This window comes from Fistularia commersonii, chromosome 4 (assembly GCF_037954325.1).
Source record: "Fistularia commersonii isolate RoL2024-O1a breed Wild chromosome 4, RoL_Fcom_v1.0, whole genome shotgun sequence".
Taxonomy (NCBI): domain Eukaryota; kingdom Metazoa; phylum Chordata; class Actinopteri; order Syngnathiformes; family Fistulariidae; genus Fistularia; species Fistularia commersonii.
Window position 1 is genome coordinate 21923581 of NC_141287.1, and position 142263 is coordinate 22065843.

Genomic DNA, 142263 nt, shown 5'->3' on the forward strand with positions numbered 1-142263 from the left:
GAGTGGCCAAAGAGGAAGGTGTCACGTTGTTACTTTATCCCAATAAGCACGAGTAGAATACACGATACTCGCTCTCCGGCCGCCGAGGATTTGAATGCTAAGTCCCAGAAAGACGGGGCGAGCGGACGCTTCGCCGCCGCCGTCACATCCGTCTCTCATCCTTAATGGAAGTTCATCCCGGCGGCTCACTCCGGTATTCGAATGTGTTTGCATTGGGGATTAAATGGAAATAGAAACCTTCCAGGACGTTCGGTTCCGCGTTCATTCTGAGCAGAGGCGACGGGATCCGGGCGGCCCGGAGGTCCGGAGGTCCCAGGAGGATGGAGACGCTGACGGAACAGCGCCAGCGGGTTATAAAGTCACCCACCGACAAATAGATCTATTTCCCCCCTTGTGATCCGGCGCCGAGGACACCTGACCCCGGGGGCAGATCCCAGCAGGATCCGCTTTCCCTTCTGGGAAACCACTCCTTCTTTACCGGCAGCTCCTTTCCCAAAAGAAAATAAAAAAGTTTACGCCATAATTCCAGCATCTCCTGCCGACATATCGTGCCGTTTCACAGGATGAGAGCTGGAGAGGAGGATCAGACGGAGGGTTTCTTTGCATTTGTGTCACTTTAGCAGAAAACGCTGTGTTTACACACCTCCGGACGGCCGCGTGTCTGCAAGTTACCCTTCACACACTTTCCTATGTTTTCATTTTCAATAAGATACATGCAATAAATAAACTCTCCCTGGTGCGCTGCCCTGTATGCTGTGTTTAGACACACACACACACACACACGCTCACACACACACACACACACACACACACACACTCACACACACGCGCACACTCATACACACACCCCCCAGGCCGCGCGGCGTCCAATCCCGACGCGCCGGCGCCTCTGACGGGCTCCAGGAGGGAAAAATAGTCTGATATATAAACGCCCCGAGGGGGACGTCTTGCTCCGAGTCTCCTCCACTCTGCGCTTCACTCCCTGTGTCGTCACCGGCCCCTGGAAACCTCCGCGCTTCCACTTTTCAGCTGACATGGCACCCAAGAAGGACCCCAAGGCGCCCGCCAAGAAGGCCGAACCCGCTCCCGCCAAGAAGGCCGAGCCCGCCCCGGCGCCGGCGCCCGAGCCCGCCCCGGCACCCGCCGCTCCCAAGGTGGACCTGTCCGCCGTCAAGGTACCCGAACGCCACGGACGCATGAGTCGGCGTGTTGTGCGGGGCGGGGGGGCCGAGGCCTGCGGAGACCCGGGGCTGCACCCGGTCTGACCCGGGTTGGAGTTCGGTCTTTCGAGGCCCTCCGGGGTCCATGAACCTGAGCGGCGTGTGAACACATGCGGCCCGGGACCGACCGGAACCCGAGAAGGTCGACCCCGGGGCCGGCGGGGGAGGACGGGCTCTCGCTCGTCCGCCGGTTTAGACGAGCACGATCGGGGCTATTCGGGGAGCCGAGAGCGAGCGGAACCCCGGAGAGCTCGCCGACGCTCAAGCCACGCCCCCTTCCGTCGGGGGCCGCGCTCGCACGGCCACTCCAAATTGGGGCAACCTCAAGGCGGCTCAAGACGGACGTCCACAGATGGGCCGCCGCCGCCACGCCAGGCTAATTTTGGCACGGCGGCAAATACATTCCTAGTTGCGAGCGGATCGATGGGTATCGACGGGGAGGGTTGGATCCGACGCAATGAAATCTTCTCAATACCTTTGAATTTAAACGCTGATTTGATGGAATGCCATTTTCCTTCTTTCAGGTGGAATTCAATGCAGACCAGATTGAGGGTAAGCAAACCCAACCTGAGCAGGAACTACATCAACACCAAACTCCACTCAAACAGCACAGCGGGATCCCTTTAAGACGTCTCTTAGACATCTCATCCACATTTTGATTTCCGATCGCATGCAAATCCTCTCCATCGCTGTCTCTGGGTTTCTACATAGAAACCATAGAGCGTTATTGGCGAGAGACCGTGCACGTTGTCAGTGCACGATGCGCACCGATGGGCCCGTTTTGGTTGTTTTTTAACGGACCTCTGCAAGTATTTCCTGTGAAGCGGCAGGTGAGCGAGCGGCGGGCCGAGCAGAGCCGGGGTCAAACACCCAGAAGCAGACAAGAAGTTTGGAAACCACAGAAGGTTAACTTTGGCAGCCGGTCGGCTCCTCGCCGTTTCATCACGCCGAGGCCTCGGTCACGCCGGAATGCGCCGCGGGCGTCCGTCGGTCCGTCCGTCCATCTGGCCACTCGTGGTGCTGCGGTCAGCATTCCCCGCTTTGACTGCCTTTAAAAGGAGGGGGCTCATATTCTCAGCTATGTTTGTCAATTCCAAGGTGGTCTTCTAAAAGAGGCCGCCGCCCCGCAGGGAGCGCCGCCGCCGCCGCCGCCGGCGGGATGAAAATAGTCCGAGCCGCGTCCGTCCCGCCGCCGCGTCAGCCTGAGGAGACGCCGGCCTGCGCCGAAAACACACTCACTCACATGACTTCTACACACAATATCTAAATGATAAAAGTTCATTATAATTACATGAAATAATCATTTGTAGGAAACTGTATCTATTTGAAATGATCAGGGTTTGAGGAAACGTTCCTCCGGTTTCCCAGAATATCATTTCTCAGCCTCTTTCTTGATGAGTTCAAGGTGTTCGACCCAAAGGGAAGAATCTCAGAAATTATAAACGCCGACGTACCCAGTCCATTGATGAAATGGCGCCCTCTTTCTCCTCTTCTTCTTCTTCTTCTTCTTCTTCTTCTTCTTCTTCTTCTTCTTCATCTTCCTCCTCCTCTTCATCATCTTCCTCCTCCTCCTTCTCTTCTTCCTCATCAGACTACAGAGAGGCCTTCGGTCTGTTCGACAGGGTGGGTGACAACAAGGTTGCGTACAACCAGATTGCTGACATCATGCGCGCTCTGGGACAAAACCCCACCAACAAGGAGGTGAACAAGATCCTGGGGAACCCCTCCGCCGACGGTAGGAGACGCACCCGCGCCTCGAAATTCATGCCTTCATTCGTTCATTTATCCACGGGTGTAAGTGAGGAGCGAGCGCACACACACACACACACACACACACACACACACACACAGGGGGAGGAGACCCTGTGAAGTCCAAAAGCTTCATTTTGAACAAAGCAGTCAATTCGCGGGTGGTTCCGGGCGACTGGAGTCCGCCGGTAGATTTAATGGAATAAAAGCAAAGTAAAAGCTCAGCATTTTCCCAAATGATCTCTGCATTATCTCTCGAATAAAGCAAATGAAATAAAATGCAAGATTTTCCTTTCTATCGCTTAGCCAGCTGATTTCTATTGGCCGATACACGTTTCACCTTTGCCACGCCATAAAATAACTATATTTTAAACGGAAACCAATATGGATGTAAAAATCCAAAGAAAATAATGCGCGACGCTCCCCTTCCAGACATGGCCAACAAGAGGGTAGAGTTCGAGGGCTTCCTGCCGATGCTCCAGACCATCATCAACAGCCCCAACAAGGCCGGATACGAGGACTACGTCGAGGGTCTGCGCGTCTTCGACAAGGAGGGCAACGGCACGGTGATGGGCGCCGAGCTGCGCATCGTCCTGTCAACGCTGGGTGAGTGACGGCGGGGGGAGGATCCGCTTCGCGTTACCGTTCGGCGCTGAACGTCTGCCGCCTTCCTCCGCAGGAGAGAAGATGACCGAGGCCGAGATCGACGCTCTCATGGCCGGACAGGAGGACGAGAACGGCTGCGTCAACTACGAAAGTGAGGAGCCGCCACGCGCCGACGCACGCCGGCACCTTTTCAAATCAAACCTACGGACGGCGGCCGCATTATTATCCAGACACGCATCCGTCAAACTGCATCGATCGTCACATAGTTGAACCGAAAGAATCTGAAATTAGCGATAACGTTCGACAGGATGACATATTTCGGATGTGAAGTGAATTCATATTTCCCGGAACCGCTTTACCCTCGATAATTTCTTGCTGATTTTTTTACATTTTGCGCTGATTGCTGCCGGCTCAAGCTAATCTCCGAGGCACCGGTGCAGCACTTTGAGATGGAATAATGATCGGCGTGGTCCCTTTCCCACGGAAAGAGCAAATTTCAGAGACACATAAAGGGAAGTCAGAAATATACTGCTCCAAAAAATCAAGGGAACACTTGAACAACACAATGTAACTCCAAGTCAGTCACACTTGTGTGAAATCATAGTGTCCACTCAGGAAGCAACACACATTCATTTGGACTTGTTTTAAGGACATTACATCAAAGTTGGATCAGCCTGGAGTTTGTTTTTACACTTTAATTTGGAGTGTGATTCCTAATCCAGACCTCCATGGGTTGATACAATTGATTTCCATGGATCATTTTGGTGTGATTTTGTTGTCAGCACATTCAACTGTGTAAAGAGCAAAGTATTTCATAAGAATATTTCATTCATTTAGATCTAGGATGTGTTTTTTAAGTGTTCCCTTTATTTTTTGGAGCAGTGTAATTCATGTATCAGAGAATTGCCAGAACCTCAAGGTGACTCTGGACAAACGTAAGAAAAGAACGCAGGAAGTGCTAGCGAGGATGCAGTGCAGCGACAGCGCCTCACCGTGTCAGCCGGCGCTAAACATTTCAATTCCAGCACTGCATTTTGACTGAAATTCTCCCTCTTTCTCTTTCTTTCTGTCTCTTTCTCGCCGCCCGACCGTCACTTGCAGGCTTTGTCAAGCACATCATGTCCGTCTAAGGACCCGCGGCCTGAGCGTCGAGCCTCCGCCGCGCGCAGACCCCATGGTGTCGAGACATTCGCTCGCCGTTTCCTGCACCACCTGAGGAAGCAGGGGGAACAAAAGGACTATGTCATTTCTGAAAGCCTTTTTTCTTTTTTTTTTTTTTCTTTTGTTCAGTTCATTTTTTTTTCCTCTTTTCGTCAACCGGTGCTTTTTTTTTCTCCTCTTCCGGAAGCCGTGTGAAATTCTCACCAGATTTTTTTTTTTTCCTTGTCGTCTTCCTCTCCGTTTTCACCCGTCGAGTCCCCCCGTCTTCGAACGGAGGAGGAATAATCCCGAATCTCGCAGTGACTTGTTCGGCCCGGGACCGGCCGTCGCAACGAATCACTCTTTGCCCGATCCATCCCTAAGTCTTAACTTATTGTACCCTCCTCTGCCATTTCACAATAAACTTTTCACGAGCTCCCATTTTCCTAATTTCTGACTCCGTATTTTTCATGCAAGTCATTTTAGCCAGACGTCCACTCAAGCAAATAGCTTTTCCAGAGACGAGGATATTTACCGTCCTGGGCTGCTTTCATTCACTCAGAGTTTACATACAAAGCAGGGATGGCGGTCTGAAGAGTGTGTGTGAGTGTGTGTGTGTGTGTGTGTGTGTGTGTCAGCTGTTTATTCGTAAGGAAACGAGTTTCTCGCTGCCTGATTTGAGGCAAGACTGCAAATTCGCATGGTGGATTGTTCCGGCAGCGTACGGAGGAGAGACCAGGGAACAAGAGGAAGAGCTGATTCTGAGAATACAGATGAAATATCCAATCAGCTGATGAAAGAGTGAACGTTTGCACGTCTAGATGACGTGTGAACGTGTGAACGTGTGAACATGTGAAGGTGACGCAGCGATCCGGGGCCGAACCCGGCTCTCGACCCTCTGGATCCTGGCTGGAGCCTCCCGGAGCAGAAGAAACCAATGAATGAAAACGACATCATCTGAAGTCGGATTTCAACTCTATTCTCTGAATCATTTCCTTCTTTTCTTTTCTTTGACATCTTTTCCTTTAATCCCCGCTTTTCTCTCCTGCTCCGGCTTCTCGGCGCTGCTCGGAGCGCCTCGTTCTTGTCCTGGACAGGTTTGTGGAGTGGTGTGGACTGAACCACCTGCAGCTCAGTGTGTCCAAGACAAAGGAGCTGGTGGTGGATTTCAGGAAACAAAGGACCCACCTGAACCTGGTCACCATCAGAGGTACTGAAGTGGACATTGTGGACACCTACAAGTGCCTGGGTGTCCACTTGGACAATAAACTGGACCTTGAACACCAACGCCATCTTCAAGAAGGGTCAGAGCCGTCCGTTCTTCCTCAGGAGGCTCAGATCTTTCACCGTCTGCAGGACCACGCTGCAGATGTTCTACCACTCGCTGGTGTCCAGCGTCATCTTCTACGCTGTTGTGTGCTGGGCAGCAGGATCAAGACAGCTGAGGCTAACAGACTCAACAAGCTCATCAGGAGAGCTGGATCTGTCCTGGGAGTGGAGCTGGAGTCTGTGGTGCAGGTGTCAGAGAAGCTCCTCAGCATCATGGACAACGTCCATCACCTCCTGCACGGACACTGACGTCCTGTCAGAGCTCTTTCAGCCGCAGACTGATACCACCAAGGAGCTCCACTGAACGCCACAGGAGGTCTTTCCTACCTGAAGCTATCAGACTTTTTAATTCCTCTTCCTTCAGCTGCAGGGAATCTTCAAATCTTTGTACTTTTTAAGACCTTAAAACACTTGATAGCCTTAACTTGACACTTTATATTTTATTGTATTTCTTATTCTCCCTCCTTCCTACTATTATCTATTATTGTTATATTTTTGCTTGAAACTCTGGTACAACAATTCCCTTGGGGATAAATAAAGTCGTTCTCATCTCATCTCTCTTTTTTTTTCATCTAAAAAGAAGGAAGCACTCCGGGTGGGTTTTTGTCCTTTTTTTTTTATTGTCATTAATTATTGTAATCGGTCTCATATCAAGGAGAGAAAATTGTAGCGTACATCTACTTGACCTTTTAAATACATTTACATTTGCTGTGGGGGGGCGGGAGGCAGGGCACACGGAGATGGGGATGCAGAAAGAACACAGAAGCAAACAAACAGTCTCAGTTGAGGGCAGAAGGCGGCAAATACCACGAATGGCGTCTGAAAAAGAAACGAGATCCACCACGTTTTCCTAAAGGACGGAGCCGAGTCCGAGCCGGGCCTCCGTTAACTAACCTCCGTTAACGAATCGCCTTTTTTTTGTTTTGTTTTTTTGTGTTTTTTTGACCTCCTCCCCCCCGCGCACATATTGCAACGAAACATCCAGATATGATAGCGTTTGTCGTGGGATCGTCGCCCGAAGACGGTCGTCATAGTAACCGCATCGTCCGCTAACTCTCGCGCCGCTATCGTAGGTTTCTGCCGCTGCCGCTCGAAGCACACGGTGAGCACGCCGCCGCCGCCGCCCGCGTCCCGCGGCTGCAACATTCATCCTCGCCGTTTTCTTTTGTCGGAGAAAAGAGATCGGGCTTCCGCGTCTTTTTTATCTTATTGCGCAAAACTGTGCGTGCGAACCACCGTGCGGGCGCAGGACGTCCTGCCTAGCGACACACAAAACCGGCCGTCTGACATCGTCACCAAGCGTTACACTGGAAACAACTAATAACTACAAAACATGAACTCGTTTCATTTTTACCCAATAATTGAGGAAATAACTTACTAAAATCCCTTTTTTTCTTAATTACAAAATAGCCTTTTTCCCTTGGTATTAGAATCGGTACATGCTCGTCATCGCGCGACCCGGCCTTTGCGATCACGCCGTCTTACGCCGTCACTTCCTTGTGAGCTCTTCGGGACGTGGAGATGATGGCGGGGAAACTGCGTTTTTGTACATGTCTCTATAGATATCTGTTTCATATATTATATATGGGATGACAGCAGTTACTTGCAGTAAAGGATGGTCGGTTCGTTAAGGGTTCTGGCGTCCATGCACGTTAGCAAGTACAACACGTGCTGCACGGTCTGCTGGCCACTTTAATTACACATACAGTAAATGGCCACGTAGGTTTGAAAAAAAAAAAAAGAAAAAGAAAAGGAAAAAGCTCTAGCTTCTTGAACACACCGATTCGGGACCAATCCGGCCGATACCCCATCCCACGCGCAAATACACACTCCGTCCCGACGAGGACCGGCGCCGAGCTACTCTACGCAACGGAAATCAAAGAGAGAAAGAGATCGAGAGGCCGGGAAACGAAAAGAAACGGCACATATTTGGAGTTTCGGATGAGGAGGACCAAAGGCAAGAAGCTTCTTATTCGAGTCCCTTAGAGTCGGTGTCTGAGAGATGGAGCGGAGATGTTTGAGAGTACAGTTAGGCTAAGGAAGTGGTCGGAACGGGCCGGCCCGAGGGCGGGGAGCGTCGCGGCCGCGAGGTTTCACCAGATCCTCCGGGGGGGGGTTTCGGTGTTTACAAACCCTGCTTGGCCAGAGCGGCGGTGACGTCCTCGGCCAGGGTCGCCAGCTGCGGCGACTCCGTCATGTTGATGCTGCCGGAGGAGGAGAGCTGGCTGTCCCGGTGACGGTGGGGAGACATGGAGCCGGACCGGCCCGGCGACTGGGCGACCATCTCGGCGCCGTGGTCCACTCGCGCTTTGGCGTGGTCGCGGAACATCAGCCGGTGGCTCTCGATCTGGCGGAGGCAGGCGGAGTGAGACATCGGACCTTTGGACCACATTGACCTTCCAGGACGTAGAAGCGCTCTTAAACTTGCAGGACGCGTCGCTCCGTTTCCACCGTCTCGTACGGAGTCGAAGGACTGCGTTCGCAAGTGACCGACGGCCGCCGCTCCACCCACGACGCCGCCACATTTCTAAACCGAGCCTTTAAACGTTGAGTAAAATCCCTCATGCGAGTGTATCGACTTCACGTAACGGGACTTTTCTCATCCTTAAACACGGGACGGTTTAGCTGCTACGACATGATCGCGGGGATTCAGCGCGTCTCAATATCGTGACGCTACAGAGTTACGGCACTGAAAGCGGGGCGCAGAGCGGGGGGTTTCGGGGAGCTGACACTTACCAGGACGCGGCCTCCACGTGGAGTGTGGTGAGCGCTATCCAGGGAACCCACCTTGGCTTGAGCTTTATCTTTGAAGTCCAACTTCACGCTCTCAATGCGCACATTTCCACCCCCTGCAGGGAATCAAGCTTTTAATGCCCAGAAACGGCCCTTTTTTTTCAACAAAAGTTCAACTCGACCCACGGCTCGGACCGGCAGGAGGTGCATCTGCGCTGCCACGACCTCACGGCCTCATCTTTCACACGCCCGTTCATCCTCGGACCACCCGCTTCCTGCTTATTTAAGTTTATTTATTTTAATCTTATCACTGCTATTGTCACTCTGTTTGTGTTTGTTTAGTTTTGGCTCTTTCAACCTTATTGTCTTCCTTGATGTTGTTGTTGTTGTTGTTGTTGTTGTTGCTGTTCTCTCTGCTGCCTATTTATTTGTGGATATATTTTGGTTGATCTAATTGTCACCTAATTGTCTCTCTCTTTATGGTTATAGTCATATTTATTTGACGCTTATAGTCCGTTATAATCTGTGACAAAAGGATTTCCCTTATGGGGATCAATAAAGTTGATCTTATCTTAGATAGAAAGCAGATGATATCTTAAGTGTGCGTTACCTCATATTCATGAAAGCATGCAATCGCTGATGGCATCTAAATAAGTAAAACAAACATAATATGGCACAAAATAACAATAACAATAATAATAATAATAATAATAATATCTAGTATGGTCCTTCCCCTTGTTGCTCTTCATTTCAGCGAATTAACATTTTTTTCATGTCTGATATTTAATGTCTCCTTTAGTATAAATCTCTAACAGAATTCATTTCAATAGTGGTTTACATGCCGATGTATATTTGGGCTGTACGATAGAGAAAGCTGTGGATGTGAGTAACAGGGACGTCAGGGTGTCGGGTGGAGAGCCGGACCAGCAGATGGAGCTGCAGGACCTGGAGCGCCAGGAGGAAGGTTTTCCCTGCAGCGGACGGGAGAATCCGGAGCTCCGAAAGGCCGACCGGCCCCGAAGGACCTGGTCTTACAGAGTCACCTGCTCCTGAACCGCCGTACCTTCGCTCATGTCAAGATACGCTCAATTCAGAAATGTAGGTAAACAATAAGCGGTGTGATTTTTATCATTTACTATACCGTTATTATCTCGACAATATCATCTGAACTCGCGTGTCAATTTCCTCTCCTGACTGTGGTGAACTCTATTGATGGTTTTTTGTCTGTGATTCTATTCTTATTTTTAATAATTACATGAAGTCGCAGACAGGGAACACATTTGGCGGTCTGCTTCAGATTAATAAAGATAAATGATGGCCCTTTTGTACGTAAGACTCCTGGAAACCCGCTCGGAGGATCCTGTTGGCGAATGTAGGCCAGCCTGCTGCCGCTGCAGCTGCACCAGGGATCCACCCTGTTTGCTCGCCGCAGTAGCAGGAAGTTACCGTCAGGAGTAGCGGCTCATTGAACAACGTCCGCTTTGACCTCTGCAAAGCCGCTGAAGACTCACATCCAGGCTGAACACCATCAAATCCTACGAATTCTAGATTCCAAACGCTGTAAATTGAAATTCAGCGTGCCTCCTTTGGGCTGGAAAGCTAATATTGTTTTCCGTGGGACTCCAACGCCGGACAAAAATAACAACGCCTGATTGGACGGAAAAAATAAAATGTATATATATGTACATGTATGACTCTGACTGCTACATACTGTCATCAGTGTCCTGCAAATCCCAATTTGACTGTTAACCAGAGGCAGCCATGGATACACGACTTTGTGACCCCAATATGACCCCCTACTTCTCTCTGACGCCCATCTGGGACCATCTGGTTCTGTTTGTGTGTCTCAGCAGGGACTGGATGACCTGTTCTTAGGAATCGCTCTGTGTGTGTGTGTGTGTGTGTGTGTGTGTGTGGTCTCTATGAAATGTGTTTTACGGTTAAAAGCGACTGGGCTTAAGCACATTTCTGTGTCTTGGAATCTCCAGGTGTCATAGTGGACGACCGCGAATGCACAGTTTGTACTTGAGAGTCAAAATGTCCGTGCGGTGGCGTCGGACTCTCCGAGGGCGAGCGGCTCCCCGGTTACCTGGTCGATGATGGATGTTGTCGAGAGAACCGCACTTGGAGGTCACGTGGCTCAGATCAATCTTTTTGTTCTGTATCTGCACCTGGAAGTGAAAACATAAAAGAAAGGAAAAACAAAAAGGTCAGAAGCCCCGGCTGGTAGAATCTCTCGGCCTCCTCTTGACGTTCTCCCTGAGCGCGTCGAATACATCCGCGCCCCTCGTCAGACTCGTATCAAAAGCGCGCGGCGTTTCTGAGAACGAGTTCCTACCGCGCTCCGCGTTCCGGCGCGGGGACGACGGAATTATTAGCCAGGAAGCACAAATGCAGAACTAACACTCCTTGTATTTTGAAGTTGCGACCGACCAATGCAGAGCAGGTAGAAATAGCGCCGGCCCGTGTGCCCGCAAACTAAAAGCGCTCCGACACGTTAAACGCCTGTCGCCGAAGATCCGGTGCGAATAAAAAGCAAGGCGCGGTCGAAAGGGGCTCGAAGCGATGCCGGAAACCCTGGGATCCGAAGGCGGGAGAAGGTGAAATCCACGGAGAAACATGTTGGGGATTCAACCGATGCCACACAAACAAAGAGGAGCCGCGAAGCTTTCTAGCGCACAAAGACACAAGCGGAGAGCCGCTACGTCCTGGGACGCGCGTGAAGGCGCGGGTAGAATCCACGTTTATCCCAGAGCAGGTCTTTTTTTTTGCCTCCAAAGAAAAGAGACGGGAACAAAACGGGCCGGCGGTTCATCCTGAGATCATCCACAGCATCCACGGCGAGCCTCGGGTTTCAGAGCGCGTCCCGGCACGCCGTCCCCCGAGGCGGCGCTTCGGCTGCGGTTTGTGTCCGTGTGGGGAAACGTCCCGTCTCGCCGGAGCCTTTTACAGCTCGGGATGAAGGGGAGGGTCCGGGGCGGCCGGGGGGGGCTTTTACTTCTAATTTCATCGTGTCAAATTTCCAAACCGCACTGCTATTTTAACCAGCGAGTCTCGGCTCGAATGAGAAAAACAAAGAAAACAAAATTCAGCTTTTACATTTTTGTACCTGAAGGACCGACTGAGCAGTAGCTCATAAATCAGCTTTGATTGAAGCTGAAACGGCGCTGCGATGCTGACGCTCGCACGCACGCACGCACGCACGCACGCACGCACGCACGCACGCACGCACGCTTATCTTTTCTATCCAAATGATTTTGCCGGCTGGAGCCACAGGTATTCTCAAGTGACGCCCCCCTGGCAACGCACCATCTTCCTCAAACCGGCTGCAAAATGATGCACACAGCTGTTGCCTGGGTTACCTGCTGTTGCCATGTGCAACACAAAAAAAAAAATGTGTGTGTGTGTGTGTGTGTGCGTGCAAAAAGATACTGCTATCTTTTTGCTTTTGGAGAGCTGGAGGCCAGACGCTCCATCGTTAATCTTAAAATTCCACACGGGACACAAAGCACCGCTGAAGACGTGCGGATGAAGAGGACGCGGCCGGAAAGCATCGACACTGAGCTGCACGGACGGAAAGCGAGGCGGGGAAACGGACGAACACGGACAGAACACAAGACGGCACAGGAAGAACACGGAGACGATGGGGTCGCAGCACGAGACTCACGTTTCCACCTCCTGCCGAGTAGCCCCTCCTGTCCAAGGAGCCGCACCTAGACTGAACATGGCTATAGTCCAGCTTAACACTAGGGATGAGAACCTGCGGGTTGGAGGTGAGGAGTGAGCGGGGAAAGGCTGAGTGTGGCAGGAACACAAACTGTCATCCTTCAAAGTGAACAACCGGAGCGCCACAGATGTGTGCTTTTGGATTTACGTCGGCCTTACGAGTACGTACGCCGAAAAAAAAGGTCGGTGTTTCATAGGAAACGTTTCGGTGACGTCGTTCGCCGCAGGCCGGACGGGAAAAGTCGAGCCATCGTTTCAGTTTTGTCAAAACCTCCGTCCAAAACCCGCGGCCTTTCAAATGTTAACATTCGACGTGTTAACAGTTGCGGACCGATGTCGAGCCGGCTTTACGGCTATTGGAGGACGACGTCGGGCTTTTCCGACACGAAACGGACGTCCTGTGAGTCTACGCGTGAAGATAAATAAACACGATCCCGCCGTGATAAAGTGCAGTGAATAGAGTCTGTCTGAAGAATGAAGAAACACGTGAGGTGGATGAAGCACAGCAGCAGAAAATGAACGTGTCGTATTCTCCTTACAGCACCTCTAGGAATATTTTACTCTCCGTTACCGGTATCGCCGTCAAACATCTGTGGCCGAGTCCGATCAAAATAACCCTGAAGTTTATGCAAACGGCGAGCTTTAAATCCGATCGGGGTCCGAAACGGGTCTGAAGCCTGGACGCCGAAGCGGGAGGTCGTCCGCGTCGCTCATCGTGCAAAAACGGAGACAAGGTTCATTTCTTGTTTACGCTTTTTTCCTGCTTCTCCATCCGGAGCAGGGCTTTTTATCCGCATCCACAACAGAAGCGTCGCTTGAAGCCTCGGAGAAAACAGAACGTGCCGGAGGTTCGTCCTGAAAGTCCACGCGCAGACACAAAAAGGTCCTCCGGGGTTCCACGTCTCCTTGCACGGAGCATAAAGAAAGCCGTATGCAAATTAAAAGCGTCCAGAAGGCGAGAGACACTTCGATTGTGCCAGGAAGACACAAAGGGCTAAATGGGAATCTGCCGCAGAGCTAAGAAGCTGGCGTACCTGAGAGGAGAAGGAGCGCCCTGCACACCAAACACACACCGCCACAAGGACAGCAAACACCAACAACTAAGCAGGTGTCAGCACACATGGAGGCTACGGCGAACACACACACACACACACACACACACACACACTACATCTATACCTAACATGGAGGAGAGGCAGGGGAAGCAAGTAGTCAAGCATCTGTCAGGATGATACACACTGACATTGCGGTTGTGCGGAATATCACATAAAAACGTGACGAGTGAGTTTCCAGGTTGGTAATGGAAGCAAAGTATCTCTTTCTTTCAGCTAAACAGGGATGAAAGCTTTCATATAAAGGAGGCCTTTAAAAAGCCCTCACTTGTCCGTAAATAAAAACTCCTGGTGGCGCAAAAGGCTGAACGTCAGCAAACGTTGTGGAAATCAATGTGTGCCGGGACGTCTTGTCAAACAGTAATCCAGATTCACGCAGGATGACGGCGTTTGCGTCTTTTCAAATCCGATCACAGTTCGTGATCTTTGGAGATTCTCGGCGACGTAGTCGGAGAGTTTCGTCAAAACGAACCCTTAAACCTTAAACCAATGTGTCTCCTCTCGGAGGAGAAGGGAGACAGGAAGGAGTTAAAGATCCTGGACGAGCGTTGGGTTTGTCTGCGGGATCCCTCTTTCATCTGGGCGACATTAAGAATTAATATTGCATGAAATGACCTCGATGGCAGCGATGAAAATGACTCCAAATCAGCCGCGTTATCTCTAGAATGAAGGAGCCAGAAAATCCCAATTAGCAGCGGCGGACCACGATTAGCGCCACCATCGAAAACTTCAGAGGGACCCCGAAAATAAAAGGGGACAAAATCTAATGTCAACAGAAACCCCTGGAAGCAAAGACGGCGGGCGTCTGCTCCTCCATCCCCATCCTCCCTCTGCACTGGAGAGTCATTCTGCGGTCAGGATTTCGATGATTTATACATCACTTCACGTGCGCTTGAGTCGGAAGGTTCTATTCTGAAGCTTAATGCACGGGTGCGGCTGAAACACACGGCGGTGAGGATATAAACTACAAGATGGGAAGTAGAAAAACTGCGCCTGAGGCTACAGTAGGTAAAGGGACACTGAGCAGAACCACTGACATATACATATCTACATATCTACATATACACATATATACATATATACATATACACATATACACATATATACATATATACATATATACATATATACATATACACATATATACATATACACATATATACATATATACATATATACATATATACATATACACATATATACATATATACATATATACATATATACATATATACATATACACACACATACACATATATATATATTATACCATGTGAATGTGATTTTGTATTATGGATTTTTTGAATGACATTAAAAATCATGTCAACAATAAATAGTACACACAATACAATATCACGATATCAAAATGCCGTTCACCGGAAAAAGATGCCAAAGTATCCGGATAGAATTCAGTCTGAGGTCACCTACATGTCGTGTCTGTCACATCTGAATAAAGGAAAATGTTTTGGTAATATTCACTTTGTCTTCCATTTCCAAGCACCGGTAGTTTGTGAGATTCAAGACTGAGCTTTTGCACCGGCGAGGAAAAGGAAATACAGAGTCGGACCTTAAACTCCGGCCTCGGCAGAGAGCGGGAGGCGGGAAACGGGGAACGGCGTTTGCAGGAGGCGCCACAAACTATCTGGCTTGGCCCGCAGAGGGAGGAGGAAGGGGGTGAAGACGAAGGGTACGTACGCTGCCTCCGCGGGGAGACGGACGCAGGTTATCCTCAGAGCTGCATTTTGATTGTATGTGACTGAAGTCCAGCCTCTTGTTTAAAACGTGACTCTACAGAGACATAAAGAGAAAGTACGACTCGCACAAACGGCACCCAAATGATGACGGACGACCGGCGTGTTCGCTGGAAATGACTTTTCGTGTCGAAATAGACGCACAGCGCGCGGCCGCCGGCGTTACGGGAAATAAAACCACGCAATAACGGATTTGCGCCATGTTGACGAGTGCGGAATAAGTAAGTTCTTAACCTCTTTTTGATCGTTTGACTCGATTCTTAGCGGAAACAACCTCCCGTTTGTCCACTTTAAATACCGCACGTTTTCATGATCCGATGCGCTTAAAGACCGATCGAAATTCCATAGCCGACTAACAGACAGTTTTCAGATCATCCTCTACTTTGTTGCTTATTTCAAGAATAAGATGCAGAAGACGGGATCCGCTTTATGATTTTGAAAAAGTGAAGCATGCAAGCGTGTCGACGAGCCCTGAGATGTTGGGAAGCGACTTCGTGTCCCTGTAGATTATTGTGAGATTCCCAAGGCCTCTATATAAAGTAACAGCCACCAGGGGTTCTAGTGAGGCGCTAATCCTCCAAAGCCCTGCATGTGTGTGTGTGTGTGTGTGTGTGTGTGTGTGTGTGTGTTAAAGTTTATATCCGTGTTGCTTGATCCTGCTTTGTTAGAGGAGTCTGGAAGCGTCCGAGGCTATATTAGACACGCCTTATATATCCCTCTTGCTGTCGGAGGCTTTGGATGCGTTGTGTCTTTTCTTTCTTGGGCTTTTTCCAGGATGTGACTCAGCTGAGCGTGCAAACACCACGGCCTCTCCCGGAAGTCTCTGCGGGATTTATCCACCAACTCGCGGCTCTTGCTATCGTGACAAGTAAGTGGTTAATGCAAATACGGCGCCGTCATGAAACGGAGAAAAAATAGGCTCTTTCTTTAGAGAAACTCATCCGACGAAATGTGGACGTGCGATTTAGAAGCTTCGGTCGACACGCAAACGTCGATCTGATTTACGCTCGGAAAAGTTCATGTTTCTGCTTAGCTTGTCCCGCCGCCCTGCAGCGACCAGGAACGCCACTGCACGGCCAAACCTCGCTTCCTTTCATTCTGATTTCGCTCCATAAAGGCTGCATCGAGATGTAAACGACACCGCTTGGCGATTAAAATAACACGCTGAAAGATTTTGAATTGTTCTGGTGATTTGTTTCCTGAGGTGTACCAGCAGGTCGTGGGTCCAGGACACGCTGTGCGCCGACAGATACAGCGTGAAGGAGATGAGGCGGAGCACCGACTTCCAGATCCAAGAGGCCTTGTGTTTTTCCTCTGCCGGTAGAATCTGCTCCTTCTGCTTCTGCAGTGAGAGTCAGCGGACGGGTCAGCGGACGGGTCAGAGGACGGGTCAGGGACGGGTCAGGGACGGGTCAGAGGACGGGTCAGGGGACGGGTCAGAGGACGGGTCAGGGGACGGGTCAGGGACGGGTCAGGGGACGGGTCAGAGGACGGGTCGGAGGACGGGTCAGGGACGGGTCAGCGGACGGGTCAGAGGACGGGTCGGAGGACGGGTCAGGGACGGGTCAGCGGACGGGTCAGAGGACGGGTCAGAGGACGGGTCAGAGGACGGGTCAGGGGACGGGTCGGAGGATGGGTCAGAGGACGGGTCAGGGACGGGTCAGAGGACGGGTCGGAGGACGGGTCGGAGGACGGGTCAGGGACGGGTCAGGGACGGGTCAGGGACGGGTCGGAGGACGGGTCAGAGGACGGGTCAGGGGACGGGTCAGGGACGGGTCAGGGGACGGGTCAGAGGACGGGTCGGAGGACGGGTCAGGGACGGGTCAGCGGACGGGTCAGAGGACGGGTCGGAGGACGGGTCAGGGACGGGTCAGCGGACGGGTCAGAGGACGGGTCAGGGACGGGTCAGGGGACGGGTCAGGGACGGGTCAGAGGACGGGTCGGAGGACGGGTCGGAGGACGGGTCAGGGACGGGTCAGGGACGGGTCAGGGACGGGTCAGGGACGGGTCAGGGGAGGTTCTTGGGCCTTCACAGGCTCTCTACAGGAGGGTCAGGACAGGAGTGCGGTGCTCTAATGATATACGCCATTATTTTCAATGTGTTTTGGAAGTCGCAGGTCCAGGGCTGGTGTTGACGCACAGGGGACAGATTACAGGACAACCGTATCAAAACAAATGAGCGGAAATGACCTTTTTAGCTAAAGTGGACTATTTCTTTGCGTCCGATTTAGAACCGTAGAAAAGAATTAGGTCGCATCCAATGTTCTCTCTGAGCTGCACAACTGTGCACTGCTCGCACACTATACAAAATTATACAAAAGTTTTACTGTATCATTTTGCTGCATAGCTCAGTGAGTGACAGGTGTCCAGCCAATCAAACGATACGATGCATTACGCTACGCAGCCAATCACGGCACGGACAGCACGTGCGCACAGGCTCTGCCCGTACGTGCTATATAACAATACTAACCGTGTGGCAGAGTTAAGTGACGCTAATGCTAACATGCTAACCACTTATCATAGGGAAACGAGCAGTGAATGTGATCCGTCCGCTCACCGAACCAAAGGAAAAAAGAAATGCGGTTCTTTTAGGTTGGAATGGCTGTCGGACTTTGTGCAAATAGATATAAACATGCAGCCAAGCTAAAGTGGTAAACCAGTTTTCTGAGGGAAATATATGGACTAAATGAAACTATGATCCCAGGTGTGAAAAATTAGAGGGAATACTGGTCGCACCATCCTGATTAGCATCGCGTTCATTTGTGTGCATTTATTCACAACTTGTGTGTTCTTTTTATGATTGCTGAGTTAATGTTTTTAAATTAACTTTAAATGTTTCTTTTACGCGACGCCGTTACACGGGACACGTTCCCTCTAAAATTATTTTGATCCTGATTCTGATTGTCAGCAATTCTCAGGAGGATTTGATTTGTTTTGGTGAAATTTATTGCTGATTTTCAGGAAATGCCAAATGAGCCAAATGAAATGATTTGGATCATTGTGTGTCACTGATAAAAAATGCTACCATATTGACTCACAGCGAGTCTACATTGAGTGCGCGGGCTCAGCAACCAAAACACAACCTTCCACAGCGAAAGCAACACAGATTGACGACTTCACGTGTGAACCCCGGATGAAAACACCGGATAGTTTGTCGCTCGTTTCTTGCACGGCGGTAGCTCGTCCGGAATGCATCTGATGAAAACATTTCCCTGCAGGTCCCCGAAAACACTCAAGTAAATAACATCAACTGTTCATCGTCCCTTTTCTGCACAGCCTGCTCTTTCAGACAACAATTCCCTCTAAATCCTGCAAAGACGCACTTGTTCCCAATGAGCTGACCGCTCTGGTTTCATCTCCGTCGGTGGTTTTGACTGAGCCCGCGTGTCCGCACAAGAATACGAGCATTAGCACAAAGCTAACGTCTCCACCCGCCCCGATCTGCTGCAGATGCTTATTTATTGTCCGGCTGCGCTGGACAGCACCGACACAAAGCCGGTCATGCAGATGTCAAGCAAGCGAAGCGCTGACCCTCCCCTTCAGGCCAGCGGTGAGATCTGGAAGAAGCCACTGCGACGGACAGCTTGCTGTTTTATCGCAATCCGCACGATATCAGCTAGCTCCCGGCTAGCTCCCGGCTAGCTCACGGAGCTGCGCGGCAAGGCGGGACGTCACATTGTGGGAGTTCACCATCGCGCACCTCCTGCGGGTGCAGGTTTGGTGCAGAAACACCAACTATTAAATGAACAGTTGCTATTATTTCTAGCTAAACTGCTTGCAGAGCCGTGGCAATTCATGGTTTTGCTGACGTAATGTCAGAAGGCAGTAACATGAATCTGAAAAAGGCTCCACAGAGCTGTGATTAAAGGGTGTGTCATCCAAAAGCATACATATCATTGCGTTTTTCCTACTTTGGATTTTAAATGCAAAACCAGAAAAAAAAAACTGTTCCAAGTATTCCGGATAGATAAACTTTCACAATACGTATGTCACCTAATTAAGCATTTAGCAGGATGCAGTTTGAATGGTAGAAATGCGTTTTCATGTCTGGGCCTCTGAGACGGCACGCCGTCTCTGGAAACTCCATTAAAGTTAGTCAGGCGGTTAATTGTTTTTTTTTTTTTTTTCAATAGATATCACCTTTAAAAGTGCAAACCGCCATTTCTTTTCTTATTCTGTCGGTTCTGAGCTTTGAGAACGAACGTCGTGTTATTCCGCGAGTTATTTCCGAGCGGTCTTTGCGCGGAAGGAGTGACGGCCGGGAGACGTAACGGGGAAGGAGAGCGGAGGCGGGTGGAAGACCAGGAGACTAATGGACTAATGGCGTGGACTCGGGTTCGAGGACCGCCGGAGGAAATATCAAAGGGAGAAAAAGTAGATCGGAAACAATAAATACGATAAACACAAAGTAACCCGATGGCTGTGTATTCATATCTTTGACCGTGTGGATATTGTTGATTTACAGCCATGCCTGTATCTCCGTGTTCCTTTTGTCTCGCATCTCAAGGTAAAAACAATAAAAAAAGAGATGAAATGTGTCGGCGAGGAGAAGGAAATAACACGGAGCGTCACCTGGCCTCCTTTGGGCTGGTACTTGATGTTTTCCGTGGAGCCGATCTTGGACTTGACGTTCTTGAAGTCGGGCAGCGGCTGGTTGATGATCCGCAGCTGCTTGGGCGTGGTGGCGGGAGACTTGGGCGGCGTGCGGACCACGGCCACCTTCCTGTCGTGGGAGATCAAACTGAGGGAGCGGGGGGTTCCCGGGGTCCTGGACGAGGAGGAGTAGCTGGGCGGGCTTCCAGGGGTGATGGCGGAGGAGCCCGGAGTGCGCGGCGTGGAGTGGCCGCTGCGGGCCGAGCGGGAGCGCACGCTTTCCGTTACTAGAAAGAGCGAACTCGGCGTAAACAAGTGCTTTCCCGTAACATTTGACCGTCCTTACGACGGCGTCTCTCGACCGCTCCTCGCGCCGACACCGACCGAAATCCACCCATCTTCAGCTTCATTTGACGAGGCTGAGCCATTACAGAAATACGTAGATGTGCGCAAACCCGTGCGAAACTCAAGAGAATAAACGCACCGGCAGCTTTACCTGTCATGCTCGGGGCTCGGCCCGTCCTGTGCTCCGCCCTCATCTCGGGGCGAAACGCTACGGGGGGCAAAAGGAAGGTTTCAGATTGAGGGGTGCAATGGGAGGGAAAGCATTCATCTGAAGCCAGTTATGAGATTTAACATTTCAGGAGGATGAGAACGGGAGGCCTGGAGAAACACATTCACGGTAAGAAGGCAGAAAAAGGAAAACCCTCAGTCCGGTTAGGATCAGAGAATTAGAGCAAAGCAAAACACGGAGCCTTCCAACAACAAATCTCCCATTTCCATCACAACTAATGGGATAAATAACCTATTTTTGAATCAGGAGCGCGTCTGAATATTGTCCAGGTTGAAACAGGGAGACTTGAGTTCTTCTGGTTTTGAATGCAGGCATGAAAGCAAAGCATGAGGTTTTAGATCCAGAAGAAACAGCTGATAAATGATACAGCGTTTAAGATAGGATTGCTGTTTCTGCAAGATGATATTCATCCACCTATCTATCTATTGATCGATCGATAGCAGATCTATCTATCTATCATCTATCTATCGATCTACCTTTTATCATACTATTGTGCACTCCTTACCTCACTTGTTACTAAGACACTTTATAGTTTCACTGAAACACTTTGTAGTTTATAGTTTATTTTTATTTCTAATTCTGCCTTTTTCTTTTTATCATTTATTACTGTTATGTTTTCTGTAACTATGGCACAACAATTTCCTTCTGGATTAATAAAATTTTTCTTATCTTATCTTATCTTATCTTATTGATCGATCGATAGCAGATCTATCTATCTATCTATCTATCTATCTATCTATCTATCTTCCATCCATCCATCTATCTATCTATCTCTCTATCCTGCAGTTTTCCTTCTCCAGAGCAGTGACAGAGTGTGGTCCACCTGTGGGTCTGCGAGGAGCAGTAGAACCAGAGCTGGTGATGGAGGTTGAACTCTCCTCCTGGTCTTGATATCCACGTCGACCCAGAAGGGAGGCGTGGCGCGGCAGAGAGGACGCCTTGTCGGGGCTCCGCGACCCGCCGTCCTGCGGAGGCACATGCACACACACACACACACACACACACACACACACACGGAACAGCGACCCACAGCACAACCTCAGTCCCGTCGCCACTCGTATTCATTTCTTAAACACACACACACGTGGGACTCGTTTGACTTTTCAACAACGAATGTGTTTGCTACGTGTCCTGCGAGGAGCTCCTACAGCTCGAGCGCCGCGCTGGCGGCCACCTACCTTGGCTACGAGTCTCGGTAAAACCGAGGCGGTGGATGGACGAGGTCTATTTAATGAAGCGGCCGCTCTGGATGTGGAGGTGGGGATCTTTGTTAGTGGGAAACGATGCGCACGGCACTAAGATGGGACGGCGATGAGGCCATGCGGGTGAGTACCACGGCACCACGGCGTGGGACGAAATGTGACAGAGAGGTGGAAATAACAGCGTTTCAGCATGCGTGATCACGGCCCGGGAGCCGACGCACCACTCGCGAGATCACATCCGGCGCCGTCGTCGTGAAAATGTCGACAATTAATTAGAAATGAATGACACCCGAACACAAAACACTCATGCTCATGCTCAGATTCAGTGGCACAGCAGATAATATTGAGTGGCGTGATGGAAGACGGTAAATAGAAAATAAAAGCGGAATCCAAATTGGACTCCAAGTGAGGAGACGACCACGACAGCATACATGACATTTAAGATACGCAGAAAATGTCTCATTTCGCACACAATAACTGTCATTATTTTGGCGGAGGAGTAAAATGGAGTCGCGACCGCGGCCGGCGGTGAAATGTCACCGCTCGATTTTTCCGACCGCTCGATCTAAACGACCGTCTTCTGCGAGGCGACGACGCAACGAAACCGCGTCCCAAACGCAAACGCCATTGAGAATGATTGACAACAGACTGAGGCACAGAGGATCGGCGCTAAAATGCAGTTTCTCACGTCGGGATCGTAACGCCGATAAAGACGGAGGCGAGCGCCGGCTTGGAGGCCGCGAACGCTCTTTATCCAAGGAGTTTCTGTTCTTCCTCCAGGTCACGGGATCCCGAGCTGAGCGGACGATCGCCTCGCCCAGACCCCGATATTAGAATATCAGCGGGGTTCATTTACGTCGTAAGTCCAGAAGCCAAAGGTCCTAAACTCTCAAACTCATTCGACGGGATACTTTCACACGAAGGGATAAGATCCGTCCGTAAAACAGACGGCTTCTATCCTGGGTGTTTCGCGCCTCCGGCGGCTGTGCACGCGCTCTGGTGCGCACGTACTCACCCATGCTCTTTCGTGGGACCGTCTGGCAACACTGAAAGAGTGACGACTGTCTGGTAGCGACTCTAGGAGAGAAATGACAATGTCAGTGATTCTCGGCAGTGCAAAGCCTCATCAAGGAGGGGGAACGGAGAGGCTGAAGGTGCTCACGCTGGAAAATACACTCTTAAGATGCATTTAAATGAAGGATATGAATTCCAAAATGCTTTAGGACAGAGACCAATCAGGTGTATGACAATAAAATAGGAAAAATGGGCCCTTAAACATCCGTGCACGCAAACGCTAGAGCGGATACTGATTCACTCCAGACCCGTCAGCCGTTTTACACCCGTTCCAGACTATCTTGACTCCAGAAACACAAATAAGACACAATAACACAATCAGCTCACAGATGCACGTGGAAATATGGCACAGATACACAAAAGAGGAATTCACAGTGCTCGGGTGACCCTTTTTTTTTTTTTGTTTTGTTTTTTTTCAACACAAATGAAGAATGGACTAAATGAACAAAAAACGTGACATCAAATCAAATCAGTAAAGCAGTTGGATTTTATTGAAAATAATGCAAAAGACACAGACGTTAAATCATAAGATGGAATAAGTAAATGCAGTGAATAACGAGAGGGGCTGAGTCGAGAGCAATTTGGCCCTGGTGACTTTTGGACAGGTCGAACTCCTCGTAAAACAATAATTCAAGTCAATAAATAAAATAAAAAGATTAAGGGGACATGAATTAGTCTGACGCTATCAGATGCGAAGGCGGCTCGGACAAAAAAAATCAAAATTTGCAACCCGAGCGTCTCCGCCGGACAAACCACGCTGGCGAATCCTTTCCACTCGACCCCTCGGGACGGAACAGAAATGAAATGATGGAAAATGTCGACGGGCGCGTGGACACGATGAAACGAGGTTTGTCCGCCGGAGGTGACGGCGGCGACACGTCACCTGTGGGTCTCCTCCTGGGGCAGGAGTGGTGCTGCACCGGGCGGGTCTGACGGACGGCCGGTTTCCCCGAGCTCCTCTTGGACGGGGACGGAGTCTGAGCCTCCATTCTTTTGGCTAGCTCCGTCTTCTTTATCACAGCTACACAGCAGGAGGGACAAGGAAGTCCACGTCAGCGGAGGCACGATGCTGCAGGATGACCGCGGACCTCAACCGCCCGTTTCTAACTGCCGGACGTGTTTATGGCTGAATTCCTAGATTATAGTTTAATGGATTTGGGGGGTTAAATCGCCTCGACAATCACAATATGCAGGAATAATTCAGCCGTTGGCCGCGGAAACCCCTTCCATTTGTCTCTGACTAACAACCAAACCTCCTCTCGCCGGTTTAAAATCCCACCGGCAGCGCGACAAGAACGCCACTTTTCCTGCGACGGGCGCATCGGCGCGTCCAATTTTACCCCGACTCCAGACCGCCACTAGAAAACCTTGTATTTCTGCATCTGCTGAGACGCTGCGCTGCCTCAAGGACTCCCTGCCAAGGAAAGCCTCTGACGGGAGCTCCGGCCGGCCCGGTGCGCTCTTTCCCCCCGAGAGGAGCCGGTTCGTGGCTCGCGAGCTCGTATTTGCTCAGCGACCTGACCGTGAAAACGGAGCCGTTAAATTCAGCGTGTGATAAGAAGATGCACGTGACGGTTGCCGGGATAAGAAATAAGCCATTTTCCGCGTTCTTTCACTGCTTTATGCGGCCCCTACGAGACAGCGAGGGCAACTCCTCAACTAGCAGTTGATGGAAGTCTTTGAGACGCGAGAAGGAAGGTAAAGCGTCGGGAACCTTTTTTCTTCTTGACCTCGTCCCTGGGAACGTAGACGGGCTCTTTGCGTGCGGTTTTCCTCTCGGGGGTGGAGATCCGGCCTTTGGTTCGCCCGCCTTTGGTCTTGGCTTTGACCGGCTTCTCCGCTTTGTCCGTCTTCTTCTGATGCGTCTGCTGAGTCTGCGCCAGCGTTTTGAGCGGGCTGAGCGCTCTGGGCAAAGGCTCGATCTGCTCCGTGAGAACGCTCTTATCGTCATCTGCAAAATGTCCAGACAGGATACGGAAGACATTATCCGGGTCAAACATCCGTAAAGGCCTTCCGGAGCGGCGGGTCTCCGGGGCCGAGGCTCACCTTGCGCGTCCATCCAGGAGCTGTCCAGCACCGAGTCGTCCATCGTGGTTTCGTCCCGGTCGTAGCTTTCCGTCGGCCCCTCCGTCTCCTCGTGAGGAGCCTCCCTCTCCGGAGAGCCCGGGGTCTCGCCGACGTCCTCCGGACCGGCCGCCTCCTGGGCCAGCTCCACCGAATCCTCGTCCTCTTCCTCCGACTTGCGGACGGAGACCCCGAGGGCTCGGTCCTGGGGCGGCGCCGAGAAGCGAACGCTGTGGCCCGGCTCCTCCGCCTCCTCGATGGTCTGGACCACCGTGATGAAGTCGTCCTCCACCGTCACCACCGATTCGATGGCGGCTCGAGCCTCGGGGGCTTCCTTTCCGGGCCGGGCCGCGACCCCGACACCGGCGCCGGTACCGGCCTCGGCTCCGGCTCCGGCTCCGGCGTCCGGCACATGGCCTTCACCTTCCGCTGCCTCCTTCTCTACGCTGGGCTGTTTTTCAGGTTCTTTCCCAGCGGGCGGCGTCCTGGTTGCTGCCTCAGCTCCTCCCACCGCCTCACACAGCTTCTCCGTCACCTCAACACCTTTCTGCTGCTTCTCCTTCTCCTTCTCCTTCTCCTTCTCCTTCTCCTTCTCCACCTTCTCTCTGAGCTCTCGTTCTTCCCTCTCTTTTCTTTCTCTCTCTCGCTTCTCTTTTTCCTCTTTCTCTGCCTTTTCCTTCATCTCCCGCTCTTCTTTCTCCTTCTCAGCCTTTTCTTTCGCCTCTCTCTCTTCCTTCTCTTTCCTTTCCTTCTCTTCCTTCTCCTTTCTTTCTTTCTCCACCTTCTCTTTCCTCTCTATTTCTTCCCTTTCTTTCATCTCCTTCTCTTTCTCTGCCTTTTCTTTCATCTCCCTCTCTTCCTTCTCTTTCCTTTCTTTCTCTTCCTTCTCTTTCTTTTCTTTCTCTTCCTTCTCTTTCATCTCCTTCTCCTCTCTCTCTTTCTTGACTTTCTCTTCCTTTTCCTTCCTCTCCCTTTCTTCTCGTTCACGCTTCTCCTTCTCTGCTTTCTCTTGTAATTCCCGCTCTCTTTCTTTCCTCTCTTCGTCCTCCCTCATCCTGGCTTCTGCCTCCTCTTTCTCCTTCCTCTCCCTCTCCTGTCGTTCTTTCGTCTCTTCCCGCATCTTTTCCTTCTCCTCCCTCTCTTTCCTCTCCGCCTCCTCCTTCTCCTCTCTGACTCTCTTCTCGGCGGCTTCCTGTTCCTGTCGTTCCTTCTCTTTCCTCTCCTGCTCCAGCTTGTCTTTATCTTCTCTGCCGGCGGCCGGCGCAGGTGAAGGCGTTCTTTTCGGGGATCCGTAAAGTTCCCTCTGTTTGTTCTTGGCCGGCGAGAGCACCGGGGAGAGGAGCTTGTCGTCGTCGATGTTGCTTTCCACCGAGGAGGCCGGGGAGGTTTTGACGGGCCTGGCGATCCGGTCCTTGGCGACTCCCGTCAGCTGGTAGACGTCCTCGGCGTCCACCTCCTCGTAGGCCTCCTGGTGGACCAGCTTCACCTTCTCGCGGAGCTCCCGCAGCTCGCGCTCCTCCTCCAGACTCAGAGGCCTGTCCTCCATCTCCAGTTTGCGGATCTGCCTCTCGTAATCGGCGATCTCCGTCTCGGACGCCGATCCTTCGCCGCTGGCTTGTCGCTCCGACTCGCTCCCCGACCTGCCGCCTTCCTCTAAGGTCACGGTGACGGTCGGCGTCACAAACGCTTCCCCCGCGTGCGGCGGAGCCGACGGCTTCCCCCGCGGGGTCGCCGCCTCGGCCTCGCTCGCCGGCTCCACGGCGACCTCTTTGCCTTTTTCTTCAGGCGGCTCCTGGCTTTCCGCCCGCTTCTCCTCCTTTTCTTCGCCGGCGTCGGCAGCTTCCGACGCCCGGGCCTTTTCCTCCACGGACGTGTCTCTGACCGCTAATTTCCGGGCTTGCTCGGCCACTTTCTCCTCTAAAACCGACGGGGTGAACGCCTGCGCCGATATTTTGGTGGGGCTGAATACATCGGCGGGGGACGGCATCGGCCCGGAATATTCACTGAACACGCAGTAGCCCATCTCTTCCAGCTGGCTATCGCTCTTTCTGACCCCGGGACTTTGTTCCCCCGAAACGAAGCCGGCCAAAGGGTCGTCGGAGAAGGCGGCGTCGGCTTGAGCGGACCTCCCTCGGACGATTTCCGGTTCCGTGTTCTCCGACGCCAATCGGGAGCGCGTTCCGGCGAGGTCCAGCATCTCCGGCAAGTCCTGCGCCATCACCGCGCCGTTTTTGTAAGCCGCCTTGTTCGGCTGAGGGGATTCCGGCGACTCGGGTCGAGAGCCGGCTTTCGAAATCGCCTCCGCCGCCCTCGGAGGGGACGAGGAGTCCGAGGTGACGGAAGCCGCCGTCTCCAGAATCAAAGGCGGGAAGGACATGGGTTTCTCCGCCGAGGGAGTGGCGGCCGGCAGGTAATCGGCGGACTCGTCCAGACTGCCGCTGGTATACGACATTATATCTGTGGCCAGCGGGGAAAAGTTCCTGGATTTGGCTTGGCCGCTCTGATCCAGCGTTCCGATAGTGATGTTGAGCGAGTAGCTCCGCTGCTCCAAGGCCAGTTTGCCCGGTGACAGCCGGCACTCGCCGCTCCTGTCGGGGACGGAGAACATTCTGGCGTCTTCGGCCGTCGTCTTTTTGGTTTCGGGCCTATCGTGGGCTTCTGCTCGTTCGCCGAAGCGGATCTCCCGAGTCTCGACGTCCGCCGCGCTCTTCTCTTCGCCGGCCCTGCTGAGTTCATAATAGCCCTCGGCCTTCCGGGGAGCCTCGTCCGCGCCGGCGGCCGAGGTTTCGAAGTACGCCGATACGGCGGAGCGATCGGTCGCCGGCGGCCCTTCTTCCGCTTTGACCCCCATCGAAGAGAAGTCGGAAGGCGCGCCGATGCTGCTGAACTCCACCACCTCCACCGACGGCTGCTTCTCCGACACGGTGATCGGCTCGCCGTAGGCGGGCTGCAGGGTGAGGGACCTGCCGCCGTCTTTGGCTTGGTTTTCAACCGGCGGGGTTTCGAAGGGCACGTCCATGGTGGGGCTCTCGGGTACGACCCGCTCTCCGGCGAAGAATCCCTGGATCCGGGGCTCGAAAAATTCTTCCGGTCGTTTCTCCGATCCGGCGGCGTCCGGGCTCACGGAAACTCTTTTCTTGCTCTCCTGCTTGTCTGAGTCCATCTTCGCAGCTGAAAGCACATCTAGAAGTTGGCTGTTTTGAACGTAAGGAGAAAAGCAATGCTTTGACATGCTGTGAGCGAGGTATTATTTTAGCCTGGGACTGGAAGAAGCAGAGGACGGGCGAAGCTTTCGTCAAAACAACTTACGGCACACGGTTTCGGCCATCGCTGGAGAACGGCGAGATTATGGGATCCACCAAGTCACAGATGGATGAGAAAATGGCATGGTACACTATGTGACAGTAGCGGCATGAGGGAACTCTTACGCTGATTCATGGGAAATAAACAATAGTCAATGTGATGATCCATCCATGCAAATACTGTAAACATCATGTCGGAAAGAATGGCATTCCTGTCATTCTTTATTTGTCCAATGGGATTCCATGACAATTTGAGATCTTGGGGCGTACAGAAGGTACCCGTGTTCACATCGTTCGTCCGGAACGAGTTCACGTCGGCCCGGATCGGGACTTTCTTACGCGGTCGAAATGATCCGAAAGGGATATTTGGCGAGGAAGCTGGCCGGCGAATGACAGAGAAATACCAAATTCGCCTGACGGTAACAAAAACTCCAAACGAAACTCATGAATTGGCATTTACCTGGGAAAACCATGTTTTGGATGAAACCCGGGGCCACTTACGAGTACGACACACCAAACACGAGAGAGCCGACATGAAATTCCCCGCCGATTCGTCGAACGAGCGACCCACGTGGACTAGGTATAATTTGAGGTTTACAAAAAAGCGCAGCACTGGCACTTCAGCGCCGAGCCATGTGTAAACGTACTGATATACCTGTAAGCTCAGAGCTGGTACAAAAAAAAAAAAAAAAGAAAAAAGAACAGCGACAACAAAAAGAAGCACCGTTACGATCGGCGACACGTCACTCGTCATACCAACGAAACAAAGAAAAAAAAACGGTCGGCCACCAAAAACCACAGCGAGGAGAAAGAAAGAAAGAAAGAAAGAAAAAAGAAAAGACAAGCACCGGGGTTACGCCAGATCAAGATAAAAAGAACGTGACCGACAAGCCTGTGTTGCCTCGCAGCCCATAGCAGATCGCAGGGGGAAGGATTTGCCATTCCGTCGGAATAATGCTCTTTAAAAGCTCACGGATTCTGTTCGACGCCGGCATTCTGAGACAGTGCAGCCACATGCAGGCAGGGAGAGGCAGAGGGCAGGACACACCTGTTACCCGGCTCTCCTCGCCCTCTGCTTCCTCCTCCTCTTTGTCCAAAGGGATCGCGGCGGCGGCGGCGGCGGCGGCGCTAACCGCCTCGGCCGACCCCGCGGCTAAACTCTGGGCTTTGTCTACGGCCTCTCCCTGCTCTAAGGGCTCAGCTGGCGGGCCGTCCAGCTCGGGCTCTTCCAAACTCCACCGCCGCTCGTCAAGAGCTGCCTCGGACTCTGCTGCCTCTGCACTCTCCTCCTCCTCCTCCTCCTCCTCCTCCTCCTCCTCCTCCTCCTCGTATTCAGCTGTAAGAGCCTCCATGGTCTCTTCTTCTCAAACACAGGGCGAGAGGGGGAAACATTAAGACTACAGGCAACACAGACTTGGGTAATGTGAAAACACAAGTTTGGGCTCCGGGGAGAGTCCGTCTGAAGCCTTCACACATACAAGAACATTACACATGGGCACGGCGTGTTGCGTGTGACCGTGTTTTCATCACGTCTCCTTTCCGCCGAGGCCACCGGATGTTTTGGTCGAGCATTTGAATCGACGTCGTTGTCGGGGAAAATATCGCGCTCTCCATCTACCGCCCGCGACCTAAATCTAGCAATCGCCGGCGATGACCGAAGGGGTTTTGGAAACAGCGGCCAAAAGTGGGACGCTTTGTGGGCCAACGTTTCTCCGCTTTACCGGCACTTCGGATCCCGGCGTCTTCTAAAAGGCGGCTGGGAGAAGAGGCGGGTCGAGTCCGGGCGGGCGGAAACAAAAAGGACGATTAAAAAGGACGCAGCTCTTTCGCAAGACGGGCTTCTTTGTGGCCGCAGTTTAGAACCAAGCTTTGATCGGGTCGGGGGAAAAAGGTCAAAAAGCAACGGAAGCCTTCGGATCTGGAGGTTCGACGACGAGGGAATCAGAATGTTGGACTGACGTCCCGCGGCGCGTCGGGTCGAACGGCTCGGCGGCCGCAGGCAGCAATGACCAGAGGTGACACAAATGAAGAGTGAAATGCTAATATCAAAACAATCTGAAATGACTCCGATTTTTAGCAAAACAAACGCCACAAAGACATGTCGACACACACACGCACGCACGCACGCACGCACACACACGCCGAGACAGACGGACAGACGGATTGACGGACGGACAGACGGTAGGACGGGGGGGAGAGGAATCACAGAAGCAGGAAAGGATGTTAAAAAGGGAAGGCAGAGAAAGAAAGAGGAGGCGATGCGGGGGTTAAACGGCAAAGAGGAACCATGCGTGGTTCACCTTCAATCTGTCTAAAGGCCACGGCCGGCCCTGTGGGCCGCGAGCCCGAGTGCGTCCACTCTGGGCTGAACAACGGGTGCTCATAGTACTCCTCGTCGGAGTGGTAGGGATCGTCCTCGGGCACGGACACCGAGATGGAGGGGGCGAGGAACTTGCACCTCTCCCGAGAATTTTGGAAGCGGCGGAGAGGGCCTGCCGCCTCCTCATCCCCTACATCTACAAACAAGACAGACACAAGGAGAAGAACTGCAGGGATATCTGGACACACAGACTGGAAAGAAAAAGAGAAGGGAAGGAAAAGTAACACGAGAAAAACAAAAGAGAGATCGCACACAGATGTCCATCTTAAAGTCCCTTTTAGCCCGACGGCGCTTGAAATGGGATTTTCCAGTGAAAATCCATCGAGACGACCGAAACGGGAAAAGTGTTTTTTCTCATTGGGATCTTGTTTTCTAGATTTAAAGCCGATTCACGTCGCCGTTAGAATCGACCGGAATCCGGAAAAGAGGTCTGGTTCCAGAATCCTTTTTCTCACAACTTATTAAAATGGACATTGTCGTGAAGAAAGACAGAAACGAGGGAGAAAAGTCAAAATATATTTGTTTTTTGTGTCATTTTTTTTTTTTTGAGTAGCCAACACAAAACACACTGATTGGAAAGGGGAGCTCATAAAAGGGACAGAGTTTGATCGGAGAGAAACGTGACACACACACACACGCACGCACGCACGCACGCACACACACACACACGCACACACACACACACACACACACACACACACACACACACACACATGTGGGACGCTGACGAGTTGACGGTGACAGACAAATCAAAGGTGACCAGAACCAGGAAGCCTTATTCTTGGACAGATAAAATAAAATGCGTCGCAAACGTTGACTAACATTTTAAAACATATCTCATCGCATGTGATGGATTTAAGCTCAGAACAAAAATTGCAAAAAATGGAGGAAACAACGAGACGATGCAGAAGCGCCTGACATTGACCGATAAAAGTTCCTGACAATTTCTTCACTCCGTCCCTGAGATGTGGACCGGGGAAAGAAAACGCAGAGTCGTCGTTTCAAAACACGGGGAAAATGAGTCGAGAGGCGAAGGAGCTTTCCAGATTTAATGCAGATAATCATGCAAAAGTGTCTCTGACAGCTAAATCTAGGGAGCAGAGCTTTTTAAACAGAGATAAACCGCCGTCTATCACGTTTGACCTTCGTCCACATCCAAGACACTCAAACACAAACGGGAATATTTTACAATCACTTCTACGGGGAACATTTATACCATTTATCAATCTTGAGTCATTACAAAAGAACAAGTCTTAGAAGGGCAGAGGACTGACAACACACACACACACACACACACACACACACACACACACGGAGGCTACTTGATACTGTGGGTTAATCCAGAATCATCTACTTCATTGAAACGTCATGTTTGCTGGGCTTGCGGTGCGACAAACACATAAAACACTGAGAGTGGGAAAAATAAAAAGCAAAAAACTAGAATCGGACAAATAAGAGCGGCGAAGCTTTGTGTCGTCCGTCACATTTAAGACAGCGAAGACGTGGACGCGAATGAGAGGGATGATGTTTGTTACATGCTTGTCGTGATGGTCTGAGGAGAAAAATGGTGCGGATTAAGACTCAAACTGTCAACGTGCACACATAAGATGAGGAGGTGGCAACTCAAGATGACGCTCGTGTCTGATTAAAATGCTTTAGCGACCAGTTTGCGCTTCCATGTCCCGGAGCAGTGAAACACAGCGGGCGGGACCGGAAGACACCGGAAGACACCGGGAGACACCGGGAGACACCGGGAGACACCGGGAGACACCGGATTCGAACGCCGTCCGCGATCCCGAGGTTACAACGCAGGGGAAGCTGGAAAACAGCTCTCAAATACAGCTGGTATTATTCCTACCTTGCTCCAGGGGGCCAAAGTGCTCGGCAGCAGGTGAGGGTGGAGGCGAGGGAGGCAAGTTGGCGGTGTCTTCAACTGCAGAGGAAGAACCCTTGGATTGTAAATCACAGGACGGACGGCGCTTTCACTTAACCCTCATATATTATGTTAAGGGTCAAATTGACCCTTAACATAATATATGAGGGTTAAATATAAATGTGGACGTGAGAATGAGCGCCGGCCTACGAGCGCCCGGCTCCGCGTACAATCAGAAAAACCTAAATAATGGAAAGCCGATTGAGAAATTAGACACTTTATGATTTATTTGTATTTCTTATTCCCCCCCCCCCTTTTTTTTTTCTTTTTTTTTACTGTTTATACAATTTTCTACTATTATTTATTATTGTTATATTTTTTCTTGTCACTCTGGCACAATAATTTCCTTCGCGACAAATAAAGTTGTTCTTATTCTTATTTTTTCAGGCCGTACTGGAGCCGCGTGTCAGCCGATGTGTGCTTTTCTTACAAAAAGATATATCATCCGTTCGCTACAAGATGTCGCATTAATGCTAATGTGAATTTAGACGCATTTAAATTTGTGGAAATATAAAAAAAAAAAAAAAAAGTGCAAGTATTTTGTGTGCAGCAAACCTGATGGCAGCCGTTGAGTCTCCTGTTCGCCCTTGAGAACCGCCACCGCCTCCGCCGTCACTTCCTGCACAATCCGTGCCGATACTTGTTCTGGACACAGAGAGTCACAGTTGCGGCCGCCGTTAGCTGAAACCCACGGGCGAGCGACAACACGGAAAGCGTAGAACCCAACCGTCAGAAATCACGCTGTCGGAGCCGGGATGAAGTCGAATGCGGTGTCGATTCCAATAGAAAAGGTGAAACCGGGCTGAATTATTGTTGACCAGATCTGCCATGTGTCGCCTTTTCAACCGGCGTCCTGAACGTTCACTTCACGAACCCTTATAACGCATCCAGCCTCACCTCTCACCTCTCGTTTTAGGTCTCATTTCTTTATTTTGCGATGGGTGTTTACTCTGGACGTCTCTTTGCAAAGGGACGTTTGACTTCAATGCCTTCCAGATCAGGAAAAGCAAGAAATGTAAACCGTGAGGCGGGAAGAGGAAAACTCCTTTTTGTGTCCGACGGTGAGCAGAGGGCAACAAATATCCCCTGTGGGAGGTTGTATCATTCTGACATGAGATACCCAGGTGTTTCCATCCCCCCTCGGACGATAATATACATATATTAAAAAGAGGTGGACCTCGTCTCCTGACGGTTCGTGTGTCAGATGAAGCGCCGGATCCGGAGGCTTCTTTCCATGCTTGCCAAGGTTTCTCCCCGTCAGGCAGACGACATTCTACAGCCGGCCACCTTCCCCTTACGTTATTTATTTATACAAATAGAAGGATGAAACATCACTCTTTATATGCTATTTCAAGGTATCATTTATGCCATTCAATACCAAGAACTTCTTTACAGAACGGGGAACCTAATATGTCTTGACATAAAATGGCATTTAGAGAGATTATCGGGTGTTGGAGGAACTGCAAAGTAAGGGGTTTTTAAGTCTCCTACGGAGAACAGCTCATTTACTCATCCATTCAGAAATAGAAATGGTTGAAAAAAAAAGTGGTTCAGTTATCACTAAATCAAATTTAAATTCAAGAAAAAGGCATTTTCAATTATCACCCGCATCGAACCACCGGCTTTCCTTCTCATGTTTGTGTGCCGTGCACAGTCCACGTGACAAATGCAGCTTTTTTAGGACATCTCTCTTATTCAGCATCACCCACATACCCATCCAATTAGACACACACACACACACACACACACACACACACACACACACACACACACACACACACACACACACACACACACGTTCTCTCTCCCGGAAATACTAAACACAGCCCACTCACCAACTGAACGCGGCCATTTCCCAATTTTAGCGAAGAAGCTTGAATTTATCGTTGTTTCCTGGTAAGCCTCTATTTCTACCAGTGACAAGAAATGTGCACTTTTGCCGACGGCTATGGTTTGGATTAAGATGTTCATTTCTTCTTCTTCTTCTTCTTCTCCTCTCAGCTCCCCTGTTCTCTGGATCTTCCTCTCTCACACCAACCACCTTCAGATCCTCTCTTACGACGTCCATAAATCTTCTCCTTGGTCTTCTTAGAGACCTCCTGGCTGGCAGCTCCAATTCTAGCATCCGTCCACCAATATACAGGAGTGACTCCGAAAATTAGAATATTGTGATAAAGTTCTTTATCTTCTGTAATGCCATTACAAAAACCAAAAATGTCATACATTCTGGATTCATTATAAATCAACTGAAATATTGCAAGCCTTTTATTCTTTTAATATTGCTGATTATAGCTTACATCTTAAGAAAAATCAAAAATCCTAACTCAAAATATCATTTTTGTTTTTTTAATTGCATTACAGAACCTAAAGAACTTTAACACAAAATTCTAATTTTCTGAGACAGTCCTGTATCCACTCTCCCTCCTCTGTCCATGACCCAACCATCTCAGTCTGGCTTCTCTGACCTTCTCTCCAAAACATCTAACATGTGCTGTTCCTCTGATGGACACATTCCTGATCCTCTCCATCCTGGTCACTCCCAAAGAGAACCTCAACATCTTCATCTCTGCAACCTCTAGTTCTGCCTCCTTTCTCTTCGTCATTGCAACGGTTTCTAGTCCACACAGCATGGCTGGTCTCACCAGTGTCTCCTCCAACTTTCCTTTCCTTCTGATGTTCTTCTATCTCTTTGTACCCCTGGCACTTTTCTCCACCCATTCCAACCTGCTTGGACGCATCTCTTCACCTCTTCTCCACACTCTCCTACGCTCTAGACTGTTGACCCCAAGTACCTGAAATCCTCCAGCTTCTTGATCTCCGCTCCCTGGAGCCTCACCGTTCCACCCGAGTTCCTCTCGTTCACACACATATATTCTGTCTTGCTGCGACTCACTTTCATTCCTCTCCTTTCCAGAGCATACCTCCACCTCTCTAGATGTTCCTCTACCTGTTCTCTGCTCTCACTACAGATCACAATGTCATCCGCAAACATCATGGTCCATGGAGGTTCCTGTCTAACCTCATCTGTCAGCCTGTCCATCACCACCATTGCAAACAAGAAGGGTCTCAGAGCTGATCCCTGATGGAGTCCCACCTCCACCTTGAACTCCTCTGTCACACCTACAGCACACCGTACCAGTGTCTCACAGCGAGCATACATGTCCTGCACCAGTCTAACATACTTCTCTGCCACTCCAGACTTCCTCATACAATACCAGAGCTCCTCTCTTGGCACCCTGCCATATGTTTATTTCTAGGTCGGCAAAGACACAATGCAGCTCCCTCTTCTCTGTATTTCTCTATGAAGGATTAAGATGTTCATTTGATGTTTTATTTTCTACTTTGATTCTATTGAGGGCATGTAAATATTCTCCGTCCATCTATACTTTTGTCTGTGACAGTTACCTTTATCTCAGGCTTCGGAGCTTCTTGTAAGCTTACATTCATATGAGAGTCGAATCCTGATTCTCGCGTTGCCGAAATGCTGTCATCGAGTTCGGTCGCGACGATAAGGCCGGTCCGGCCAGACCGGATCGCTAATATGAACCGGCCTGAACACATTTACTGCAAGACTCGGTGAAGAGTTAATTAGGTAAACCCACTTTTGCATCCCACCATAACCCTGGCTGTTCAACGACCTCCACCGGTCCTCTCGCCAGACCCGCCCCTCGTGAGGAAAGCGGCCAGATGGTTTCAGAAAGCAAAATGGAAATTGAGCTCTCCGGACCAGATGACGCCGATCCATTTCATCAAGAGTCCATTGTCCGATATTTCTGTCATCATTTCGAGCCGTGTTGAAGGGAGGCGTTTTTAAAGAACAACTCGGGATCTGCATTTGTGTCTCTGTTGACCAAGAGCAGCGATTTGGTTGGCATCATTTAAATACTTTGAATCGGAGGGCGTCTTTGAGTGCACTTGTAGCATCATTTAAGCAGCTTTCGGCGGAGCAGAAGGTCCCGTTTAGTGGAAATGAAAGTACGGTCACCTTGTTTAGAAGACCGGCTCCACATTGAAAGGAAAAGCCGTGGGTGATGTGAGTAACCTGGCTCCGTGCGGAGTCACGCCAGCTAATCTCCCGTCACTTGGCAACAATATGAACTACGTCTGTTAGTTTTGGAAGCGCTCGTCGGCTCGGAGAGCGTGTTCACGGAGAGAGGCCGCGTGGAAACGGCGAGGCGGCGGTCGGACCGGCGAGTCCTGGACAGCCAGCGTGACGTCTTGGACGTTGTTGCCGGCGCATCGTGTCGTCTTGACCGCCAGGGGGAGAAAACTAGTCACCATCGCTTTTCTCCTTTTCACCTCCGTGACGCAGCGCAGCCTCCAGAGGCAACAACGGACATTACAAGACCACTTTTTAAGGCTTTTCTTTCCTTAATGAATGCATTTTTTTTTGTTTTTGCAGCTGACGGACGATTGACAGAATCCTGCGTCAGATTCTAAAAGCAATATTGTTTACTCGGTTGAAAAATAAACTGTGCTTCAGGGTGAGTTGGAATAACGCTGGAGAATCTTATCACTCGCTGTCAGCTACAAAATGGCATTTAAATGTTTTGCATTTAGGGTTAATTGGAAAATACGAGCACGCTAATCAGCTTGATTCAGTTCCAGAACACGCTTACCTTACACGTGCTAAACGACACGCGGGTTAACATGCAGTCAGCGCGGTATGAGCGACGGTTCAAACCGGTGTAAAAAGGCTGGACGCCGTTTATAAAATCTGATCGATCCTGATAAAATCACCACGCTTTTTTATAGAGACGAGCTTCACCTCCAACACTGGAGAGCTAATGACGGAACCACCATGCGTTTTCTTCCAGACATACGCGGCAGACACAATAGACGTCACGGGATCCTCGTCTTAGAAACAGAACCACATGCACATTCACAAAGCACACTCACAGATCTATTTCCAGTGCTAAAATTGAGCCAAAACACGTCGAACGATGTCAAATATTACATTCGACAGTCTAAATAGAAGTATAATACGCAGCAGGAAACACAGATAACATGATATCTCTGGATTTACAGTTAGAAGACAAACCTGGGAGAACAAATATAGGTTTGTATCAAAACAAAAGCAGTGATTACCTGTTTGTCACGCAGACTGTGGCTGCGAATGCTCCGTCTCTGAGCCCAGACTGCGAGTGGAGGCGCACAGTCAATGCAACATGCAGCCCGACACACACACACACACACACACACACACACACACACACACACACACACACACACACACACACACACACACACACACACACACACACACACACACACACACACACACACACACACACGCGCGCAGCAGGACAGGGAGGGCACAGAAAGAGCAGGGGTGGCGTTTGGTTTTGATACCAGCCGGCACCAAAAATGTGTAAAGAAACCGGTTTCCATGGTAACAGACTAGCGGGCCATAGCCCTTCAGTCCAATGTAATTGACAAGCCAACATCAAGCTGTGGCTGCCGCCCGAAGCTCAGCGTGTCAGACATTTTCTCTACCGCCGGTAAAATAAACATATGGGGGCCAATATCTACAAAACAAATACGGTGTTTACCAGGAGTCAATGGACCCGGATGTGTGGAAAGTAAAATTCTTTATTCTCAGCAGCCGAGCGACGGCCGAGTCGGAGCGAGCCGCACACACTCCGGCGGTTTGGATCAATGATACAGCAAAAACATACGGGCTGAGAGTATTTCATCCCGGCATCAATGTAGCCGCTCGTTTTCTCCTCTGCTTCTGGATGCCAGAAGCTCCAGCGAGGGAAGCGAGTATTTTCAGTTAACCTTGGCGATGAGCGTCTCAGTGCACATCCATAAAAGTGTAGAGGTTGGAGGAGGCGGGGAAAAGATTCCTCTGCGACTTGCAGCATATTTGAATCCATATTTCTCCGACACACACACACACACACACACACACACACGCAGGTCTAGGAGCTAAAATACACACATTTGGCAACAGAAGGATGAGATTAATTGAGGTGAAGCCGTAAAAAAGGAGGCGTTTCAACCGACAGACACCGAAGCCACAAGCAGATATATTATTTCTCGGGATTCGGCACAGGCTGCTCTGTCGCGGAGTAAAATATGAAAGGATGGGAATCTATCTTTGAGCTGAGTCGGTGTGAGAGAGGAGGATGCAGAGGACGGGGTCAGATGGAGGCAGATGAATCAACATGGCGACCCCCGAGGGGAAGAGCCGACACAAGAGAGGAGCCGCCGCGTTATCTTGGAGTAAAACCACGACCCGGGCTCGGAGCTCCGCCTCCGATCCACCAAAGCCGAGCGCCCGTCGTCGAAATGCAACGTCGAACCAGATCCGGATACCCGATCTATTGATAAATGACTCGACGTCGTGGACCGTGGCTTTAGTTTGTTTCACGTGTTTGGCTTTGGCATCTGGACGCTCTGTCGGCGTACTCGCCAAAACACGCGTTTGTGCAGGTCGCTCTTGGAAAGAGGATGGGATTGGATGACACGAAGAAACACCAAGGCGGACGCTCCAACCGGAACGAAGATCCGCTTGTTTGTTTCGATGTGTCGACGTGTACATAGTGTCACCGTGACGACTATTTTTCAACCACCTGACGAACTGAAACCCGTGCTCGCTTAGGTTGAAGAGACGGCGGATTCTCGACATCGCGCGCAGACGCTTGTACTGCTCAGTTACAGAGACATGGGTCGACACCGGATCCAAACATCTGCCCGGAACCGGCCGAACTCTCTAGGACTCTTTTGGTATCTATTATCCCGCTCGGTTCTTCCCCCGTCTTCGTCTCCTGCCTCGGATCCCCGTGGGCTCGGCCGACTGGCCTTTTCAACCTCGTTGCACAAGAAAGTCAAGGGGGCAATTTTGTGCTTCAGTAGTTCTTGTTGTGTCTGGAAAGCTTTTTGCTGTGAGAAAAGGCTCTCTGAGTGCCGGCGTCGGCTTTTTGGGGACATTTTTCGGGGGGGTAAGGAGTACCTACTCCATTTGCGCTCATGAAAAAAAAAAGGGTTTCAGGATACGGGCTACTCCAAGCAAAAATGAGACTTGATAAAATTGCAAACGAAAAATGCAATAGATAAATATCGATGCTAGATAATATCATTTTTGTTCTTCTTTTGTGCTTCTTCTAAGTGGTACAAACCCCAGCATAAAAAAAATAGCAATGAAATAAAAAAGAACCCAAACTATGGTGCGTGGCGGCAGCACAGCGCATGTGAAAGCTGCAGTGTTGCTGCACGGCGTTCTGCACGGCGTTCTACACGGCGTGCTGCACGGCGTGCTGCGCTGGCAAGCGATCGCACCTGTAAGACGATCCTACACACCGGCTGTGAAGACGACGCGGGTATTTTCAAATCTGCATCGAAGGAGCAGGGACGCTGGAGCGAGGGAAGTCCACCTACTTGCGCTCGGCCGTGGCGGCCCTCATGGCGGCCCTCATGGCGGCCCTCATGGCGGCCCTCGTGGTTAACGGCGGGTCCAACGCCGCTGCGGGAGGGCGCTACGGCACGATGCCCGATCCTTCTTGAACGCCGTCCCGTTATTGTTTTGGCAGCCTCGTCTCCTGTAGCCATTAAATCTGCCGCTCGGTTGCTTGGCGCTAACAAAATGTTCTCCCAGCTCGGATCAAACAGCTTTTGCGCGGACGACGGAGGAATCTTTACCGATCGGCAGAAACCTTACCTTTGTCTTGTGTCGCCGCTGGAGCTTTTCATTCACTTCCCACGCTTGCGGCCGGCTTAACTCTTACAGATACGGCGCAAAGTTCCGTTTGAGAAAATATGCTAATCAAGTTCCGATCTTCGACACGGTCACTGTCGGGTTGTTAGAACCTCGTATCCGTTGGGCTCAAGACGTTACTTGAAGATGGAGGAGGCTGTTTATGGCTGTCTTCTCTTGGAGATGTGTTAATAATGAGCCGCAGGAAGTTAATTATATAGACCCAGTGGCTGTAAAGGGCCTTCTCTGTTATTCCGGAGAACGGCGTGTCATCTGAGTTGCCCTCCTCGCATTGGCGTCGTTTTAAAAAGGGCGGCCAAACAGAAAAATAATGCTAAATGGAATCACTTGCTTTTTTAAAATCTGCTTCATTTCATTGAGAGAAATAGACCTCATTCCATGTGTGCGGAGAACGCCTTCAACGACTGAATCAACTGTGGGAACGGTGGTTGAGAACCCGGCCGCGAGGTGAAAAACGGTATCGGACGAGCCGATTCCACATTAAATTTGGGTCGACCTTGTTGTATTTCAGTTTTTTCTTTTTTTTTTTTTGCTTGCTATTGAGAAAATAAGTAAATTGCTAAATTAATGGTAGAAATAATTATACCTATAAAGAATATTGTATAATGTGTATCTTGTCATGAGGTTTTGTAAGAATGTGTGTGACTGTCAAGGAACTCGTTCTAATAAATGTTCAAAAATAAAAAATTTGGGTCGACCAACAAGCGGTACCGGTCTGATATAATTCTCCACAATCTTAAAACGTTTAAATGCACGCATGCGTGGCAAAAAACAAACTCTGGAGCTGACTCATTTCCTCAAACCGAGAACAAACGCGACAATAATCAACAGATGATATTTATGGGATTCATCTGGACGTTATCGGAGCGTATCGGCAGATATGGTTCTGCGCCCTTCCCTTTCTCATCTCCAGATCCATCAGTGTCAGACAGGAAAGCTGAGATAGGTGGAAGGACTTTTTAAGTTTAGAGATAACGGATACGGCTAGACGGCGCAGGAATACTCCGGATCGCATCCGATCCAGATAATGCATTTAGTTCGGCAGCCGTTTAAATAAAAAAAGGAGTGGAGGCTGCGGGCGTCCACGTTCTGCGCTCTCTAACTGGAGCCGTCATCGTGTCGAAGCCGCTCAGATCACGAGCAGAATCCACAAGGCCGCGGTCGGCGTGTCTTGTTTCTGTGTGCCTTCCGCCTCATTACGTACAGAAAGAAAGGGGACACGTGCACGCGCCTGAGTTTGTCACTGTGCAAAAACAAGAGATAACTCATTGTCAATGTCATGTCACACAAAAAAAGCTGCTTTGTTTGGTTCGGTTTGCATCTCCTCCTGGGCAGGACGCCCGACCCCACGTCGCCCCCGACGACCAGGTTAGCGTCCCGTGCGGCGTCCCGTGGCCTCGGGTCCATGTGAAGGGGGAACGCTATCCTGTGTAAAGTGCTTTGCAACCGCATGTGTGAATGCACGTTAGAAGTGGAGGCACAAACCGTTTGCAACAGTTGGTTTTTATAGAATAATAATGGGCCGGCAGATTTCTGCGTTTCTGAGAGAAGTCGCTAGAAGGGAACGCCTTCTTGTTGACCCTTGAACAGGACGAAGGGACGGAAAGGTAAAGGCTGTTCAGCAGCTTTTATGTTTCACTCGCTAAGTGAAGGAAACATGACCGGAATGGAGCAAGATGGACATACATGTGTGCAAATGCACTTTTATTCTCTCCTCTTTTAAAGCTAAAAATAAGCAGGTCGTAATATTTTAAAGAACACGTGTTATACACACACACACACACACACACACACACGTGTATATGTATGTATATTATTTTTTTCCATGGCGCAAGTGACCTCTGCTATATGTGCATAGGAGATGAGTAGCTCTTGTCGCCGTATGCAAAATGGCAGTCGCTGTCCACGACGGGGTACAAAAGAAAAGAACAAAAGCTCTGGCAAAATAAATAGTAGGGGAGCGGTTGTCATGGTTACACCACTGGTACATTACTGTGCTGATCTCCAGGGTGTAAGTGAGGGCGGGATAAGGATTGAGGGGTACAGAAACAGATTTTATGTTTTAATTACAGCATGCTTAATAACAGTATGTAATTCTGCTGAGGACTCAGAGCAGTGGAAAACCATGTAAAAGAACAGACAGGACACACACACACACACACACACACACACAAACTTAAAGATCAGGAACCCGCACAGGAAAAAATAAATCAAAATTAAAAAAATAGGTTTTCAGTAGATCTCGATTTCTTACCAAACGATCCAATGGCAACATCAAAAAAACTGGGATTTCAAAAACCACCTCTCCTTACCTGCGGTGATTGCTGGAGCTCCACCGAGGTCTCCGTTGAAGCCGTTCTCCCTGGCGGCGAAGGAGTCCGCGGGCACGTGCGCTGCGCCCGCCTGGCACGTCCTGAACGCAGAGGCGGAGTAGCCGTTGGCTCCGCGGGCGGCGGCGGCCTCCGGCCCCCTCGACGGATCCCACTGAGCGGCGCCGTCCTCCGGTTGTCGATCGTCCGCCATGCTGATGCGAGCGAGCTGTAGGGGAGGGCAGGCGAGGGATGGAGTGACTCCTGAGGGCAGGTGAGGGCGCGAAGGCCGCCCACGCCATCGGCGGTAAGTGCAGAGTAGCAACGCTACCGGTAGCTCAGCACCCCGATCGCTACGGGACCCGCTTCCGGCCACGCTCACGATTCTCGTTTTTTTTTTTACGTAAAAATGTCGCTCTGACACACCGTAACTTTATGTGTGTGTGTTCGTTTGTTCGTGTCCGTCAACTGCTGAGCGACGGACTTTCCCTGTCGGCGTGAGCGTCGATCTGTGCACGTGAGAGACGACTCCAACGACGAGTGGCGTCGGCGTAAGTCTCAAAGTCCCTCCGGACTGGGAATAACTCGTGCAGACGTTGGATTTCTGTGAGTTACGCTGAGATGGAGGGATCGGGTCGGGTGGTTTTCATCAATCAAACACCAAATGCGAGTGTGAGCGTAACCATGGAGACCATTCACAGTTTGCCTGGACTGACATGAGACTCGACGCCAGGACGTGAAGACATCCAGTAAAAGAAAGAAAGCGGAGTCTACATTCATCGTGAATCGTCTCTTTACAAAGTAGCACGAAGATGCTTGATTCCAATAGTTGGACAACTCATTAAACCAACAGAATGAGAGCGCTGTTTCACTTCTCCGGGGGAAATACTTCATTTATGTGTTCGGGTTTCTGAAATACTGCTTTGCATTGATAATCAGATATCGTGCTGCAGTATTTCTGTCCCGTTATCGCCGACGGGTGAATGTTGAGATCACAAGCGAGATCTCGTTCATTTTGCCGTGGCTCTGAGCTCCTTTCAAACTGATGTGAAACCGTTTGTTTTCCAGGAATAATTCTGGGACATTCGGGCAAAATTTGGTGTCCACGAGTGTCTCCTCGGCCGCTGGTGGACAGCGAGCGTGGGAACGAGGCGGATCCATCCGATGAACCGCAAAACCAATAAGCTGAAATATGTGGTTCTGAATTCTGGCTCTGCTTCTCTTGGCGGACGCTACCCGGCAACCCAGAATATCAATTAGCCCATACCTATAGCGTAGCGCATTAGCTATCGAGCGGCTACCGGCGTGTGGATTTAGTCTGAAACCTCTGACGAACAGAAGGGTCGGGCGAGGGCGCCAAGGAACCAGACGACAATGTTTGGCGAGCGTCGCCCGATGTTTGCGGCCGGAGGTCCTTCACGCATTTGCCAACAGCCACTTGTTCATAACGGGATGTTTGAAGGAGCAATTTGTCATTGAGAGTCCGGAGAGATTCTAAGAGTGATGGGAAGCCTGGCAGAGCACACAGGAGTCAACAACAGCAGCAGCCCAGGACCAAGCAGCGGCGGCGGCGGCGACTGCACACACACATCTGAAATGAAAATGGCAGATTGTGTGCGCTGATAGAACGCGCCGCCATCGTGTGCACAACGGGCGGGTCTTAGAAGACAAACACGACGCAGTGAGTTATTTGTGGGAAAAGCAAGAAAAGCAAGAGAACCGACAAGCTTGAGCACGAAGGGCCAGAAAAGCGTGATCCAATCCGGCCGGACGTACGGCGGCCGTGACGAAAACGGGAAATCTGTCTCAGAATCCCGGCGTCCTGAGCTGAGCGCGGCTCGGCTGGGAAGGAATGCGAGCCGAGCCGCCGTCCCGACTCGTCCACACCGAGCCGACGCTCGCTCGCTCGCTCGCCCGTTTCCCATCACTCCTTCGGTGTCGCTGGTACATCTGCCGCCGTTCCGCCGCCGCCACCTTGCCGGCGAGGAGCCTCTCAGATATTAAAAGAGCCGTAAAACACCAAGATGAGTCCGCCGCTACGTCTGAGCGACGGCGGAGGTCACTTTGAGTTGTGCTTTATTTTCCGGGGCGGTCGGACCGGGAAAAGGGCGGTCCGGACCGCCGCCGCCGCGGCTCTGCTCGCCCGGCACGGACGAGGTTTAATGTGAATCGTTTCTGGCAAACCACAAGAACGGGTGTCCATTTCAAACAGACATTAAACCCAGAGGAAGCCCGCTGGAGGCGCTGACAATCAACCAGACAAAAAGCGCACCGGGTTCAGGAGAAGCAGCCGCTACGATCCGATAGACCGGGCCGGGTTTTTGGAAGCTCTGACCCCACAAGCACCGTCACCGTGACTCTTTTGCTATTTTTCCACACCGGAACACTATTCTTTGGAAGATGCTGATGACACAATGCAAGTGAGTTTTCCTAATATCTACTGCCATTTGATATTTGTATTTAATGAATCAGAGTAAAACTGAAAAACACCCAAATAATGTCAAAAGTAGGTAAATGTCAATGAAAGCGGACGAGAAGAAAGACAAAATAATTTACAAAGATTGCAAAAACAAATCTATTGAGACATTTGCCAAAAAACTACAGATAAAAACAACAAACAAATGAAATGACTTCACTTGATTTGCATCTTTAACTATCGTGCAGAAGAACGGGTTTGTCGGCTGCATCTCAATGATGATCTGGACAAATAAATCAAGCAATATGAACGTAAAGGCCATCAAAAGTATGTGATTAAAATGACTTCGGGTCCTGAGACGACTGATCCGGAGCCAGACGCTCTTCGGTCCTGCGGCGCCGCTCTTGACGGACCTTTTTCCCGAATGTAAACGGGAGCCAGAGAAACCGAAGGCTCCGAAGGCTCGCCGGTACGAAGCGGAGCGGGAGCCATGCTAATTGTCCAGCGGTGTCACGCCTTCTTCATGTTCCTCCACAACTTTATTCCGGGTTTTTCCTCCCATTAATTTGCGCGGCGCCCGCATACGTCCGGATAACAGGCTGCCCTCATTGTGTCCGACGTGAGGCGCGAGTGTAGGAGATGGCGATATAAGTAGACAGCGGCTCTGTTGCACTTGGCAAAAAGCCTGTGGCACTTAGCCAGCGGTGTTTGATGCTGATATACTCCCCTCTCTCTCTATTATTTCCACTGGGATGGACGGCGCTGAGAAGCGAGCAGAGCAGCTGAACCGCTCATTATTATTTCTTTATGCAAGAAACAACAATAAGGACCTTTTTAAACAGTCTTCTTCTTCTTCTTCTTCTTTGGCCTTTTCCCTTCAGGTGTCGCCACAGCGAGTCCACTTTCTCCATCTAACCCTATTCTCTGGATCCTCCTCTCTCACACCAACTGCCTTCATATCTTCTCTCACTACGTCCATAAATCTTCTCTTTGGTCTTCCTCCAGACCTCCAATTCCAGCACATCCGTCTACCAATATATTCTCTATCCCTCCTCTGTCCATGACCCAACCATCTCCGTCTGGCTTCTCTGACCTTCTCTCCAAAACATCTAACATGTGCTGTTCCTCTGATGGACTCGTTCCTGATCCTCTCCATCCTGGTCACTCCCAAAGAGAACCTCAACATCTTCATCTCTGCAACCTCTAGTTCTGCCTGCTGTCTTTTGGTCATTGGAACAGTTTCTAGTCCAAACATCATGGCTGGTCTCACCACCGTCTCCTCCACCTTTCCTTTCCTTCTGGCTGATGTTCTTCTATCTCTTGGTACCCCTGACACTTTTCTCCACCCATTCCAACCTGCTTGGACCGTCTCTTCACCTCTTTTCCACACTCTCCTACGCTCTGGACTGTTGACCCTAAGTACCTGAAATCCTCTAAACAGTAAGTAGTTTTATTAATAATGGCCGACTTTCCTTCCTCCCAGTAAGCGCGCTCTATGTCGGGCTTCGTTCCGGAGACGCCGACTTCAAAACGATCAGGTGAATTTTCAAACGTTCAGATTCGATGCGGAGACGAGCTCTGAGGGAATCTGGCCAGGAAAAGATGAGCGGCGGCCAAATAGCGTGGCTGAAAACAGCAGTCATCACCACCATACTGTAGGCTCGTGGTCAGGCGTCGCAATCACGCCGACGTGGAGGTCCGTAATGCCAGAACTTCAAAAAGACATGCTGACTTTACCTCTAGAAGAAAAGCAACCGATTTCTATCATCTAACAGAGCAAAAAGCCAATCTACAGCTGCCCAACACACCAAATAACGAGTTAATGGCTTATTGTTATTATCAGCTAACAAAACCTCATCACAAAATGGGTTGTAGAACACCTCAGTGAAACCAGGAGAGGTCTCTCAGAGTCGGTGCTGGTTCAGACCTCCAGACACTCTTCTGGTCGCCGACGTCTCAGCCGGCGACGCCTGCGTCCACCTTGATCTGTGGCCTTTATTCACCTCTGCAGCACACATGCAAGCAGGTGTGCCGGCTGTCCGGCTGCAGCGCACGTCTGTGCACGCCAACACCAGGGGTGAATAGGGCTTCAGTGCACGTCTGTGCACGCCAACACCAGGGGTAAATAGGGCTTCAGTGCACGTCTGTGCCCATAATAAGGCTTCAGGTGGGGCTGTATACCGTAAGACACACGGTCCAGGGACAATGACCACGCACTTGTAAAATAATGTGTAACTGATGAATTAGACGATCTCGCCGCCACATATTGCGGATCCGGACACGTCAGCCGGCGTCACACGTGCACAGATGGTCGGGCGCTACGCTTCGGGATTTCTTCTTCATTCACCTCCCGCGCAATCGTAAACGGATGACTTTGCAGGCGTGTCCCGACATCGTTATTTTCAGTCAGTTTGTTGAATAGTTGAACGAATTCAGGATCCAGGAGTTCGGGTGTTCGCTCTGACCACAGTGGCAGGGCTTGCGTTGTCTCGGGGGAAATAATGGAAAGGAAAACCTCACGGGGAAGAAAGAAAGAGAGGGGGAGTCGAGGAAGACGTGGAACGCAGTTGCTCTCCATTATTCCCAAGGCCTTAAAATAGCAGGGGTGCAGCCGAGCGCCGGAGCAAAGGTCCATTAAAAGGCAGACTGGGGAGTTTTCAAAGTCTTCCTGCGGCCAAGTCTTAACCTGCAGTGGAATTTTCCGGCTCAGGTTTGCGCAGAGACAATAAAAGGCTGTTCCTTTTGAATGTTTCCTAAAAAATAAGTGTAGAGATGTTTCTGATCGCTAAACTAAATGAGTTGGATCAGAGCAGTGGGACGTGCTAACTCACGGGCAGCTACTGGAAGCTGCTAACCTTGACCAGGCGGGATTGGCTCGTTTGGCTGTTTTACTTTAGCTTTTTCATAACAGATCAGATAAACTTCATTGATCCTCGTGAGGGAAATTCCTATAAGGAGTTATAATGTCAAAACAAAAACGAAGGAAAAAATATAAATAAATAAATAGAAAGGCAGAGGACAGAAGATGGCGAGGCAAAAAAAAAAAATCAATGAATAAGTAGAAAGCACACTATGGACCACGCATGAACTTCACATGAGTATTAAAAATGAGTTTCCAGGTGTTTATGCTTAGAGTTCTTCTATTAATTGCACATAAAATGATCCCAGTAAACTGGCTCGAACCCCACCCACCTACCCTGGACCAGCGGCATCAGAGGCTTCAGGATGGAAACTGCATGGAACGCATTACAGCAAACTTACGACTTCAGACAGACCTATATCTTGACAAACGGGCACCCATTAAAAAATATTTGGAGAGTTGAAGATATTATCACTATTTGACTGAGTTAGATGCTTTGTTTTTTCCTCTGTGTTTTTTTTTTTTTTTTTTAGTTTTATTTTATTTTTCACGTGCTATTGAGGAAATAAGTGACCTATAAAGATTATTGTATAATGTATATCTTGTTATGAGGTTTTGTAAGAATGTGTAAAACTCTGTTAAGGAACTTGTTCTAATAAATGTTCAAAAAAAAAAAAAAGAGTTTCAGTCCAGGCTGAAAGCAGCGCCTGCAGATACGAGCCATGCTTGTCGCTGCGAAGGGAAGCCCCTCAACGCTCATGGAAATTTAATAGCCAGAAAACTGTTTATTCACCTCTTGAGTACATTTGCAGCCCGTATGTCATCTGAGGTTTCTGAGGACAACGGCGGCGAAAAGAAATGAATCCGTAAATAAAAAGCGTGGGCCGGACGGAGCGCGAGGCAGAGCTGACCACAACGCCTTTGTCTGCCAACCTACGTTAGCGCTTGAATCTTCTCACGTGGACAATATTAAACATTTTGGAGAAACATTTGGGATAGTGAGGCATTTTCCACCAGTTCTCCGTCCCATTTTAAAAACACGGATTGTGACTCGACCATTTGATCCGTCTTCAAGTCTGTTGCACCGTCACAATGAGATGGGATGCATGATTTTTAGCGCAAGTCACACTTATGAGGTAAAGAAATAGAGTGCTAAAGTACCAGACGGGTATTTTACCCTTCTGGGTCACATCTGATGGCCCCCAGATGACCAAAGTAATAACATCACAACAATAGCACTTTCAACTTGCAAAATACATATTTTATTGCCTGTTTCTATATTGTATAGTTATTTTATTGCCTATCTCTATATTTTATATATACTGCTCCAAAAAATAAAGGGAACACTTGAACAACACAATGTAACTCCAAGTCAATCCCACTTGTGTGAAATCATAGTGTCCACTCAGGAAGCAACACAGATTCATTTGGACTTGTTTTAAGGACATTACATCCAAGTTGGATCAGCCTGGAGTTTGTTTTTACACTTTAATTTGGAGTGTGATTCCTAATCCAGACCTCCATGGGTTGATACAATTGATTTCCATGGATCATTTTTGTGTGATTTTGTTGTCAGCACATTCAACTGTGTAAAGAGCAAAGTATTTCATAAGAATATGTCATTCATTTAGATCTAGGATGTGTTTTTTAAGTGTTCCCTTTATTTTTTGGAGCAGTGTATATTGTCTATTTTGTGCAGTTTTATATTTGTATTGTCCAGGACTACAGATGGAAATGAGCTATGAGCTATAATCTGGTACAAACATCTCTGTCTCTGCGCTTAATGTATTTGTACACTGTCCTGATAAACTTCTAAACAAACAAACAAACAAGTTACGTCCGAGACCGACGGACAGACGACACGCCTGGTTTTAGGAAACACATCGGCAACGACGGTTCAATCCATGCGTGACAATTAAGAGCTCCACTTTGGCCTTCTAACGCGCTTCGCTGCTTCTTTTTACCTGAATTCCTCGCGTCCCTTCACCTGATTCTGCCTCCCGAGCCATTTCTTCCCACCTCTTTACCTTCCTCCCATCAGTGTTCCTACACCTACTCCTTTCTCCTCCTCCGCTCGCCATCATCTCCATCCCCCTCTCTCCTCATCTCCCTCCCACATTCTGAACACTTTCACATGCCACCATCTCACTCTGTGTGTGTGTGTGTGTGTGTGTGTGAGTCACACAGATGCTGCATTGCAGGGCTCTTAGGGCCATCTCACTGCAGGAGCCAGAGAGCAAAGCAAAGACGCTTAAGGAGGCACAGAATAGTTCAACTGTTCAACAGAAGTTCAAGTGAAGGTCTGCTCAGGCAGGCCTACATATCAGGATCTGACGGCTGTGCGGCTCGTCTTCGAGTGTGTGTGTGTGTGTGTGTGTGTGTGTGTGTGTGTGTACTGCTGTGGCTCCGTGTCAGAACAAAACCAGTCGCTGAATTCCTTCATTTTCATCCAGCGTGCTGTGATTTGACCTCCTGCATCACCAGCGCACATGCTAACATTTCCCCAACTCACACAAGAAAATGTTTTCACATATTCAACTTTGTTAGATTCCTAAACATTTAAAATAGACTCAACGCGTTGATTCGACAGCAGCGTTTCAGTTGTGTGGATCCTACTGATGTGAACACGTGGTTTCTGATCTGTGGAGGTCCTCAGACATCCAGCTCATGGTGAATTCTTGCCAAAATCTTCTCGTCGCAGCAACTGGACTTGAATTCTTGAATTGAAGAAGCCTTTCGTCCGACGGGGGAAAGGTTTTGCTTTTTTGTTTTTAACCTCGAGTGTCTGCCGGGATGAAAATTGGACCGAGCGGTCATTCGGATCACGGGCTTGTCTCGCGACTGTCTACCGCTGCCAAAACGATTGAGCGACGGAGTTCCGATTTGATGCGATTTTCAAATGAAATGACATAACGGTGTAGAGCTTCGTCGTAAAAACGCACAGGTCGGTCGTCGTTCTCCGTTCCGTCGATGTGTCGTGTTTCCGTCATGCCAATCGGAAGGCGATTTGTTCGAAATCCATCAGGAGGAAGCCTCGCGCAATCGCACGGCCTCGTACGAAAACAAACACGAATAAAAACGGCGTCCGTCGACGAGCTCGCGACCCGAACGCTCGTCTTCAGACCCGAGAGGAAAACAAAGAGAAGCTGCGGAAGCGTGACGGTCTGTCGGTCTGTCGGTCTTTTAGTCTTTCAGTCTTTTAGTTTTTCAATCTTTCAGTCTTTTAGTCTTTTAGTATTTCAGTCTTTCAGTCTTTTTTTTTCTTTCAGTCTTTCGGTCTTTTCTTTCTTCCAGTCTTTTAGTCTTTTAGTCTTTTAGTATTTCAATCTTACAGTCTTTCAGTCTTTTTTTTCTTTCAGTCTTTCAGTCTTTTTTTTCTTTCAGTCTTTTCTTCCTTTCAGTCTTTTAGTATTTTAGTATTTCAATCTTTCAGTCTTTCAGTCTTTTTTTTCTTTCAGTATTTTGTCTTTCAGTCTTTCAGTCTTTTAGTCTTTCAGTCTTTTTTTCTTTCAGTCTTTTAGCCTTTCAGTCTTTCAGTCTTCCAGTCTTTCTTCTTTCAGTCTTTTAGTATTTCAATCTTTCAGTCTTTCAGTCTTTTTTTTCTTTCAGTCTTTCAGTCTTTTTTTCTTTCAGTCTTTTCTTTCTTTCAGTCTTTTAGTCTTTCAGTCTTTCAGTCTTTTAGTCTTTTAGTATTTCAATCTTTCAGTCTTTCAGTCTTTTTTTCTTTCAGTATTTTAGCCTTTCAGTCTTTTAGTCTTTTAGTCTTTTAGTCTTTCAGTCTTTTAGTCTTTTTTTTTCTTTCAGTCTTTCAGTCTTTTTTTTCTTTCAGTATTTTGTCTTTCTTTCTTTCAGTCTTTTAGTCTTTCAGTCTTTTTTTCTTTCAGTCTTTTAGCCTTTCAGTCTTTCAGTCTTCCAGTCTTTTTTCTTTCAGTCTTTTAGTCTTTTAGTCTTTTAGTATTTCAATCTTTCAGTCTTTTTTTTCTTTTAGTCTTTCAGTCTTTTTTTCTTTCAGTCTTTTCTTTCTTTCAGTCTTTTAGTCTTTCAGTCTTTCAGTCTTTTTTTTCTTTCAGTATTTTAGCCTTTCAGTCTTCCAGTCTTTTAGTCTTTTAGTCTTTCAGTCTTTTAGTCTTTTAGTATTTCAGTCTTTTTTTTCTTTCAGTCTTTTCTTTCTTCCAGTCTTTTAGTCTTTTAGTCTTTTAGTATTTCAATCTTTCAGTCTTTTTTTTCTTTCAGTCTTTCAGTCTTTTTTTTCTTTCAGTCTTTTCTTCCTTTCAGTCTTTTAGTCTTTTAGTATTTCAATCTTTCAGTCTTTCAGTCTTTTAGTCTTTCAGTCTTTTTTTCTTTCAGTCTTTTAGCCTTTCAGTCTTTCAGTCTCCCAGTCTTTTAGTCTTTTAGTATTTCAATCTTTCAGTCTTTCAGTCTTTCAGTCTTTTTTTTCTTTCAGTCTTTTCGTCTTTCAGTCTTTCAGTCTTCTAGTCTTCTAGTCTTCTAGTCTCTCAGTCTTCTAGTCTTCCAGTCTTCCAGTCTTCCAGTCTCTCAGTCTTCTAGTCTTCTAGTCTCTCAGTCTCTCAGTCTCTCAGTCTTCCAGTCTTGCCGCTGATGGTCCTGCCAAAGCGTCTCCTGGTCCCTCTCTCTCCGCCCACCTCCCACTCAGGCTCTGCACAGCCTCTCACATGTTCATCCGCCCACGCGACATTTTATCTGCGGAGGTAACAGACATTGTTTCTGTCCATCTCTCCCGCCGAACTCTTTCTCTTTCTCTTCCACTCTCCACATCTGCCATTCCATCCACGCTCAGGAGGGGCTTTAAAAGAAAACGCTCTCCATTTTAGCTGATTTTCCTTTCTCGAATCGGACGCGTTGAGCTTCTTTGGTAATATCTGCACAAAATCACGTTTTATTTGTGCGATTATCCTTTTGTCCCCCGCCCGCCCGCCCGCCCGCCCGCTCATGTCCGTCCCGTGTTTTTTGTTTTTGCGTGTTCGTGGCTGGATGGCAATAATGAAAGAAAGATGGTGACGTTTTAGAATCATGACAATAAAACTAATATCCATCTGTAATATAACCCCGGGATCGAAAACGTGCGAGTCAGAGCACATTCACACTTGGATGTTGGATCAGGAAAAGCAAAATCCGAGGCTTAATTTTATGAACCAAGGTGTATTATTATATTCCAACTGTCCTATGGTTTCTTAATAAGGAAACATGGCGTTTTATTTGAAAAGAAAGGAGTGGCTCTGACGTGCACGGCGTGATGGAGGTGCTCACCTGCTTTGTGGCGCTGGTCCTTCGATGGGCTCGCTTGTGGCTTCGCAGGGTCGCAGGGTCTCAGAGATTCGGCCAAAGCCAAGAGCGCGATTCACCGTTCGAACCTGTGAACCGCAAGAAAAGCCAAATATAACTGATATCGCCACAAATTGACGAGTAAAGGTAGGACTTTGTGGACTGAGAGCCGTTCAAAGATCAAATATCTCTCATTCCCGATTTATGTAGCAGCGCTTGAAGGTTGGTGAACCCTTGGGAATTTTCCATATTTGTGCAAAACTGAAGATTAAAAGTAGCTCCAAAAAATCCTGGTAAACAAATGCGTCATTTTCTTTTAGGGGTCTTTTTTTTCTCTTTATACACAACAAAATCCATTATTTCTTAGTGTTATTATGTCATATTTATGCAAATATTCGAAGGGGTTCGCAACCTTTCCAGCGCCACTGTAGGAGCGGGAAATTCCCATTCACTCATCTCACGTTGTCTGAAACACCTTTAAGTTGTCGATGGTCTTTTTAAGAAGCCGAGCTGACAAAACAAACTCCAGACAGACTTCTTCTTCTTCTTCTTCTTCTTCTTCTTCTTCTTCTTCTTCTTCTTCTTCTTCTTCTTCTTCTTCTTCTTCTTCTTCTTCTTCTGGCTTTTCCCTTCAGGTGTCACCACAGCGAGTCCACTTTCTCCATCTAACCCTATTCTCTGGATCCTCCTCTCTCACACCAACTACCTTCATATCTTCTCTCACTACGTCCATAAATCTTCTCTTTGGTCTTCCTCCAGACCTCTTGCCTGGCAGCTCCAATTCCAGCATCCGTCTACCAATATATTCTCTCTCCCTCCTCTGTCCATGACCCAACCATCTCCGTCTGGCTTCTCTGACCTTCTCTCCAAAACATCTAACATGTGCTGTTCCTCTGATAGACTCCTTCCTGATCCTCTCCATCCTGGTCACTCCCAAAGAGAACCTCAACATCTTCATCTCTGCAACCTCTAGTTCTGCCTGCTGTCTTTTGGTCATTGGAACAGTTTCTAGTCCAAACATCATGGCTGGTCTCACCACTGTCTTGTACACCTTTCCTTTCCTTCTGGCTGATGTTCTTCTATCACATAGTACTTGTCTGACGTTCTATAATCCCAATGAACACAAAAGAGTAAGCGTGAGTTCTTGTGAGAGAAAAGGAAAAGATCTTTTGCGAGCCTTCCATTTGCATTCTATTAGAGTTGTGTTAAAAACACTGGCAGCAGCCTATTAGTCAGACTGAACTGCCATTTCATTTCACTCCAGCCATTCAAATGAAACAACAGCAGCGCCGGGAGAAAGAGCTGAGGTTTCAGTGAAGGTGGTGATTAATTACACACTGCGGCTCTATCGGTAAAATATGTGGTTTGTTCTGATGCTGTGGGCGAAATTCATAGTCATCCAACGCTTTGCAAAAGCACCGGGAAGACGGTTTTATACGTTTTAGAACCAAAAGGTTACAAGGGAGTTTTGGAGAAGAGTCACCTTGAACACCTTCTGTTACTATGCGGGTAAACGTGGGCTCCACCAGGGCCGGCGGAAGAACATCACAACTTATTAAGAACATTTATGATGATCTGAGGTGATCAAACAGCATCTCTGCAGCGAACACACACACCGACCTGAGCCGCTGTGGCCAGCAGCCTCAATATCATTAAAATGTAAAAGTGAACTCGGGGGCCATCTACAGTTTCCAAAGGGAACCATGACATCCACGGACGCAGAAAATAGAAATGGCTACTCCGAAGCTCGTGCAAGGATGGTTTTTACTGTAGGCGCTCTCGTTCTACGTGATTTTAACTTCTTCACTTGATGACATGAGAAAAAAACAGCTTGATGAATGAGCGTTCTGTATGAACACAATACTGACGCAGTAAATGGAGGCTGAAAGCCGAACCTCAGCCAAGATTACAACACGACTGAATGTTCACTATGTTCACAGCACCTCTGCAGTGCAAACATTTGTTTCCCGAAAAGCAGCAGTGGAACCTTCCGCCATCAATGTGCCACATGTCTCAGCTCAAGAAGAAGAAACTGATATAAGGCAGAAGGACCAACAGAAGCTATTAAGGATTGTAATGCAAAGCTACCCATCTCAGCATTAAACAGCAGAGTCCCCACCATCTACCCTGGAGGCCTCATTTCCACGCAACATAAACAACTTTAGATTTGGCCACAGCAGAAACTAAGTGCACTCCTCTGCCAAACTCCACTGCCAACTCCCAGTTTGCTCTTAATTGAATGACAATCCCTGTTTGATAATGAGTGGGTTCTTTCCAGGCCACTTCTCCACATCTTCAACAAGTTTAATTAGAAACGGCTGGTTGACGGACAACAACAGTGGCGAACAACAATTCCACTCCTGACCACTCCTGAAAAAAACATAACTTTGAAAATGCCAGACAATTAACAATGCGCAGATTAAGTCACGCAAAAGAAACTTGTATTGCCATTAGTGTCGTTCCTTTGGGCCGATCCCTTCAGGCGTCGACACGGCAATACAGCCTCCTCCATCTAGTCCAGGTCCTCTTCTCTCGGCCCAACTTCATGTCCTGTTTCGCCACATACATCTTCTTTTTACTTTGCTTTTAGTGTAACATAGCTCAAAGAAGTGTTACTCTGGTGCAGGACATGTATGCTAGATGTGAGACAGTGGTGAGACAGAGGTGGTGCCTCCATCGGGGATCAGCTCTGAGCCCCTTCTTGTTTGCGGTGGTGATGGACAGGCTGACAGATGAGGTTAGACAGAAATCTCCATGGACCATGATGTTTGTAGATGACATTGTGATCTGGAGTGAGAGCAGAGAACGGGTGGAGGAAAAGAGGTGAGGGTGAGAGAGGTGGAGGTATGCTCTGGAAAGGAGAGGGAATGAAGGTTAGTTGCAGCAAGACAGAATATATGTGTGTGAATGAGAGGAACCCAGGTGGAACGCTGAGGATACATGGAGTGGAGATCGAGAAGGTGGAGGATTTCAGGTACTTGGGGTCAACAGTCCAGAGCAATGGAGCGTGTGGAAAAGAGGTGAGGAGACGGGTCCAAGCAGGTTGGAATGGGTGGAGAAAAGTGTCAGGGGTACCAAGAGGTAGAAGAACATCTGCCAGAAGGAGAGAGAAGGTGGAGGAGACACTGGTGAGATGATCCCAGAACACTGACAATGACCAATGACGGGAGGCAGAGCTGGAGGTTGCAGAGATGAAGATGTTGAGGTTCTCTTTGGGAGCGACCAGGATGGAGAGGATCAGGAAGGAGTCCATCGGAGGGACGGCACATGGTAGATGTTTTGGAGAGAAGGTCTGAGAAGCCAGACTGAGATGGACAGAGGAGGGAGAGTGAAGATATTGGTACATGGATGATGGAATGGGAGGTCTAGAGGAAAACCAAAGAGAAAGTTGATGGACGTAGTGAGAGAGGATATGAAGGTAGTTGGTCTGAGAGAAGAGGATCCAGAGAACAGGGTGAGATGGAGAAGGTGGCTCTGCTGTGGAGACCTTGAAGGGAAAAGCCCAAAGGTAATTACAGCTGATGGCTAAAAAACTTAGAGGATGAAATGACGACTGTGAACTTTGATTTAAAACACAACATTATCTGACTCGTGTAAATCAAGCCGACTTTATTTTTTGAATACCATAATCATGGCAGTCCTCTGTATGTCTATGTGTGATGTAATGCTATTCAAAGCCACTAGAAGGTGTGCATTTACCCCACAAACCCAATTCACCGCCTTCCCAATGGCTCTGCTGTACATATAACGTCACACACACACACACACAGAGTCTTAATAAAAGTGAAAAGATGGCTCCACGCTATCACCTGTGTGCTTAATGGAAGCACCGCCACACTTTGTCCTCTCCTGGGACCGCAAATCCAGCAGCCACATGTCAGCACATATTTCATGCAGTCTGCAGGAGCACGTTGGAGCGTGCACATCTCAAACCAGTGACCCGGCTTATTTCCGGTTTTAAAAATGCTACGAGCTCACGTGTCCGCATTGCGACCGGACCTCTAGGAGACTCTCACACACCGAAGCCTCACTTCGGATTTAGATCATTCGGACATTCTAAAATTGGTTTCTCGACGGATTAAAATTGAGGTTACATTTACAGAGGTTGTTCGTTGCCGAGATCCGAGGAGGCCGCGAAGCGTGTCTGGACGACACGGCCTGAGGAAAATATGAACGGGGGTCTAATGTATCGGACGGACGCATGACATTGTCCAGCATCTGACGAGTGGCCAAAGAGATTAGTCTCAAGAATGACAAAATCGTGCATCGACACACCCTAAGGCAGGGGGGTCAAAGTCATTTCTCGTGGCGGCCACATACGGCCATGGTAGATGTCAAGTGGGCCGGACCGTTAAAATAATGGCATACTCAGCAATAAATAACCAAAATATCATGTCTTTCCTCTGTTTTGGTGTAAAGAAGTACAAGAACATGAGGAAAATCTTGGAATTTCATGAACAATCCCTTTACAAAACATTTCATGAAACTCCTCATATTTCCTTCGACAAAAGTGAAATTTACTTTTATCATCCACATGTTTGCATTGCAATCATGTGATCATGTGATCCCTCTGATCATACAAAGGCACAAAACTTTAACAAGTAATTGGTATTGAAAAATATAGTAATGCACTTTAAGATTAAATGACACTTATAAAGAAAGGGACTTTTAAACCATTTCCACATGTGCATATAAAATCTAAATTGAATCCCTGCCTACACCTTACAAACTAAAAAGGGTGCTATTAAATGTGTAAGGAAGAAAGTATTTACCTGTAAATGTGTAAACTTCATACATGAAACATGCAAACACATACAACACATACTGAAAATGCATGGAGTTGCATGAACAGTAGAATTCCAACACACTCGTTTGTAGTGAAGCTGCTGACTAACATTAAATTGCACATATTTGCTAGCAATTAGCTAGCTGGCTTTTACCGCTGCTGCACTGATTTCTCTGCTCTGGGTGAAAGTGGACGCTGTTTCCTCAGACCTGCCAGTGATTGGTTGATCTTTTCTCTGCTCAGTTTCTTTGCAAGCTGTCATATTTTTCGCTCTGATGAGTCTCGTAGCGGCGCCGTATATTATATTCCTTAAATACCGAAAATTGTTGCAAACACGGCGAGCACGAAGGTTTCCCGTGCGTCTCCGTAAATAAATAGGACGTAGTCCATTTTTCTTTGAAAATTTTACACTCCTTAACTACTTTTCTCTGTTTTGATAACGACATTTTGTCTAATGAGGGCGTAGCAGGAGGTGGAGAACAGGGTGGAAACAACGTCATAACAAGCAGCAGGTGGTGCATTGAAAATGTCTGCTGATTGGTCCGTCTCAGTCATGCAGATTGCCGTCTACTCTGACCAGAATAGTGCGCCCCTAACGGAGAATTCTTGAATTGCATTGAATTAAAAAAAATAAATCCTTGTCTTTTATGCATTTTTTCACTTTCAAAATTATCCCGCGGGCCTGGTCGAACCCCTTTGCGGGCCGTATGTTTGACACCCGGCCCTAAGGGGTTCGGTGGCAGCGAGTCGATGTCCGGTCGACGCAGAATTTCCTCTTTGTGTCGTCAGCTGTCGGCCGTACCCTTCCATCACAAAGCGCCGCTCCGGTCGGCCGGCAGCCTTGACGGCCGCGGGTGGTAACGGGGCTGATGGAGGCGGAGGCCGTCACTTCAAACGGTCGTACGGAAAGAAGTCAAATGAAATACCCTTGAGTCAACAACAGCCCCTCTGACCTCGACTTGCCCCGCACTGAGCCAGGCGGAGTAACAGAGCGCACGTACTGAAGATGACTGAAAAATGAAGTCTATACGTTTTCCTTATTTTCCATGAATCATCCTGAACGCTCATCTGTCCAGGGCCGGTTGAGTTATTCTACTACTCTGCCTCTCCATGTAAAGCAAAAATGATAACGCAATCCGTTGTTGTAAAAGAAAACATCCTTCACGACTGCAAATACACGTAAAAAAAAATAATAATAATGGCAGACCGTTATCACGACGGTCATGTTTTATATTTTATATTTTATAGCGCAGATCTTTGTGGCTTTTTAAAAACCCGTGCTTTGGCCCGGACACCGGCAACGACATTTGAGGCACAAGTCATCGGCTCCCGTTCGCCGATGTTTGAACGAATTCAAAATTTCAGCTCCCGGTCAAAGAAGACGAAAAATAGCGTTGCGTTTTACGGGGTTGTCGGGGTATTATGTCCGTTTTACCGCCAGGTTCCCGATCCTGGTCAGGAGCAGGTCTGTCTACGCGAGCATACAAGTCTGGAACCTGAAGCTGGAAGCTGGCCTTTTCACAGACAAGTAGAGCCTTGTTAGCGTGCGCCAGTGTGCTGATGGAGAGGACAAATGGAAGTTTATTATGAGAGACGAAAAGGAAAGCCGGGAAAGGAGGAACAGGAAGACAAAATAAGCAACAAGAAAGGAGGGTGGGTTGGAGAGGGCTATTACCTCAGTGCTGCAGCGGCCGACGGGATGAACATTACCAACCCTGGCTCCATCCCTGCTGCTCCCTCTGTCAACAGGAGCCGCAATCCCGCTTATCATTGACCGCCAGCCTGTTACTTTACATTTACGGCTGATGTTTTCCAAACGTAGGTCGGACCTTGAAATCTAACAAAACGTATGAGTATTAACGTAAAGACAAGACACCGGCTGAACTCGAATCGGAAACCACGGGACCAAATAAACCGGCAAAGCGACGCACCGGCAGAAGGCGTGAATGTCAGCGAGTGATAAAGAGCGATGAAGCGTCTCCGGAAGAAAGCGGCAGCGGTCCACAGCGTCGTGCTGAACCAGCCGCTTCTGACGTGGGTGTTTAATGAATAGTCTGCCTACGCGCTTGTGAGGGATGACTTGCCCGCGAACCTTTGGCCCGTTACCTGGTAAACCTCCACAATGGACCGACAAGTCCATTACAAGGGAACCGTAGATTTATTTTTGTATGTTTATTGAATAAAGGACTCTACAGATGCTATCACTGTATGTCCAAGCAGAAGCGACAATGCACTCAAACTCAACACTGGATGCCACATTTGTGTGACGGCAACTCAACGAGACCTTTGCTTAAAGTAACCCAGACAAATAGCAGTTTGCTTTAATGCTACACTGAAAAGAACAAATGATAGATGGCGTTTCATTTCAACGTGTCCTCCTCTTATTCCTTCATGTTTGCAGTCAGCACTGTGACAATGAATGACAAAAAAACGCCGACTAGATTTCCAATAAATCGATAGAACTCTCTTTCCGGCTACTTCTGTGTTCTGCTACGACCTGCTCGTCTTTGAATAATCCACCGTGCAGTAGGTTTGCAAAAATACACAGGTCAACTACTTGTATACCATTGCCATTGTCCCTCTTTTAAAGCGTGCAACTTGAGACGAGCGATGAATCCTACGACAAAAAAGAAAAGATAAGAATAAGAAATAAGAAAAGCGAGCAGCACGGACGAGTTGTAGACGAAAGCTCTGTCCACACGGAAGCGCCTTGGCCAGTTCCTTCTGCCGTAACCGTGGTTTTACTGCAGGATGACCGCGCTGGACGGAGTTTGAAATAACATAACGTGGAACGAGCCGTTCCCGTCTCATCTGTAATGCGTTCACACCATCCAGAAGGAAAAACAAAACCAAGTCAGATATAATTCTTGATATGGCCTTCCTCCACATGGACCTCCTTCCTGTGTACCCTGGAGAACCCAGGAGTTCCCAGGAGTTCCCAGGAGTTCACTTCACGTGAACCGGGTTGAATGTATAAACACTGCATTCGAGACGCCGAAGGGGCGGCTTCTAGTTGCTGGAGAAGGTCAATAAGCTCTGCGTGGTTATTATCCGCCTCCTTCGCCAGCTTGTGCTCTGAATTTCGAATGGATCTGTTCATTCAAAAGAAACGGGATTAACTGGAAGAATTATTCTACAACAGGTGTGCCAACGCGTCGATCGCGATCTACCGCTCCATCGCACAGGTGGTGCGTGTGGATCGTACGGCGTTAAAACGTAGACGTCGGCCTCTCTCTCGTCCTCTCTACGAAGATTTGTCACTCGACTTACAGTCGGTCCGTCCAATCTGACCTTTTCTGACGCAGGCGTCACTGCGCACGTGCACATAACAGCGTGCTCTAGCAAGCTAGCAAGTTAGCCTCCAAGTTATGTCTTCCAAACTTATGGGTATAAAAGAGTTGGGGAACCGGACCGAGTACAAAGACTAAAACATATCACTTCCACTTTCTTTTTTCCTGTCATTTTCAAAGTGCGTTGCCTCATCCGCCGGTCCGCCATCGCTGTACTGAAAAAGGGAAATGCGGAGCGGCGTTTTCAGACCGTTCATAAAAACTACGACACCGACGTCCCTCCGAAAAGTGAGTTGAGAAGGAGAAAGGTGAGGGAACTGAAATCAGGACGGCAGCCATTTTTCGTCAGCTGTGCCGCTGACGCCATTCGAGTCAACAGAAGAAGGTATTTACCAAAAAGTACTCCGTTGTCGTGTGCCATAAGGGTCCACGCAGTCATGCAACATCCACAAACATTTATTGTGTTAAGTAAACTCAGTAGATACATCGATAAATATATATTCAGCATTTCTAGTGGAAGTAGATGGTTTTCACACGCTCATTTGAAAGGTAGCTCAGAAGGCAGAAAAGTGTGGGCGCCCCTGATCTACAATATCTGAATACGTGGACATGTGTCCTTCCAGCAGATGAGAGCCAGGTTTCCATCAGACCAAAAGCCTTGGAGTGTCTAGACATTCACACGTGCACGCGCGCGCACAGACCACCGAGCACGGCGGCATGTTCGCCGTCTCGTTCGCTGGCCGGAGACGAGACTAAACCGCGATACCATCCAAACGCATGGCTCTGCGCGCTCTCGGGGGGTCAGATTCTTGAAGGAAAACCCTGAATAAATGATTTGAAAACACACACACGAATTCCCCGACGTGAATGAAAAGGCGATGCGGGCGAAGACGTGACACACACACCGAATGCAAACCCTCCCCCGGTTAATGCCGGTCCTGCCGTTCAATTACACTCGTGTCTATTGCAAATCAGCAGAGTGACGCAGCATTTTGCAGCAGCAGACATGCAGAAAAGAGAGAGGGAAAGATGGAATGACAATATTAGCGGAGCAGGAGACTCACCTGGAGAGCTGAGATGTTGTCCTGGACGCAGGAGGAAGGAGATCATCCAAGATCTGGAACAGATAAACAGAATTAAGGGGGAAAGTAAGAAGGAGAAAGAGGAATGAGATTGGCTTGCAGTACTTTGGGAGTGCAGTGGCAGGTGGCACCTCACTTAACACACTCTCTCACACACACACACACACACACACACACACACACACGCCTGCCTCCAGTGCATCTCCAGGACAGATGGAAAAGGATGGGGTCGAGGTCAGAGATAGTATTAAAAAAAAAAAAAAAGAAGAGAAAAGAGAGTATGAGGGAACTCCAATCTCCGATCGACGTTGGGAATGAAGGACGCCCTCTGATATGACCTTACCGGGACGGAAGACACATGCATTTGTGTACGTCGTGCACGGAATACATTCGGAGACTCCCACGGAGATTGAAATGAAAATCACGCTTGCCGTCTCCTCGGCGAGCACCGGACCAATCGCGCTCCCGAGATGACGTAACTCGGCCGTGACTGACAAGCGGCTCTCGTTCTTTCTGTGACTGTTGTTTTCACATCACACATAAAGACACAAAAACCCAAGTTGCAAAGGTAAAGAAAGACTCGCGAGCCGTCCGGGATCCCCGAGCTTCCTCTCCGTCGGCAGCATCCGTTAGAAGGCATCGCATGAAAGCCGGCATCGCTCACATTTTCACCGGATTTAAACCGGAATCCCCTTGGAAAAGCCAAACCTCCAGCAACCGACCAGCTCATAACCTTGACTAGCTATGATTCCATTCCTGTTGACGTTACATAGAAGAGGCAGGTGACAAACTGCACGCCCGTACTGTTGTGTTACTGTTGTGTTACCGTTGTGTTACCGTTGTGTTACCGTTGTGCTATTCTGCACCACGTTGCACGACCATCCAGCAACGTTTGCGTTCTGCATGAGCCCATCTTTAGTTTGCGAGCGATCCTCATTAACGACCGCCCGGGCTGGAGACGGATAAATAACTTTTCCTTTTAAGGGGAAAAAAAAACAAGGCCTGAAAGGAGAGAAGAAAAAAACATATTTGGGTCCAAATCCATCGAGCGCCCCGGAACAAACGCGGCGTTCCGACGGCACAAAGGCTGAATAGCTTTCAGTATCTAGACTGGAACCCTTCATTACCAAAACATGGGATTTTCATAAAACACATCGAAGTAGAATGAAAAGCTCTTACGTAACGACGAGCGACGAGTCCAAAGCAGAGGAGACAGAGAGATTCGCGTACGCGTGCACCGTCAGGCCGTCACCATCGGCGACCAGAAGGCGCCACCCGCCAGGGTCAGCCGTGATTGTCGGACGTCCGGCGTGATCGGAGCCGGCCTTCGTCGCGCCGCGGTTGTTCACGTCAACAAATCTCACGCCGCAAGATCATTTCTGGACTCCGTCCACAGAAACACCAGCCCTCGACTCACACAGGCGTTGCTGCGGGCGACCTGAGCGGGAAAACATCGTGTTCAACCGAGGTCGTCGTCAATCTTCCGCTACATGGAGGTTACGATACCGAAGTCATCCAGGTCGTGGCCAATTCTTGTCGAAATCTTCTCGCCGCGGCGACCGGGCTCGGGTTTCTTGAGCCCTGCTTCTTCACAAAACATCTCGTTTTGGGTCACTTTACGAACATGGAGAACTGTAGCGAGTGTAGAAAATGAGGACGTTCCACACACTAGAACGGTGGGGGAGCTGGAGTCTGGTGTGCAGGACCTGTAGCACCAAGCCAGCGTCCTGGTCTGCAACGTGACAAGCATCACCAGCGCTGAACAACACACAACATGGGATGTGCCTCACCGCACTCCCCTCTAAGAGAGCTGACACAAGTCTTTCACTTATTTCTTTCTACAAAATTTGTTGATTTATTCTTCGAGACGTTATTTAGATGTTTTCTGTCTTGTATCTCTAACCCAGAGATGCTGCTATTGTTGTGTTTTTGTGTTGTGTTGTTGTGTTGTGTCCTGCCTTAGAAGGTTGGTTTGCGTCTGTTTTTGATTCCACTGAACCTGAGAGCCGCTATCTTGTTACAATGACGAGAAAAGTCTGGGATCTTGACTTAACACCTGCAGAATCCGGCCGACGCAGCCCCACCGTACGCTTCTATTATCACGTCATGTCTATTTGCTACTACAATAATATCATCCCTGCAAAGAGTTTGTTCGGGAAAACGCCAAGCAGCGAGTGATGTTCTAAACTCCTCACACAAGCAGAATGGAGGATATAAAGAACTATACAAGCTCAGCAGGGATGCTAGAACATCAAATTAAAAATGCTAGCTCTGTTTGTTGAAGTTTTGCAAATATTTCACATGATGGCTCGGGATCAACGAGGTTTGCTGGAATTCTGCAAGTAGCATGAAGTACGTTAGCGCTCAGCGCTGAGCAGCTTCCTCTCCAAGCGATGACGTCCGGGGACGTTTAGTCTCCAGGAAAATGAACTTGTCACCTTATTGAAGGGAGACATGAGTTGCAACCCCCCCGACATGTATGCCCTCCGTACGAGCAGCTCCGGCCCTGCAGTCAGCAAGTCTGTTGCTCGGCGTCTGCGCTCGATTCACAGATTCTCCCGTCTAACGCCACGCCGGATCTGATCTGAGAGAGATTCCCCGCTGACAGCGATTCAAGAACACGACGGGCTTTGCACATCGCTGCACAATGTCTGTCCGGCTCACCGTCGTCATTTATAATGTCTTGACATGAGACACTTGCATCACATCCCTTTCTGGCGTTTGTCTGAAACGGGCACGTGATGGTTTTCTGAGGAAAACGCGCAATTTTACGTGTTCCTTCGGTTCGAAAAATATCTGATACGATTGACACTCGGCGTTGGTATGCCGGCGTCTTCCTCCTCGCAGTCTGTCGCTCCTTCCCGACGGACGGAAACAAATACCTCATCAGTGGGAAGTCCCGCTCTGGATCCTGCACCTTGTCTTATCAACAAGGTTGTTTCTAATCTAATCCAAAGGCAGGCTCCGGCTCTCCGGGGGCCGAGCGGGACGCGGCACCCCGACCCATGAACGGCGTAACTGGAACAGGTCAGCGCTTCCTGCAGCACCGCTGCATCAAAACCTCAAGATCCACCTCTTCTAAACCACTTAACAACACCTACAGCCTTTCCCAATAATTGTGTGTCTGTCCTGTGTCTTCTGTCGTTCACTTGTAAAGCGTCTTTGAGTACCATGAAAAGCGCCATACAAATCTTTTGTATTATTATTATTATCTTCACGTTGCATCGGTGACGCCTCACTGCAGCTGCCCTGCTCCAGCTGTTCCTACAAAGAGGCTGCATTTTACATTAAATGCGATTTATTTTACAATAAGAGCCGGCAAATATTTCCCAAGACCCCGCAGGACTTCTTCCAAGAGTCGTCCGCCTTTAATTCTGACGAGAAAATCACAACATCTCGGAAGAAACGGTCCGTTTGGCGGGTATGAAGTCAATACAATTGCCGTTTGGTAATTTTAAGATTTGATAGGCTTTCATCACCCATTCATTCGCCGCCTCATCCAGTCACTGCATTCATTACATTCATTATATTCACTGCCTCCATTCATTCCTGTGTCGCCCAAACACTGTTGTCATTTTTATCTTTGCCGGTTTCACTCACCCTCTCACATCCTGCCTCTTTTTGTTCATTCATTGTATTCTTGTCATTGTTGTCGCCGTTTAGTTTTGGTTGTCTAATTTCCCCCTTACTGTCTTTTTTTTTCCCCCTGTTCTGTTGTTCATTCTTATCCTCCATGTTGTTGCTGTTGTCGTTCTTTCGGCTGTTGATTTATTTGCGGATGTCTTTTGCTATTTTCTAATTCTCTTTCTAATGATATTTATATTCAAATTTACTGACAATTATAACTGTCATGAGAGTTTGTTACAAGAGTTCCCCCGATCGGGATCATCATTCAGAGCGAGCGCTACCAAACGACGCATAACGTTAGCCAACGAACCCTATGAAACCCCGACCAATGAGAGAGCCCGACCCCGACCCCCCTCTTAACTCTCGGAGAAGAGGTGGAACCTCACGAAGAAACTGAGCAAAGTCCAGTTGCCACAATAACATGAACACAGAGCAGCAGGCGCCGGCTTCTGCGGTCCGGAGCGGGAAGCTAACGGACCTGGAGAGTCCAGCCACGTTCTGCGTCGTCGCCGCATGAGCCTTTCGATGAAATCGTACATTTCCTGCAGACCTCCAAGGAAAGGGTTAGCCTCATAGCTAGCCGTCCCGCAGGAGATGGACTGACCTTTAAGACACAACGGCGACTCACACGAGACACGTCTGAAAACCCCGGTCGTCGTTTGACAAAGAATGAGGCTACGTACATCGTGCTCGGCCGATGTGTCAGGACAATAACCCGTGCGGTATGAAACGTGTTCTCCAGCAGGGAGTGGCAGATGCTTTCATCCAGGTGGCCAAAGACCTGCCGTCTCACCATGACGTTCTCTTTCTCCATGCTTAACCTGCTACCGCTTGCGTGGACGCAACAGGAGAAAAAGTACCATTTCAGAACCATCGGAATTTCTTCGGTATTTAACTCGTCACGAAAACAGGTCAGCGATTTACTGTCAAATAATGTGAGCCGTCGTGTTTCTTAGCAGACACGGATCTTTGTCCGCAAGGTATCCGGCACCACTGGGTAGAAACCACGTGCGCACACCTTTTGGCTTCATTTGCACCGACAATCGCCGCGGTGACAAAGACGACAGATTCCCCAAAACAGGTGAGCATCCGCCTGCAAAATTCGGAAACATCGTTTACACCGACGACGCTTGCGAGCCGTGTCGGACGTGGCCGGTTTGACAACCGCTTGAGCTGCTGGACAGTTCTGCCCCTTTTCTCGTTGGTTTCTTCCTCCTGCCGACCAGATCTGCAGACCGGGAGGCGGCAGAAGGACGCAGATCTTCATGGTGCGAGGACATCCGGGCCGACGCCCCGGACGCCTCCTCAGCCGCCATTCATGTTTCTCTCAATAAATAAAAAGCAATCTCCATTTTCTCATCCTGGTCAAACATGAGCAGGAGTCAAAGCGGACCGTCATCATCCGGGCAACAGCCAAGCGGAGTTTATCTGCACGACCCGAAATCCCCAGAAATGAGCCGGCCCGGCGGGCCCTTTAAGATCCGCGCTGCCTCTCCAGACCCTTGACTCCGGTAAAGTAAAAAAAACCTGAAGACGAGCCCCGGAGGAAGCGTGTTCCACATGTCCGTTCTGGGACAGACGCGTAAGATATGCGGCGTTAAGCAACAAGAACATTGTCTTCATTGTATCAGCGTTCCTAATTCATCAACAGCTTTCTTTCTCAAAGCTAATTTCCTCGAACAAATATAGTGTCGCTCATCCTGGAACGCAGCGGTCGACATCTTTATCCCGCAAGCCTCCCCAACAGTTTTTGGTCGCGACAAAATACAGGGAAAAGACTGAGCTCCATCAAAACCTCGGCGTCGCCTCACACTTCCGTCCCAAACTGTAGGATTTCTGTTATATTTCTCTTATCAACGGATGTTTTTCTTACATGGCTTGTTAAATGTTCTGCTAAGAGGCTGGCATCGCCAGTATGCTAGTTTTCTCCATAGTGTCCCGTCCTGAAAACAGTCTCGTGTTGCATGAGAAAAGGTTTGGGGTGAAAGGGAAGTCGGACAAGGTCAATATTCAGAGGATAAATGGCTGGAGAAAATGCATTCATGTCCATTCACACCTCAAAGAAGACCGCTAAGCTAAGCTAAGCTAAGCTAAGCTACAGCCACACACCTGAAGCAAAACACTGACACTGGAGGCCGTGACCATTAGGCATAAGATGGATGGATGGACGGATGGACGGATGGATGGATCGAAGTGTTTTCAAAAGTAAGTCAAAGCTGTAAATGACCTTATAAAAGTTTTTACCGCCACATCTCACATCTCTGACGTTCAACACCAAGTCATGTTTTATTAGTTTTTCGGGCTGCCGTGTTCGGCTGGACAGCTGATTTTCTGACACGAGTCGTGCAAAACCCACGCCAAAGAGCACGGCTGACATTTGTGCTGAGCACACAGGTGACACGCAGCAACATATAGGATTTCTGCTGTTATTTTGATTCACTAGAACCTTCTGTTATATCTGTCTCAAAGCTGGACATATTTGGCTGCACCTCTCCCACCCTGAGCCTTTTTACTGCCTTTCTATATATATATATATATATACATATATATGTGTGTGTATATTGTGTATACAGTGATCCCTCGCTATAACGCGGTTTACTTTTCACGGTTTCGCTACTTCCTGGATTTGCATGGTGCATTGTGTTCTGCATTCTGATTGGCTAAAAAGTCACTCCGCTTCTTCTCTACCTGTGCGTCAATAACGTTGCAGTTTAATATGTGCACGTACGTAAAACAGCTTGACAAATTTACATGACGTACGTGCAAATTCTCTCGCAATTTGGAGTTTTTCTAAAACCCATCATGTTGACAAAACACTCTGGAGCGACAAAAGCACCTGCAGCAGGAAGATGCTATCTATGGCAGATAAAGCTAAACTTCTGGACATGCTAAGGGAAGGTAAAAGCTATGCGGCTGCAGGTCAGCATTACAGAATGAATGAATCTTCCGCTCGTTCCATAAAGAAGGAAGAAAAAAACCTAAGGACGACAGCAGCGATAAGTTTTAATAAGGATGCAAAAAGGGTTGCAACTGTCCGCAACAAGACCGTGGTGAGGACGGAGTCTGCATTAGCTCTGCGGATTCATGACTGCATTAACTGTATAATAATTGTAAAAAAAATAAAGGTTTCTACTTCACGGATTTTGCCTATCAAGGGCTCTTTTTGGAACGTAACCCCCGCGAAAAAAACAAGGGTATATACATATGTATATGTGTGTGAGTATATACATCCACTTAATACAATAGGCTTCCCAAAGGTGAAATTAAAAAGCAAACGTGTTAATCGTATTCTCTCGACGGGCTTTTCATTAAGGGATCGATCTTTGGCACCGATCTGTGAAACTTCCGAGAGACAGAAGCAATGAATTCCGGCAGGGTCTGAGAGAGTCCTCTGTGCACAATCCAAGCCATCCAGAAATTTCCTCGGGGACAAATAATGAAGCAATGGTTGTTTGGGGTGCAGTTTGGCATGTGCAAACTGCCCGGCTCTTTAAGCAAGAGTATTCCCGTGTATTCATATTGAGTTCTGTTTTCCAAGGCAACCGCGTTTGTGTCTGAGGGATTCCGAGTTCCTCGGACGGGCGAGTCCGCCGGTCCTTCGTCCGGTGGACTTCGGCTTCTTCCGATGCCAAAACAATGGCTGTCTTCAGCAGGAGCGCCGCTACGTGTCATAGTGAGATGGGATACTGAAAATCGGATTTATTCGGATCGGTTTTGCCACTCAGATGATGGGTTTTAGTCCTGGGAGTTTAGCTTCACGCTAAATATGCCGCGGTGGAGCTCTTTGTGTACACGACGGCACGAGGATCCACCCTTTCAGATTTGACATCCATCTTGCAAACGTACCGGTCCATAATCGTAAAGGTTTTTGTGGCGAGTGCACTTCAGTGTAGGTTTCCCTGTCTCTGCAATGGGCCGACGGCGCTTGTTGATAAAGATACGCAAAACGATTCACGACGGCCGCAATCGGAGGCGACTTGACCTGCGAGTAAGATGTACGTTTTGTATGAACGGCCGCCGATCGGTGCGCCTCGTGTCACGCAGGAACTCTCGCTTCATGAAAGGAACTTAAAACACACCAGAAACGCAGGAAGGGCCGCTGTTGTGCTGACGAGTCGTTTGTTGCAAAGATATCTAAAAGGCACCTTAAGATGCCACCGATGATTTATTTGCATAAATGATCCGTGCAAAGTGTTCAGGTTTATATGTGGACGCAGTTTAAACAGAGCGGCCGGTGTTTCGCTGTCAGGAGCCCAAGTGAGCTGCAAAATAAACAGCGGTGCTCATTACTAGCCGGCTAATGAACACCGGCTTCTCTCACAAACACACCGAAACTGCTGATACACAAATGATACTCGCTCGTTACGCTGGAATAGCTCACAGCGTTCGCTGTCAGGACAACAAAGGGAAGCAAAGAGTGAACCCACGTTTCTCGTTATTCATTAAAAGTGACATATATATCTATATTTTAAGTCACGCGATTCTAAGACGTGATTTCAGTGTCTTCAGTGGATGAGAAGTAAATCAGTGTTTAGGATGAGCGAACAGTTTTTCTGCAATCAGACTGAGCATCATAGAAAATAACAGTTTCACCATCTGACATTGAAAGCCTTCTGCATATGCAAACACAATAAAATACAGCTTTTAGGTTTCATTGACAGGAGGCGCGCTGCAGAATCCTGTTGACCCCAGGCAGTGTGTGTGTGTGTGTGTGTGTGTGTGTGTGTGTGTGTGTGTGTGTGTGAGATAGAATCACTATCACAGCAGCATCTATCTAGGGAGCAGTGAAACAGTGAGCTACAGCAGCTACAGCACAACCGCTGTTGAATTAATAATCACCTTTGCCTGCTGTGTGATGCTGTGGTTTCCTTCTCCATCTCAATGTGGAAACGCTGCTAAAACACCAGCAAAGTTGAGCAAAGTCAAATTGTTTTAGCCTGCAAAGTAATTAGATAACGTTTTTGTGATCCGAATAATAAAGCCTATGAGTTCTGTCCAGGGTCTTCTTGAAGTTAATAAAGGATGTTTCAATTTTCATTTAGGTTTCTGGGTCTAATCTGGAGCCTTGCTTTCCGATTAAAACTTTGCAAAAAAAAGAGACGTTCGGATGATGTGCCGAGTTCTGAGATTCCCATTATGGGATAAAACCTGCGATTAGTCGGTAAACTAAACGTCGGCGGCACGATGAGCACGGCTGTGAATGCAAATGAGCTGCTACGGCGGCTTCGGGGTCCTTCCTCCTCCAGCGTGCTAACTCAGCGCCGCCGAGGTCTTCTGGGAAAACCTCAGGAGAAGCACTGAAACCCGCTCGCTCCACTGCTTTTCCTGCCATCCAATAACCACAGTGGTGAGACCAGCGATGATGTTTGGACTAGAAACTGTTCCAATGACCAAAAGACAGCAGGCAGAACTAGAGGTTGCAGAGATGAAGATGTTGAGGTTCTCTTTGGGAGTGACCAGGATGGAGAGGATCAGGAATGAGTCCATCAGAGGGACAGCACATGTTAGATGTTTTGGAGAGAAGGTCGGAGAAGCCAGACGGAGATGGTTGGGTCATGGACAGAGGAGGGAGAGAGAATATATTGGTTGGAGCTGCCAGGCAAGAGGTCTGGAGGAAGACCAAAGAGAAGATTTATGGACGTAGAGAGAGAAGATATGAAGGGGAGTTGGTGTGAGAGAGGAGGATCCAGAGAATAGGGTGAGATGGAGAAAGTGGACTCGCTGTGGCGACACCTGAAGGGAAAAACCGAAAGAAGAAGAAGAATCTGTCACAGGGGTGCAGGACATGTATGACCGAGACAAAGTGATGATTGAGATGTTTTGGACATGAACAAAGGAGTGTTCATGTCCAAACCATGATGAAGATCTGGGTAGAAGGTTGCTGAAGGTGAAGCTGCCAGGCATGAGGTCTGGAGGAAGACCAAAGAGAAGATTTATGGACGTAGAGAGAGAAGATATGAAGGTAGTTGGTGTGAGAGAGGAGGATCCAGAGAATAGGGTTAGATGGAGAAGGTTGACTCGCTGTGGCGACACCTGAAGGGGAAAGCCATAAGAAGAAGAAGAAGATCGTGTAATGGAGAATCGATGGAGAATTCTCCATTGATCCGTGATGGAGCTGCTCTCATGGCAGGTACATATTCTGGATGGATGAGACAGAAATCCTGTGGTGAGTCCGTTCACGGCTGCTGAGACCTTTGACACCAACGGCCAGGAAAGAAAACAAAACGGACCACCTCGACTACGAACACGAGAGAAGCTTCATTTATGAAATCCATCTGATCAGGCAGCATCAGCAGCTACTGAAACACAGTGATTTTAAACGGGGCTTCCAGTTCCAGCGGCGCTCTGCGTGTTTTCAACCTCGCGAAGGCTGTTTCTTTCATCTTATTCACGTGATTCGTGGCGGCGCCGGGATCGGATTAAACCGACGTTCAGCCGGCTGAGGAGGACGGTCGCACTAATGTGGAGGTTTTAGGCTGCTCACAGTGACGCTGGCCCCGCCTCTTGGTTGAAGAATGTAAAAATGAATCATTTCGACGAGCGCCGGGCTTGTGGTCCGTTAGAACTGTGGTAGAAAACCAGTCCGAACACAGCCGAGGTGGACTCCAGGGGCCGGGTCCGACTAATCCGGCGCCGTTGACCGATGAATCATCCTCCCCCGGGCTGTTACGTGAGCGTCGGGTATTTCTGTCCATCTGTGCAGTTTAAATAAAACTGTACAAAATAATAAAGCCTGAGACAATTCATAACTGACACCTGACAAAAAAAAAGCCGTCCTCCTGGTTTTTATTGGCGCGTTTGTGCGTTTCGGAGCGTTTGTGCGTTTCGGAGCGTGTCCGTGAGCCGCGGCGAGGCTCGGGGGACCGCTGGGGGTTTGCCGTAGGTGGTGATGAGCAGCCTGTTTCCACAGCAACACCCAACTCCGGTAGTCTCCATGGCAACTGATAACCACATTAGCTGATTCAGCCTAAGCAACGTTTCATAACAGAGGGAGACTTTTTTTTTTTTTTTTTTTTTAATCATTTTTCAACGGCTGCCGATAACAAGTGCGGAGCGGCGAGGATTCTCTGGGCGCCCGAGCGAAGACATGGGAACAATGAAGCAACGACGCCGCAGTTACTGGAAGAAACACGGATACGTCACGCGACCGCGACTCGTGACAGCAGGATATTTAAGAAGTGCAGAAAGCGTGGGGGCAATGAAAGGGAACGGAGGAAGGCCAGACGGACCGACTGGGCTGCAAATGTTGTATTGTTTTTTATTAAACACTCATAATGATCTTTCCACCCCCTTAATTTAAACGTTTACTCGTTTCTAAGGATGAGCGATGCGATGGAAATCAGGCAAAATGATAGGACTGGCAAAAACATAATGTAATACCAAACTGCTCGGAAGAAGCAAGAACCAACCGACTCATTTATGGCAAATATAATCATCGCGTTTATTCGAGCCGACAGACTTAGCGAGCTCACCCCGACAGAGTTCCTTTGCCTTCCAGCTAAAGGACATACAGTATTTGTGAATGTACAAGAAAGAGCCTCGTTTTTGGCTGAATGTTTTCTTCTAGAAACCCAGCATAACTCTTTTTAACTGAAGGCATTGTGTAAGTTTTATGCTGGATTTCAAGGAAATGAAATGGAGAGGCGAGTGTTGAGTTTAAAGGAAGGGCTTTGGATCTACGAGAGCGAGCGAAGCGATGAGAAAGACATCTGAACCTGAGCGGCCGCATCTTGAAGGTGAACCCGCTGCGCTGGCACGGCAATCACATCTTGATTGCCGTGCCGACCAAATCCAGTCCTGAGTAGGACTTAGATGAGGTCTTCGACAGGAAACCAGGTCCAACTGTAATCATCTGCGTTATATGTTCGTTCTGAACCGAGCCATTTCCTGTTTTCAACAAACAATCCCAGACGTTATTTTTAATGCCATTTGTGCCGCGAGACACCCAAAAAAATACACCCGAGACAAACGTTCACAAGATAAAGGGCGAAATGGAAGGACGTGACGTCACATCCATCTTGACATTTTGACAGCTTTACGGCTTTTCCTGAAACATTTCGAGGACGGGCGTGCCAAGCGGTCCCGGTGACCGTCGGAAGGGATTCGTGAGACGGCTTCCTTGAGAAGGCGGCGGCAGGATAAAGCGCATCCGTGGAACCCAGAGGTACAATAAACCATTAGCATCTGTCGGCGCGGCGTCCCCTCCCCCGGCTAGCGGCGCAGCGCCTTCACACGCCATCATGACGTACAACCCAATTAGCACAAACAGCATCTAACGGCTGAGGTCGCGGAACATCTTGACCCCGCTTGTAATTTTCCATCCCATTTATTTGCCCGAATCAACAGAGGGGAAAAAAGGTGGATTCAACAGAAGCAAGCGAGTGACTCCAGTAGTTTCTAGCCATGTAAACACACGACGCAGAAGGGAGGATCGGACGGACTCATTGCTTTCCCTTCGCTACCTAAATTAGCACGGACAAAAAATAGGTCATATAATATATCATAAAAACAGCCTTTGAAATGTTGGCCAACGTCAGGTTTTCCTCCTGGTCCGGCCAAAGGGATCTACCAGGCTACCGGCAGCAAAACCTCATGTCAGGCGAGACGTATGTTGTTCTCTTTGCTAATTCATATGTGTGACTTGGACAGATCAATTCTAATCAGTCAGGAAGAGGCGGGGGGGCAGGGGGGGGGGGGGGCAGAGGGGGGGGGGGCTTCAAAATGAAAATAAATCTCACAGGAGCATTTACATTTTTCTTCTAGCCTCATTTCAGCTTCTCCCAACTACCAAGAAGCTACCCGAAAGACAAAGCCTTCCTGCAGTAGCCCATTTTGTGTGGGCGTGTGTGTGTGTGTGTGTGTGTGTGTGTGTGTGTGTGTGTGTGTGTGTGTGTGTGATCTGCCTGCAAATTAATCCCCACCTTGGTTTTTATAATCCTGTAATTCCTTTTGTTGGGAAAGTTAGCAGCGTCTGGTAATAGTATATAAACTATCGGCTAATCCGGCTAACCTAATAACCGCTGTACTGTTTGTGCTTCTTGGCCGGGATTTTACTTTCGCCCTCCGGGATTTTCAGTGTGTGTTTTTGCTCAAAGGCACGCGGGCAGAAAGACGGAAGATAGAAAAGACCGTGATTAGAGAAAAAAAGAAGTCGCAATTAAGCCTTTTTCGTCTTTTCCCTGCAAGTGCCTCATTTACATGTAATCACATTCTAAGATACATTTTTTGCCGTTTAGTTTAAAAAAATGTAATGAACCTTCTTCATTGAATTTATCCGTGGAAATAGTTGCTGTTCAATCCTGACTGTGAAATCTGTGACTTTCTCCATTCTGGAATGCAAAAACGGAAACATTATGCATACAATCCAAAATTCATCCGCGCACCTAGAAGTGTCCGTGCTGTCCACGAAATAACAAATGACACAAAATATAAACGCCAGTTACCGAGCTTTGCATTTCCATATCACAAGTGCAAGCCGGGTCAGGAAGGACAGCGGCTCAGAAGCTAAAATACCTGGACGTTCAACCAGAAGAACCACCCGGCTCACCGTCGCCATCCTCACCCTGAAAAACAGCTTTGTACGGCTGCGAGCGTCGCTGAAAGTCTGCTTTTCCTTCAGGGGTCAGCTCAGCCAATCACCTGCCTCCTCCTCTGGCACGCCAAACAACTTCCTGTCCTCTTTGGCCCTCTGAGCCTCCCGCCGGGACCTTCCAACCTCGACCCCCGTCCGCCACTCATGTAAGAGGAAGGCCTCGAAATCAGCGCGCCCCTTTTTAAAAACTGATATTTATTGGAATTCTGATAACGCGTGACTCGAGACGCTTTCCAGATGCAGCTCGCCAGATTGCCGTTATCTTGGACGGAGGTGTAAAATGTCACTTGGATGCGAATAACGGAATAAGTTGATCCGGCTCCTCGGAGTGTGTGCCCGCCGCTGTAACGGCTAGAACCGCAATGCGTTAAGAACAAAACTGCCTACGTTAATTTCCCCCTCGATACACAAGACACACACACACGTATATACATATATGTGCGTGGGTGCGCATTACGACAATATGCAATGTTTTTGTTGAAAAATAGCGACAATAATCGGATGACATCCTTGTGAGACTGAGTCCTGCCATCGCTAAAACTAAATAAATATACACGTCCATCCGGCCTCGGGTTCTGGTACATTGCTGTCATTAAATTAGAGATTTTGATTCCCTTTTACAAACAAAAACAGGCTGCAAGAGCCATAAAGTCACAAAATATACGAATACAAAAATAGAAAAGTAGTTTCTCCACTGGGTGTCTATGAAGTAGTAACTGTGATTACATAGAAAACATGAGTCACGTTTAGCGTGCAAATCTGGTTAAAAATGGCTGAGCTGGCGATGAGACAGACTTTAATAGCATTAAGACTAATATATTATGAAGGTAATTGAACATTGCAAAATTGAGTTTTTTTTTCTGAAATAGAGATTCATTACTGTAAGTGGCTGTGCTCCTCCTGGCACCAAAATCATTTCATCCGGTTATATTTTAGCCGGTGATTTAAGCAAATAAAACCTTTGAAGCCAAAGCCCCATCCTTATTGCAGAGCAGAAGAAGAGCAGATGAATGAAATGTAGTTGCTCATCATTCAAGCTTCTCATCAACGGTCCGTGTGAAAGTTAAATAATAATGAAATAATAACATATTTTTTATTTAAAAGGGAGACTTAAAACGGTGACTGACAAGCAGATATAGGTCATATATCTTGAAATGTTGTTTTGCTTTTTTAATACATCAATGAAACTGCCGTATTTTAGAAGTTACTTTTACCCGCTGGTATAAAGACGTCACTTCAGAACAATGAAGAAACGGGCTCTTCCGGAATCATCCAATGTTTTTGCCACTTACGTAACGAGCGCCGCGACCGACGGCGCCGCTCGGCTGCAGCCCTGCGAGGTGTCGCACGCCGCGTGAGAGGGGGTTGATCAAAATAGGGTTTGGCAAGAGCAGATGGCCAAAGATTAAATCCTAAGAGAGGGCAGCTGCCGCCCCTCCCGCCGAAGAGCCGGCCTTCAGGTTGCAGGAGAAAGAAGCTCACGCACAAACACTTCGCTGGGATTCGATGACGACACGCGGCTGATCCTGTCCTTCCCCCCGTCCGACACACGGGTGGAAACATCACATCTCGGATTGGATGGCGACCAACCACCTGAAGCTCTACCTAGACAAGACTGAGCCGCTCCTCCTCCGAGGAAAGGCTGTCTGGCCTTCGCCATCGACAACACCGCGGTAAGGACGACCGCCACGGCGAGAAACCCCGGTGTGGTCCTGGACGACCAACTGTCGTTCTCAGCGAACGTCGCAGCGGTCGCACGTTCCTGCAACTTCCTCCTTCTCAACATCAGGAAGGTTCACAGATTCCTCACGGAGTACAAGGCGCAGATACTCATCCAGGCTCGAGTCATCTCTGGTCCAGACGACTGCACCTCCCTCCTTGCCGGTGACCATCAGGCCTCTGGAGCTTCTTCAGAAAGCGTCAGCCCGCCTGGTGTTCCACCGTCCCAAATTCTCCCTCACACTCCCCTTCTTCTGACCCTTCACCGGCTCCCGGTTGCCGCCACATCAAGTCCAAGACCCGAGGAGTCCGAGATCTCCAGGATATGGTAAAGCAACGTCCCTACCCGTCCCCTCCGATCCGCCGATCCAACCGGTCTCGGCTCTTCTCGGTCTCGGCTCCTCGGTGGTGGAAAAAACTCCCGTAAAAGGTCAGAACAGCGAGGTCACTGCCCATCTTCCGCCGTGAGCTGAAAACGTACCTCTTCACCAAGAACTACCACGCTAATCACACTTAGACCCCCACCCAAAAAAAAAAACAGAAGAAATGAATATACACTGCTCCAAAAAATAAAGGGAACACTTAAAAAACACATCCTAGATCTAAATGAATGAGATATTCTTATGAAATACTTTGCTCTTTACACAGTTGAATGTGCTGACAACAAAATCACACCAAAACGATCCATGGAAATCAATTGTATCAACCCATGGAGGTCTGGATTAGGAATCACACTCCAAATTAAAGTGTAAAAACAAACTCCAGGCTGATCCAACTTTGATGTAATGTCCTTAAAACAAGTCCAAATGAATCTGTGTTGCTTCCTGAGTGGACACTATGATTTCACACAAGTGGGATTGACTTGGAGTTACATTGTGTTGTTCAAGTGTTCCCTTGATTTTTTTGAGCAGTATATTTATGTATGTATAGGGTTTTGAGATGGTTATTTGGCAGAGTGGTGAGAAAGTTGACTCGCTGTGGCGACCCCTGACGGGAAAAGCCGAAAGAAGAAGAAGAAGATTTGGCAGAGTGGTGACTTCTGAATAACGACTACTGGTACTTTGGATTTTCGGTTATTGAATTGCAATTTTTGTAAGTCTCTTTGGATAAAAGCGTCTGCTCAATGACTGGGATGTAATGTCATGTAATCGCTGACAATCCCTGACGGCGTCGGCGATGTGACGTGCGCTATGATGCAAGTGGAAGGCGACGGCGCTGCGGAGGAGGATCTCCTTTCAATAAAAATCAGACTTCTTTCTCGCTCGACACGGAAGGTCACCGGGTTAATAAGCTCGCAGGTGTAAAAGCCGTTGGCTCATCCTTCGGAGGCTCGGATGTGAACATATGTTACGTGTTTTTAGGTCTTTTGTTCCGCGTGCACGCAAGTGGGTGCTGGCGTTTATTACGCAACGCAGAAAGGACCGCTTCCTTCCCCGAAGACCGGCGCTGAAAAGATGAAATGCGGTGCTTCAAAAGGCTGGGGGAATATTTCATGTTCTCTTCTCATGTCTAGTTTGCAAGCTTTTAAGCTCTGAATTCCCACAGACCTTCACCAGGTTCACAACCGCAGATCAAACACGCTCCGCAAAGCGTCTGGTGGTACTTTCCAGAACATGGCGGCGGACAGGAAGGCCCGGCATGCTCGGCGCCGCCGGGCCAGGAATCCTCGCCACGCGGATCCAGCGCGGCGTTCATGGACGCGCCAACACACTGATGTTTAGCTTGAAAAGCTACAACATTTTACTTTACTTTACATTGCATTTGGCAGACGCTTTTATCCAAAGCCACTTACAATAGAACCCTAGACATTTCCAACCCTTTAAAAGATACCCGCGGCACTCGCACGTCGTATTTTAAAATCTAGGTGCTACTGAATAACTACCATTTACATCGTACGCTGGGCTCGTCTGGAGCGGACAAACATTCAACTTTCTGATACAGATTGCCTGGTTTCTAATAAAACAGCTAAAGGTTTGATCGCAATCTCTTTTTTTTTCGTTCATTTTCCAAATTATCTCTGCATTTTTCTTTCCAACAATCCCAGTAAAAATCACAGGAAATAAGGAAAAAAAAAAAAAAAAGCGACTTACAGAAACAGAAATGACCTCAAATCCGCACTTTTTGAGAAAACAAACATTATCTGAACTTGTGTCGTGTTGAATCTGTTTGTTTAAATACCTCTTTTGATGTGATGACATCAACTTTTAATTCAGGTGCGTCTTTTGCTTTTTGTTCAGAAAACACCCGACGGATCAGGATCCCCCGGTGCTCCGGTCGGTGCCTCACGCCTTCACCGGCGGCACATCAACCTCTGAAGTCCATCAAGAAAAGCCATTAGCGGAGCCAGATAGCAGACGAGAGCAGGAATATTAAAATGCTGCACCGACGTGATGGAGGACGTAATTGTTCCGAGGCTGCGACGGCAGTGAGTCACGACCGGGAGCCGCACTGCCCTTCAATTTCACGTTCGCTGTGTTGAACTGTTTGTTCTCGTTAGGAAGGGACGAACCCCAACACGCTGAAAGGTTTTCTAGCGGTTGCGTGGCGGCGTGCGGCCGCGGGCTGACGCGCCGCCGCACTTGATAAAACCGCTTACGAGACGATGACGTGCAGCCAATGAAGCTAAAGCTGAGCCGTGCCAGGTTGACTCCGGTGGAAACCTTGCCAGGCGCATGTTAGTTACCTGAGTTCTACGTGACTGCTGGATTATGATACCTTGATTGACAAAACGTTCTCATGGATTCCCAGAAGCTGCACATCCGCAAGTCTTAATCACAAGATGGAGAGTCTGTTTGTCTGTATAGCACAATGTCTTCTGCTTCTTCTTCTTCTCCCTTTGGCTTTTCCTTTCAGGGTCTCCACAGAGAATCCACTTTCTCCATCTGACCCTATTCTCTGGATCCTCCTCTCTCACATCAACTACCTTCATATCTTCTCTCACTACGTCCATAAATCTTCTCTTTGGTCTTCCTCCAGACCTCTTGCCTGGCAGCTCCAACCAATATATTCTCTCTCCCTCCTCTGTCCATGACCCAACCATCTCCGTCTGGCTTCTCTGACCTTCTCTCCAAAACATCTAACATGTGCTGTTCATCTGATAGACTCATTCCTGATCCTCTCCATCCTGGTCACTCCCAAAGAGAACCTCAACGTCTTCATCTCTGCAACCTCTAGTTCTGCCTGCTGTCTTTTGGTCACTGGAACAGTTTCTAGTCCAAACATCATCGCTGGTCTCACCACTGACTTGTACACCTTTCCTTTTATTCTGGCTGAAAGTCTTCTATCTCTTGGTACCCCTGACACTTTTCTCCACCCATTCCAACCTGCTTGAACCCATCTCTTCACCTCTTTTCCACACTCTCCTACGCTCTGGACTGTTGACCCCAAGTACCAAAAATCCTCCAGCTTCTTGATCTCCACTCCCTGTAGCCTCACCGTTCCACCCGGGTTCCTCTCATTCACACACATATATTCTGTCTTGCAGCGACTAACTTTCATTCCTCTCCTTTCCAGAGCATACCTCCACCTCTCTAGATGTTCCTCTACCTGTTGTCTGCTCTCACTACAGATCACAATGTCATCCGCAAACATCATGGTCCATGGAGATTCCTGTCTAACCTCATCTGTCAGCCTGTCCATCACCATTGCGAACGAGAAGGGTCTCAGAGCTGATCCTTGATGGAGTCCCACCTCCACCTTGAACTTCTCTGTTACGCCTACAGCACACCGTACCAGTGTCTCACAGCGAGCATACATGTCCTGCACCAATCTAACATACTTCTCTGCCACTCCAGATTTCCTCATGCAATACCAGAGTTCCTCTCTCGTCACCCAGTCGTGTGCTTGTGTACCATATACAAAGTTGTTGGGTTTCCATCCAAAAGGAACAAAAAATTCAGAAAATCTTCAGGAGAGAAAATTCAAATCTATGAGTTTTCATCCCCTTCCTTGATAGGATCAGTCTTGTCAAGAAAATGATGTCGCCAGGGAGATTTAGTCCCTCGAAATGGAGGTTGTATCTGCTATTTTCAAGTGGAGGTGGCATGTCCTGTTTCATGGATCAGTTCAACCAAGGGATTAGTCTCTTCATATGATTTGAGTCAACTAATGGTTTCATTTGAAGACCTTTTTTTCAATCAGTCAAGAAGACTCTAAAAGTAGAGTTGTTTGATTCCTATAAATCATTTGTTAATTCCTTGATTCTATTCACAATGTGTGCGATCTTCTCCATCTCCGGGTGCAGAGAAACCATAGCTTTCCTCCCTGAAACTGAGATTTACCTCTCGGTCTGCACAGACGCTTCACAGGCAAAACATTCACCGACAATGTGTCCGCGCATCTCGGCTCACCAAAGACCAAAGAGGAGCTTTCCAACGGGTGAAACGCGCTCATGGACTGCACACCAAAATACAGGCATCGGCTATAAACCGTCAAACCTGATAGGAGAATCCATGGGAACCACGAAACAGAGAATCTCACGCACGTGGGCCAGTGAACATTGGGTCATTGCTCGGAGATTTCAAAAGAAATAGATTATCTATGACGTGGTGAACGCAAGGAGAAAACAGAAGCACCGTCCCGCAGAGCAGGATCTGACAAACACTGTGTGACGGGTGACCTCATGAAGGTGCGGCGCCAGTAATCACCCTGCACAGCTTGACCGTTCCCTTTTATCGTCCCGTGAATCCTTCACATACCAGCGAGGGCCAGTAGAACTTCTCGGCTGCTCGACACTCGATACAATCCGATCGGGACGACGCGCCGATTCTCATCTGAAGAATTAAGAGAAAAACTCCGATGATTTTGTCGGCCGAGCAACTCTTGCTACCGGGTTCGGCCCGCGAGGGTTCCCTGGGTCTGCCTGAGCTGATGACCTTCTAGTCAAAATGCATTTCTGTCGTTTAGCCGGTAAAAGAGCTTCCCTGGATATGTGCTGTGTGACGTGATATACAGTGACAAAAAGATGGAAACGACCGCGATTGATGTTTGTCACTGAATGACAGGCAGACGTGGCTGAAAGTTGCCTGATATCCTGAAGGACTCCACCAACATCTGAAGCAGACACATGTTACTGCCGCCGCCGCCGCCGCCGCCGTCGTCTCCTCGCCTGTCTCGTGTTGCTTCTTGACGCCGATAGCGAAGAGGACAAAACCATGCAAAAACAGTTTTTACTTGAACGATTACTTGAAAACAAGCTCCGGAGCGGCTCGCTTGATTCCTCTTCTATTTCTTACAAAGCGAGACTTTGTTTTATTGGACCGGCGGGATTACAATCTGGATATTTTCATCTGCGAACGCCTCGGTCGAGACGTTTCAGAAGATACGCATGAGCGTTAAAAGCAAATAACAGGAAACGCAAAGTTACACGGCAACTGAAGTCGTCACTTAGTCCCAAATCTGTCAGATCCAAACCGTGTCATGGTTTGTCCTTTTGTCCCAAATACTGCAATTAAAAGCAAAGCAAAGAGATATTTGATGTTTTAGCGTCTGCCGACGGACGAGGAAGACTCAGCGAGATGCACAGCAGTGACGGACAGAAACCGATAAGGTGGTTTTTCCAGTTTTTCCCGCGTGGGTTATTGACTCACGGACCTCCGATTAAAAAAGTGGAATCAAGAATTTGAATTTCAAACGCATTTTAGGAAATACGTCGAAACTCTGTCACGAAGACATCAAAGCATGAGTTTTGCATCGTCTATCGACACAAATCATCAGATGATTGGATGGCTTCACCCCTGCTGCTCCATTTTTGATGCTACCTTTTTTTACGCCAGAAGCTGCAAGTACTTTATCGCGCTCCCACAGTGACTCCATTATGTCTCCAGTTGTTCGTCAGGAGATTAATTATCCGCCATTTCATTCCCATTTGGCAAATTCCGCAAAAAAACACTTTGCAGCGATGCCTCCCATGTTAATGATAAAGCCCAAACTTATTTCACGCTAAACGTTTTGCTGGCGTGATGTAACGTCTTTCAGGAAATGAAGTCGACGGACCCGGGGGGCTGCGCTTGTTATGTTTGAGGGCGTGGAGTCGAGAAAGGACGAAAAAAGGCCACTAATTGGCGCTTAGAATGACGGCGCGTCATATCTAGTCGGATCCAGACGCTACAGTACCCCACTGACTTTCCTGAAACCGCCGGCTTTTAGGCGGCACTGAAAGGACCGGGACCAGCCTTACTTTGGTTGGTCTTTTCCAAATCTCAGAATGGCTCTGGGTGAAGTTCGTCCTCAGTTTCGCTTTGACCGACGACGATCGCAAAATGGAGCGGTGGACTGCAGGGAGGCGTCACTCAACTCTCACATGATCTACGCAAACACAACCTCTGTGTTTCCAAAAGGTTCATCAGGATGCGCTGACCATGATGATCCGTCAGCGTGAACTTAAACACATCTGATTGACCCGACGTCGCGCCCTCCGACATCTTCACACCCCTTCAAAACCTAATAACCGTTGCTCATCGGCCAAAAATGTCAAATATTAGCGATGACGCTTTGTCTACACTTGAGTTTTAAGTTCATTGTACTTTCAAGAGACTATTTACTAAAGCTCAGCGTAGCTTCAGTGAGAACGAACATCAAGTTTGGAGGAACCTTCTTCTTCTTCTTCTTTCGGCTTTTCCCTTCAGGTGTCGCCACAGCGAGTCCACTTTCTCCATCTCACCCTATTCTCTGGATCCTCCTCTCTCACATCAACTACCTTCATATCTTCTCTCACTACGTCCATAAATCTTCTCTTTGGTCTTCCTCCAGACCTCCAATTCCAGCATCTGTCTACCAATATATTCTCTCTCCCTCCTCTGTCCATGACCCAACCATCTCCGTCTGGCTTCTCCGACCTTCTCTCCAAAACATCTAACATGTGCTGTTCCTCTGATGGACTCGTTCCTGATCCTCTCCATCCTGGTCACTCCCAAAGAGAACCTCAACATCTTCATCTCTGCAACCTCTAGTTCTGCCTGCTGTCTTTTGGTCATTGGAACAGTTTCTAGTCCAAACATCATCGCTGGTCTCACCACTGTCTTGTACACCTTTCCTTTCATTCTGGCTGAAAGTCTTCTATCTCTTGGTACCCCTGACACTTTTCTCCATCCATTCCAACCTGCTTGAACCGTCTCTTCACCTCTTTTCCACACTCTCCTACGCTCTGGACTGTTGACCCCAAGTACCTGAGATCCTCCAGCTTCTCGATCTCCACTCCCTGTAGCCTCACCGTTCCACCCGAGTTCCTCTCATTCACACACATATATTCTGTCTTGCTGCAACTAACTTTCATTCCTCTTCTTTCCAGAGCATACCTCCACCTCTCTAGATGTTCCTCTGCCTGTTGTCTGCTCTCACCACAGAGGAACCTCTCCATCCTATTCCAATTCCCCCGCCAACCGGGAATCAAATCCGCAAGCTCATGTTCAGCGCCGCTCATCTGAGAAACACAAAGTTGCAGAACTCCTCCAAAATTTGAATTTGAATTTGCTTCTGGTTATTCACGTGAGCGCCAGGAAAAGAACTGCCGGAGCTCCAGTCGACTGAAACAACAGTCACGACGGTGAAAACGACACTCGCTCGATGCAAAAGCGACACGCGAGCCCAAGTTGACGTTCTTAAATCTAATGTTGGTTCCTGTCTTTTCTTTTTGGACGTCTTTCTCTTTACGATGCACGGTGAATTCCTCCACTGTCCAAATCAAACGGCGACGCCTTCTAAACATACGAATGACCTGCGACCCTTAATGGCGCCGGAGACAGAAGAGAGGGTCACTTCCTATGCGTGCAGCACATCAAGTCTCTTTCTAGGACTCGGGATCACGGGGTTTTTCCGTCAAGCTGAGGTCAGTCGGGAGGTGGTTGAACCCCTTTACCCTCACGTCTCCCGCGCCCGCAGAACATCTGTGACTCCACGACGGTCACTTTTGAACGTGATCACGACTTGGGCGAGCCGCGGCGGAGCGGCCAAACGGACGGGGTCGGGGAACAAATCCACAGTTTGACCCAGTTACCTCATCGGAGGTGCCGGCGAGCTTCCCACTGATTCCCAACAACCCGAGTCTTTGTGCTCAGTCTGCAGCGTTGCTCTCCAAATGTCTGCTACACCAGCTCTGAACCAAAGGAAAACAGTTTCTGCTTTGACTGAGAATGCTTATGAAAGCGAGCGCCTTGATGGGATGGATGTCGATCTCGCCAATGGAAGTTTTTTCTGCAGTTTCCCATAAAATATCAGTTTCTTGGGCGTTGGGGAAATTATAAGGCGACCCTCAATGTGTTGCTGGTTAACATCCTGAGGGTTAAAGTCAAATGTGGCCAATTTTACAAAAGGAGACGGCTTTTAAAGAAGCTCCTCACAGTTGATCTTGTCCGACTGAAGTGACTTGCAAACCTTTTGCACGTTTCTGACGGTCCGGCCAGTCAGAGCGCACCTGATATCGTTGGACAATTATTTTATTAATATTGAAAGGCCAAAGTTCTTCCCGGCTTCTTGCTGATCGGCAGTCATCAGCGTACCGAGTGATCTTTGTTCACCTATTGGACATCTGCTCTTCCTGAAAAGGCTTTTATTTTTACCTCTATATATTTAGCAGCCCGTACCAAGCGTTATATAACACAGGGTGGCTGGCTAGATACTGGGTTTGGATCTGTTGCAACTCGTTTGGAGTGTCAGTCCGTCAGCCAGGTGGCTCCTCACTGGGACCACCAAGACCCTCTGTATTGACTGGGAACCACACACACACACACACACACACACACGCACACACACACACACACGCTGCTGTGGCCTGAAAACGAGTTTAGTGACTCCGCTATTTTTACGTAGAGTTGTGAGTTTCTGTAACTCTTGGTTTTCTTGCGTCTGCTATAAACAATGACACCGTCATATTTTACAGACACGATTTCACCAAAGCGCGACGATTTGTGTTGAAGTTCAAACCTGTAATTAGTGTCAATGAGCCAACATGTAAGACAATAAGACAACGTGCATACGGCTCTGCTCTGGCTACGCTTGCAGAACGACAAGAAAAACTCTTACTCCACTCACATCACTCATTGCAGAAATTCACCTCCCATATTTGTACAGAAACGAGGGTCAATCATCAGTGACAAATCAGCCGCGGTATTTACAAATACTTAGAAGATGGGTGGATGTAGTGAGAGAGGATGTGAAGGTAGTTGGTGTGAGAGAGGAGGATCCAGAGAAGAGGGTGAGATGGAGAAGGTGGATCGGCTGTGGAGACCCTGAAGGGAAAAGACCAAAGGTGGAGAGGAAGATTTGGAAAAACTTCGCATTTCTTTAAAACATTCACAAAAAGTCCTACTTCAAGCTGCATGCTGAAAGCAAGCGCTAATTTGATCGTTGCCACTCCGAATGCACCGGTTGACGCGCCGCTACATTACATCACTTTACATTCCAATCATTTAGCAGACGCTTTTATCCAAAGCGACTTAAAAAAGTGCAATTCAGTCACCGAAGATCCAAAGTACCAGTCGTGGGAAGTCAGAAGTGTAACTCAACCGAGGAGCCGTCTCAGAACCACAGACATACATCCATTCATTTCATCAACGCGCCGACATCTGACCGCCGTGCTTGTGCCGGAGATTTCACAAGAGGGTGAAAGTCCTCCTGGGATCAGGACCACCGCACCGCGCCAGGAGCCACACCGATCCAGATCCACCTTCCACGTCACGGTATCTTGGCGACGATCAAGCGAGGAAACGGTACGAGAACCGGTCCGAAGCGAATTCGTTCAACTGACGGACGAGCGAAGGAGCGTCACCGTGTTGGCGATAGTCCTGAAGAATATTCGAATGGAAGAGGTTGATTTTCTTGTTTGCTTTTTGTTTGTGTATCGCCGTGAGTGTTTCCCATCAAGGAGACGGAGCCTCAACTCAATGTCACATTTTACGGAGGCCCTTTGATCGTCTCATGACAAAAACATGAACGTTCGGCGGCTTGAATTGCGATTTTCATTTCACCCGACGCTTGCCTTTTGCCAAAAGTACGTCGGCACCTCCGTCCTCTGATTCATGGGTTTGATTTTGGGGGCGTCTGGCCAGATTCTAAACGTGCCCCCAGAAGCAACCCTGCCTTTTTCCATCGGATTCCAAGAGGTTATTCCCCTGACCTTCGCTGGAAGCTGGACGAAATCATTTAGAGAAGGAGTGCTAATCCATGCAACTCCTGTTGGAACGTACCAAGGTTTATATCTACATGTACTCTCACATCTCCGCAACCCCAAAAGCAGCACTGATTCTAAAAGGGAGTGATCAGCGCTATCTCAAATAGGAAGGAGAAGAAGAAAAAAGAAAAGGTTTTATCGGCCAGTAGAAGTGAGGAGCCTACCTTTGCTAGAACTTCCGCCTGCTTCGCACAGTAAGCTGTGAATTTGTCGCCGAACGAACCGTTCGAAATTCGGGGTCGCCTCCCGTTCCCGCCGTGGGATCGTAGCATCGTCATCTCGCCTGCGCCGAAGCCGAGAGCGGCTTTAGGCGGCTCTCAGATCTAACTTGGCATCGGAGCGACACGGAGGAAGTGACTCTGCCACTTTGACCCATCGGACGCCGCTACACTTTCACACCTGCAAGATTCCATCCACTTCCTCTCTGCAGCGCTTCATCATTTTTAGGGAACACAATGTTGTTCATTATTTAGAGGCTTAATCTGCTCCATTTCAGCCCACATTGTTAGAATTAAAAGCGACGGCTTTGTCGGTGTGATCGCGGCGCGTCACAACTCGGGCGGCTCCGCGGGCGCCGACGCCGAGGACCGTTGGAAACCTGCCCCGCTTTGCTTCGTTAAAAGCCAGTCGGTCCAAGTCGAAGGCCTTCCGTCGTCCCCGATCCTCAGCGCCGGTTCGTGACATTCCGAGTCAGTGCACCTCCACGTTTTAGAGGTTATTCCTCGGCGAATGTGAGAAGCGTCCTTCCGCCGGCGGTCAAACGGCGGCCCATTAGACACATTTTATACTCATCCACCGCACGACATCAGCTCCCGCTTTTCCGTCTTTGACTCGACGGCCGTCTCTCACGCCGACCTCCTCAAACGACGTCGAAGACGCCATCGCGGCCTTGACATCTCTACCGCCGGCTCACCGGCGCAACTTCCCTTTGAGTCAAGGGACAAAGGGATACGGTCACCTTTCCTGACGTCACGCCGGACCGCGACCTCATCCGGAGGCAATTTGCCCGCCATTTCCTTGCCGTCGCGTTCCAATAATTGGCGCCCTGATGTGTCGTTGCCATCGGATGAGCACGGATTCGACGCGTTCGGCTTCCCGGAACGACGGGAGCCGTCGAAGCGTCCCGGCCCTCCAGAACACGGACCCGCCGTCCTCACCGAGACTGAGCTCCCCACCTTCCAAACTCCAGCAGGAACATCAGACCCGTGGCGGCTCCTGTATGCAAAGGAGATGCAACACAAGCCTCCGCGCGCGGCAGGAACCCCTTCGGTGAAAACGAGCGCGGCTCCAGATGGAGAGAAATGTGGAACCGGTGGAAAGGCTTTCTGGCGGGCCGCGGCGGGAAGCCTCGCGGCGGGTCAGACGTGTCGTGACGTCCGCGGGGCTTCACGCGTCCGACGACCGTCCGAGGTTCCGAGATGACTCAGCGTCTCCGTGACATCCGACCGGCTTTTGTTCTCTTCTTGACACCGCGGACGGCGAGCCTTACCGGGAGACACGCCGCCGCCGCCGCCGCAGAGACCTGTTCCCGCAGTGCCCGCAGGGGGCTGGATGTGGCTCTGCGGAGATCAGCCCTCCGAGCCGCCGCAGAGAAACAACACCGACCAACAAAACACCATCGTCACTGCGTCATCGACCCGATATCAGACGAATCGATCAGATCGATCGATCGATCGATCGATAAGTCCCTCCGATCTCCGTGCGCGGGCCTATCTGTTGCTCCGCGGCTCCGCATCGGTCCAGGGCGTCGCGACTGACGGGAGAGAGAAACAGACACCCGTACCGAGTCCCAAGAACCGGACCCGGTTCCGCCGCGGGGCGGCTCGCCGTTTCCGCTCCGCCGCCGCCGAAAGCCTCCGTCCCGCCGCCCGCTTCCCTTCTGTCCCCTCAGACGCGTCGGCAGCCGCGCCGCTCGTTCACGCACGGTAAAGAAAGTGCGGTGTTTACCTGCTCGCTGCGGCGGCTTCCAGCGCGGCTCCCGCTCTGACACCCGGCGCCGCAGCCCGCACTTACCGTAACGACCGCATCAGGCACGCCCCGCACACACACGCACCGCACTCCCGGTATTACGGTCTCTCTCTCTCTCTCTCTCTCTCTCTCTCTCTCTCTCTCTCTCTCTGTGTGTGTGTGTGTGTGTGTGTGTGTTCACCGTGGCAGCAAACACTGAGATGAGTTTAGCCTGATGATTGACACGGTTACCTTGATAACCAGTTTGATTTGCTTGAATCCAAGATAATAATCCATCCTGCTGTTTTCCTCAGAAACAGAAAAGGACTCGATGGTCCTTTTCACGTTGAAACGCTAATATTGATGTTTTATTTCAGCACGCTTTAGATGAGAAAACGTTACCGTACCGTTTTTTTCGTCATTTTGACCGACCTTCAGATCGACTCCAGAGAAGGATTTATGCCGAGCACGTATTTTAGTGTTTCCCAGCCGAGGGCGTTTAGCTGTCCAAGCCTTCCGCGGCCTTTTCTCTTCTCTCTGCTTCTCAACACGCAATCCTCCTCTCCCTCCTTGACCAACCAGTAGCCTGTAGATAATCAGATAATCTCCGCCGGCGGCGGATGACCCGGGCCTCGGCCGATCCCGTCCCCAAGTCCTAGGTTCCATTCGCGTGTTACGTTTTGACATCATTTTTATGCCGACTGCCGTTTCCGTCCCGATCCTCCGCATTTATCTTTGGACCGGTTCAGAAACACCGTAGCGCTCAGGGGGAGTCTGGCCTGACGGACCCGGAATCCCAGAATCCCGAGCTAGTTCCGATGACCGCCGGGAGCGTCTGGCGGTTCTGTGTTAGAAAACTCCAACGTCGAATAGTTGGACCATGTTGTGCTCGATGTTTGACACACACACCTGCGCCGTTAGTTGTTGTAACCCTCGGTCAAAGTGTCAGCGCAGAGAAAGACCTCCCTGGGTTCCCCTGTTTGGTAGATATAGATATCTTTACAAAGAGCACCGTCTTGATGGCACCGACCCTTCGCTCCCATTGCTACTTTGCAAAAACCTAAATCTGCCAACTATGTGTCAGAACTGAGAACCAAAGCGATCCCATGTTTGGAGGCACGGAGGTTGAGATCTTCTGCCAGGGCTGGAGTGAGACCTGCCGGAGCCGTAGCATCCAGGCTCAGAAGTTCACGAGCAGCGGTGAGGTGGAGCGTCCACGGTGCGAAGATATTCGGCCGCAGCGGCAACTAGAGGATCGACGTAGGCGACGACTCCAAAATCTGTGGCAGCGGCGACGCCGGGATTGTCGACGGCAGCAAAGAGAAGATTGACGACGGCAAGGCGAGGACCGGAGAGGATCGGCGGTGGCGGCCAGAAGATCGGTAGCGACGGCGAGGCAAAGATTGGCAAGGACTGGCGACGGCGACCACAAGATCGACAACAGCAAGGCAAGGATTGGAGAGGATCGGTGGCGGCGGTGACCAGATGAGCGGCGGCGGTGCCGGGAGCAGCGACCCTTTCGTTGAGGATTGCGGTCACGGAAACACTTTCCTGGAGGACAACGGGAGCGGCGACCCTTTCCCGGAGGACGGCAGGAACAGGCCCCACAGAGCGGATGTTGAGCACGGTAAGTTTTCCCGTAACGTCTCCTCACTGTCACCGGCGGCAGACGTGGCCACGACTGGGAAAATGTCATCAGCGCCATCAGCACAAGTTACCTCCCAGCAGAGTTTGACCCCGGGGAGGAACCACCATCTGCACCTCACTCAGGTGTAGATGATGGCACAGGTCATAATAGTAATAATAATAATTCGTCCTTTTATTAATGCCTCGTGGGGAAATTGGTTCCCTGCAATGAAGCCATCATGGATGAAGCATGAGCTGCCAGGGGAGCAGTCAGGGGTTCGGCGTGTTGCTCAACAACACTTGGACACTCGGAGGAGCCGCCTTCCAACCGGGAGCCTTCGGTTCCAAAGACGATTGCTTGACCTCCTGCCCCACGCCGCCCCCTTCATCAACTGGTCCCTGGAGACACCGGGGCAACCCAGGTTACCCTGGAAGGTAAGCCCCGCCAAATCCTGACTGACCTCCATCCACAGGAACGGTTTAGTGTCCAGGCCATAGAAAAGGCCCCGCACCAACGGTTCGGTTGCCGTCTCTTCTCCGGGGACACCAGGAACCAGCTCTCCACCCGTCAGAGGAGAAGAGCTGAGAATTTTGGGGCTTGTCCAGAAGTTCTCTGGACTTATGCCCGCCAAGGATACCTTACTTTGGATGCCATTGGACAGGATAAGCTGGCCTTCCACGCTTTTATTTGGGGGCTGCGACCTCTCCACCTTCAAGAGCATCTTAGCTTACTCGCTCCCAAGCCGTGGCGGGACCTCCAGGGGAAGCAGAGAGAGTGGAACAAGTATCGGGAGATAGAGAACTCCCTCGGGGGTGAGCAGGGAAAGACCAACTACCTGTCGAATGGAAATGAGTGAGGATGAAGGCGCAACCTGCCGGCGCCAAGGAACACCCTGCGACCCTCACCGCGGAGAGCGAAGGCCATCAGCTCGCCGAGTGTTTTCTGTGCGGGGAGCCACGCCGGGTGGGGTCGGGGCGTCACCTTGCATATTGAGCATAGCTAACCCTGCAGATTTGTTCACTGTTGTTATCAATGTCCGTCCTGTGGGGATCACACAACATCCTATTACAACGAATGCCAATGTAATACCACCGATAGTCGAGGCCTATTGTACAATTGTCGCCCCCCGATGGCTGAAAAGTCCACCGAGCCAGTTCTCTAACCGCACGTTTCCCGCATTGCTACCTAATTCCTTTGGCAAACTGTGCAGTTTATGCGTGTCGTCTGTAAAGCTTTCGTTTTCTGCTGTGTTATTAGTTATTAATGTACAGCGTTTGTCGCCCGACAGCACAAACACTTGCCACCGCATTCAATAAGGAAAGGAAATGTATTTATTTGGTTTGGACAGTGCATGTTAATGAACACACTGGATTGGACTCCGGATTGTAACCGTGGGCTAATTTGCAACCGTTGTCCCACAGTTGCGCTCACAAACACACTGTCATTCATCCTGACTTATTGTTCATGTTTTTAGTGGTAGGGGAAGCCGGAGTGCCCAGAGGAAACCTACGCAGACACGGGGAGAACATGCAAACTCCACACAGAAAAGCCCCGTCAGGCCCAGGAATCAAACCTGGGACCTTCTAGCAGTGAAGCACGAGCACTAACCGCTGCCCACGTTGCAGTTTGGAAGCAGTCATAGTTTGGAATTCGGTTCTGGCATCGTGCCGGTCGACGGTTTTGTCTTCCGGGTCCTGATGGTTGTGGTGTTCCTTCGGCATCTTGCTTGTTGGTTTTAGCAGGCGATTTCCATCCTGTCAGTCATGGAGCACCCACTGACCTTGACCACAGCTTCGGGAATGGTTTTCCCATGATTATCTCGAACGGCCACAATAGGTTATTGGAAGAGGGAGTCATTCGTATTTCCGCAAGCACTGATGGTAACAACTCAGTCCGTTTTTGTCCACTGCTCACCTTAGCTTTGGTGAGTCTAGATTTCATGGCTCTATTCATTCTTTCCACTCCCGTGGAACTTTGGGGTTGGTATGGGAAATGTAGTTTGGTATGGGATATGTAGGTTGGTATGGTTTAGTTTGTTCATCCAGTTGCACCGGCTACCAGTAGCTGCCAGGATCAAGCACAAGGCCCTGGCCTTCAAAACCACCTCAGGAACAGGTCCAGCATATCTGACCGAAGTGATAAGACCTTATGTTCCCAGCAGAGAGCTGCGTTCCTCTGATACAAACCTACCAGCAGTACCTTTTGCTCGCTCTAAGTGATCTCAGGCAAAACTGTTCTCAGTTCTACTACCTCAGTGGTGGAAAAAAGTTCCGGAAGCAACAAGACTAGCATCATCTTTCTCAACCTTCAAGAAACAGGTAAAAACTCTTCTCTTTCAGGACTTTTTACTGCGCTGATGACCCAGATCAGGTTGGCAGCAAGTTAGGCTATGCAGTGTGTGTGTGTGTGTGTGTACGTTTGTGTATGTCTTTGTCAAAAAAAAAAAAAAAAAAAACCCTCACTAACCCCAGCTTACTGTTCTGTATATTTCCTGTGCATCTTGTATTTGCAAGTGTATTTGCAGTCCTTATGTCCTCTATTGTAAGTGGCTTTGGATAAATGTAATGTAATGTAATGTATGGGATATGTAGGTCCCGTTGGATGCACATGGCTCGACACGTCAGACGAGTTTCTTGTGATACGAATGCCGGCCCCCTGTCACTATTGATACTGGCTGGTATTCCGGGAATGAATTCCTTGCACATCATTTTGCAGAAGGCTTTAGCATCTTCCCTTGTGCAAGGATAAGCTTCTAGCCATCTACTCAATTGGCTCACAGTTACCGGTAAACACTTTGCTCTTCCTTGTGCCGGCGTGTGAGTGAAGGCCTTCTGTAACATCTGGAACGGGTGAGTTGGTTGTGGCAAATGGTCATGAGCTGCTTTGGGTTTGGAGATGACGCAATAGCTGTTACAAGCCGGGACGAATCCCAAACACTTCGCTTCTGGCCGACGCCATCGTAGCTTCCTAAAACGAGCCTTAAGTCCCACGTCTGCTAGGTGGCGTAAAAGAGCGGTTGACGGTGTAGAATCCACTGCTGCAGGAAACATATTGCATGAGTGTGGCTCCCTCTGGTGGTTCAGAGTCAGACAGTCACCGTGCCGGCAGCCGCAGGCCTGTCAACGTAGCCTCGTGGACGTCTAGTCCGTGAGTATTTTTGATTCTTAAATGCGAATCTTGCTTGCGCGTCTGGGTGGCCTGGCTCGGAGAAGAAGGCCGAGCAGAGATCTGTGACTGGGAAACGTGTTGCTGATGCTGGAATTGCAGTGTGGATTGATGGCACGTCTGGCACCAATGCTGGCAGAGTGATTACCCTTTTTTTTTTGCTAGACCGAATTTACAGTGGACAATAGGGGGCGGGGAGGTGGCCATAGTGAGGTGCAGGTACCGGTCACCATCCGGGGAGAAGAGGTGGAGATAGTGGACTCCTACAACTACCCTGGGGTCCACGTCAACAACAAACTGGACTGTTCACACAAACCTGACTCCCTTTACAGGAAGGGCCAGAGCAGGATGTTCTTCCTGAGGAGACTGAGATGGTTTGGCATCTGCAGCTCCTCAAGACCTTCCACCAGTCTATGCTAGCCGGCGCTCTCCTCTCAGGTAAAGCGTGCTGGCGCGGCGGCGCCGGGACCGCCGAGGTCAACGGGCTCCATAAGATGGTGAGGAAAGCTCTCTGAACCTCTGGAAAGGGTGGCGGCGGGGAGGGCGAAGGTCAAAGCGGGAGCTTCCAGGACCTTCCTCCCCGCCAGCTGCACCGCTGATGAGCGGCTCCTTCGGCCGGCGGTTCGTCGGACGCTCCTTTGCGCCGGCGGACATCAGATCGTACGACGGCACGCGACTCCGTTTGCTCCTCTGGCATCGACCTGCTCTCCTGTCTGCTTTGCAGCTTTGCAGCTTTGCTGCTCTGACTCATCCACCTCATCCTCTGCATGGCGTTTCTCTGGCCTTGGCTGCCCTCTGCTGCCCGCCGCACTCATCTCCTGGTCCGTCTCCTCGCCGAGTCCTTCCTCTTTGCTCGGGCGAGTAAAGAACCCTTACTCTGCTCATATCGTCTTGCAAATTTCCTCCGTGGCCTTTCGCATTCCCTCATGTATGTGTCATTTTTGTTTGTGATCCTTTTCAACGGATTCAGGTGATGATCTGTGAACGATCCCCGGAGTGGGACCGGCCTGATCCGTTCGCCTTCATTTCTCAGACTTTGTCGATCGCACGATTTAAAGTTGGTCGGCACAGTTCCGTCCACAAATTCTTAAGAGGCACGGGCAAAATCGTGACTCCCTCTGATTTATCCGCATTTTTTGTACCATCTGCCGATGGTTTGTAGCTCGTGGGTTTGCCATTTATGTTTTTGGTTTTGCTTTTTCCTTGTCCCACGGTTGTTGGTCTATTGGGTTAGGAAGGATACTTAGTGCTCCTCCACCCCCTCCTTGGGGAGCAGGGAACTTGTCCTTCTTCGTGGATTTCCGTCTGCCGATAACTATGGGAGGTGACGCTCTACTGCAGGGGTCCCCAAACTCCGGCCCCCGAACAATACCAGAGATGCGTTATGATTTTTTATGTTTTAATTCTGGCCACGTAATCCTGACTTGTACTTGCATAGAACACAACATTCTATTCCACCCTGCGGCAGCCTGGGTCTCGTCTGAAACCCCTCCCTCAAAAACAAATCCTGGACACACCCCTGTCAAAGAACACGGAATAATGGCGGAAAGATGAGGTAAGAGCAAAATAGATTCAGAATGCAGGGTATTTAACTGGAAGGTGTTGGTATCAGTTTAAAAGTGTCAGGGGTACCAAGAGATAGAAGAACATCAGCCAGAAGGAAAGGAAAGGTGTACAAGACAGTGGTGAGACCAGCGATGATGTTTGGACTAGAAACTGTTCCAATGACCAGAAGACAGCAGGCAGAACTAGAGGTTGCAGAGATGAAGATGTTGAGGTTCTCTTTGGGAGTGACCAGGATGGAGAGGATCAGGAATGAGTCTATCAGAGGAACAGCACATGTTAGATGTTTTGGAGAGAAGGTCAGAGAAGCCAGACGGAGATGGTTGGGTCATGGACAGAGGAGGGATAGAGGATATATTGGTTGGAGCTGCCAGGCAAGAGGTCTGGAGGAAGACCAAAGAGAAGATTTATGGACGTAGTGAGAGAAGATATGAAGGTAGTTGGTGTGAGAGAGGAGGATCCAGAGAATAGGGTCAGATGGAGAAGGTTGACTCGCTGTGGTGACACCTGAAGGGAAAAACCGAAGGAAGAAGAAGAAGAAGAAGGAGAAGGAGAAGAAGGAGAAGAAGAAGGAGAGGTATCGGTATCAGTTTGATTCCATAGATCGCTTGCTTTCTGCTTCTCACAGTGAATCGATCTGAGAGCTGCAAACAGTTGGGTCTGCAAGGAAGCTAATGTTCCTCCTTCTTCTTATCTGCGAAAAACTTGAACAAAATGTCATGAACAAAATTTCTGGACACAGTTGGGGAGAGGACAGCGCCCCCCACTGGGGAAACTCAGGACTCCATAGCACGTCATGTGATCCCGATGTCCTGGTCGGCATGTGATCCGGAGAGGTTTCTGGCAGGGGCCGAAGTGATCGCACCGAATTAACTTCAATTGTGTTGCGGGTTAAGTAATACAGTCCGCTGCCATCTGGCTAGTTGGACATTTCTCCAAAAGTACTTTCTCATCATTCACAGCTGACCGTATGAAATGATTCTTGATGCATGAAGTTCTGACATTTGAGTAGAATGAGATGAGATGAGATGAGATGAGAACAACTTTATTAATCCCGAAGGAAATTGTTGTGCCAGAGTTTCAAGTAAAAAACATAACAGTAATAGATAATAGTAGAAAGGAGGAAGAATAAGAAATATAGTGAAATATGAATTGTCTTAACTGTTAGCAGTAGCTACAAAGATTGAAGATTCCCTGCAGCTGAGGGAAGAGGAATGAAAAAGTCTGATAGCTTCAGGTAGGAAAGACCTCCTGTGGTGTTCAGTGGAGCTCCTTGGTGGCATCAGTCTACGACTGAAAGAGCTCTGACAGGACGTCAACGTGGCATGCAGGGGGTGATGGACGTTGCCCATGATGCTGAGGAGCTTCTCTGACACCTGCACCACAGACTCCAGCTCCACTCCCAGGACAGATCCAGCTCTCCTGATGAGCTTGTTGAGTCTGTTAGCATCAGCTGTCTTGATCCTGCTGCCCAGCACACAACAGCGTAGAAGATGACGCTGGACACCAGCGAGTGGTAAAACATCTGCAGCATGGTCCTGCAGACGGTGAAAGATCTGAGCCTCCTGAGGAAGAACGGACGGCTCTGACCCTTCTTGATGATGGTGTTCAAGGTCCAGTCCAGTTTATTGTCCAAGTGGACACCCAGGTATTTGTAGGTGTCCACAATGTCCACTTCTGTACCCCTGATGGTGACCGGATTCAGGTGGGTCCTTTGTTTCCTGAAATCCACCACCAGCTCCTTTGTCTTAGACACATTGAGCTGCAGGTGGTTCAGTCCACACCACTCCACAAACCTGCTCCTGTACTCCTCCTCCTGGCCTCCGTTGATGCAGCCCACGATGGCAGAGTCATCTGAGAACTTCTGCAGGTGGCAGGACTGCGAGGAGAACCTGAAGTCTGAGGTGTAGAGCGTGAACAGGAAGGGAGACAGGACCTGGTAGAACCCCCGCGGCGCCCCGTGCTGCTCACAATGGTGTCCGACGTGATGTTTCCCAGCCTCACGTTCTGCGGCCGACCTGTGAGGTAGTTGTTGATCCAGGTCGCGAGTGAAACAGTCGTGACACGGAATAGACACGAGACACTGGTGAAGCCCGTAAGAGACATCATCTCCTCACAATCTGCACCGGTCTTTTAACGAGGCTTTGTATTTCTCAGATCCTTCATATTCGTTTTGATAGCATACGCCCATCTACCCCTCTCTGCTTTCTTACCCTCAGGCGACTTGCTTTGGGCGAATGTGTTGTTCCCTCTAAGTTAAATGCATTTCCTCATCCACTCCTTTGACTTTTCTGAGGTCACAGCTTCTGGAAATGGCACAGATATGTTACACGTCACTCCATAGCAGTGGTCTATGTGACTTTGGACTGGATCGGTCGCCTCTTTTGACATATTTAGACAAACTGCTATCTGCGTATCTGCCCGGCTGCCCCCCCCCCTCTCCAGAGGGGTATCTCTCTCGGGGTATCGTTTAGACTCGTGCTTGACTTCAACTGTCTTTGTTTTGCGGCGGCTCATTTCGGCTTCGTGTTCTGCTGTAACATGGCGGTACAGACTTCTGGACCTGTGCTGTATGAAGTCGTCATTGTCAGGAGTTCAGCTAGTCCGTGTCTGCTGTTCAGGCGCGGGAGTCTTTCCATTGATGCAACAGTTTACAGTTGAGGTGTCGAGGTGATATATGGATTTATTCCACACATTTCCGAAGACAAAGCATTGATTACCAAACTCTGATCGAACTGCGAACATTTAACAGTACAGTATATTGGATAATACAGGTGTATATTTCTTCAAAAATGTTTTTGGTTTTTTTTTTGTACGGTTTGAATTCAATTTTATTCCACACTTGCAGAGACGAGGTGGCCATTGACAAGTTCAAGATCTCTTGATGTGTTTTTTTGAATGAAAAGCTAATGGGGCCACAGCTGTTTTTGAGCGTTCCTAGATCAGGTAACATCTTATGAGCCAAGAGTGACAGAGATACGGTCGTCCCTCAGGAGTTCTGAGGGTGTTTTCGTCTTAGCTTCATGGACCCATAAGACCTTGTTATCAAACACACGTCTTTTTATGCGCATGGAATACGAAGGTGTTCATGCGTGTCAGGTCACTTTGTCTTGACAGAACAACCTCTAGTCAAGTTCAGTAGTTTTCAAACACCGGAATGACTGAAAGGAAACGGGCCTTAATGCAACACCCGTCTCCGGCGGCGGTACGTAATGTACCCGCTCACAGGAGGCCGATGCCCATCCTACGGGTCTGTGGAGTTTTCACAGATGAAATCCGAGGTAACAGCACTGTCAGTTCAGCAGCATTTGTCACAGATCACCTCACTCCGTCCCGGCAGAACAGCTTCTTCAGGTGTTTGGAAATTTCGGCCATTTTCAGTCCGTATATAACTGGATATAACAGAGGGTGATACACAACTACTTGTAAAGCCATTACAAAACGAGCCGTCTTCGGAATGTCCAGCTCGAGTCGATCCATCAGCAAATGAAATGCACTTAAACAGGAAAAGCAGCCTAAAACCAAGAGGTGGGGTAAGCAGGTCTCTGCTGCCTTTCTCCTTACGTTCCCACTGCCGCGGAAGGTTATCAGGAATATCTTAATGTACGTAAAGACAATGAAAACCACAGGAACAATCACAACGTTTGTGAACATGAATAACCCCAACACAGATCGCGCTTTTGACTTCACACAGTGAAGCTTATTCAGTGAACTGTTGCAAAAAATTCCCGCAAAGCTTAAGCTGCAGAGTTCTTGCTTTGCATTTAAAACGGCTCCTGCTCCGACCTGGCAGGCCGGTACGATCCAAGACAAACTCAAGCAGACTCCGACAGTCATCTTGGTCATGATGGCCGGATATTGCAGAGGTTTGCATATGGACACGTACCTGTCGTAAGCCATGGCCGATAGCAGCAAGAAATCTGCACCTCCCAGAGTATAATAGAAGAAAGCCTGGAGGAGGCAGGCTGAATAAGATATGGTCTGTCTCTCAGACAGAACGTCCACCAGCATCTTTGGGTAGACAACGGTGCTGTACAGGACGGAGTTCAGAGACAAAGCTGCAATGAAAAAGTACATGGGCTCGTGGAGGTTCCGGTGGATCCAGATGAGACATATGATGGTGGAGTTACTGCCGATGATCACGATGTAGACCGCGATCATGAACACAAAGTAAAGATATCTGTAACTCGCCATTTCAACAAACCCATCCAGAGTTAAATAGGTCCCATTTAGTTCAATAACCATTGTCTTTGTCACTTCAGGGGCCTTTAAAACTGTCAGCCTGTCAACAAATATTCAAAAAAAGAACTGAGAGGTTGTACATGACAGCGCACTGGAAAATCAGAAATGAGTTTATGTCAGCCATGATAGTTACCCAACTCGAACGCCGCCATTCTGACTGATCTGTGTGGGTCAGGCCAAGTGCTTTATGAGACTTCTTCACCCTCCATGGATCTCATTAACTGCTCCACCAAGAGTTGCCCTCATGTAAACAACTGGCTATGCTGGATGCGACCTCATTAGTGCCACTTGACTTTGTTTTTTGTTGGTCTTTTCTCTCTTCCCGTTGTTTTCCGTAGGACATCTTTTACCACATGAGCGTCTATGATTCAATAACGCGCTATCACAGCATTCAGAGGTGAGCTTGAATCTCCGCTGCTGAAGTTCTTTTACCGACAAGTGGTCGTTTTCTTCGTCTGTCTGACATGGAACTTCACCATGGTCAAGTTTTGACCTCACAGAGGCCTGGTGGCCCATTGCTGATGGTTGAGCGGTAGTTTCTCAAACTCAGAATAGTGTCTCTTGTGTCATAACTATGTTTGTCAGTCCAGAATTCAACTGACATTCACCGTCGCTGTCTTATTAGGTGAAAGAGTCGAGGACGGACACCCGGGGACACGAGGAGGTTTCGAGTGCTTTGTTGGACACGTTGAGTCAGAAGTGAATCGGCAGCCTTCGGTCTCCATGGCATTGAGAATGTTCAAGAAGTCGACCCATCAAGAGAGCGCCCTCTTCCGTGGCTGCCATGTGACACATTACCCAGTTGGCCTTCTCTGAATGAAGGCAAATAGCAGATGTCGAATTGGGCCGAGTTACTCTATAACCAAACCGCTCCGCTGCCAATTGAAACGTTGCAGCACTTCCCCCTTGTGATTCACTGCCAGAATCTTGTCTCTGAAGCAAGTCTAAAAGCCTTCTGCTGTCCAAGAGACGTCTTTTGGTCCTTCGGCTTACATGAAACTCCAGAGTTTCCTTCAGTGTTGGGGGCCACATTTCTACACCCTCTCCTGCCGTCTAGCAGCATCACTGCACACATTCTAATGAAGAATCCAGTCCTCGCCCACCTTCGCTCAGAAAGGAAGAGGCTACACCTGCAGCCTGCTTTCACCTCAAATCGTGACAAACGTGTCAGATCGCGTCACTGTGAAAATATCCCGCCTCATTTGCCGTAGCCTCGGTATCCCGCTGGTTATGGAAACTGTTCAATGAAGCCGAGCGAGAACAAACCTTGTGTGATTAGTCGCACCTTCAACCGGGATTCTGTGTGAGGTTTGTTGTCTTCAAATCGTTTACAGGGAAATGCATAAAAACATAATTCCAGCCTAACGTGGCGAGTGTCCTCCGGTGTGGTGAAAAACAGGCCGGGCCTCAAGGGTCTGCCTGCAGCCAGACTGGAACTTTAATTATGACCCAGTGGTCACAAGGAATTGGCCCGGTGGGATGTTCTGCCTTTGGAACAACAAAACAGTGTTACATCTCGCGAACCCTCCCTGACGGGCTCTGCATCAGAAGGACTTTATTTGACATGATTGTGTTAAACACAGATAGATTGACTGCCGCGGCTCCATCAGCACATGGTTATCGTATCTTCCAGTCTTAGCACAATTTAACGCCCCTGAAATGTGACCCTTTTTGGCAACCGCTCGATGCTCGTGGGTGAGTTGACTCTTGATTGCATCACTTGTAAAGTGCCTTGTCTTTGGACAGTTTTTTGCGCCCAGCTGATCAGAATCCCCAAAAAACTATCTGAAGACCACCTTGGAGTGGTCAGGGTGCTTTTTGTAGATATTACAAGAAGAAGGAATTGACTCTGGCTTGACACACGCATCCAGCTGGGAGACTCCTCTCATTTTGAAATGCAACCGCTGGATGGACCAAAGCCATCATGTTCACATGTAGACTATTATTTACACCGAAATGTATTTCTCTAATCTCGCATCCGATTCACAATAACAATGGGGAGAATCCCTGGTGCATAGCACCTCCAGCATGTCCTTGGTCTTTCCTGGGGCCTCCTTCCAGATGGACAAGCTGACGAACTTGCTGAAAACAATGCAGGCCTTGCGCTCATGGCTCAATGATCGCCAAAGCAAATACTCAGAGGAGATACAAGGACAAATGTCTTGAATTGAAATACGCTGAGTCAGAGTTCAAACAGAAAGGAAACAAACTCAGAACTACGCAATCATGATGATACTCAAAGTTGAATCCATGTGCTTCTTTAGTTCTTTAGTTGTCACTCAGAAGGTCATTTGTAAATATCTACTTCTCCTCCTTTTGGTTTTTCCCTTCAGGTGTCGCCACAGCGAGTCAACCTTCTCCATCCAACCCTATTCTCTGGATCCTCCTCTCTCACATCAACTACCTTCATATCTTCTCTCACTACGTCCATAAATCTTCTCTCTGGTCTTCCTCCAGACCTCTTGCCTGGCAGCTCCAACCAATATATTCTCTCTCCCTCCTCTGTCCATGACCCAACCATCTCCGTCTGGCTTCTCTGACCTTCTCTCCAAAACGTCTACCATGTGCTGTTCCTCTGATAGACTCATTCCTGATCCTCTCCATCCTGGTCACTCCCAAAGAGAACCTGAACATCTTCATCTCTGCAACCTCTAGTTCTGGCTGCTGTCTTTTGGTCATTGGAACAGTTTCTAGTCCAAACATCATCGCTGGTCTCACCACTGTCTTGTACACCTTTCCTTTTATTCTGGCTGAGTCTTCTATATCTTGGTACCCCTGACACTTTTCTCCACCCATTCCAACCTGCTTGGACCGTCTCTTCACCTCTTCTCCACACTCTCCGTTGCTCTGGACTGTTGACCCTAAGTACCTGAAATCCTCCAGCTTCTCGATCTCCACTCCCTGTAGCCTCACCGTTCCACCCGAGTTCCTCTCATTCACACACATATATTCTGTCTTGCTGCGACTAACTTTCATTCCTCTCCTCTCCAGAGCATACCTCCACCTCTCTAGATTTACCTCTGCCTGTTGTCTGCTCTCACTACAGATCACAATGTCATCCGCAAACATCATGGTCCATGGGGATTCCTGTCTAACCTCATCTGTCAGCCTGTCCACCACCATTGCGAACAAGAAGGGTCTCAGAGCTGATCCCTGATGGAGTCCCACCTCCACCTTGAACTTCTCTGTTACCCCTACAGCACAGCGTACCAGTGTCTCACAGCTAGCATACATGTCCTGCACCAGTCTAACATACTTCTCTGTCACTCCAGACTTCCCCATACAATACCAGAGCTCCTCTCTTGGCACCCTGTCATATGCCTTTTCTAGGTCTATAAAAACACAATGCAGCTCCCTCTGGCCTTCTCTGTACTTTTCTATTAGCATTCTCAACGCAAATACTGCATCTGTAGTACTCTTCCAAGGCATGAAGCCATACTGCTGTTCACAAATGCTGACTTCTACTCTCAGTCTAGTTTCCACTACTCTTTCCCATAACTTCATTGTATGGCTCATCAACTTTATCCCTCTATAGTTGCCACAATTCTGCACATCCCCTTTATTCTTAAAAATAGGCACCATCACACTTTGTCTCCATTCTTCAGGCATCTTCTCACTCCTAAGATTCTAGTCAGAAAATCTACTGCTGCCTCTCCTAGACACTTCCACACCTCCACAGGTATATCATCAGGACCGACTGCTTTTCCACTCTTCATCCTCTTCAATGCCTTCCTCACTTCACTTTTACTAATTTGTGCTACTCTGTTGTCTGCAATAGTCACCACTTCTACCCTTGCCTCTCTTTCATTACATTACATTACATTTGGCAGACGCTTTTATATGGCGACTTACAATAGAGGACATAGGGACTGCAAATTCTTTCCTTTTCCACATTCATCAGCTCTTCAAAGTACTCTTTCCATCTTCCCATCACTCTTCTAGCATCTGTCAATACATTTCCCTCTCTGTCCTTAACCACTCGGACCTGTCGTACATCCTTTCCATCTTTATCTCTCTGTTTCGCCAACCTGTAGAGATCATTCTCACCCTCCTTACTATCCAACCGAGCATACAAGTCATCGTACGCCCTTTGTTTTGCCTTTGCTACCTCTATCTTTACCTTACGTTGTATCACCCTGTACTCCTGTCTGTTCTCTTCAGTCCTCTCAGTATCCCACTTCTTCTTTGCGAGCCGCTTTCTCTGTATATACTCCTGCACTTCCTCATTCCACCACCAAGTCTCCTCATATACTTTCTACAACAGGCTACAAACCCAAAAACTTCTCCTCCACAGCCATGGACACCTACCTCCTGAACAAGCTCAATGTCTTTCATCCCCAGGCATGTGCTCAGAGCATGAGTGGAGCAGCTCGCTGTGATTTCTACTGACATCTTGAACCTGCCCCTTGCCCGAGCACTTGTGCCAAAATGCAAGTAGTCGTTAAAAATGCTGGACAATCACAATGCTTTGACACAACTGCTATTTGTTGACGTCATCTCAGCAGTCAACACCGTCATCCCCTCTAAGGTAATCACTAAACCTGCAGACCTGGGCACCAACACCTCCCTCTGCAACTGGACGATGGACTTTCTGACCAACAGACCATAGTATGTTAGATCAAGCCAAACTTGCTCCACCACCATCACACTCAACACGGGTGTGCCACAAGGCTATGTGCTGAGTGCATTCCTCCACTCTCTCTTCACCCACGACTACAGACCTGTGCAGGATCCAATTCCATCATCAAGTTTGCGGACAACACCACAGTGATTGGTCTAACGATAAGGCAGTCTACAGAGAAGAGGTGCAGCACCTGGCCATGTGGTGCAGCAAGACCAAGGAGCTCATTGAAGACTTCTGGTCGAAATCTTCTTGTCTTGGCAACTGGACTTGAATGTCTTCACCTGGACACGTTTCACCCCTCATTCGAGAGGCTTCTTCAGTTCGAACAAAGAACAATTAGAGCAAAGGATTCGACCCCTTTTGTGCAACAGGTGGTGGTTGGATGCAGAAATAAGTTGGGTTAACAGAAAGAGGTTTCCGTTAAAGTCTGTCCTTGAGACGAGACGCTGTAGACAAGGGTTCGATTGGAGTAAAACAATCCGTTCAAAGAACACACAGAGTTTATTGAAAATTTCACAAAGACAGCAATCATGGGTGCCCCTGGTTTTTTTTGTATACTCACTAGTATCAGAGCAAGAAGTGACCTTTGGCTCTGACAGTTTATGTAAATCCAAGTGTACAAAGTACATCAGTGGGATTGATCAATTTTAAGCGCATGCTAGCTGAGCAGACTTTTCAAGCTAAGCATTGCCTGCCGGGAAGCAGTTGTGTTTAAAAAGACAAGCAGTGGTTAAGTTGAGGCCGTCTGGTTTCGTTTTCAAAACTTATATAGAGAAGTGGTGAAGCTAGCCCTGGATATCACAGGTCCATCGTGGCCACTTAGGAAACTGCCAGAAAAGATGAAGAAGGTCTTCAGTGAAATTCATGTTTTGCAAAGCTGTGGCTACACTGGAGCTGATTCACCAGGGCTGCATTTCTGCCCTCGTTGTTGCTTTAACTTTAGTCAACATCACATGAATTGTCTAAAGATGGGGTGGGTGTTGGGCCTGAACAAGGTTCAGCAGTGTGAATAAAGCCATGGAACACCCCCAGTAAGGAAGAATCGAAAAAGCAGAGCGCGCCACCGCGCCTGTCGTATTGCTTCTGCACCCGGTTCATGTCAGCGATGCAGGTCACAGGTATGGAGGTGTTTGTCGTCACGCACCACTTGGAGTGATCGGAGGTCCTGCTCCAAGTGCCCACAGGGGTGTTGACTGAACGAATGTTGAACACTTTGTAGTCATTGGTCGGACAGAAGGAGGGGTCTGGGTTCCCGCAGCCCCACGTCTGGGCCATCACATCACTATTCACCAACTTGGCGATCTTGACATAAAGATCTGCAAGAACAGCAATACTGCGTTTAAAGACACTGGACGTAACCAGAGTTTTAATCAGACCTCAGAACCACAGACACAAGGACCATCGAGTGTGGTGCCACGTGAATAAGGAGGGACGGTAGAAGGGATTTGTAGAAACAAACCGATTGGTGCAGGAATAATTTGCATTTAATGTGTACATCAATCATACACAACACCTGCAAAGAAACTGGTTGTTCCTCGAAACCATTCAGAGAACTCTGTTTGCCATGTGTCAGGGAGTGTTGAGTATTCCTTCATGCTCAGTGTGAGATACGCATGTGGACAAAGCCTTCCATCCGTCCTCTGCCCGGTTCATCCTTGTCAAATTATCTTATTCAAATTGATCTTGGCGACGTCTTCACTTCAGAACTGAAGAAGCCTCTCAGATGAGAAGTGAAAGGAAGTGAAGAAGGAAGACCTTTTTTGTTGCATTCAGTGACAAAAATTGCACAACATCAGACAAATTTGAAGCGGACATGAGGAGAACATGGAGGCTCCACAAAGAAAGGCCCTCTGTGGGAATCAAACCAGAGACTTTCTTGCTGAGAGGCAGAAGCACTGAGCACTGCACTTCTGTGCCATCCAGAGAAGGCAAAAATAACTGATGCATCAGGAATATATGGTTGAGAACAACACAAGAACCTGCTTGATACCTAAAGAACGTACCATATACTGATGTCATTTTAACAAAGTGGCTCTACAAGAGTCCTAAATTCCTCACCTTCCGGGTTGGGTTTGGACAGTTTTGCGATGCTGTAAACAGTCTGTGAAATCGACCTCAGCGGTGTGAAGCTATTGGGCGGGGTGTCCTTCTTCCATTTCACAGCGTCCTGCAGCTCCTGGTGATGCACTGATGTGAGGTCGTAGTCGAAGGTGTAGGCTCCGATGTACTGCAGGTGTTTTCCTGGAAACAGAAAGAGTGTTCCAACAATGGGGTTCTACATACACTCCAGACCAGATGGTGAAGGTCCTTACCTATTAGTCTGAACTGGTCATAGTTGAAGGTCACACATGCGAACGTCTGTGCTTTACTGAATCCAGTCGAAGGGTAGAATTCATCTGCTGTTCTCCTGTAGGGGAACTGTGGAGTGCTGTGAGTGAGCCACACACCCACACCGTTCAGATCCACCAGCACAACCCCTGCCGATCATAATCATTATCAGTGCTGGTCTCTCAACTCTTAAAATGTCACAAAAATTTTGATGTAGATGATTAATGGACCCCCCCCCCCCCCCCCCCAATCCCTCAAGGAGTATTTCATTTGAATAGCACACAAAGGGAGCCCTGATGAGACCGAGGTCCTTCCCTTGGTGATGAACTGAAAGACTCCCAGTTTGAAGCCCCATCTTTGGGTAAAAGACAGGTTTTGCTAAGGGACACCCAGCTTCATTTACTGTCCTGACCTCAGTGCTGCTGTCATTCACAGAGCAAAGCTGCAGCCATCACCTTCTTCTTCTCCTATTTCCAAAATGAAAGGCAAAAAAACTTTCTACTCTTATGAATGAAGATGTGTCTTCTACTCACCTTTGCTGTGGCCAAATGTGTCGTGGGCGTTGGCTCCTGGTGGTTGATCATTGTAGCTGATGTATCCAAATGTTGGGGCCTGAGGGACAAGATTGGTGAGCTCTGAGGTGATGAAACATCTGATGGCTGAGTTTCCTCAGTGAATTTATTCAAAGTTCCTGTATACAGAGTGACATGTAAACACCATCATTCTGCGGGACACGAAGAGCGGCGCCAGGGTGTTTGCCAGGGCTCCGGTTGGGCTGTCGATGGGTTTGTAGCCCGGAACGTTAGGGCTCATCGTCATAACGCCATTGCGGTCCATGTAGACGTGTTCTTTTCCAGTAAAGGGCGCTACTCTGGTCCGCTTGTAGATGATGAACCTGTCCAACAAACAGTCACCAGTCATTGTCATGCTGAAAGCAGACCGTATGGTCACCGTGTGCAGATTCAGTCATCAAAGTGGAGACACCAACTGTGGTGAGGTGACATTTGAATAGCGGAAAATAAGTTGCAAGTCTGCTCTGGTATGCAGGGGCGTGTGAACTCACCAGTCAATGGGGTTGTTAGAGTTGTCTTTGCAGCTCACCTGTGCATCTGCGCTCCAGATCATCAGGCAGAGGAGGAGGAGGGTCGGCGGCATGGTGGCCTGCAGCACAGCAGTGCCGTTGTTATGTTATTACGGTCGCACGACTTTGGGACAACCCTTTATTTAAATGTCACAGGCGTCATTTTGAAGGCTGTTTCAAAAGTACTTTTACTCTAAATTCAACAGACAACAAGTCAGCAGTCAACAGATTTCAAATCAGTGACAAACAGCAGGACACTGTAGCCCCTCCTACCATCTCACGGCCCCCTCTTGCAGTTATCAATACTGGATACTTGAAATACAGTAGCTCGTCGCCGTGAGACAGCAAACATATGAAACATGACTCATGGAAACCTCTTCCTTTTCACACAACAAATAAGCACCGAGACTGACCAGAGATCGTACTCCCCCTAAAGCAAACAAACACAGGAGAAAATTCATCCCTTGCCCTTGTCACACTTCCACCTGTTCATCCCTCCTGTGCTGAAGAAAAGTGCCTTCTTGATAAAGTGTCTCTGCAAGTTTATTTCTGAACCATCCCTGTTTCCCTCCCTCTCTCTGCTCGAAAGGCACCCTTCCTCTATACACTCATGGCCGTCTGGGTCCTAACCTTTTTTCTGTTTTTAAAAGCATCATCTGGTTAAGCAAGGCTTTCCAAGCCCAGAGCGCACCCTCATCCCAACGCCTGAACATCCTGGACAGAATTTGAACGATACAAAGCAAGATAGTTTACCTCAAAAAGCAGCCACTCCTGTTGAATCAGAAAAGTCCAACCTGTGTTTCAGGGCGTCTATTAGAACCAAGCTCTTGTCTCTTCTCGATTTGCAGATTTTACACCCCTACCTCGCTGTGAGCAGAAACAGATTCCTCGCAAGATATGTATTTGGGTCAGCAAAGTCAGGATAAGGACTTGTGTGAGGGGGAAGTCTCTCCCCTTTATACCAGGACCTCTGACCAAACAGTTCCCGTAAGCTAACTTTGTGTGTCCCTCGTGGATCAATAAAAATATTTGATTTGGCCTGTTCTCAATGTCAGTGGAGTGCGTGGGCTAGGTGCTGAGGCAACCTCGACAGGAGCCTGAACGTGCGCTCAAGATCGATCATGGACAAACTATGGCCGGTCAAGTTTTTGTTTCCAAATTATATCAAATAAAATCATAATCACATTGCTTTTGCTTTGCCTTTTCCCTGCAACGTCCACATTTCCCCCCGAAAGATGGCGCATGGTGTGTTATGCTCTACTTCAATTGTTTGCTTCTTTAAGCCCTTCTGTAAGATGAACATGCAATAGACAATGGACAGTGTTACACAAGGAGCGAACAACAGAGTTTCTCACCAAAGTCCGATCAAAGGCTGCACGTCGATATACCAAGAAATCGTTGCCGTTTAAAAAGAATTCAGTATCAGCTGTCACTTTGCCACGATGTATGCCAACTACGCTAGCAAGCAGTCAGCGCAAGAGCAGACGGCTACTGCGTAGAGATTGACGGCTAATTTACTGACTCAGCAGTTCTTTCTTCGATCGCACTGTCCGCTCTTTCCGATCACAACGCGATCCACTGCCATCTGGCTAGCTGGACATTACTCCAAAAGTACTCTCTCATTATTCACAGCTGACCGTATGAAATGATTCTTGATGCATGAAGTTCTGACATTTGAGTAGAAATAGTTATGACACAGAATAGACACGAGACACTCATGTCTCCTCACACTCTGTGCCTGCCGTTCAGGTACCTGAGTCTTTCGATTGATGGAACAGTGCAGTTTGCATTGAATATTATTCCACACTTGCAGAGACTAAGTGACCATTGACACCCTTTAAGATCTCTTTTTGAATGTTAGGACAAAAAGCTGATGGGGTCACAATTGTTCGGAGCGTTCCTCTAGATCAGGTAATATCGTATGAGGCGAGTGTGACAAAGATACGGTAGTTCCCCAGGTACTCCGGGGGTGTTTTGTTCTTAGCTTCACGGACCAGATGTGACCCATAAGACCTTGTTATTGAATACACATGTTTTTATGTGCATGGAATATGACAGTATTCACGGTGACACTGTAGAAGGTGTTCATGCGAGTCAGGTCGCTTTGCCTTGACAGGACAACCTCTGATCAAGTTCAATGATTCTCAAACACCAGGAATGGAAACGGGCCTTAATGTGAAAACCGTCTCCAGTCGCGGTACATAATGTACCTGCTTCACATGAGCGTCTATGATTCAATAACGCGCTATCACAGCGTTCAGAGGTGAGCTTGAATCTCCGCTGCTGAAGTTCTTTTACCGACAAGTGGTCGTTTTCTTCGTCTGTCTGACATGCAACTTCACCATGGTCAAGTTTTGACCTCACAGAGGCCTGGTGGCCCATTGCTGATGGTTGAGCGGTAGTTTCTCAAACTCAGAATAGTGTCTCTTGTGTCATAACTATGTTTGTCAGTCCAGAATTCAACTGACATTCACCGTCGCTGTCTTATTAGGTGAAAGAGTCGAGGACGGACACCCGGGGACACGAGGAGGTTTCGAGTGCTTTGTTGGACACGTTGAGTCAGAAGTGAATCGGCAGCCTTCGGTCTCCATGGCATCCAGAATGTTCAAGAAGTCGACCCATCAAGAGAGCGCCCTCTTCCGTGGCTGCCATGTGACACATTACCCAGTTGGCCTTCTCTGAATGAAGGCAAATAGCAGATGTCGAATTGGGCCGAGTTACTCTATAACCAAACCGCTCCGCTGCCAATTGAAACGTTGCAGCACTTCCCCCTTGTGATTCACTGCCAGAATCTTGTCTCTGAAGCAAGTCTAAAAGCCTTCTGCTGTCCAAGAGACGTCTTTTGGTCCTTCGGCTTACATGAAACTCCAGAGTTTCCTTCAGTGTTGGGGGCCACATTTCTACACCCTCTCCTGCCGTCTAGCAGCATCGCTGCACACATTCTAATGAAGAATCCAGTCCTCGCCCACCTTCGCTCAGAAAGGAAGAGGCTACACCTGCAGCCTGCTTTCACTTCGAATCGTGACAAACGTGTCAGATCGCGTCACTGTGAAAATATCCCGCCTCATTTGCCGTAGCCTCGGTATCCCGCTGGTTATGGAAACTGTTCAATGAAGCCGAGCGAGAACAAACCTTGTGTGATTAGTCGCACCTTCAACCGGGATTCAGTGTGAGGTTTGTTGTCTTCAAATCGTTTACAGGGAAAAGCATAAAAACATAATTCCAGCCTAACGTGGCGAGTGTCCTCCGGTGTGGTGAAAAACAGGCCGAGCCTCAAGGGTCTGCCTGCAGCCAGACTGGAACTTTAATTATGACCCAGTGGTCACAAGGAATTGGCCCGGTGGGATGTTCTGCCTTTGGAACAACAAAACAGTGTTACATCTCGCGAACCCTCCCTGACGGGCTCTGCATCAGAAGGACTTTATTTGACATGATTGTGTTAAACACAGATAGATTGACTGCCGCGGCTCCATCAGCACATGGTTATCGTATCTTCCAGTCTTAGCACAATTTAACGCCCCTGAAATGTGACCCTTTTTGGCAACCGCTCGATGCTCGTGGGTGAGTTGACTCTTGATTGCATCACTTGTAAAGTGCCTTGTCTTTGGACAATTTTTTGCGCCCAGCTGATCAGAATCCCCAAAAAACTATCTGAAGACCACCTTGGAGTGGTCAGGGTGCTTTTTGTAGATATTACAAGAAGAAGGAATTGACTCTGGCTTGACACACGCATCCAGCTGGGAGACTCCTCTCATTTTGAAATGCAACCGCTGGATGGACCAAAGCCATCATGTTCACATGTAGACTATTATTTACACCGAAATGTATTTCTCTAATCTCGCATCCGATTCACAATAACAATGGGGAGAATCCCTGGTGCATAGCACCTCCAGCATGTCCTTGGTCTTTCCTGGGGCCTCCTTCCAGATGGACAAGCTGACGAACTTGCTGAAAACAATGCAGGCCTTGCGCTCATGGCTCAATGATCGCCAAAGCAAATACTCTGAGGAGATACGAGGACAAATGTCTTGAATTGAAATACGCTGAGTCAGAGTTCAAACAGAAAGGAAACAAACTCAGAACTACGCAATCATGATGATACTCAAAGTTGAATCCATGTGCTTCTTTAGTTCTTTAGTTGTCACTCAGAAGGTCATTTGTAAATATCTACTTCTCCTCCTTTTGGTTTTTCCCTTCAGGTGTCGCCACAGCGAGTCAACCTTCTCCATCCAACCCTATTCTCTGTATCTTCCTCTCTCACACCAACTACCTTCATATCTTCTCTCACTACGTCCATAAATCTTCTCTCTGGTCTTCCTCCAGACCTCTTGCCTGGCAGCTCCAACCAATATATTCTCTCTCCCTCCTCTGTCCATGACCCAACCATCTCCGTCTGGCTTCTCTGACCTTCTCTCCAAAACGTCTACCATGTGCTGTTCCTCTGATAGACTCATTCCTGATCCTCTCCATCCTGGTCACTCCCAAAGAGAACCTGAACATCTTCATCTCTGCAACCTCTAGTTCTGGCTGCTGTCTTTTGGTCATTGGAACAGTTTCTAGTCCAAACATCATCGCTGGTCTCACCACTGTCTTGTACACCTTTCCTTTTATTCTGGCTGAGTCTTCTATATCTTGGTACCCCTGACACTTTTCTCCACCCATTCCAACCTGCTTGGACCGTCTCTTCACCTCTTCTCCACACTCTCCGTTGCTCTGGACTGTTGACCCTAAGTACCTGAAATCCTCCAGCTTCTCGATCTCCACTCCCTGTAGCCTCACCGTTCCACCCAAGTTCCTCTCATTCACACACATATATTCTGTCTTGCTGCGACTAACTTTCATTCCTCTCCTCTCCAGAGCATACCTCCACCTCTCTAGATTTACCTCTGCCTGTTGTCTGCTCTCACTACAGATCACAATGTCATCCGCAAACATCATGGTCCATGGGGATTCCTGTCTAACCTCATCTGTCAGCCTGTCCACCACCATTGCGAACAAGAAGGGTCTCAGAGCTGATCCCTGATGGAGTCCCACCTCCACCTTGAACTTCTCTGTTACCCCTACAGCACAGCGTACCAGTGTCTCACAGCTAGCATACATGTCCTGCACCAGTCTAACATACTTCTCTGTCACTCCAGACTTCCCCATACAATACCAGAGCTCCTCTCTTGGCACCCTGTCATATGCCTTTTCTAGGTCTATAAAAACACAATGCAGCTCCCTCTGGCCTTCTCTGTACTTTTCTATTAGCATTCTCAACGCAAATACTGCATCTGTAGTACTCTTCCAAGGCATGAAGCCATACTGCTGTTCACAAATGCTGACTTCTACTCTCAGTCTAGTTTCCACTACTCTTTCCCATAACTTCATTGTATGGCTCATCAACTTTATCCCTCTATAGTTGCCACAATTCTGCACATCCCCTTTATTCTTAAAAATAGGCACCATCACACTTTGTCTCCATTCTTCAGGCATCTTCTCACTCCTAAGATCCTAGTCAGAAAATCTACTGCTGCCTCTCCTAGACACTTCCACACCTCCACAGGTATATCATCAGGACCGACTGCTTTTCCACTCTTCATCCTCTTCAATGCCTTCCTCACTTCACTTTTACTAATTTGTGCTACTCTGTTGTCTGCAATAGTCACCACTTCTACCCTTGCCTCTCTTTCATTACATTACATTACATTTGGCAGACGCTTTTATATGGCGACTTACAATAGAGGACATAGGGACTGCAAATTCTTTCCTTTTCCACATTCATCAGCTCTTCAAAGTACTCTTTCCATCTTCCCATCACTCTTCTAGCATCTGTCAATACATTTCCCTCTCTGTCCTTAACCACTCGGACCTGTCGTACATCCTTTCCATCTTTATCTCTCTGTTTCGCCAACCTGTAGAGATCATTCTCACCCTCCTTACTATCCAACCGAGCATACAAGTCATCGTACGCCCTTTGTTTTGCCTTTGCTACCTCTATCTTTACCTTACGTTGTATCACCCTGTACTCCTGTCTGTTCTCTTCAGTCCTCTCAGTATCCCACTTCTTCTTTGCGAGCCGCTTTCTCTGTATATACTCCTGCACTTCCTCATTCCACCACCAAGTCTCCTCATATACTTTCTACAACAGGCTACAAACCCAAAAACTTCTCCTCCACAGCCATGGACACCTACCTCCTGAACAAGCTCAATGTCTTTCATCCCCAGGCATGTGCTCAGAGCATGAGTGGAGCAGCTCGCTGTGATTTCTACTGACATCTTGAACCTGCCCCTTGCCCGAGCACTTGTGCCAAAATGCAAGTAGTCGTTAAAAATGCTGGACAATCACAATGCTTTGACACAACTGCTATTTGTTGACGTCATCTCAGCAGTCAACACCGTCATCCCCTCTAAGGTAATCACTAAACCTGCAGACCTGGGCACCAACACCTCCCTCTGCAACTGGACGATGGACTTTCTGACCAACAGACCATAGTATGTTAGATCAAGCCAAACTTGCTCCACCACCATCACACTCAACACGGGTGTGCCACAAGGCTATGTGCTGAGTGCATTCCTCCACTCTCTCTTCACCCACGACTACAGACCTGTGCAGGATCCAATTCCATCATCAAGTTTGCGGACAACACCACAGTGATTGGTCTAACGATAAGGCAGTCTACAGAGAAGAGGTGCAGCACCTGGCCATGTGGTGCAGCAAGACCAAGGAGCTCATTGAAGACTTCTGGTCGAAATCTTCTTGTCTTGGCAACTGGACTTGAATGTCTTCACCTGGACACGTTTCACCCCTCATTCGAGAGGCTTCTTCAGTTCGAACAAAGAACAATTAGAGCAAAGGATTCGACCCATTTTGTGCAACAGGTGGTGGTTGGATACAGAAATAAGTTGGGTTAACAGAAAGAGGTTTCCGTTAAAGTCTGTCCTTGAGACGAGACGCTGTAGACAAGGGTTCGATTGGAGTAAAACAATCCGTTCAAAGAACACACAGAGTTTATTGAAAATTTCACAAAGACAGCAATCATGGGTGCCCCTGGTTTTTTTTGTATACTCACTAGTATCAGAGCAAGAAGTGACCTTTGGCTCTGACAGTTTATGTAAATCCAAGTGTACAAAGTACATCAGTGGGATTGATCAATTTTAAGCGCATGCTAGCTGAGCAGACTTTTCAAGCTAAGCATTGCCTGCCGGGAAGCAGTTGTGTTTAAAAAGACAAGCAGTGGTTAAGTTGAGGCCGTCTGGTTTCGTTTTCAAAACTTATATAGAGAAGTGGTGAAGCTAGCCCTGGATATCACAGGTCCATCGTGGCCACTTAGGAAACTGCCAGAAAAGATGAAGAAGGTCTTCAGTGAAATTCATGTTTTGCAAAGCTGTGGCTACACTGGAGCTGATTCACCAGGGCTGCATTTCTGCCCTCGTTGTTGCTTTAACTTTAGTCAACATCACATGAATTGTCTAAAGATGGGGTGGGTGTTGGGCCTGAACAAGGTTCAGCAGTGTGAATAAAGCCATGGAACACCCCCAGTAAGGAAGAATCGAAAAAGCAGAGCGCGCCACCGCGCCTGTCGTATTGCTTCTGCACCCGGTTCATGTCAGCGATGCAGGTCACAGGTATGGAGGTGTTTGTCGTCACGCACCACTTGGAGTGATCGGAGGTCCTGCTCCAAGTGCCCACAGGGGTGTTGACTGAACGAATGTTGAACACTTTGTAGTCATTGGTCGGACAGAAGGAGGGGTCTGGGTTCCCGCAGCCCCACGTCTGGGCCATCACATCACTATTCACCAACTTGGCGATCTTGACATAAAGATCTGCAAGAACAGCAATACTGCGTTTAAAGACACTGGACGTAACCAGAGTTTTAATCAGACCTCAGAACCACAGACACAAGGACCATCGAGTGTGGTGCCACGTGAATAAGGAGGGACGGTAGAAGGGATTTGTAGAAACAAACCGATTGGTGCAGGAATAATTTGCATTTAATGTGTACATCAATCATACACAACACCTGCAAAGAAACTGGTTGTTCCTCGAAACCATTCAGAGAACTCTGTTTGCCATGTGTCAGGGAGTGTTGAGTATTCCTTCATGCTCAGTGTGAGATACGCATGTGGACAAAGCCTTCCATCCGTCCTCTGCCCGGTTCATCCTTGTCAAATTATCTTATTCAAATTGATCTTGGCGACGTCTTCACTTCAGAACTGAAGAAGCCTCTCAGATGAGAAGTGAAAGGAAGTGAAGAAGGAAGACCTTTTTTGTTGCATTCAGTGACAAAAATTGCACAACATCAGACAAATTTGAAGCGGACATGAGGAGAACATGGAGGCTCCACAAAGAAAGGCCCTCTGTGGGAATCAAACCAGAGACTTTCTTGCTGAGAGGCAGAAGCACTGAGCACTGCACTTCTGTGCCATCCAGAGAAGGCAAAAATAACTGATGCATCAGGAATATATGGTTGAGAACAACACAAGAACCTGCTTGATACCTAAAGAACGTACCATATACTGATGTCATTTTAACAAAGTGGCTCTACAAGAGTCCTAAATTCCTCACCTTCCGGGTTGGGTTTGGACAGTTTTGCGATGCTGTAAACAGTCTGTGAAATCGACCTCAGCGGTGTGAAGCTATTGGGCGGGGTATCCTTCTTCCATTTCACAGCGTCCTGCAGCTCCTGGTGATGCACTGATGTGAGGTCGTAGTCGAAGGTGTAGGCTCCGATGTACTGCAGGTGTTTTCCTGGAAACAGAAAGAGTGTTCCAACAATGGGGTTCTACATACACTCCAGACCAGATGGTGAAGGTCCTTACCTATTAGTCTGAACTGGTCATAGTTGAAGGTCACACATGCGAACGTCTGTGCTTTACTGAATCCAGTCGAAGGGTAGAATTCATCTGCTGTTCTCCTGTAGGGGAACTGTGGAGTGCTGTGAGTGAGCCACACACCCACACCGTTCAGATCCACCAGCACAACCCCTGCCGATCATAATCATTATCAGTGCTGGTCTCTCAACTCTTAAAATGTCACAAAAATTTTGATGTAGATGATTAATGGACCCCCCCCCCCCCCCCCCCCCCCAATCCCTCAAGGAGTATTTCATTTGAATAGCACACAAAGGGAGCCCTGATGAGACCGAGGTCCTTCCCTTGGTGATGAACTGAAAGACTCCCAGTTTGAAGCCCCATCTTTGGGTAAAAGACAGGTTTTGCTAAGGGACACCCAGCTTCATTTACTGTCCTGACCTCAGTGCTGCTGTCATTCACAGAGCAAAGCTGCAGCCATCACCTTCTTCTTCTCCTATTTCCAAAATGAAAGGCAAAAAAACTTTCTACTCTTATGAATGAAGATGTGTCTTCTACTCACCTTTGCTGTGGCCAAATGTGTCGTGGGCGTTGGCTCCTGGTGGTTGATCATTGTAGCTGATGTATCCAAATGTTGGGGCCTGAGGGACAAGATTGGTGAGCTCTGAGGTGATGAAACATCTGATGGCTGAGTTTCCTCAGTGAATTTATTCAAAGTTCCTGTATACAGAGTGACAGGTAAACACCATCATTCTGCGGGACACGAAGAGCGGCGCCAGGGTGTTTGCCAGGGCTCCGGTTGGGCTGTCGATGGGTTTGTAGCCCGGAACGTTAGGGCTCATCGTCATAACGCCATTGCGGTCCATGTAGACGTGTTCTTTTCCAGTAAAGGGCGCTACTCTGGTCCGCTTGTAGATGATGAACCTGTCCAACAAACAGTCACCAGTCATTGTCATGCTGAAAGCAGACCGTATGGTCACCGTGTGCAGATTCAGTCATCAAAGTGGAGACACCAACTGTGGTGAGGTGACATTTGAATAGCGGAAAATAAGTTGCAAGTCTGCTCTGGTATGCAGGGGCGTGTGAACTCACCAGTCAATGGGGTTGTTAGAGTTGTCTTTGCAGCTCACCTGTGCATCTGCGCTCCAGATCATCAGGCAGAGGAGGAGGAGGGTCGGCGGCATGGTGGCCTGCAGCACAGCAGTGCCGTTGTTATGTTATTACGGTCGCACGACTTTGGGACAACCCTTTATTTAAATGTCACAGGCGTCATTTTGAAGGCTGTTTCAAAAGTACTTTTACTCTAAATTCAACAGACAACAAGTCAGCAGTCAACAGATTTCAAATCAGTGACAAACAGCAGGACACTGTAGCCCCTCCTACCATCTCACGGCCCCCTCTTGCAGTTATCAATACTGGATACTTGAAATACAGTAGCTCGTCGCCGTGAGACAGCAAACATATGAAACATGACTCATGGAAACCTCTTCCTTTTCACACAACAAATAAGCACCGAGACTGACCAGAGATCGTACTCCCCCTAAAGCAAACAAACACAGGAGAAAATTCATCCCTTGCCCTTGTCACACTTCCACCTGTTCATCCCTCCTGTGCTGAAGAAAAGTGCCTTCTTGATAAAGTGTCTCTGCAAGTTTATTTCTGAACCATCCCTGTTTCCCTCCCTCTCTCTGCTCGAAAGGCACCCTTCCTCTATACACTCATGGCCGTCCGGGTCCTAACCTTTTTTCTGTTTTTAAAAGCATCATCTGGTTAAGCAAGGCTTTCCAAGCCCAGAGCGCACCCTCATCCCAACGCCTGAACATCCTGGACAGAATTTGAACGATACAAAGCAAGATAGTTTACCTCAAAAAGCAGCCACTCCTGTTGAATCAGAAAAGTCCAACCTGTGTTTCAGGGCGTCTATTAGAACCAAGCTCTTGTCTCTTCTCGATTTGCAGATTTTACACCCCTACCTCGCTGTGAGCAGAAACAGATTCCTCGCAAGATATGTATTTGGGTCAGCAAAGTCAGGATAAGGACTTGTGTGAGGGGGAAGTCTCTCCCCTTTATACCAGGACCTCTGACCAAACAGTTCCCGTAAGCTAACTTTGTGTGTCCCTCGTGGATCAATAAAAATATTTGATTTGGCCTGTTCTCAATGTCAGTGGAGTGCGTGGGCAAGGTGCTGAGGCAACCTCGACAGGAGCCTGAACGTGCGCTCAAGATCGATCATGGACAAACTATGGCCGGTCAAGTTTTTGTTTCCAAATTATATCAAATAAAATCATAATCACATTGCTTTTGCTTTGCCTTTTCCCTGCAACGTCCACATTTCCCCCCGAAAGATGGCGCATGGTGTGTTATGCTCTACTTCAATTGTTTGCTTCTTTAAGCCCTTCTGTAAGATGAACATGCAAAAGACAATGGACAGTGTTACACAAGGAGCGAACAACAGAGTTTCTCACCAAAGTCCGATCAAAGGCTGCACGTCGATATACCAAGAAATCGTTGCCGTTTAAAAAGAATTCAGTATCAGCTGTCACTTTGCCACGATGTATGCCAACTACGCTAGCAAGCAGTCAGCGCAAGAGCAGACGGCTACTGCGTAGAGATTGACGGCTAATTTACTGACTCAGCAGTTCTTTCTTCGATCGCACTGTCCGCTCTTTCCGATCACAACGCGATCCGCTGCCATCTGGCTAGCTGGACATTACTCCAAAAGTACTCTCTCATTATTCACAGCTGACTGTATGAAATGATTCTTGATGCATGAAGTTCTGACATTTGAGTAGAAATAGTTATGACACAGAATAGACACGAGACACTCATGTCTCCTCACACTCTGTGCCTGCCGTTCAGGTACCTGAGTCTTTCGATTGATGGAACAGTGCAGTTTGCATTGAATATTATTCCACACTTGCAGAGACTAAGTGACCATTGACACCCTTTAAGATCTCTTTTTGAATGTTAGGACAAAAAGCTGATGGGGTCACAATTGTTCGGAGCGTTCCTCTAGATCAGGTAATATCGTATGAGGCGAGTGTGACAAAGATACGGTAGTTCCCCAGGTACTCCGGGGGTGTTTTGTTCTTAGCTTCACGGACCAGATGTGACCCATAAGACCTTGTTATCGAATACACATGTTTTTATGTGCATGGAATATGACAGTATTCACGGTGACACTGTAGAAGGTGTTCATGCGAGTCAGGTCGCTTTGCCTTGACAGGACAACCTCTGATCAAGTTCAATGATTCTCAAACACCAGGAATGGAAACGGGCCTTAATGTGAAAACCGTCTCCAGTCGCGGTACATAATGTACCTGCTTCACATGAGCGTCTATGATTCAATAACGCGCTATCACAGTGTTCAGAGGTGAGCTTGAATCTCCGCTGCTGAAGTTCTTTTACCGACAAGTGGTCGTTTTCTTCGTCTGTCTGACATGCAACTTCACCATGGTCAAGTTTTGACCTCACAGAGGCCTGGTGGCCCATTGCTGATGGTTGAGCGGTAGTTTCTCAAACTCAGAATAGTGTCTCTTGTGTCATAACTATGTTTGTCAGTCCAGAATTCAACTGACATTCACCGTCACTGTCTTATTAGGTGAAAGAGTCGAGGACGGACACCCGGGGACACGAGGAGGTTTCGAGTGCTTTGTTGGACACGTTGAGTCAGAAGTGAATCGGCAGCCTTGGGTCTCCATGGCATTGAGAATGTTCAAGAAGTCGACCCATCAAGAGAGCGCCCTCTTCCGTGGCTGCCATGTGACACATTACCCAGTTGGCCTTCTCTGAATGAAGGCAAATAGCAGATGTCGAATTGGGCCGAGTTACTCTATAACCAAACCGCTCCGCTGCCAATTGAAACGTTGCAGCACTTCCCCCTTGTGATTCACTGCCAGAATCTTGTCTCTGAAGCAAGTCTAAAAGCCTTCTGCTGTCCAAGAGACGTCTTTTGGTCCTTCGGCTTACATGAAACTCCAGAGTTTCCTTCAGTGTTGGGGGCCACATTTCTACACCCTCTCCTGCCGTCTAGCAGCATCACTGCACACATTCTAATGAAGAATCCAGTCCTCGCCCACCTTCGCTCAGAAAGGAAGAGGCTACACCTGCAGCCTGCTTTCACCTCGAATCGTGACAAACGTGTCAGATCGCGTCACTGTGAAAATATCCCGCCTCATTTGCCGTAGCCTCGGTATCCCGCTGGTTATGGAAACTGTTCAATGAAGCCGAGCGAGAACAAACCTTGTGTGATTAGTCGCACCTTCAACCGGGATTCAGTGTGAGGTTTGTTGTCTTCAAATCGTTTACAGGGAAATGCATAAAAACATAATTCCAGCCTAACGTGGCGAGTGTCCTCCGGTGTGGTGAAAAACAGGCCGAGCCTCAAGGGTCTGCCTGCAGCCAGACTGGAACTTTAATTATGACCCAGTGGTCACAAGGAATTGGCCCGGTGGGATGTTCTGCCTTTGGAACAACAAAACAGTGTTACATCTCGCGAACCCTCCCTGACGGGCTCTGCATCAGAAGGACTTTATTTGACATGATTGTGTTAAACACAGATAGATTGACTGCCGCGGCTCCATCAGCACATGGTTATCGTATCTTCCAGTCTTAGCACAATTTAACGCCCCTGAAATGTGACCCTTTTTGGCAACCGCTCGATGCTCGTGGGTGAGTTGACTCTTGATTGCATCACTTGTAAAGTGCCTTGTCTTTGGACAGTTTTTTGCGCCCAGCTGATCAGAATCCCCAAAAAACTATCTGAAGACCACCTTGGAGTGGTCAGGGTGCTTTTTGTAGATATTACAAGAAGAAGGAATTGACTCTGGCTTGACACACGCATCCAGCTGGGAGACTCCTCTCATTTTGAAATGCAACCGCTGGATGGACCAAAGCCATCATGTTCACATGTAGACTATTATTTACACCGAAATGTATTTCTCTAATCTCGCATCCGATTCACAATAACAATGGGGAGAATCCCTGGTGCATAGCACCTCCAGCATGTCCTTGGTCTTTCCTGGGGCCTCCTTCCAGATGGACAAGCTGACGAACTTGCTGAAAACAATGCAGGCCTTGCGCTCATGGCTCAATGATCGCCAAAGCAAATACTCTGAGGAGATACAAGGACAAATGTCTTGAATTGAAATACGCTGAGTCAGAGTTCAAACAGAAAGGAAACAAACTCAGAACTACGCAATCATGATGATACTCAAAGTTGAATCCATGTGCTTCTTTAGTTCTTTAGTTGTCACTCAGAAGGTCATATGTAAATATCTACTTCTCCTCCTTTTGGTTTTTCCCTTCAGGTGTCGCCACAGCGAGTCAACCTTCTCCATCCAACCCTATTCTCTGGATCCTCCTCTCTCACATCAACTACCTTCATATCTTCTCTCACTACGTCCATAAATCTTCTCTTTGGTCTTCCTCCAGACCTCTTGCCTGGCAGCTCCAATTCCAGCATCCGTCTACCAATATATTCTCTCTCCCTCCTCTGTCCATGACCCAACCATCTCCGTCTGGCTTCTCTGAGCTTCTCTCCAAAACATCTACCATGTGCTGTTCCTCTGATAGACTCATTCCTGATCCTCTCCATCCTGGTCACTCCCAAAGAGAACCTGAACATCTTCATCTCTGCAACCTCTAGTTCTGGCTGCTGTCTTTTGGTCATTGGAACAGTTTCTAGTCCAAACATCATCGCTGGTCTCACCACTGTCTTGTACACCTTTCCTTTCCTTCTAGCTGAGTCTTCTATATCTTGGTACCCCTGACACTTTTCTCCACCCATTCCAACCTGCTTGGACCGTCTCTTCACCTCTTTTCCACACTCTCCGTTGCTCTGGAATGTTGACCCTAAGTACCTGAAATCCTCCAGCTTCTCGATCTCCACTCCCTGTAGCCTCACCGTTCCACCCGAGTTCCTCTCATTCACACACATATATTCTGTCTTGCTGCGACTAACTTTCATTCCTCTCCTCTCCAGAGCATACCTCCACCTCTCTAGATGTTCCTCTGCCTGTTGTCTGCTCTCACTACAGATCACAACGTCATCCGCAAACATCATGGTCCATGGGGATTCCTGTCTAACCTCATCTGTCAGCCTGTCCACCACCATTGCGAACAAGAAGGGTCTCAGAGCTGATCCCTGATGGAGTCCCACCTCCACCTTGAACTTCTCTGTTACCCCTACAGCACAGCGTACCAGTGTCTCACAGCTAGCATACATGTCCTGCACCAGTCTAACATACTTCTCTGTCACTCCAGACTTCCCCATACAATACCAGAGCTCCTCTCTTGGCACCCTGTCATATGCCTTTTCTAGGTCTATAAAAACACAATGCAGCTCCCTCTGGCCTTCTCTGTACTTTTCTATTAGCATTCTCAACGCAAATACTGCATCTGTAGTACTCTTCCAAGGCATGAAGCCATACTGCTGTTCACAAATGCTGACTTCTACTCTCAGTCTAGTTTCCACTACTCTTTCCCATAACTTCATTGTATGGCTCATCAACTTTATCCCTCTGTAGTTGCCACAATTCTGCACATCCCCTTTATTCTTAAAAATAGGCACCATCACACTTTGTCTCCATTCTTCAGGCATCTTCTCACTCCTAAGATCCTAGTCAGAAAATCTACTGCTGCCTCTCCTAGACACTTCCACACCTCCACAGGTATATCATCGGGACCGACTGCTTTTCCACTCTTCATCCTCTTCAATGCCTTCCTCACTTCACTTTTACTAATTTGTGCTACTCTGTTGTCTGCAATAGTCACCACTTCTACCCTTGCCTCTCTTTCATTACATTACATTACATTTGGCAGACGCTTTTATATGGCGACTTACAATAGAGGACATAGGGACTGCAAATTCTTTCCTTTTCCACATTCATCAGCTCTTCAAAGTACTCTTTCCATCTTCCCATCACTCTTCTAGCATCTGTCAATACATTTCCCTCTCTGTCCTTAACCACTCGGACCTGTCGTACATCCTTTCCATCTTTATCTCTCTGTTTCGCCAACCTGTAGAGATCATTCTCACCCTCCTTACTATCCAACCGAGCATACAAGTCATCGTACGCCCTTTGTTTTGCCTTTGCTACCTCTATCTTTACCTTACGTTGTATCACCCTGTACTCCTGTCTGTTCTCTTCAGTCCTCTGAGTATCCCACTTCTTCTTTGCGAGCCACTTTCTCTGTATATACTCCTGCACTTCCTCATTCCACCACCAAGTCTCCTCATATACTTTCTACAACAGGCTACAAACCCAAAAACTTCTCCTCCACAGCCATGGACACCTACCTCCTGAACAAGCTCAATGTCTTTCATCCCCAGGCATGTGCTCAGAGCATGAGTGGAGCAGCTCGCTGTGATTTCTACTGACATCTTGAACCTGCCCCTTGCCCGAGCACTTGTGCCAAAATGCTAGACGTTGTTATAAAATGCTGGACAATCACAATGCTTTGACACAACTGCTATTTGTTGACGTCATCTCAGCAGTCAACACCGTCATCCCCTCTAAGGTAATCACTAAACCTGCAGACCTGGGCACCAACACCTCCCTCTGCAACTGGACGATGGACTTTCTGACCAACAGACCATAGTATGTTAGATCAAGCCAAACTTGCTCCACCACCATCACACTCAACACGGGTGTGCCACAAGGCTATGTGCTGAGTGCATTCCTCTACTCTCTCTTCACCCACGACTACAGACCTGTGCAGGATCCAATTCCATCATCAAGTTTGCGGACAACACCACAGTGATTGGTCTAACGATAAGGCAGTCTACAGAGAAGAGGTGCAGCACCTGGCCATGTGGTGCAGCAAGACCAAGGAGCTCATTGAAGACTTCTGGTCGAAATCTTCTTGTCTTGGCAACTGGACTTGAATGTCTTCACCTGGACACGTTTCACCCCTCATTCGAGAGGCTTCTTCAGTTCGAACAAAGAACAATTAGAGCAAAGGATTCGACCCATTTTGTGCAACAGGTGGTGGTTGGATACAGAAATAAGTTGGGTTAACAGAAAGAGGTTTCCGTTAAAGTCTGTCCTTGAGACGAGACGCTGTAGACAAGGGTTCGATTGGAGTAAAACAATCCGTTCAAAGAACACACAGAGTTTATTGAAAATTTCACAAAGACAGCAATCATGGGTGCCCCTGGTTTTTTTTTGTATACTCACTAGTATCAGAGCAAGAAGTGACCTTTGGCTCTGACAGTTTATGTAAATCTAAGTGTACAAAGTACATCAGTGGGATTGATCAATTTTAAGCGCATGCTAGCTGAGCAGACTTTTCAAGCTAAGCATTGCCTGCCGGGAAGCAGTTGTGTTTAAAAAGACAAGCAGTGGTTAAGTTGAGGCCGTCTGGTTTCGTTTTCAAAACTTATATAGAGAAGTGGTGAAGCTAGCCCTGGATATCACAGGTCCATCGTGGCCACTTAGGAAACTGCCAGAAAAGATGAAGAAGGTCTTCAGTGAAATTCATGTTTTGCAAAGCTGTGGCTACACTGGAGCTGATTCACCAGGGCTGCATTTCTGCCCTCGTTGTTGCTTTAACTTTAGTCAACATCACATGAATTGTCTGAAGATGGGGTGGGTGTTGGGCCTGTACAAGGTTCATCAGTGTCAATAAAGCCGTTGAACACCCCCTGTAAGTAAGAATCGAAAAAGCAGAGCGCACCACCGCGCCTTTTGTATTGCTTCTCCGCCCGGTTCATGTCAGCGATGCAGGTCCAAGGTGAGGAGGTGTTTGTCGTCACGCACCACTTGGAGTGATCGGAGGTCCTGCCCCAAATGCCCACAGAGGTGTTGACTGAACGAATGTTGAACACTTTGTAGTCATTGGTCGGACAGTGGGAGGGGTCTGGTTTCTGGCAGCCCCACGTCTGGGCCATCACATCACTATTCACCAACTTGGCGATCTTGACATAAAGATCTGCAAGAACAGCAATACTGCGTTTAAAGACACTGGACGTAACCAGAGTTTTAATCAGACCTCAGAACCACAGACACAAGGACCATCGAGTGTGGTGCCACGTGAATAAGGAGGGACGGTAGAAGGGATTTGTAGAAACAAACCGATTGGTGCAGGAATAATTTGCATTTAATGTGTACATCAATCATACGCAACACCTGCAAAGAAACTGGTTGTTCCTCGAAACCATTCAGAGAACTCTGTTTGCCATGTGTCAGGGAGTGTTGAGCGTGTGAGATACGCATGTGGACAAAGCCTTCCATCTGTCCTCTGCCCGGTTCATCCTTGTCAAATTATCTTATTCAAATTGATCTTGGCGACGTCTTCACTTCAGAACTGAAGAAGCCTCTCAGATGAGAAGTCAAAGGAAGTGAAGAAGGAAGACCTTTTTTGTTGCATTTAGTGATAAAAATAGCACAACATCAGACAGATTTGACCGTTGCACTCAACCCATCATAGATGAACCATGAGCAGGACGCAGCCACTGAACAGCAGTCAGGGGTTCAGTGTCTTCTTCAAGAGAAGAATCTTATCTGCGACGGGATTTTGTGCAAACCATACGATACGCTAATTCACAGCCAAATGGATCAGAGCCGCAGGAGGCTGCGAGGGCAGCGGCGCCACGTATGCTTCAGTGCGACCAGCAAAGGGAACAGAGGACAAGACAAGAATTCTCCATCCACATGCCGTCATGTGTTTATGGTCGCACAACCAACCGCCGTGCCGCATCTCTCTTAGAATGAACGTTATCACCGCCGATTGGGACCACGTTTGTGATTGTCTGAAATCAAACACTTAAATAGTGAACTCTGCATTGGCCTCTAGTGACAACCATGGGAAACATGAAGTACCCATGGGAAGTATGTGGACTATGAAGTTTGATCCAGAAATGCCTGTTTCTGTCTGTGACCTGAGCATAAATGAATGTAAAGCCACTTAAGAGACTGGATATTGTCTGCTGCAGGATCTCCGTCGGTGGAAACCTACGCAGATGTGAGGAGAACATGGAGACTCCACAAAGAAAGGCCCTCTGTGGGAATCAAACCAGAGACTTTCTTGTAAGGAGGCGGAAGCACTGAGCACTGCACTTCTGTGCCATCCAGAGAAGGCAAAAATAACTGATGCATCAGGAATATATGGTTGAGAACAACACAAGAACCTGCTTGATACCTAAAGAACGTACCATATACTGATGTCATTTTAACAATGTGGCTCTACAAGAGTCCTAAATTCCTCACCTTCCGGAATCGGTTTGGACTCTTTTGCGATGCTGTAAACATACTGTGAAATCGACCTCAGCGGTGTGAAGCTATTGGGCGGGGTGTCCTTCTTCCAATTCACGGCGTCATGCAGCTCCAGGTGATGCAGTGGTGTGAGGTCGTAGTCGAAGGTGTAGGCTCCGATGTACTGCAGGTGTTTTCCTGGAAACAGAAAGAGTGTTCCAACAATGGGGTTCTACATACACTCCAGACCAGATGGTGAAGGTCCTTACCTATTAGACTGAACTGGTCATAGTTGAAGGTCACACATGCGAACGTCTGTGCATTAATGAATCCATTTGAAGGGTAGAATTTCTCTGCTGTTCTCCTGTAGGGGAACTGTGGAGTGCTGTGAGTGAGCCACACACCCACACCGTTCAGATCCACCAGCACAACCCCTGCCGATCATAATCATTATCAGTGCTGGTCTCTCAACTCTTAAAATGTCACAAAAATTTTGATGTGGATGATTAATGGACCCCCCCCCCCCCCCATGATGAACTGAAAGACTCCCAGTTTGAAGCCCCATCTTTGGGTAAAAGACAGGTTTTGCTAAGGGACACCCAGCTTCATTTACTGTCCTGACCTCAGTGCTGCTGTCATTCACAGAGCAAAGCTGCAGCCATCACCTTCTTCTTCTCCTATTTCCAAAATGAAAGGCAAAAAAACTTTCTACTCTTATGAATGAAGATGTGTCTTCTACTCACCTTTGCTGTGGCCAAATGTGTCGTGGGCGTTGGCTCCTGGTGGTTGATCACTGTAGCTGATGTATCCAAATGTTGGGGCCTGAGGGACAAGATTGGTGAGCTCTGAGGTGATGAAACATCTGATGGCTGAGTTTCCTCAGTGAATTTATTCAAAGTTCCTGTATACAGAGTGACATGTAAACACCATCATTCTGCGGGACACGAAGAGCGGCGTCAGGGTGTATGCCAGGGCTCCGATTGGGCTGTCGATGGGTTTGTAGCCCGGAACTCCAGGCTTCATCATCTGAACGCCATTGCGGTCCATGTAGACGTATTCTTTTCCAGTAAAGGGCGCTACTCTGGTCCGCTTGTAGATGATGAACCTGTCCAACAAACAGTCACCAGTCATTGTCATGCTGAAAGCAGACCGTATGGTCACCGTGTGCAGATTCAGTCATCAAAGTGGAGACACCAACTGTGGTGAGGTGACATTTGAATAGCGGAAAATAAGTTGCAAGTCTGCTCTGGTATGCAGGGGCGTGTGAACTCACCAGTCAACGGGGTTGTTAGAGTTGTCTTTGCAGCTCACCAGTGCATCTGCGCTCCAGATCATCAGGCAGAGGAGGAGGAGGGTCGGCGGCATGGTGGCCTGCAGCACAGCAGTGCCGTTGTTATGTTATTACGGTCGCACAACTTTGGGACAACCCTTTATTTAAATGTCACAGGCGTCATTTTGAAGGCTGTTTCAAAAGTACTTTTACTCTAAATTCAACAGACAACAAGTCAGCAGTCAACAGATTTCCCCCCCTCGCCAGGAACCTGAAAAGAAGAAGCTGCAAAGCGGTACTATTCTGAGAACGCCACTGTCCACGCGCCAACCCCTGTCCTTCAGATTCCTCTCCCTGAATCGTGATCCGTCCCGGAACACCAGACCTGAAATTCAAGGTTTCTTACCTTCTGTGGAAACTGGGTCTGACGAGTGGAGGCTCAGCGCCCGGCCTTATAGACGGGCGGGTCGGATGGGGGCTGTCGGGGCTACGTGGGTGGGGACGGCCACGTGCAGGCGGTGGCCTCATGGAGCCACGTGCTGGAGGGGACGCTGTTGCAAGCCACCAAAAAGGAACAGAAAAGTAATGTTTGAAAAATTCAGGAGAGTTGATGATTCAGCTAAACCTTGACTTATTTGGTTCCGTAACTCCTATCAAATTCCATTTGTTCCAGCCCCCAGAAACCACATCATTGTGTTTAAGAACAAAAATCTACTTAAAATGTATAACTATATATTATACATTAGTATATATTCTATAATAATATATATTTATTATATCATAACATATATAATAAATGATAAAGTTTATTCAGTGCAAGATGCTTGCGATGCAGGCGAGGGAGGCTCTTTTACTGCTAAACCTAATTGCACCTTTTTTCACTTCACTTAATCTTCTTCTTCTTCTTCACTTGCTTTTGCCTTCTTGCCACGCTTTCCTTGTTTTTACCTACAGGGTGTTTCACTATAAACCTGTCCTAGGAGTTTGCTTCTTCCTCTTTCTTTCAAAAGTGAGTTGGGCAAGTGTTGATATGTAGCGCCAACGCACAACCAGTTGGAGCTTTTTAAGGTGTTTCTTTTCAATAAATCGGCATTTTCTGGCACATTCCCAACATTTCCTTCGTCTCATTCGTAGCGATAACCTCCTTCGCTTTAGTTTCCTGCAAAACCTCCGGACTCTGCTCCCGCCGCTGCTGCTGCAGCTCCTTGAATTCCTCCATCGTCAGATCCTGGTTGTGCTTCTGGTCGAGGTCGTCAGTCTCCTTCATTCACTTGCAGACCCGCGGACTTTCAAACGGACAAAATCTGCCTCGGCCACCAACTCCTCGGGACTGTAATCCTTCAAAGTCCCTTTCGGAAACAACCTCAGGCCACGTTTTCTTCCGTGCAGAGTTTAAGGTCTCCCTTGTAACACTCTGCCAGAACAGGTTGGTAATTCAGCAGCCGGTCATGATCCTGTTGTGTTTCTAAAGGAACTCTCGAAGGGTGAGGTTTATGCTCTCTGTAACCTCAAAGCAGTTCCAGAACAGGTGCTTGGTCGGGAACTTTTTGACATCTGAAATCAGCTGCCGGTCCACAGGCTGCTGGGTAGCGGCGGTGTTGACTGGAAAGTCGAGGGCCTTCATGAACTGAAATTCTGCAGGGATGCCGTCTTCAAGGGTTGGTGTCAGGGATGAGAATGGCTCACAGGGGTATGTTATTTTTCAAACGGTACTTCTTGACGTCAGGACCAAAGGCGCTGTTGACCCGGTCGACAAAGGACTGCCTGGTGACCCACGCCCTCGAGTTTGCTCCCCACATGACCCGCAGTTGTTCTGTCAGTATCTTTGAGACTCTGGGGTTTTTCAGCTGAATTTACGTGTAGCGGCTTCATCTCGCGGTCACCGCTCGCATTTGCGCAGAGTGCAAGGGTTAACCTGTCCTCCAGGGGTTTGTGGCCTGCATGCTCCCCTCTGTCGCTATGTGTGCTCGGCATCGTTTTCCAGAAGAGCCCTGCCTGGTCACAGGTGCAGATTTGCTTGGGGACGCATCCTTGCTTCCTCTCCATGCCTGACCATGGAATTGATGTTGCTCCTCTTTTGAAAGTGACTATGACAGTGGTTCTTAACCCGGGTTCGATCGAACCCCAGGGGTTCGGTGAGTCGGTCTCAGGGGTTCGGCGGAGGTCAAGACACACATTGGTGATGACATCACCGGCCGCAGGCGATCACGCTACATGGCTCGGCCTATCCGTGCTGCGGGGATTTTGGCGCGCTCAGTTGTAGTAACTTGTGACTGTTGTGATGGTACGTCATGTGATTTCTTTCTTCATATCTTAATCCCTTCATACTAATTATGTCGGGCAAAAAAAGAAAGCGGTCGGAAGAACACGTACAATACGGATTCACATGTGTGACGGAAGGCGATTGGAATCGATGTCCTGACTGCATGACTTGCAAAGACAAGGTGAGCAATTCTAGTCCGGCACCGGCAAAACTAAGGGAAGGCTTCCTTCAGCTGCATGGAGATGGGAGCTACAAGAACATAGCGCTTGCTGGATTCAAGGTGAAGGGAGCCAGATTCCATGAAAAGGCTCCTCCGCCTGTTCTTTGTACCCATCGACGAACCGATCCTCCATCCAATAAAGAAGGGTTCGGTGAATGCGCATGTAAAACAGGTGGGGTTCGTCGTGCCGTGCACGGCTTCGTAACGAGCGCACAACCGCACCTCTTTGTTCGACCGAAACGCACAACATCCTACGACGCAACTCGAGCGCACGATGCCCACGTGCACCGGTGGCCACGCGTGCACGAGACTGGTGCACGTACCAAAAAGTACTGCATCCCAAACATACACACTGATACGCGAGTACACAACATGAACACACAACGACGCAGCGCACACGGCTCACGAAGGCTCGGGAGGTCATGGAGGCAGAGAGAGACGGACGCCTTTCACTTCCTCTTCTTCTTCTTCTTCTTCTTCTTCTTCTTCTTCTTCTTCTTGTCCTTCTGCTTTCATTTCTCCCTCTGTGCCCCCAGCTAACCCGGCCTCCACAAACACAGCAGGATCTCCTCGTTTGTGTGGCTTCTCCTGTGCAGATATTCAGGTGGAGGATCCAGGACCATCTCAGGGCCACAGCCTCGCCAGTGGATCCAGGAACAGCCGGAGCTCAACCATGGAGAACCATGGCTTCTGCCCTCGGGCAGCTGGGGCAGCTGGGGCAGATGGGGCAGATGGGGCAGATGGGGCAGATGGGGCAGATGGGTGGCGCTGGAGCAGCTGGGGCAGATGGGGCAGATGGGGCAGATGGGTGGCGCTGGAGCAGCTGGGGCAGATGGGGCAGCTGGACGTCCGGCTCGGATGCTGTCAGGACCAACCAGGGTTCACATCTTCTCCTTTTTCACAGCGGGCAGGAAAGGAGGAGGGAAGGAGCTCCTTCAGAAGAGGAAGTTGCTTCATATGTTCCTCCTTTCCACTTTCTCCAGCTCCTAACACTGTCCAAGACACACACACACACACACACACACACACACACACACACACACACACACGGACACACACACACAAAATGGGCTACTGCAGGAACGCTTTGTCTTCAGGGTAGCTTGGTAGTTGGGAGAAAGCTGGTGGGGAAAGCAGGGCGGGGATTAATTTGCTAGCAGATCACACACACACACACACACACAAACACACACACACACACACACACACACACACACACACACACACACACACACACATATACCCACCTGCTGTTGTAGTTCTACTTTAAGACACTAGGGGGAAGCATTGGATCAGATTCCTGAGGCTATGACTAGTGTGTGTGTGTGTGTGTGTGTGTGTGTGTGTGTGTGTGTGTGTGTGTGTGTGTGTGTGTGTGTGTGTGTGTGTGTGTGTGTGTGTGTGTTGTGTGTGTGTGTGTGTGTGTGTTTTTGCGTCTGTTTTTTTATGTTTTAGTGGCTTCTCCTCGGGTCTGGGGGTCTAGAGATGAGGCCCAAAGCCACTTTCTCCATAACAGCTTCTGGGATCACCAGTGGCTGTAGATGTGACAGCGATGGAGGTCAGAGTCCAGGATCCGGCTCTTCAGTCCTCGTGGTCTCCTTGGTGTTGGACCTCCGAGCGTCTGGAGACGTCTCAGCGCCGCTCCGCTGCAGCTTCAGCTTTTCTTCTTCAGTACGATTCGGTACGATTGTTGGCGAAATCTTCCTGCTCCGGCTCCCGGAGCAGAAGGTGGACGGCTGACGAGCGGGTCCAGGTGCTCGCGCCGGGAAGGACCTGGATCTGGGACCTGGTTCTGGTCCTGGAGCTGGACTTTGCCCTGGAGAACCGAGGACCTTCCCGGCCCCAGGTCTTGTCCACCTGCAGGACCACGTGAGTGCTGGCAGACACCTTTTCATCTTCATCCAGGTGAAGGTTCTGGGTCGGGACCGAGGTTTTTGTTTTCTGACGGTCAGTAAACGCCCCACCGGTCTCAGCCCAGTTGGTGGGTAGCTGATGCAGTAACCCTACACACACACACACACACACACACACACACACACACACACACGTATACACAAACGAATAAAAATATTTTTTCAATTCGACGAATATCGACTTTTTACGTCTTGAAAAGCGCTGAAATATTCATCGGGACGGCCACCATGTTTTATTCATCCAGCGCGGCGGAAAAACAACTAAAAGCAAAATAAAAGGTATTTGAAGTCACACAAGAACAAATTCACATTTAGCAGAATAAGAAGAGGAAGAGGAGTTCTCCTGGAGTTTGAGCCGGTCCTCCTGCTGAAGGAACCTCCTCCACGCTCCCTTCCAGGTTAGCAAGACCAGAATGGAAAGCTTCCCTCCTCCATGTCACCCCTGAAGGAGAGGACTTCCAGGCCCATCCTGGTCTTCTCTGACCATCGCAGCTTTTGTTGGATGACCTCTCAGCACTCATCCAGCTCCAGGATGGTTCCAGGAACCTTCCTCCTCCAGGTGAACCTTCTAGTTGCGCGTTCCCACAGGCAGCGAGGGACCACGGTCGGGACGGTCGGACGTGCGCCTTTAGCTCCGCACTCCAAAACAAACCACCAAAGAAGAGGAAGGGGACGACGACATGGACACCATGGAGTGGAAGCTACCACAGCTTCATGGAATTATAACTATGGCCCATCAGATGGTGGAAGGGCTCTTATCTTCTCCCTGCACTGCTTCTCAACATGAAGAACCCCAGTTGCCGTTGGCTAACTCTTCTTCTGGCCCTGGAAACCCACTGCAGGACTGCAGGACAGAGGAGTTTGGACCTCAAGGAAACATCCGACCGGTGACCCTGATCGCTTTTAAAATGTTGCTCCACAGCACGTAGGAGCTCAGATGGTTCTCGGAGCTGAGGTCCACGGTACGCCTTTCCTCCGCTGTCTGATTTTACGAACAAACGGACCGGTTCCTGAGAAGGTTCAAGGATCTGCAAGAAGCTCCTCAGAGTGAGAAAGAGTCTCCGGACCTCAGACTTCTCTCGTTTCCATCCTGGGAACTTTCATGGGAACTTTGCGATCGCCTCTCCAGATCGTCGTCCTCCAGCGGCCGTGGACCTCGCGCTCAGACCGACGCTCCTCCGTTGGAGGTCGGTGCCACCGCCAACCCCTTTTGGTGACTCCAGCGCCTCGGCCTCGTTCTGAAGGGGTCTCCTCCATCGACGGGGCTCTCGGTACGCTTCACCGGTCAGGTGATCCTCCGACCGAGCCGGAGTTTAAGCCGAAAGCCGCTCTTTCTTCCGTCCCCCTGGAACGTAGAACGTCACATCTACAGAGCTTCTGCGCTCGTCTCCGTCCCGGCGGCTGCATCAAGACTCGGGCAGAAGAACCAGAGGCATCTCTTATTTATACATTTCTTTTATTTTGCGAGCGTGGAGATTGTTGGCGGTGCGAGTGGAAATACCTTTTATTGGAGTTGGATTTAACTCCGGCGGGATGAATAAATCATCCCCGCATCCAAATAATATCCCGGCATGAATATTTCATGGGCTCCGCGTGTAAAAGGCCATTTTTTATCCATTTCAATCCACGCGGAGAGAAACTGCTGCTGCTGCAGGTCCGCCACCCTCCCCCTCCTCCGCCTCCGCCTCCTCCCTGTCGCAGGAAGTGGCTTCCAGTCGGGGGGTTTGTGAACTTCTGCTCAAACAAACGTGTCAACCTGCAGATGTTCCCGTCTGAGGAGCGGAGAACCGAGCGGAGAACCGAACGGAGAACCGAACGGAGAACGTCCCAACGGCCGACGGAGCTCCTCCTCCGGGCGACGGAGCCTTTGAGGAGACTCGGGCGCAGATCTCCTGGACGTCCTCCCGGGCCTCGCCCACGCGCCGCAGGCAAAGCATTGTGGGAATCGACAGGAACCGAAATGCAGGATCTTCTTCCTCCCGACGCTCCTCTGCATCTCCGCACGACGCTGGACTCGGCCGGTTGGTCCAGAAGGTTCCTCCATCTCCACCTGCTGCCCCTGGATCCAGGAACCGCTGGTCGTCCCAAGATGGCGGCTGCATGTTTGATGTGATTGAAAGGGAAACGGGGAGCCTGAGTGTGCATGTGTGTGTGTGTGTGTGTGTGTGTGTGTGTGTGTGTGTGTGTGTGTGTGTGGAGGGAGGCTCTCGGGGCTGCAAGATAAACAGACGCCATGTCTTCTTTTCACACATTCCCCTCCCTGCTGATTTTCAACGCACACACACACACACACACACACACACACACACACACACACCTCCGAGGGTAACACCCCCTCACATGCCCCCCCACCCCCGCCTCGGAGGGAAGGATCACCTCCAAAGCCTGAAGCAGTGAAACCCAACACATCCTGTTCCAGAAGATGGATTTAATTTCTTCTCCCTCTCTCCTTACACACACACACACACACACACACACACACACACACACACACACTCAAAGATATCCTCCTAACACAGACACACATACACAAACAACCAGATGCACCCTCACACACACACACACACACTCAGAAAGATGAACACATGAATGTGTTTGAAGGCGACTCCAAACAGCAGCTTTCAGTCACCAGGAAGTGAATGACGGACCTTCTGGAGATGATCCAGATATTTTCTCCTGAAAATGACAGGTGTCACGCTGTCTATCTCTCTCACACACACACACACACACACATACACACAGATTTGCACAGGCTTGCAGCCTATGAGACATTCGATGACCTCTCTGGCTGTCGTCCAAACAGCCGCCATGTTTGTAGTCTTCTGAAGCCGTTGCTCTTCCTGTTGCTGGCAGCGCTGGACGTCGCGGCGCCCCCTAGTGGACGCTCTGCTGGACCTTCTCTGCAGCCCAGAGACATCAAGGACATCAAGGATGACTGGAGGGACGCTTAGACCAGCCATCACACACACACTCACACACACACACATGCTGATACACACACATAGAATAATACACTCAAGCACACACTGATGCACTCACACAGACTGATACACGCTCAGACTGATACACACACACACACATACACACATAAACACACTGATGGATGAAACCTGTTCTTCTCTCCATCTGTGTTTCCTTTGAACACACACACACACACACACACAGACATGCACACAGGCTTCCTGCTCTTCTATGGAACCAGTTTGCTGAAGATTGAAGGACGTGACGTGAAGATGAGACAAACATCTCCTGGTCCTCTGGTTCCAGGTGAAGACCACGTCAGGAGCCGTCCTCCTCCAGGTGAACCCGAGCTCCTCCGGTCCTTCTGGCCCGCTGCTAGAGGCGTCGCCATGGTAACAGGGTTCCTCTCCAGGTGATGGCAGACGGTCGTTGGGAGGATTTGGTAACAGGAAGCGTGACGTCTAGCGGCGGGACGGGAAGACGCTCCGTCTCGGGTCTGCTGGACCCGGTCCGAGGGTTTGGTCCAGCACCGCTGATGATGGCGTCCGTCGGCGTTTGGCCGCCGCCGCCGTATCTCCTCCGGCTCCTCGGAGCGCCTGCTCGCCGTGATAACCACGGTCTCACATCCTGGGATGATTCGGTCAACAGTTTAATCGATTTGGCCGCCGCTTAATGATTTCTTCTTCTACAGCTCTGCTGTGTGTGGTGTGTGTGTGTGTGTGTGTGTGTGTATGAACACTAAGGGACCATTCAGATTTCCTGATCTTGATCCTCCTCCTGGTTCCACAGTGGAACACAAGCTGGTCCCTGGAGCCTTGCAAGACACACACACACACACACACACACACACACTGGTGGAGGTCTGGGGGAGGAGCCTCCAATCCCAGGGATGAACAGGTTTCAGGAGGTTCTCCGTGAGGCCGGATTGCGGGACAGGGACGGTTGTCACGGCAGCAGCCGGTCCGTCTCCATCACAGTTTGCTCAAAGCGGCGCCGCGGGACGTGGCCATTAAGAGAATAGTGAATTATTCACGGGGCGACATCTGGCCGCCATCGCCGCCGTCGCCAACCGTCGGCCGGGATGTTCGGCCGCCGTCTGTTGGCGGGAAGAAGACGAAGGGCGCAGGAGGAGGAGGAGGCCGGCGGCGGTGGGACCGCCGGGGCGCCCTGGAGACACCGACTCACGGAAACCCTCATCCGTCCGTCCGAAGTCCCGGTTCCCGATCTCCACACGTCCTCCTTCTCCTCCGTGGATGTCAGACGAGAAGGAAGCCTTCCTGCAAATCTGTCACGGAGGAGCCTGAAGGTCCGGCGGGTCACCTGATGTCACCTCATCCCGGTTGGTCCTCATCTATGGACTATTGGAGATCTTATCGGTGGCGTGTTGGAGGTCCATCAGTGGTTCATAGAGGTCTGTCGGCAACATCCAGGGCACAACCTGGGAACGTTCCAGAACATCCGGAGAACATTCAGGTAACATCGGGATGCACATTTTCTCGATCGCTTCTCACGGACACGTGCGAGCATCTGTCACACCACATGCGATGTTCTGCAAAATCTAGAAAAAGTGTCCAAACACTCATACACACACACACACACACACACACACACACACACACTTGTGTGCTTCCTCGTCCGTCCAGCAGGAGGCGCTGCGGCTGCCTGAGAACTCTTCTGGTCATTATCGCTGATTGCAGCTCATTATCCTCCAACATGACTCACCTCCTCTTTATCTCCCTTACCTTGCTTTTGGAGCCTCCTTCTCTTCCACCTTCTCCTCATTGTTTCTCTGAGTTCCCCCAATACACACACACACACACACACACACACACACACACACACACATACACACACACCTCTCCTACTCTTCCTCCTCCTCTCCAGCTCACAGCAGCGTGAACAAGTGTGAGTTTAACACCACATGACTGGAAATCTATGACCCTTGGTTTGATCCACACTTTGGAGGACCACACACACACACACACACACACACACACACACACACACACACACACACACACACACACACACACACACACACACATATCTACAGATACGCACGCACACAGACGTTCGTACACACGCACACACACACATCTGTGTCAGGCAGGGACAGACAGAGAGATGAAGGTCAAAGACTCGCCTCGCAGCCAATCAGCATCCTCCAGAGACTGTGTGTGTATGTGTGTGTGTGTATGTGTGTGTCTGTAGATATGTGTGTGTGCATGTGTGTGTGAGTGTGTGTGTGAGAGAGAGAGAGCAGTCAGTAAACAAGATGGGGGAAGCTGCTGCTGCTGCTGCTGCTGCTGCTGCTACTTTTGGGGTTTGGTGTGACTTTTCACGAAGCGTTTGTTGATCTGCAAAGATGGAACCCCAGACGGAGAAGGTTGTTGATCCGAAGCAGGAAACCTCCTTTACGTCTCATTACATTGCATTATAGTCATTTGGCAGATGCTTTTATTCAGTCGACGAAGATCCGGAGTACCAGTGGTCGCAAGTCAGAAGTGACGTGGCCTTCTCAGATCCATATTGATACATACCGTATCTTCAGGACCATAAGGTGCAAGGCGCTAAAAAGCTCAGTCTCAGTGATGTGTGCCATTACTGTATTTAACTCACATATAAGGCGCGCCTGATTATAAGGCGCGGGTTTTATATCCAATCCACACCACACTTCCCCCCTTAACGTTCTCATGGTGTTCTCTACTACGTCCGCCTTACAGCAACAACACACACACACAAGCATACAAGTCTGCGTATTTAGAACAGTGCGGGAGCTAAAGTGAGTTTGGTATTCACATTTTTCTACCGGTAATCGTCATCCATCGAACCCATGGAAGTCCTCATCCTCTGTTTCTGATTTGCACAGCTGCGCTAAATCTCCATCAAACATGCCAGCTTCACTTTCTTCACTGTCAGAGTCACTTTCCTCGGAAATGATGCCGGCTTTTGCGAAAGCTGGAACAACAGTGCCGGCGGACACGTGAGCCCGAGCATCTTCGATCCAATCGCAAATTGTAGCATAACTGGCCATGCGCTGCCTTCCACTCTTAGTGAAACTGTGGTCTCCAAGAAGACTTTTCGTACCCCATTATGCGTCTCGCTACCGTGCTGGTCCACTTCTTCTCCACAGTGACTCACCGGGATGTTGAACGTGAGCAGCACCTCGTCCATGTCGGTGATGTGGCTGGATGTGTTTGTCTGCCATGTTTACAGGGTTGTTAAAACAACGATGTTCTGCATAACGCACATACCCTTTCTTTTATATACAATCAACGCCCACACTTTCCCCATAACGTTCTCATGATCTTCTCCACTACGCGCTGCAGGGCGCGCCGCACATTTTGAAGAACATCTAAGACTTTTATGTGCGCCTTATAGTCGTGAAAATACATTCTTTTACTTTTTCTGAGGGTTTTGGGCCTGAGTGTGATTAGTAGGGTAGTGCTCAGTGAAGAGGTGTGTTTCCCTCCTCCAAGGGTTTCTCCAGGGGTGGACATGAACTTACCGTGGATCCTTCACCCACATGGACCTCCAGCTCTGCTCCGTGGTCTTCTGATGTTCTCTGGCTGCAGGACAAGGCCGGAGGTTGGAACCATGTGAACTCATGTATGGATTTGGAAGTCGAGTGAAGGACACACACACACACACACACACACACACACACACACACACACACACACACACACACAGCACCCCCTGCTGGTGGAGGCCAGGATGCAGACGTTGGCACTGAGCGCCGACCCTTGTTTGTGCTGCGGGTGTACAAGGTCAGAGCGGCGATGCCGGCGACGCCTGCGGGGACGAGCTGCAGCTGCCGGTGATTCATCATCTCACCCCCCTTCAGAGCTGTGGACCAACATGTCAGCGGCGCTGGAGCCGGAGCTGGAGCCGGAGCTGGAGCTGGAGCTGGAGCTGGAGCTGGAGACGGTCGGAGTCCGACCTGCACGATGGCCATATCCATCACCTGGACCGACGGCGCGCCCACTCAGCCCGCCTGGGGAGGGAAGAAAGGCCTCCTCGTGTTCGAAGTCACCATGAATGTGCAGAACCGCGTGACCTCCTGATGTTCATCCATTCGTGATCCTCCTGGCCGACTCGCGGGTTGTGGGCGGAGCCAGGCACAGAGAGGCGGGGCTTAATCTGAAGTTCCTGGAGCAAGTAACAGGACTCAAGATGGAGCCTTGAGGGACTCCTCCAGATGGACCAAGCCGAGAAATCAGGTCCCAAAAGGAAACAATACAACAGGAAAACAGGGAAACTGATGGGACTTCAGCAGGTGGCAGAAGACAAGAAGCTTTGGAGAGCATCATCTGAATGTCAGCAAGACATGAGCCGTAATTTAAGGAACATTGACTTCTTCTTTTCCACCACAGGCAGATGCTTCGCTGGTGGTCTGAGGCCACGGCCCGTCATCTGCTGATACGTCCTGGTCACCGAGCTGCCAGGCTGCTGCTGCTGCTGCTGCAGAAAGCCTGAGCGCCTTCATCCCGGTCACGTGAGGCGTTCTGCCACTCGCCAGCATTATTGGAAAATAATCCGTTCACCTTGGCGGAGGTGGTGGTGGTGGTGGTGGGGGGACGCTCGCACGCCCCCCGTCATTTGTCACCTTAATTACGCCCGTGCTGACAAGACGCTGCGGATCACGTCAGCATCTTTGTGGAAGACCTGGCCCCCGCCTGCTGCAGCTGCGAGTGAAAGATTAGACCCTCTGTGGGGGGCGGGGGTGCCATTTTGTTTGACTGGCTCAGAGGCTGCACCATCAATATCTGCATCCATGCTAAATGCCAGGGCAGCACTCCGTCAGCTGGAGGTGCTGCAGGAACTGCAGCGCCGCCAGAGAGGTCATCTGCTCCCCACCGACAAGACTCCGGAGGGTAGACAGGAAACGGCCACGGGTGGCGGCGTTTTTTTCTCGGGTGGACAAAATGTTTTATGAGGTTTGACGAGATTTAGCTTCACCATGGAGACATGGCGGCTGCACGCTGGGCAAGAGAGGACGTCATGTAGTGCCCGAATGACCAGACACCAGAGCCCAAACACACTCAGTGAAAATGTTAATGAGACCAGAGCAAGTGGCCTGGAGCTCGAAGGACCACAGGAAAAACTGTGGTCTGAAGGTCAGGTGACCACAGCACGTGGCCTCGAAGTCATAATGCAACAGGGAGTTGCCTGGAGGTCAAGAGACCACAGGAGGTTGCCTTGAGACCTAGAGAGCACATTAAGTGACCTTGAGGTCACAAGACCACAGGGGGGTTACCTGGAGTTAAGAAGACCCCCGGAAGTAGCCTAGCGGTCAGAAGGGCACTAGAAGTGGTCTGACGGTCAGGAGGTCACAAGAAGGGTTCTAGAGGCTGGTAGACCACGGCGGTTGCCTGGAGGCTAGAAGACCACGGGAAGTGGCCAGGAGGCCATGAGCCCACAGGCGGTAGCCTGGAGGTCAGAAAGCCACAGGATGTTGTCTGGAGGTCAGGAGGCCTCAGGAAGTGGCTGATCAGACCTTCTGTTTATTTAGTTCACGGGTTGGCAGTTAAGTTTGACAAAATACAGCTCCACCCCGGAGACTCCCCAGCGGAGGCCGCTGCCTCGTCCTTCACTGCCGGTCACCCTGCGCGCTTCTCGCCGCGCAAATCCTGCGCAGGGTATTTTCGGACCCGCCGCCCGGCTCAAATCCAATTTCATGCTGCTTTCGCTGCTCTGTGCCGCGTCACGCTGCTAATCGAATATCTTCTCCATGTTGCTACGGCGACGGAGCCGCTTCCTGCTCGTCTCTTTGTCGCCGCCGCCGCCGGTCCACTATCGACAAGGAGAACCAGAAATGATCGTGAAACCGGGAAGAAGTGATTGAAGACGCCAGCGGAAGTCAATTTATCTTCAGCGGGGAAGGGTTCCAGAATAAACCCCGCAGATCAGAAGCAGCCTTCTTCTCCACCGTTAGCAGGGAAGACTTCGTGGAAGCCCGGGACCGGCCCGCTCCTAATTATCCTGATTGACGAGGCGGTGGCTCGTTTCCAGTTTTAGCTCCGGGCTGCTTGTTGCGGCGCAGATGTTCCCGGCGACGCTAACGACGCTCCCTTCTGCCGCAGCTTCCCGGTAAACAAACGTGCGGCGCGGAGAACCATGAAGCCACGGCGGGTCCTCGCAAACCCCCGGAGAACATCTCGACGGAGACGCCGCCATGAAGGCTTCATTATCTTCTCGTTTCATCACCGCCGAACGGCGACGCTCGGAGCTTCGGCTTTCGCGTCCGCCGAGCGGCCCGGGCTGACGGCCCTCCGTCGTAACCACGGCAACCGCCTGGATTCCGGCCGCGGCGGTTTGGCGGACCCTCTGAGAGCATCATGTAGGGGTGGAGGGACGGGTGAGGAGAGCGGAGGAGCCACCACCGCCTGAAGGTCCGGCAGATGTTTGATCCCCTCGGAGGAGGAGGAGGAGTCCGCTCGGGTTCCTCTTCCCAAAGAGACTCCAGTAGTAGGGTTGGCTGCGTTGCCATGGTGACATTGCCTCTTCTGGTCTGAGCAGGTCCTCATCGGTCCATGTGGATCCTCCTTCTCCGACCCTTTGATGTGTTGGTCTGAACGTTCATGTCATTGATCCTCAGGCTTTGGTCTGCTGGAGTCATCATCCGTTCATCCATCGACCCAACCTTCCATCCAGCCATGCATCCATGCATGACGTCTCCATGGTATCCATCTGCTCCCCGATTGGCTAAAATGAAGGCGAGGTCAGGGAG

At 49.1% G+C, this 142263-nt stretch overlaps 6 protein-coding genes across 22 annotated transcripts; 1 reads left to right on the plus strand and 5 right to left on the minus strand.

Annotated features, from left to right (window-relative positions):
* The first annotated feature begins 940 nt into the window (after positions 1-940).
* On the plus strand, positions 941-5165 carry myl1 (myosin, light chain 1, alkali; skeletal, fast). Its single transcript, XM_086146013.1, has 6 exons — positions 941-1175; positions 1745-1772; positions 2812-2955; positions 3402-3575; positions 3649-3726; positions 4677-5165. The coding sequence occupies exons 1-6, from the start codon at positions 1035-1037 to the stop codon at positions 4703-4705; spliced, it is 594 nt and encodes a 197-aa protein (XP_086002139.1). The 5' UTR covers positions 941-1034; the 3' UTR covers positions 4706-5165.
* A 1479-nt stretch (positions 5166-6644) lies between these two features.
* map2 (microtubule-associated protein 2) lies at positions 6645-89443 on the minus strand. 17 transcript variants are annotated; one of them, XM_086146012.1, is made up of 22 exons: positions 89285-89433; positions 62217-62269; positions 53062-53165; positions 42521-42746; positions 33044-33133; positions 32414-32488; positions 30476-30691; positions 29224-29535; positions 24856-28044; positions 24524-24760; positions 23693-23830; positions 22751-22812; positions 21712-21828; positions 21357-21498; positions 20456-20512; positions 19939-20246; positions 16577-16708; positions 15311-15403; positions 12445-12537; positions 10867-10948; positions 8781-8893; positions 6645-8391 (listed from the first exon to the last, which is right to left on the minus strand). In XM_086146012.1, exons 4-22 carry the CDS (start codon positions 42729-42731, stop codon positions 8170-8172), a joined length of 5889 nt encoding a protein of 1962 aa, XP_086002138.1. In that variant the 5' UTR covers positions 42732-42746; positions 53062-53165; positions 62217-62269; positions 89285-89433; the 3' UTR covers positions 6645-8169. The 17 variants fall into 17 exon arrangements, with proteins under 17 accessions (XP_086002138.1, XP_086002123.1, XP_086002124.1 ...); XM_086145997.1 differs by lacking the exons at positions 16577-16708; positions 21712-21828; XM_086145998.1 differs by lacking the exons at positions 16577-16708; positions 21712-21828 and having other exon boundaries at positions 8832-8893; positions 20444-20512.
* Positions 89444-98861: 9418 nt separating this feature from the next.
* On the minus strand, positions 98862-99884 carry LOC147235129 (olfactory receptor 6M1-like). Its single transcript, XM_086144577.1, has 3 exons — positions 99524-99884; positions 98967-99211; positions 98862-98891 (listed from the first exon to the last, which is right to left on the minus strand). Exons 1-3 carry the CDS (start codon positions 99882-99884, stop codon positions 98862-98864), a joined length of 636 nt encoding a protein of 211 aa, XP_086000703.1.
* A 5103-nt stretch (positions 99885-104987) lies between these two features.
* Positions 104988-108894, minus strand: LOC147235130 (deoxyribonuclease-2-alpha-like). Its single transcript, XM_086144678.1, has 8 exons — positions 108778-108894; positions 108668-108708; positions 107897-107994; positions 107551-107728; positions 107367-107445; positions 106818-106982; positions 106564-106746; positions 104988-105821 (listed from the first exon to the last, which is right to left on the minus strand). Exons 3-8 carry the CDS (start codon positions 107986-107988, stop codon positions 105445-105447), a joined length of 1074 nt encoding a protein of 357 aa, XP_086000804.1. The 5' UTR covers positions 107989-107994; positions 108668-108708; positions 108778-108894; the 3' UTR covers positions 104988-105444.
* A 5992-nt stretch (positions 108895-114886) lies between these two features.
* On the minus strand, positions 114887-118797 carry LOC147235131 (deoxyribonuclease-2-alpha-like). The gene is made up of 8 exons (XM_086144680.1): positions 118681-118797; positions 118571-118611; positions 117800-117897; positions 117454-117631; positions 117270-117348; positions 116717-116881; positions 116463-116645; positions 114887-115720 (listed from the first exon to the last, which is right to left on the minus strand). The coding sequence occupies exons 3-8, from the start codon at positions 117889-117891 to the stop codon at positions 115344-115346; spliced, it is 1074 nt and encodes a 357-aa protein (XP_086000806.1). The 5' UTR covers positions 117892-117897; positions 118571-118611; positions 118681-118797; the 3' UTR covers positions 114887-115343.
* Positions 118798-124808: 6011 nt separating this feature from the next.
* On the minus strand, positions 124809-128295 carry LOC147235132 (deoxyribonuclease-2-alpha-like). The gene is made up of 6 exons (XM_086144681.1): positions 128177-128295; positions 127831-128008; positions 127647-127725; positions 127173-127337; positions 126919-127101; positions 124809-125641 (listed from the first exon to the last, which is right to left on the minus strand). The coding sequence occupies exons 1-6, from the start codon at positions 128266-128268 to the stop codon at positions 125265-125267; spliced, it is 1074 nt and encodes a 357-aa protein (XP_086000807.1). The 5' UTR covers positions 128269-128295; the 3' UTR covers positions 124809-125264.
* Between the last annotated feature and the right edge of the window lie 13968 nt (positions 128296-142263).

Coding starts and splice junctions, on each gene's coding strand:
- map2 (XM_086146012.1), bottom strand. CDS start 42,731: ATGGCGGACGATCGACAACCGGAGGACGGCGCCGCTCAGTGGGATCCG. Junction 33,134..42,520: donor AGCTCCAGCAATCACCGCAG/GTAAGGAGAGGT, acceptor CTCTGTGTCCAG/AACAAGTATCGGCACGGATT. Junction 8,894..10,866: donor CAACATCCATCATCGACCAG/GTAACCGGGGAG, acceptor GATTCCCTGCAG/GGGGTGGAAATGTGCGCATT.
- myl1 (XM_086146013.1), top strand. CDS start 1,035: ATGGCACCCAAGAAGGACCCCAAGGCGCCCGCCAAGAAGGCCGAACCC. Junction 3,576..3,648: donor CATCGTCCTGTCAACGCTGG/GTGAGTGACGGC, acceptor CTTCCTCCGCAG/GAGAGAAGATGACCGAGGCC. Junction 3,727..4,676: donor CGGCTGCGTCAACTACGAAA/GTGAGGAGCCGC, acceptor CGTCACTTGCAG/GCTTTGTCAAGCACATCATG.
- LOC147235131 (XM_086144680.1), bottom strand. CDS start 117,891: ATGCCGCCGACCCTCCTCCTCCTCTGCCTGATGATCTGGAGCGCAGAT. Junction 117,632..117,799: donor TCTAACAACCCCATTGACTG/GTGAGTTCACAC, acceptor TTTGTTGGACAG/GTTCATCATCTACAAGCGGA. Junction 117,349..117,453: donor TCGTGTCCCGCAGAATGATG/GTGTTTACCTGT, acceptor CTTGTCCCTCAG/GCCCCAACATTTGGATACAT.
- LOC147235129 (XM_086144577.1), bottom strand. CDS start 99,884: ATGGTTATTGAACTAAATGGGACCTATTTAACTCTGGATGGGTTTGTT. Junction 99,212..99,523: donor GGCCATGGCTTACGACAGGT/ACGTGTCCATAT, acceptor CCTTCCGCGGCA/GTGGGAACGTAAGGAGAAAG. Junction 98,892..98,966: donor AGCTGTTCTGCCGGGACGGA/GTGAGGTGATCT, acceptor AAAACTCCACAG/ACCCGTAGGATGGGCATCGG.
- LOC147235130 (XM_086144678.1), bottom strand. CDS start 107,988: ATGCCGCCGACCCTCCTCCTCCTCTGCCTGATGATCTGGAGCGCAGAT. Junction 106,983..107,366: donor CACATTTGGCCACAGCAAAG/GTGAGTAGAAGA, acceptor TATGATCGGCAG/GGGTTGTGCTGGTGGATCTG. Junction 106,747..106,817: donor TGACCAGTTCAGACTAATAG/GTAAGGACCTTC, acceptor TTCTGTTTCCAG/GAAAACACCTGCAGTACATC.
- LOC147235132 (XM_086144681.1), bottom strand. CDS start 128,268: ATGCCGCCGACCCTCCTCCTCCTCTGCCTGATGATCTGGAGCGCAGAT. Junction 128,009..128,176: donor TCTAACAACCCCGTTGACTG/GTGAGTTCACAC, acceptor TTTGTTGGACAG/GTTCATCATCTACAAGCGGA. Junction 127,102..127,172: donor TGACCAGTTCAGTCTAATAG/GTAAGGACCTTC, acceptor TTCTGTTTCCAG/GAAAACACCTGCAGTACATC.